The sequence below is a fragment of the Schistocerca gregaria genome, chromosome 5, assembly GCF_023897955.1.
Source record: "Schistocerca gregaria isolate iqSchGreg1 chromosome 5, iqSchGreg1.2, whole genome shotgun sequence".
Taxonomy (NCBI): domain Eukaryota; kingdom Metazoa; phylum Arthropoda; class Insecta; order Orthoptera; family Acrididae; genus Schistocerca; species Schistocerca gregaria.
The window spans coordinates 170,966,738-171,105,061 of NC_064924.1; the positions used below are offsets into that span (position 1 = coordinate 170,966,738).

Genomic DNA, 138,324 nt, shown 5'->3' on the forward strand with positions numbered 1-138,324 from the left:
AGGAAAGGAATTCGTGGCGGGCCGCATCAAACCAGTCAGTAGACTGATGAAAAAAAAACAAAACTGAATGGATGTAAGATTCTAGTTCGTCAACGCATGGTTGACGACCTATGGACGTTTGGGTCCAGCCGTGAGTCGTGAGCGGATACCCAAATTGTAAGGCGACCTCTCGCGAAACCCAGGTTCGAGTCTCGGTCCGACACAAATTTTCGTTGTCTTTCCATTCTACAGCTGATGGTAGTCCTTATTCGCAACTGCGAATTAATCTCATGTGTTTCGTGACGGCTGTGGTAGCCGCAGTGACTGTTCCTTCGGACATGCATGCATGTCCAAAGGAACTTTGGATCATATCCATAGTAACACAGGCTCTGCAATACGGTACGTACGTATCTTTTAATACTGTTGCTCACATGATTACTATTTTCTGCAGTCGCATTCTTCGATATATTTCTAAAGCAACAAGTCCGTTTATTTAAAAATCGAAATTCAACATGAAATGCATACCAGCGGCAATAACTGTTTGTTACTGTTTTTTCGGAGTGGTGATAATATGTGAAATTATTCTTCCATTTTGCAGAAACTGAAAGGTACAAAACGGCAACTGGTGATTTTAACAGTACATTTTATATGCAAGTCATGTGGAAGCCACTTGGTGCAACTCTCTACTTATCGCTCCTGTGTGTAGAGACTTACTCACAAGCACACTTATTCGTGAATCACCTAACTAATTGAGCTACAAAATCCCACACCAATGGGTAGAATTATGTTACGAGTCACACACAGTTTAATTTGGGATTGGAATGGTCAGACCTATGTAGTTTGCGCACATTCTGCAGAATAAATGTTGAATTTGTACTGGTAATTGACACATGTCCAACAAAAAGTAACCACTTATGAAAGGTAGGGTTCATACTAAAACAAATAGTTATCGAAATATTAAAAAACACATTTTCAATCTTTACAGGAGGCACGGAACACAGATATGTAATTTCTTAAAGCGCTGAAGTCTGTTAACACATTAGCTACGGACGCAGTTTAATTATTCTTTCTTGTTAATCTTTTTAACTGCCGTAGTGTCCTGAGTTTCTCACACAGTCTATGTATAATAGTTTTCGTATTTCCTGCCTTTCTTTAAGGGATGAGATTGTAGCTTTTAATTGAATAGTTAACTGAAGAAAATAAGCTTTTCGTGTTCCTATAAATGTTAGGCAACAGAACCATATTAAAACTGCAATGTATGAGTGTATAAAGTCTGCAGTAATAGTCAAGTACTGTCGATTCGAAAAAGTCTTGCGCAACTGTTGTACGATTAAAATTACTAGATAGTTGACTCTTCACGCGATGGAGCTGGTTTCTTCCAGTCAGAGAGCTGAACTTCGCCCTAACATTGCACGCAGTTGCCAAACTGCCGCAACAATTAGTTCACTTCCAATTCCTTGTCTGCCATTCTCTCTTGATATGTTTCGATCCCTAATCATGGGTCTCACAGCGGGAACGAGAACGTTTGATATCAAATTAACTAAGCAAATTAATTGATCAGTTAATTACAACCCTCACCTAATGACGTCATGGGTTTTCACCAACCAGCATGTGGGTCCCTCTGAGAAACCTTCCCTCACCCCCCCCCCTCTCCCTCTTTCCCCAACCCCTCAGGAAACTTCCAACCCTCCCCTCCTCCCCCTCTCTGATACATGTACACTTTCAAGCCTGCGTTATTCTAATAGCCTCTCTCACTCTATCAGTTTCATTGACTGTTTAATTAAATTGATCATTAATTAACCCCTAACTCTGTGGTAAGCCTCCAATCCTCCCCTCCCCCTTTCCTACCAGGAAATTAACAGCTCTGTGCTGGAGACGAAGGATCTCATGACAGAAAATTCAATTACAAAGCGAAAGGTATTTGGTTTACTTATAAAAATTCAGTTTGGAAGGGTTGGATCTCTCTTGCTCATCATTCTCTACTGTTTGGGAAGATGCAACTCATGGAAAATACATTGAAAAGAAGTAATTAAATCGATTGCTTTTTCTATCCAAACCGCACAAGGAATACTCTCACGAAACAGTCATCGCATGTAACTACACTTTTAAAAATCTTTCGATACGAAAGCGTGTACTGTTCACTAGCCCGCACAGATCCCACCCCCACAGGCTCCTCGATGTGGGGTGTACCGGGGGGAGGGGGGGGGGGGGGGGGGCACGAAGTGATGTGTCCATCAGCGACCGCGCCACGCGCTGGAGTCCAGGAGATGTCCTCTCGGGCCCCGTGACCTACTAGATGTCACGCTAAACCCCCAAAAAAGCATCAGGTGGCAGCAACAGCTTGATACTTGACATCCAAGAAATTCCTATCGAAACATGTGCTTTCTCGCTTTCTCCTCCTGTAGCGTTCTGATGCCGGGCCTGGAAGCAACATCGGTCGCGGTTGTACCGAACTACAAACAAAACAGTGTTTACCTTGTAAACCCCTATAGAATGCCGGTGCATACGAGAACTCCTTCCTAAACAAACGTCTGACTGAGAATGGATTCCGTCATGGGCTCTTAGCTGCTGCCTGTAGTGGAGAGGAAGGATATCACGACAGGAAATTCAGTTATATAGCATAACATACTGTTTATTTATGAAATTCAATCGGCAGGGGCTGCACCTCACTTTCATTTGGTGGGAAAAGCTCACATCCAGCAACTACATGTCCTAACTAAATAATTACACTGCTGCAATTTGGTGGTGTCGTCTTGGAAAATTTTTATGTGTGCGTTCACATTGACATGCAGGGATCGACTGGGCTGATGCAGAGTACCGCCACCAGAGGACGTCCCAACCACTAACTCGCACCCCCTCCCTCCCCACCCATCGTAGAAAAAATTGGTAGGAAAAGGACTCATTCTATGCTGGAGAGGAAGGATGTCGCGACACAAAATTCAAATCAAAGTCAATACTACATTGTTTATTTAATCAGTTTGCGGGAGGCAGTTAGATATCATGACTGCATCTCCCCCTCCCCCCACACATACTGCCCCTTGCTCCCCATGACATAATAACTGTAATCATCAGGGAATGAAACGAAGTGCGGTATAGTAGCCACCATTTTTGGTCTTCCACATGTGTGTTTATCACTAGGGCGCCTCCACGAAGGTCAAAACAACCCAACGTCTAATTACAGATCACGCTATAAATACCACTTTTGATTTCCCAGCCCCCGAACAAAGCATCAAGTGGTGACATTCTGTTGATCAGCAAATTGTAGACTCGCTTCCTGTCTCTGCCTCTCTCAAGAGGCCACTCTGTACTTGACTGTGTGAACCAACGACTCCAAACATGAAGATGGAGGTTTTCATCTCTCCCCAGAATATTGTATTCCTATTGGTTAGTGCTGAAGACAAAGAGAAAGCTGACACAATTCGATATCAAAAATTTAAAAAAAGCACTCCGTTGTTAGGCCACAAGTGGCCCATCGGGACCATCCGACCGGAGGGGCATGTGCTCAGCACACCGCTCTCCCGGTCGTTACGATGGTTTTCTTTGACCGGAGCCGCTACTGTTCGCTCAAGTAGCTCTCAGTTGGCATCACGAGGCTCAGTGCACCCCGAAAAATGGCAGCAGCTCATGGCGGCCGGGATGGTCACCCATTCAAGTGCCGGCCACGACTGACAGCGCTTAACTTCGGTAATCTAACGGGAACCGGTGTATCCACTGCGGCAAGGCCGTTGCCCCATATCAAAAATGGAGTGAAATAATCCATTTGCACTATCCCGTCAAGTTAATTGTCTAACAATTTACAGAAGTCAAATAGCTCCCTTAAAACACTCAGTTCCACCTTACGATGATGTTTCTTCATAATTAAACATATTTTCAATGTTTGAGTATCACACGCAAACATGCAAATCAAGTAATGAAATTTCGATCACGCTAAATATATCTGAGGTCTTCCATGCACTGACGTTTGAGGGCATAAACACCTACCATCACCATAGCATTTCCACTACACATATGTAGTGAAAAAATAACCTGACGAGCACACAAACTCGTGAGCACGAAACACACCACCCGCCGACTGCAGGAAAGCCCCGTCCGTACTAGCTGGGAGAGAGACACCCACATCTACGCTGGCCATTGCCCGCCCACACCAAAAACATGTGTGCACGTAATACAACTATCGGAAACAATAAATTGATCAGTCGGGAATATAGCGTCGCATTTGGGTTTTTAGAAGTACTGGGACTTCCTAAATTGATTCTCTCCATTACAGTCAGAAGACGGGAGAAACGTTATACAGTGTGATAGAACAGAAACAACAGCAAATACCACTGCAAGACAGAGCCCACTGCGATGTACTGAGAAGCACTAAACATTACACACTTAAACCACCAGCCAGTCCGTAGCAGCAGCTGCTGTGGGTAGATGCCCATGTCGCTGAAACATTTGCGCACCCTCCAACTCAACTCCCAGATGTCCACACACAGCGCGCCCATCCACTCGTACACCACCAGCACCGATGTTCAGGGTCCAGAGGAAGCTACAACCACAGCCGCAGTCGTGCACATGCGTGTATGCCAGAGTGCACCACTCCCGGGCATGGAGGGCATCCAGGAATGATTTCAGTAATAGTAATTGGAATGTTGTCAATACATCCAGCTCAAACATCCATCATTTTGAATCTTCTCTCACGCAACACAAACATGCCCCCTCTGTCGCAATCACCCAGCCCGCTGGTCACTTCGCGAGCCTTTGCTGCTGTGAGAAAGATCAGACAGGTTGGTAATTTTTTTTTTAGCCGACCAGGACTGAGCTAATCTGTTTGTTCCAGTTCTCGACTCCTCGTGACCGTTGCTGCAGCCAGCTGCAGTGCACTACAAAACAAGCAGCTATAGCTTAGACGTATGCAGAAATTCTAAACAATCCCACGCCGATATAGGTCCACCAGTTTAAAAAAATCTACTTTACCCAATCCGAGGCAGCGATGCTCTTGACCATACACCTCTAATTACTCACGCGGAATGGAGATTTCCCCATTTTATACGAGTTATTTTCGAAGATAGGAGAAGTCGGGCCACACACACGTTTTCGTACAGCTTAAGTATCGTTGCCTGTTGTGAAAATATTGTATAGGACTGTGACATAGGCTGTATTCCCACTAAGTATTCTCGCATCATGTAGAAAAATATCTTTTCTTATATGCCATGTCCTCCATCACAGGAGTCTAATATTAAACTCATTTTTGGCTTATGATGGATTGCTAAGATGTACCACTGTCACTGTCACTTTCAGACTCTCTCTTAAGGTAACAACACAGAGAAGTTGTAATATAAGGTTTATACTATGTTTCACTTCATAAATTCGGTAATGCATCTGATTTTATTAGGATGACCGTCTGTCGTTGTGTAGACGAGAGGTTCAAATATCGTCAAAAGATGTTGTCCCAACGAAAAAAAACCCAAGTCAAGAATCATATCTACATCTACATCTACATGACTAGTCTGCAATTCACATTTAAGTGCTTGGCAGAGGGTTCATCGAACCACAATCATACTATCTCTCTACTATTCCACTCCCGAACAGCGAGCGGGAAAAACGAACTAAACCTTTCTGTTCGAGCTCCGATTTCTCTTATTTTATTTTGATGATCATTCCTACCTATGTAGGTTGGGCTCAACAAAATATTTTCGCATTCGGAAGAGAAAGTTGGTGACTGAAATTTCGTAAAAAGGTCTCGCAGCGACGAAAAACGTCTTTGCTGTAATGACTTCCATCCCAACTCGTGTATCATATCTGCCACACTCTCTCCCCTATAACGTGATAATACAAAACGAGCTGCCCTTTTTTGCACCCTTTCGATGTTCTCCGTCAATCCCACCTGGTAAGGATCCTACACCGCGCAGCAATATTCTAACAGAGGACGAACGAGTGAAGTGTAAGCTGTCTCTTTAGTGGACTTGTTGCATCTTCTAAGTGTCCTGCCAATGAAACGCAACCTTTGGCTCGACTTCCCGACAATATTATCTATGTGGTCCTTCCAACTGAAGTTGTTCGTAATTTTAACTCCCAGGTACTTAGTTGAATTGACAGCCTTGAGAATTGTACTATTTATCGACTAATCGAATTCCAACGGATTTCTTTTGGAACTCATGTGGATCATCTCACACTTTTCGTTATTTAGCGTCAACTGACACCTGACACACCATACAGCAATCTTTTATAATCGCTTTGCAACTGATAATGGTCTTCGGATGACCTTACTAGAAAGTAAATTACAGCATCATCTGCGAACAATCTAAGAGAACTGCTCAGATTGTCACCCAGGTCATTTATATAGATCAGAAACAGCAGAGGTTCCAGGACGCTTCCCTGGGGAACACCTGATATCACTTCAGTTTTACTCGATGATTTGCCGTCTATTACTACGAACTGCGACCTTCCTGACAGGAAATCACGAATCCAGTCGCACAACTGAGACGATACCCCATAGGTCCGCAGATTGATTAGAAGTCGCATGTGAGGAACGGTGCCCCAGCCATCACCTCCATCCGCCAGGCAGCATACTACTGATATGAAATTGATAGGCTTTTAAATTGATCATGAGAGTCACTCCACATGGCGAGAAATTTTTCTTCTTCAGTAGTCGGATTACACTGACCAGGTACATGAATTGGGAATCCCTGAAGTAAAGATGATTTTCTATTCGAGGAATACTACTGAGACCCGACATTTGAAACTGACCACAGAAGGATTCCACCGCCAGCAATACACATTTCCCCGCGCTATTCAAAATACAAAAACACGATCGCAATGACTGTGTTACTCTCAACCTGCATAAAAAGCCGTCTTGGTTGTACAAGCACACACAAACTCGCTGATAACTTTTCTGGTAGAAATGCTGTCTGCGATTTGGTATCATGTCTCTCCACGTATTTGTGTTGGATCCTATGGTGCTCTCTTCTAATGATTTCAGCCACTAGCGAATCACATTTGTGCCACGCTCAAATCTCGAAACGAGTCTCTGCCCCGCCCTCACTGCAACTTTGTGCATGTTATCTTTCCAGTTTAAGTTGGAACAGAGCCGAAGTCGGAGATCTCTACATCTGTCAGCTTCTGCGTCCCATGTAGAAACAGGCTGAGTTAATGCTACAGTATCATATTTTGACCACTTGGTGAAATGGGAACATGGTGTCATAGCTCCACCAACATGGGGTAGTAGTAGAAAAAGACAGTACAGGAACTCGAAGAAAGATGAGGATTTTGCTACCGCATAGCGGCGCGTCTCCAAACTACATACAGGTACCGCATTCTGAATGAGATCTGCGTAATTCAGGATGCATTTACGTATATCACTCAAACATTCTCTCTGTCTTCGTTATTTTATACCATCCAACAGAGAATAAAAAACATCAAAATTAAACACTCAGCTAACGTCATCCGGTAGAGAACTTGATAAGATTTTACCTGATACCTTTCCTCCGATATACTGTATATATAGTATATATACAGGGTGTATGGGGAGGAAAGGTAAATATTTTACACAGTTGTAGTATAAGTAATGCTGAACAAAAAATGTTATATGAACATATCTACTTCTACATCTACCTCCATACACCGCAAGCCACCTGACGGTGTGTGGCGGAGGGTACCTTGACTACCTCTATCGGTTCTCCCTTCTATTCCAGTTTCGTATTGTTCGTGCAAAGAAGGATTGTCGGTATGCCTCTGTGTGGGCTCCAATCTCTCTGATTTTATCCTCGTGGTCTCTTCTCGAGATATACGTAGGAGGGATCAATATACTGCTTGACTCTTCGGCGAAGGTATGCTCTCGAAACTTCAACAAAAGCCCGTACCGAGTTACTAAGTGTCTCTTGTGCAGAGTCTTCCACTGGAGTTTATCTATCATCTCCGTAACGCTTTCGCGAATACTAAATGATCCTGTAACGAAGCGCGCTGCTCTCCGTTGTATCATCTCTACCTCTTCTATCAATCCTATTTGGTACGGATGCCACACTGGTGAGCAGTATTCAAGCAGTGGACAAACAAGTGTACTGTAACCTAGTTCCTTTGTTTTCGGATTGCATTTCCTTAGGATTCTTCCAATGAATCTCAGTCTGGCATCTGCTTATATGATCATTCCATTTTAAATCACTCCTAATGCCTACTCCCAGATAATTTATGGAATTAACTGCTTCCAGTTGCTGACCTGCTATATTATAGCTAAATGATAACGGATCTTCCTTCCTATGTATTGGCAGCAAAATTACACTTGTCTACATTGAGATTCAATTGCCATTCCCTGCACCATGCGTCAATTTGCTGCAGATCCTTCTGCATTTCAGTACAATTTTCCATTGTTACAACCTGTCGATGTACCACAGCATCATCCGTAAAAAGCCTCAGTGAACTTCCGATGTTATTCACAAGGTCATTTATGTATATTGTGAATAGCAACGGTCCTACGACACTCCCTGCGACATACCTGAAATCACTCTTACTTCGGAAGACTTCTCTCCATTGAGAATGACATGCTGCGTTCTGTTATCTAGGGACTCTTCAATCCAATCACACAATTGGTCTGATAGTCCATATTCTCTTACTTTTTTCATTAAACGACTGTGGGGAACTGTGTAGAACGCCTTGCGGATATCAACAAACACGGCATCTACCTGGGAACCCGTGTCTATGGCACTCTGAGTCTCGTGGACGAATGGCGCGAGCTGGGTTTCACTCCATCGTCTTTTTCGAAACCCATGCTGATTCCTACAGAGTAGATTTCTAGTTTCCAGAAAAGTCATTGTACTGGAACATAATACGTGTTCCAAAATTCTACAACTGATCGACGTTAGAGATATAGGTCTATAGTTATGCACATATGTTCGACGTCCCTTCTTGAAAACGGGGATGATCCGTGCCCTTTTCAAATCCTTTGGAACGCTACGCTCTTCTAGAAACCTATAGTACACCGCTGCAAGAACGGGGGGTAAGTTCCTTCGCGTGCGTAAGTCTGCAAATGCTTCGTTAGGAGGTATGGCTATTGAAAGGAACTTTAATTCTGCAAAATTGATGTGCACAACGTAACATGAACGTATACGCTATAGAACTGGACCATAGCGTGATTTTATTGAAAACAATGTTACAGAGAAGTACAGTTGTGTTTGACATTTTTACATAATGTTTATTTACTTTGCATTTAGCACATAATGAATTACAAATTGCCTGTTGCATGTATTCAGTTATAAAAGATGCACCACGTCTTTTACAAATGGCTTTAACACTTATCGTACAGATGTTATACAGTTCACAGAACAGGTTCGAATATCTCACCATGAACGTCAATGCACTTTTGCGCTCCAGCGATGGCATGTTATGTGCTTCTTCAGTTGCCTGTGGTTGGTTCCTAATAATTCAGCGGCGTCCATGATGCGACGAAGCAGTTCATCTCGTGTATTTATCTTCACTTTGTGCACCTCTAATTTCATCCAACGCCACAAACAGAAATATAAAGATTTAAGGTCAGGTGATCATTGAGGCCAGCTAATAGCATCTCCACAGCCAATCCAGCAATTAGAGTAGGTGCGGTCGATATGGTCCCACACACGTAAGGTAACATGTGGAGGGGCACCGTCGTGTTGAAAGTACATTCCAGTTCGCTTGGCCAAAGCAACGTCTTCCAATAGATCCACAAATGAATTTTCCCAAAAAATGCAGGTACCTCTTTCCCGTTTGTCGCTGATTAATAATAAATGGACCTATCAGAAGGTTACCGATCATGCCGCACCAAACATTCATGCCAAAACGAACTTGGAAATTGCTATCCACTGAAGCGTATGTACTTTCCCGTGACCATAGGTGATTATTGCATCGTATTCTTCCCTTGCAGCGTTACCACTACCAACGCAGAAGCCATAAACATATACCATATCTGCGTATTTCTCATTACTGTAGACGTGTGGCAATGTTAGCAGCGCCATAGTTAACAACATACATTACACAGCTAACCGATCCGTCGGCGGTACACTACACAATGCGGCTTACACGGCACAAATGCGCAAACAACAGATGATTGTACTATGTACGTCACAAGACCATAATACGTGGTAGGTTGCATAGCGTAAACATGGAATGTATCTGTGAATTGTTTGCAAGAAAATCACGTTACGGTCCAGTTGTATTGCGTATACGTTCATGTTGTGCACATCAATTTTGCAGAATTAAAGTTGCTTTCAATATCTGTACCTCCATAACGAAACTTTTGTGGACCTATGTTCATACAATGTCTTGGTCAGAAGTACTTATACTATCACTGTTTAAACTCTTGACCTTTCCTCCCCAAACACCTTGATATATATCGAAAACAAATACCTTATGCATATTGGCATCGAGCATAAGCGCCGACCCCATTAAATACACAGATATTGATCCACACAGTGATCAAAGTCGCTTACACAGATCAGTGTAAAGTGTCATCGCCTGTACTGTAGGAGGAGGACCGTATCCCACAGATTATCAGTCGCAAAAAAGGACCCCTGTTTTTTTGTTTTTTCCAGCTGTAACACGTCCAAGCACCATATGACACAGCTATTTATGACACCATACATTTTGTCTTCCGCACCACAACTTAGAGATCTGTGTCAGGTTCTAAACTGGCATTAACTCATTTCGATTTATTGGCTCTGATTGAAAGATCGACACTGCACAGTGTAAATTATGCTGCTGCTCCCACAACACATACAGGATGCTTTTAAGTAAAAGCCAATCACAATACATGGAAACTGAAAGGGTTTTGCGGCATTGTGGTGCGTTTCCATACAGCTGTCCGAAGGTGATTGACAGCCTTTACATTTAAACTAATCTTTCACAATGACAGATCAATGGATGGGACCGTGCTCCATTTCGATTGATTCTTCATATTACAGTTTCGTACCAAATCACTGTTTCGGTGCTAGCCATCTCTAGAAGGTGTTGCCTCTCTGCCAAGACTCTTTCTCCATCTCGAACAAGCAATGTCACTCAATCATTATGTGGTAATCAACAGTTTACCAGTGCACGGATGGCATAGAAAAGACACCGTCGATATACTGTAATAAGTATCATAGTTGATAGTTCCATCAATTTTAGACATTTTACCATTTTTCCGTAATTTCAATACCAACCAATCACATGCTAACATGCTTCCCAGTTTCTGTATCATCAATAAACCACCCCTCCGCCACTTTTCAATTTATATAGATGATTGTTCAGTCCATTCATTGTTAACTGTCGAAGGTATACACCAGAGTATACCAGACAGCGATCTACATATTTTCTAGAAGTAGATCGCTACATTCCACGTCTCTTCAAGGAGCAGAGTGAGCTGAGTTCGTAAGTACTGTTCCGCACCAATGTTACTCACGGTACCCGTCCAAGAGCACAAGACCTTTCCAGATGCGCACAGTTTCGTACCTATATGAAACTGAAGATTCTATTTACATCCAATACGTGGCAGAGAAGCGGGCTCCTTCACTTGCATCTTCGTTCGGCTATAGGAGAATATCGAAACAGGTTTTCCATCGATGGACATGTTTCATGTTGAAAGTCCTCTGATGACTGTGGTTTGGACAGGTTTGCTGTTAATGATCGCAGGTAGATAGTGCTCTAAGTCGCACACAGAACAGAGATCACACAGTTGCATACGAGTCGATCGTAGGTTGTGCCACAACTCATGCACCCAGAGAGAGCGAAGTAAAAAATGGTTAAATGCTTGATAAATGACCTGCAGCAACGTCTCCCTCTCTCCCCCTCAATCGATCACTCCATCTACTTCCTATCGTCCTTTAACGCAGATCCATATAGTCTTAGACGCAAATGTATCTGTTTTCCAGGAAAGCATCAAAGACAGCAATTGACTTGCATGTATCGCTATTACGTCAATAGACATACAGTAGAATGTTGCCAAATAGCAACTGTTTGTCAGCTGATGTCACAAGATTGTGATTGGTGGAGGGTACAGAGAAGCACATTGTAAAAGCTGTTTGTTAGGGTTTAGAACACCTAAACAGTCCTGCACGCGATGTCTTCTGTAGCTGTATATCACAGTCACCCCAGCCGGTAATGCAATGCTCTTTAGCTAAGGACACTAATAAAAAAATTATAAGGCGATTCCCGATGACTTTGGGCTCACAAGTGGGCTTGTGATCCGACACATATAAATTTATTACTATACATTTGGCAGTCTTCCACGTTAAGCATTCTATTCCAACCGTCTTATCACTGTCGACGAAGAATGATTGTTTCCCTGGTTCCCAGTGCTTCCATGTCAACATTTTCTCGTATTCCTCTTGCTATCGGATACTCGTTCGCACGTACAAGAACTGTCCTACACCAAGCTGAAAACGTGCAAGTACTCCGTCAACATCCCCACATTTCAGCGTATTTTCCCTCAATTTATATTTATTTTCTGTCATTTTTCGTACTTTTATCGATTTTGTGTCACTTCTACCCATGCGCTCATGTCATCACTTCTCGTTCCATTTGTTAAATTTCTTGTAAAAGCAGTACAGTTGCCAACACCTAGAGCAAATGCACTATTTTTCTTGTCGGACAGGATAGCACTGTTCTCGAATGCATCCAGTCATCTCCAATAGTTGCAGTGCGTTTGCTCTATTTTCTGAATGTCTGCATGTATATCGGCCGAACCACCAGGGCTGTGGACATCAGGTGTAAAGAATAACCGATGCACACCAGACTCTGACAGGTAACAAAATTAGGCAAAGCGGAATACTGCCTAGAACTTGGCCACTCTATGAATTACAGTAACACCAAGGTTATCACAAAGACCCCAATATACGGAGACACTGTCATAAAAGAATCCGTCGAGATAAAGGTCACGGATAATGTCATCAACAGTGACACTGGATACCAGCTCAGCGCTGCCTGAGATCCGGCTCTTAAACTTCGGAAAACTAAACGGAGGACACTTCAAGATTTCGCAAGAAACAGAAGTGCAGACCGAGAAAGCAGTCACGAAACAGAGCACCACACGTTGCAGGTCGGATTTGAAACACCTCAGATGACGAACACAACCCCAGAGGACGGCCGAGTCGGGCGTGGAAGGCAGACGGAACACCGACGACCAGACAGGACCATTGGAGTCGCCCCTGGAGGGCTGGAGTCCACGTTCTTCTGACTAATTCTAGTTAAGGAATGTTGCATTTACCCGATGGCATTTACTAATACCTCTATGGGCAGGAAAAGATAAAGGACTTCTATTTTTTATTTAGGGCTTCTTGTGCGGCTGTAAAACTTACTTCTGGTGATACATACGGACCGCGGACGGAACACCTGACGCGGCGCGGGCCGGTTTGGAGCGTCCAGTACCATCCAGGTATAAATACTGGACTCGGTCCACGCAAGGTCCATTCTCGGGTAGTACTTCAAAAAGACAGCGTGTTACGCCGTCGAAATATCGTGCGAGAACGACGCAAACATTCGGAAGAGATCCCGATTCTTCAATACATCAGATATACATTACTATTCGTTATTCGTGAATAATAAACGTTGTTTATTGATTTATATGTTTACACGTCACGTTCCGTAGGACCAAATTGATGAGCAAATCTCCAAGGTCATGGAACGTGTGAGTACATGAAATTACAACATAAAGGTAATAACAGATAAAAGTGAAATGTTTATGAACCGGAAAAAGGCAAGCAACATGTCTAAGTAAACGCAGTCAACAATACAACAAGAATCACCTTATTTTTGAAGAAACTCCTCAACAGCATAGAAAGAGTGACCCATGAGGAAAGTTTTCAGTTTCGATTTGAAAGCCCGTGGATTGCTGCTAAGAATTTTGAATTCTAGCGCTAGCTTATTGCAAATGGATGCAGTAGTATACTGCACGCCTTTCTGCACAAGAGTTAAGGAAGTCAGATCCAAAAGCAGGTTTGTTCAGATGGTTCAAATGGCTCTGAGCACTATGGGACCTTCTGAGGTCATCAGTCCCCTAGAACTTAGAACTACTTAAACCTAACTAATCTAAGGATATCACACACATCCATGCCCGAGGCAGGATTCGAACCTGCGACCGTAGCGGTTGCGTGGTTCCAGACTGTAGCGCCTAGAACCGCTCGGCCACCCTGGCCGGCAGCATGTCTGTTTTCTGCCGAGTATTAACTCAGTGAAAGTTGCTTATTCTTGGGAATAAGGTAATATTGTTAACAAGAAATGTCAGTAATGAATATATATATATATATATATATATATATATATATATATATATATATATATATATATATATACACTCCTGGAAATGGAAAAAAGAACACATTGACACCGGTGTGTCAGACCAACCATACTTGCTCCGGATACTGCGAGAGGGCTGTACAAGCAATGATCACACGCACGGCACAGCGGACACACCAGGAACCGCGGTGTTGACCGTCGAATGGCGCTAGCTGCGCAGCATTTGTGCACCGCCACCGTCAGTGTCAGCCAGTTTGCCGTGGCATACGGAGCTCCATCGCAGTCTTTAACACTGGTAGCATGCCGCGACAGCGTGGACGTGAACCGCATGTGCAGTTGACGGACTTTGAACGAGGGCGTATAGTGGACATGCGGGAGGCCGGGTGGACGTACCGCCGAATTGCTCAACACGTGGGGCGTAAGGTCTCCACAGTACATCGATCTTGTCGCCAGTGGTCGGCGGAAGGTGCAGGTGCCCGTCGACATGGGACCGGACCGCAGCGACGCACGGATGCACGCCAAGACCGTAGGATCCTACGCAGTGCCGTAGGGGACCGCACCGCCACTTCCCAGGAAATTAGGGACACTGTTGCTCCTGGGGTATCGGCGAGGACCATTCGCAACCGTCTCCATGAAGCTGGGCTACGGTCTCGCACACCGTTAGGCCGTCTTCCGCTAACGCCCCAACATCGTGCAGCCCGCCTACAGTTGTGTTGCGACAGGCGTTAATGGAGGGACGAATGGAGACGTGTTGTCTTCAGCGATGAGAGTCGCTTCTGCCTTGGTGCCAATGATGGTCGTATGCGTGTTTGGCGCCGTGCAGGTGAGCGCCACAATCAGGACTGCATACGAGCGAGGCACACAGGACCAACACCCGGCATCATGGTGTGGGGAGCGATCTCCTACACTGGCCGTACACCTCTGGTGATCGTCGAGGGGACACTGAATAGTGCACGGTACATCCAAACCGTCATCGAACCCATCGTTCTACCATTCCTAGACCGGCAAGGGAACTTGCTGTTCCAACAGGACAATGCACGTCCGCATGTATCCCGTGCCACCCAACGTGCTCTAGAAGGTGTAAGTGAACTACCCTGGCCAGCAAGATCTCCGGATCTGTCCCCCATTGAGCATGTTTGGGACTGGATGAAGCGTCGTCTCACGCGGTCTGCACGTCCAGGACGAACGCTGGTCCAACTGAGGCGCCAGGTGGAAATGGCATGGCAAGCCGTTCCACAGGACTACATCCAGCATCTCTGCGATCGTCTCCATGGGAGAATAGCAGCCTGCATTGCTGCGAAAGGTGGATATACACTGTACTAGTGCCGACATTGTGCATGCTCTGTTTCCTGTGTCTATGTGCCTATGGTTCTGTCAGTGTGATCATGTGATGTATCTGACCCCAGGAATGTGTCAATAAAGTTTCCCCTTCCTGGGACAATGAATTCACGGTGTTCTTATTTCAATTTCCAGGAGTGTATATATATATATATATATATATATATATATATATATATATATATATATATATATATATATTGAGGGCCCAATGTTAAAATATCCAGACACGTGAACCGGGGTCGAAGAGAGGTTAGTGAACTTACACCACTTATTGCCCGAACCGCCCGTTTCTGAGCCAAAAATATCCTTTTGGAGTGGGAAGAGTTACTCCAAAATATATCATACGACATACGCGAATGAAAATAACCAAAGTAGACTAATTTTCGTGTCGAACGATCACTCATTTCAGATACCGTTCGAATAGTAAAAATGGCAGCATTAAGTCTTTCAACAAGATCCTGGACGTGGGATTTCCACGACAGTTTACTATCTATCTGAACACCTAGATATATGAACTGTTCAGTTTCACTAATCATATGGCCATTTTGTGAAATTAAAACGTCAGGGCCGGCCGCTGTGGGCGTGCGGTTCTAGGCGCTTCAGTCTGGAACCGAGTGACCGCTACGGTCGCAGGTTCGAGTCCTGCCTCGGGCATGCATGTGTGTGATGTCCTTAGATTAGTTAGTTTTAAGTAGTTCTAAGTTCTAGGGGACTGATGACCACAGATGTTAAGTCCCATAGTGCTCAGAGCCATTTGAACCATTTCAAAACGTCAGGTTTTGTTCAGTTGTGTGTTAGAAACTGTAAAATCTGAGTCTTACTGTGATTTAGCATTATTTTATTTACTACAAGCCACTAACTAATGTCATGAACTGCACTATTTGAAACCGGGCCAATGTTGAACACAACATGCTTTACTAGCTCTAGTCTTCAGCAAACAGAAATATTTTAGAGTTACACATAATACTAGAGAGCATGTCATTTACATAAATAAAGAACAAGAGTGACCCCAACAGTGATCCCTGGGCACCCCCTTTATGATCGTATCTCACTCAGACCCCACATCACAGCCATTCTCAATACTATGAATATTGACCTACTGCTGTGAACCAATGGTCCAGCTTCTGGAGCAATATTTTCTGGTCAGCACAATCAAACGCCTTAGTTAAATCAAAATATATGTCTAGCGTTCGAAACCTTTTGTTTAAGTCATCCAATACCTCACAGAGAAAAGAGAAATAGCATTTTCAGCTGTCAAACTGTACATTGGACAGCAAATTGTGTGATATAAAATGATCAATTATCCTTACATATATAGCCCTTTCGATAACTTAAGCAAACACTTATGACATAGAAATACGTGTAAAATTGTCTGCATTATCCCTTTCTCCCTTTTCATAAGGCGACTTTATTACTGAGTACTTAAAGTACCGAGCATTCCTAAAGTAAAAATTAGGAATATGGCTAAATACGAGGAATTTGCCAAGGGAGTTATATGATTCCCTGTAGAAACTAAATTTTTATTTAATTCACCAGCAATGCTCAGAAAATGATTGTCATTCGGAATATTATTCACGAATAAAAACACTGATACGTCATGTGTGAATAAAAATTGTTGAGAATAATAGATAAATGTAATATCCAATTGCATATGTAGCTCCAATTCTGTCATTTATTAAAAGAATGTACTTCTCGTTTCTTTTAAATTAGTTTTCAGAATAACTCGTATTCCGAAACGTCTCATAAGAAACTTTATTTGATTTACGGAGATTTACTGTTGTGACACTAAAGAATATACGTACTACTCAAGCAATGCACTCCTGCATTCGTTTTTAATCATGACTTCGATGAATGACTATCAGCCCATAATAATCTTTAGTAAACAGCGATGTTACTCCTTCCGTTGTGGTGTGGGGAGCAATCGGGTATGACTTCAGGTCACGGCTGGCAGTAATTGAGAGAACGCTGACGACATTGTGGACATACTGCATACTCATGTTTTACCTTTTATGAAAGTGTCGTTGTGCCATTTTCCAACAGTACAATGTTCGTCAACACATGGTACGTGAACTGTCTGCGTGATGTTGCAGGACTCCTTTGGCCAGCAGCAGCCAGAGATCTATTCCCTACAAAACATTACGGGACCAGCTTGGATGTCAATTCCGTCCCAGTACCACCAGTAAGGACCAGCTACAATAGTTGTTGCTCAGGTTGCCTGGGGTGAGGATGTAACGGCTTTATGACACACTTTCCAATTGAATCAGTGCATGCATCCAGTCCAGAGGGGGCTAACGTTGTATTGATAAGTAGGCTCATATTGACAAATCGCTTGTCTATTTAACTTGATTTCGTAATCACTGAAATAACATCACATACCTTCCGAATCTATGAAGTTTCATTTTATTTACTCCTCTGCTTCTGAGTTTTTCACTTTTTTTCAGTCAATGTACGCTTTAATACTTCAGGACACGTACACAAATTTAAATATGATCGTAATTCAATGCTGATATCTAGTCCAATTGTAATACCAGCTATAGCGAAACAGTATGCATCAAAATATGTCCTTTGGTAGAAAAGTCTCTTGTAAAACCATCTACACAAGATTTCAACAAAGGATTCCATAGAATCTGTACGTTTGAAAGTTCTCCCTTCATGCGTCATTCATACAACGCAAGTAAACTGAAGCTCCAAAGAAACTGGTATAGACATGCGTATTCAAATACAGAGATATATAAACAGGCACAATACGGCGCTGTGATCGGCAATGCCTATATAAGACAACATGCGTCAGGTGCAGTTGTTAGATCGGTTACTGCTGCCACAATGGCTGGTTATCAAGATTTAAGTGAATTTGAACGTAGTGTTATAGGTGATGCACGAGGGACGGGACACAGTATCTCCGGGTTAGCGTTGAAGTGGGGATTTTCCCGTACAACCACTTCACGAGTGTACCGTGAAAATCAGGAATCCGGTAAAACATCAAATCACCGGCATCGCTGCGGCCGGAAAAAGATCCTTCAAAAATGGGACCAACAGTGACTGAAGAGAATCATTCATTATGACAGAAGTGCACCTCTTCCGAAAATTGCTGCAGATTTCAATGTTGCGCCATTAACAAGTGTTAGTGTGCGAACCATTCAATGAAACATCATTGATATGGGCTTGCAGAGCCGAAGGCCCGCTGGTGTACCCATGATGACTGCACAACACAAAGCTTTACGTCTCACCTTGGACCATCAACACCGACGTTCGACTGTTGATGACTGGAAACATGTTGCCTGGTCGGACGAGTCTCGTTTCAAATTGTATCGAGCGGATGGTGGACGTGTACGGGCATGGAGATTACCTGATGAATCCATAGACTCTGCGTGTCAGCAGGCGACTATTCAAGCTGGTGGAGGCTCTGTAATGGTGTGATGCATGTACAATTGGAGTGATATCAGCCCCATGATAGGCCTAGATACTATTTTGACAGGTGACACGTACGTAAGCATCCTGTCTGATCAGCTGCATCCATTCGTGTCCATTGTGATTTCTGACAGACTTGGGAAATTTCAGCTGAGCAGTGCACGGCTCGTTCATGCCATTTATTGTTTGTCATCTTCTATTACGGTGCTGTCGCCTCGTTTTATTCTTCTATTTACTGGAGTCACTAACTTCCTGCCTTACTTGCCTGTGAGCGGCAATAGCAGCGCATATCGATAAGTGCACTGTCGTACCCTCTCTGGAGCAACCGATAGTATTTCCGGGTCGGCGTGTGTCTGGGAGTTCGGTTCGAGTTGGACAGGCAGTGCAGTTGGGACACAGCAGGAGTGCAGTCGGGGACAGAGCCCCAGCGAGTTCCGGACAGCCAGTACCAGCGGGAACAACTGTTGGTTGGTTGTTCGGTCAGTCGACTCATCGGCGACGTGTATTTGGGTTGGTTCCTTTCTGTGCAGAGATGTCGGCTGTGGTATCTCTACGTGGTGGGGTCGGAGCCAGTGTCTCCAGGACGTCGTCGGTCTGAAGGAAGAAAGTCAGTTGGAGATGTCCAGCAGTGCAGTTGGAGATGGACCAGGAGGGCAGTCAGGACACAGCAGGTGTGCAGTCGGGGCGTAGTGACAGTGACGTCTGCCCAGCCAGTATCAGTAGGGACGACCGTTGGTTGGTCGTTCGGTCGGTCGTCTCATAGACGACATGTATTTGGATTGATTCGTTCCTGAGTAGAGACGTCGGTTGTGTTCCCTCTGCATGGTTGGGCCCGAGCCAGCATCTCTGGGATGTCGTCTGTTCGAAGGAAGTCAGTCAGTTGGAGACGCACTAGCATTGCAGTCGCGACGGAGCAGCAGTCCCAGACATACCAGCAGTCCATTTGGTGAGTTGGTGTGGCGCGGCAAGCAAGCCCCATCGCGCGGAGTCGGGCTGGAGCCGCTGGCGGCGGGCACGCGCGGTTGGAATGTGAGCTGCTGCTTGTGAGTGCTACGAAGTTCGTTGCCCACCTATCTTGGACATAAAAGTTGAGTCCTTGCTTAACTTACTATTGAGCTTCAACTGTTCACTTTTCTTCGTTAGAATCTGTGTGTTGTGGTATTGAAAGCTTGTGGTGGTTTTGCTGGTTGCGTCGAGCGCAAATGATTTGGTTGATTGGTCGATCGGCTGTCTGTCGGTTGGGTTGCCTTCAGATTAAGAAGTCAATGTATAGGCTGCGTATCTCACCTAAAAGGGCGTTAGTGTTACAATCCCAGCCAGACCCCTGGAAACGTCTGAGCGCCATTCCTTGTGTGCTACATAGTAATTTCCCTGTTTGGGTTTTACTTATTTGGTTTATGTGCGGCCTTCAGCCGAGTTTGAATATTTCCTAAATTAATGTTCTTGTCTTGGCCTTAAGGCATAAGGTTGTGATGCTTTAAGATAAGGCCATCTGCCATTTCATTAAAACTCTTTATCGCTTGATGTTCCTTGGATTTTGAGTGTGGCCTTCAGTCGATCTAAAGTTAATTAAAGGAGGTCGATTTAAATTTTTGAGTGTTTTGCATCCTTCTTGTAATATTTTGTGTTGGTGAATAAAGTTTGTATGTTGAGTGCAAGTGACAGTAACCTCATTTTGGCCCCTTTCCACTACCTAACCCGCTCTGGCCAGCTAGCGCTGGCGTATCACCAGCATTAGAATGCGACACCCCACACGTCCACAATTGTTACAGAGGGTTTCCGTAACACTCTTCTGAGTTTAAACACTTGCGCTGGCCACCAAACGCCCCAGGCGTGAACAATATTGTACATATATATGATGCCTTGCAACGTGCTCTTCAGAAGAGAGCTCCACCTCCTCGTACTTTTATGAATTTATGGACAGCCTCACAGGATTCAGTTCCCTGGAGCACTACTTCAGACATTAGTGGAGTCCACGTCACATCGTTTCGTGGCACTTCTGCTCGCACGCGGGGGACTTACACGACATTAGGCAAGTGTACCAGTTTCTTTGGCTCTTCAGTGTAGAAGGACATTGCGGTTACGGCCCAGTTTTCAAAAATCTGCATTTTTATATACAAAAAACAGCAAAAACCTAAAATCTACATATTTTGAATGAATAAACAAAGCCAGCTCGTTGCAAGGATTTTACTCTATTTTCCAAAACTCGGTGTTTCTGTACACAATTTACCGAAATTTTAGATATTTCAAAGAAAGAAGCACGTGCACCACGGTGAACGCAAGAAGAAAACACGAGATCACGAGAAAAAAGGCGGTAAACAATTAAATAAAAAAATTACATGTCGTGAAAGTCATACATCATTATTTTGAATACTCTTCATTCATTTATTTCTTAGTTAAATATTACCTTCTTCAAAATAATGAAAGTGCCATTCAATAATATCTATCTGCCAAAATAATTTTAAACCCGTTATTAAGCTCCATACAATTTTTTTTCTCCATATCTTGTCTTCAAATATTCAGAGACGGTAATGTTATACAAAATATTTACTTGCAACTCACTCTTATTTCTACAAAAATTACAATTACTTGCATGATTGAGTTTCTGTGGAGCCTCCTTTTATATAGAATAAATTTTTAAGAAGGAAGAATAAAAAAAGACCAAAACCTTTCCTCTAGAACACCTTCCATCCGTAACCTATTTATACGAAGCTTTATGAAGGCTAACTTCAGAATTTAAGGAAGTGTTTAATTTTTTCAGTTTGTTTTTAAGAACACAGTGAGGACAGAAAACGTTTCCACAAATGACTAACTTTCTCCACATTTTGACCCACTTATGTTTATTTCACAATACTTCATTTATTTGGACAGGTGAATCGTTGTAAACAACAAGTAAATGTCAATGACTGCACCGAAATTAGTGTTGAAAAAGGATAATTTACATTTTAAATGAAGTATGTTGCCGCATTAACGTAAATGAAGTTTCACATCAACGCCATCTGTTGTGGAGTATACAAACGACACATGAGTAAGACGGATATACGTGCGAGAGAGATAAGATGCGCGGCCAGTAGGATGGCGTGGTTTGTTATCGACAAGCTCCAGCTGTCGCATATATCTTCCTGCAGTTCCTGACACAGACCAGTTGACTTAGTGCTGTCGCGAAGAACGATCTCTTTACTGTCGACTTCTAGATCGATTTTAAAAATTCTCAGTTACAATTCTGTGTTGTGCGTCGTACGTCAAATTGCTTTTGGCTAGGCATTTCAGATCGATTCCGTATTTCTGGATTTCCGAAAGGCTTTTTACACAAGCGGCTTATAGTGAAATGGAGTACTTATGGAATATCGTCTCACTTACGTGACTGAACTTGTGATTTCCTTTCAGAAAGGTCAGAGTTCTTTGTAATTGATGGAAAGTCATCGAGTAAAACCGAAGTGATTTCTGGCATTCCCCAAGGGAGTGTTATAGGCCCTTTGCTCCTCCTTATCTATATACATGATTTAGGAGACAATCTGAGCAGCCGTCTTACGTTGTTTGCAGATGACACTGTCTTTTCTCGACTAATGAGGTAATCAGAAGATCAAAACAAATTGCAAAATGATTTAGAAAAGATATCTGAACGGTACAAAAATTGGCAGTTGGCCCTAAATAACGAAAAATGTGTGGTCATCCACACGAGTGCTAAAAGGAATTCGTTAAACTTCGGTTACACAATATATCAGTCTAATCTAAAAGCTGTAAATTCAACTAAATACCTAGGTATTACAATTACAAACAACTTAAATTGGAACGAACACATAGAAAACGTTGTAGGGAAGGCTAACCAGAGACTGCTATTTACTGGTAGTGCACTTAGAAAATGTAACAGATCTACTAAGGAGACTGCCTACACTATTATTGTCCATACTCTTTTAGAGTACTGCTGTGTCGTGTGGGATCCTTATCAGATAGGACTGACAGAGTACATCGAAAAAGTTCAAAGAAGGGCAGCACGTTTTGTATTATCGCGAAATATGGGAGAGAGTGGCACAGAAATGATACAGGATTTGGGTTGGACATCATTAAAAGAAAGGCGTTTTTCGTTGAGACGGAATCTTCTTACGAAATTCCAGTCACCAACTTTCTCCTCCAAATGCGAAAATATTTTGTTGACACCGACCTACATAATGAGAAATGATCACCACGATAAAATAAGTAAAATCAGAGCTTATACAGAAAGATATAGGTGTTAGTTCTTTCCACACGCTGTACGAGCTTGGAATAGTAGATAATTGTGAAGGTGGTTCGATGAACCATCTGCCAGCACTTAAATGTGACTTTCAGAGTATCAATGTAGATGTAGGTGAAATGTCCTTAGAACCAGCAATGCTCTTAACCAGTCCCTTGCTGAATTATCAACACATGTGTGAGCACTAACAGTCCTTTTTTATTAACTTCTCACATTTTTTGCGTATACTATGACCAACAGAAATGTGTGCATTGAATGAGATCCTACTATTTACTTAATTTGAAGAACTGGCGTCAATTGCAATTTTAGAACATTAGAATACAATTACAAAGGTAAAAAAAGGGCATTAAGAAACATAATGATGACATTAGTAGTAAACCAGGTGTTACAAAAGGAGAGAAATAAGCATATACATGAGAATAATAGGAATTATGACATAAGTAAGTAAATGCAAAAATGAGAATATTAATTAGAACATCAAATTGAAACATGATAATAAAAAAGAAAACATAAAGTAATAAGTAATATCTGAACACTTTTCCAAAGTAAAGAACAGGTTGTATTTGAGGATAACAATACTTCTCATCATAGTAAATGCACCTTAGTCTTAAGAAAATTCTACAGCATAACTCTTATCAGATAAACACATAAAGACAGGACAAACATAGACACACAAGGGGACAAATAAACACATAGTGGAATGTCACAAAAGGAAAGGACAGGCCTTTTTTCAGTATAACATTTCGTACTGCAGTATGTATCGTATTTCATTTTCAAACAAAACCTTCTTTACTTCTTGGAGATCTCCCTTAGGTCATCATTATTCTTCAGAAGTCCTGTCTACACATGCTATCTGTATTAGTATTTTCATACATTCATTACCTCCTTCATCTATTCCTATCCTTTTTCAAAGTAACAATTTCTCATTGTACAATACTCATTTTGGCTCAAATAATTTTTATAAAACTTCTCAATGCATTCTTTCCCTATTCTTCATAGTTAGTTTCTTATATAGTATCCACCCTCTTAAGCTAATTTAAATATACTGAGCTCAGATACATAAACTAAGTGATGAGGCAATGCAGCAGCATGAACATTAACACAAACAAGAATGAGAGAGAAAAAAATGCAAAGTGGCAAAGCAAGCTGTAATAAATACAAATTAGCAAAGAAAATGCAACGTTACAACTAATATGAGCCAACATGCAGCAACAAGTAGAATAAATCAGTAGTAAAACTGGCTTAGCAGAGTAATACAAAGTGAAATCCAGAAGTACGATGCCTGGCAAACAGCAGCAGCAAAACAATAAACTATATCTAAACATGACAAAGCTCAAGCAGAAAAAATATTACAGTAAAGAAAGCAATCCAGATAAAGAAAATGTCTATTTACACCTTAATACCTATGTTACATCTTAACACTAGAGTGATCCATCACAACAACTTATTCTACCAAACAAGTTAGCAAGTCGTTGAAAACAATTATGTATGCAATTCCTGTGAAGAGAAATGTCTATTTACATCCTAATGTCTATATCAGTTCCCCTTCCTGTACTTCTCTCGTTTCCTAGTGATCCCTTTTTCATGAAAGTAGATCATAAAACTATTATTTAATGGATCTGTAGACAGAAAACATTTCATTAGTGCATCTCTTAAATTTTATTTTAATCCATGCTGCAGCGCAGCTAGAAACTAGATCAAACAAAATAACCAAATATATACAAGGCAAAGCATAAAGATATTCACTAGCCACATGGCATTTCATAAGGTAGTAAAATATCTAGAAAGACAGGAGTCATAATCAGGTGCATAGACATATTAAAATATTTCTCATCATTTCATAGGCATTTCAGTAAATATCAGATAGTACAAGCTTCAAAGTGTACTCATATGTTTTCAAGTATGAGAGTGTCTTGTCTGCAATGCTTTCTACAAAGAAATGTCAATAGCGAGGTTAATGTCCTCTTTCTTCTACACCAGTGCCTCTGAAAGGCACACACAGAAGTATTTTTTTTTTCCCTCCAGGCGACTGTCACGCAGCCGGGCGCCCACAGCGCACCACTCAAGGTCACCTACCTTCCTCACTGAAACATTTATGACAGTAGTTTCCACTACAGATACAGTCTCATATAAATAAAAAAAATTGCAGGTTCAAAATTTACGTTTGAAGTGTGTAGGATCATGATCTCATATATAACACTATCCATTTTCCATTGACATTGTAGAACTCACATTCACGCTTGCACTCACCCTTTATAATGATCACAACCATACCTTGATGTCGCAATACACGTCGTCATCACAATAATAATATCATAACACCTTAATCAAATCTCGAAAACATCGTAGCTTTCTTCAATAATTTCAAAGTCTCTAAAAAATGCTCTCGTAGTATCACAGTGGTTTCTCAAGTAAATATGAACCAGTCGCAAAATGCAGACAAAATACAATTTCATAAGTGCGAAGTTATCCAACTGTGTAATTATGTGAATGTGTCACTGACGCAGTAAAAAAAAATGTTTGTCTCTCTCAGTTAAATGATGAGATAGCTCTGTAATTCTGTGTTAGAGAAATATGATACCAATGTGTAAAACTGAATAAGCAAATACCATATTAGCTAGGGCTCCTAGCGCTTGCCACACGGTTAGTACACAAAGTAAGTATACTCCCCTGAGGGTTAATGCAATTATACCCTCAGATGATGAAATATATCACTAAAAATCTTCACTGTATCATTGTAATTCAAGAATCTTTCTAAAAATGTTTCCAGTACAAAAATAAATCACTCAAATGTGTGTCCTTTAGTGCAAAACTGTGCATCTTGCTATAAGATAATTTCTGTCATTGCTTAATGGTAAAAAAAAGTCCCAAGTGTTGTAGTTATCGTCGTCTGTAAACAAAATTCTGTAGAAATCAATGTACTTACCTTGTCATAAACAAAAGTGAAATGCTATGCGTATAGATATCATAGTTATTATGTACATTACCGTGACCAAGAAAGTACTGTACTGTAACGTATTGTTGAGTTACGGAGAAGACAGTCTCATTGTAGCTATACCACAAACGTTATTGCTAAAAGATGTTTTACTATCCAGCAGAATGTAGAAAAACTGTGGAGAAATAAAACAGATAATAATGTAAACTGCGTCACTCATTAATAGCGTCGTGATAATAACTTCTAACAGCGAGTCCAACCGGCCACAGACTGCACACAGCGCTGTCAGCGGTTTTAATACAGAGCACTACGTGGCGTTACCAACATAAAAACCTAAACAGCCAACTTACAACATGTCATCACTTCCATAAAAAAGATGCGGTACGTTTTGATTATTAATGAGTGACTAAATGTTTGGAATCCTCTTTGCACGTCATGAAACGTTGAAGAAATTTACTACAGAGAAATAAATAATTTACAACAAACAATATTTTGTAGTTGGAAGAAAATAATTTATTGTCACCATATCGGCCACTAAAGAAGACATATACAAAAAAAGGATTACACAAAATTGCTCAGAGAAAAACAGAGCGTGAAAGACGGTTGAGAGCAAACGGTGAGGTAGCCTAGACTACTTCCTCTGGACTATCTTCAGCTTTATTCCGGCAGTGGGTGTCAGAACGCCGCTCATTGAAGTGAACTGAAGAGGCACGGCGGTCTCTTCACAACGGCGAACTTCGTATTTGGACATCATGTACGCCAGACCAGTCTTAGTCTGAAGAAGACCCAGTCGCATTCCTGGAAGACAAACGTGTCCAGTCACATGAGTAACATAGCAGGATCGCGTAACATCACTTGCAACTAATATTCACACCAAACGTTGGGGCCTGGGCTTAACTTCTAAAGAAATCAAAGGGATGAGAAGCGAGGCGATTATAAAATTATGACAACTACTAGAACGAAACACAATGATACAAGAAAATTATCAGTAAAGGTATCAAACTAATGGTGAAAATACAGGACGTATCATAATGAATAGCGTAAACGCATACAGTTGAAAGTACACGACACTTGAAGCAAAAATGTCTCAGTAAACATAGGGTAGAAAATGCATACGTCAAGAGCTATGAACAATTTTTCATCTTCGATACTATGAAGCAAATCTCTTCTACTGCAAGCTCTTTGCGACCCTATGTTTACTGAGCCTTTTTTGCTTCTAGTATCGTGTAGTTTCAACTGTGTGCGTTTACGCCATCAATTATGATACACCCTGTATAAATAAAGTGAAATGAAATATATCCCCATGGAAAGATACTGATGTTTATAAAGGAGCAACTTTTACATCTGAATGTCGCACATGTATCCAACGCCTTCAGTTATTTGTGTGATATATTCCCGTTTTTTGTCCTTCCCTACTGTTTTCCGCTCTGCGACTACCGCTAGTACCATGGAAGTTATTCTTCGACGCCTTAACGCCTATCCTACCATCCTGTCCCTTTTTCTTGTCATTGTTTTCCACTTGTATATCTCCTTGCCGATTCCACAGAGAACTGTCCCATTTCATTCGTTATCAGTTCACCTACTTTTCACACAATTCTACAACACCACACCTTAAACTCTTCGAGTCTCGTGTTTTCCTGTTTTCCCACAGTCCATGACACCCTGCCATACAATGGTGTGCTGTAAAAGCAGCCTCAGCAATTTATTATTCATATTAAGGCCGTTATTTGGTGCTGTTAGACTTATTTACACCTATAACAGCCTGCCTTGCCTGTGCCAGCTTGCTTTTTATATCCTCCTTGTTTTGTCTGCCATGTGTATATTTTGGTCCCAAGCCAGCAGAATTTCTTCGTCTACTGCGTCTTCCCCACTTAAGATTTAAAGTTTATAGCTAATTTCATTTCTACTGTTCTTCACTACTTTCGTCTTCCTTCAGTTTACTCTCACTCCATATTCTGTACTCATTAGACTGTTCATTCTATTCAACAGGTCCTGCAATTCTTTCTCACTTTCACTGAGGATAGCGAAGTCATCAGTGAATCATATCATTGATATCTTCTTCCCCCGAATTTTAATTTCATCCCTGCACCTATACAATTCGAATACTTCGCTCTTGGTCTGTCGTTCTTATTTATACCTCTTGATTCTTGTACGTTATCTATTTTCACCTGTACATATATTTTTCTGAGAATTTCAAACATCCTGCACCATTTTACGTTGTCAATAGCCTTTTTAGCTGGACATATTCTGTGAATGTGTCTTGATTTTTCTTACGTCTGCTTCCGTTACCAAGAGCAACGCAAGAACTACCCCCCTGGTGCCTTTACCATTCCTGAAACGAAACAGATTGTCATCTAACACATCCTCAATCTTCTTTTCCACTCTTCCCAGGGGACTTCAGCTAGAAGCTACAATATAGCTACACTATAGCAGGCCAGCAACTGGAAGCAGTTAGTTCGGTAAATTGTCTGGGAGTAGGCATTAGGAGTGATTTAAAATGGAATGACCATATAAAATTAATCGTCGGTAAAGCAGATGCCAGACAGATTCATTGGAAGAATCCTAAGGAAATGCAGTCAGAAGACAAAAGAAGTAGGTTACAGTACACTTGTTCGCCCACTGCCTGAATATTGCTCACCGGTGTGGGATCCGTACCAGATGGGGCTGTTACAAGAGATAGAGAAGATCCAACGGATAGCAGCGCTCTTCGTTACAGGATCATTTAGTAATCGCGAAAGCGTTACGGAGATGATAGATAAACTCTAATGGAAGACTCTGCAAGAGAGACGCTCATTAGCTTAGTACGGGCTTTTGTTAAAGTTTCGAGAACATACCTTCGCCAAGGAGTCAAGCAGTAAACTGCTCCCTCCTGTGTAAAGAGACCATGTGGATAAAATCAGAGAGATTAGAGCCCACATAGAGGCATAATCTTTCTTTCCACAAACAATACGAGACTGGAATAGAAGGGAGAACCGATAGACGTACTCAATGTACCCTCCGCCACACACCGTCAGGTGGCTTGCAGAGTATGAATGTAGATGTAGATGTAGAAGTAGTCTACGCGGGTGGCGTCCGCGGGGCCCCGAGCTGAGCCTGGCATTGCTTCCACTTATTTGTGTCAGTCTCCTTTCTCCTTCCCTGTCGGCCTCCCTTGGACAACTCTTGCTTTTTCGACCCCAGCGGTACTATGTTTCGTGGCCCGAGGGTGTCCTTCCAATTTTCGTATTCCTACTTCTAACTCAACTCCAGAGGGGAACCCACCCCTTAAGAACAGCCAGAAATCCTGTCAGCTGTGAGGGTAACACCGCAGGTTGGACGAGAGGTCAGTACCCTCTCTTCGTAAAAAATTAAACATGCTTTCAAGCCTCGGAACATTACTGATAAAAGTAGACGACTCCAGTGGCAAAGAAACGGAATACGATTAGGAACGCGGAATGTAAGGAGTCTGTACAAGACAGTAGCTGCAATCAGTGATGTCAAAGAAATTCAAAGGTACGAACTAGATCTAGTTGCTCTGCGACGATGCTGGCAGCGTTGGTGTTGAAAACTGTACTATTTTGTATGGATCCTGTGAACGAGGTCATCTGTTAGGCACTGGTTTCTGCGTCAGTAAGACTATGGCCACTAATGTTTCAGAGTTCGTGTCAGTCAGCCCAAGAACATCTGTTGTAACAGTGGACGTAAAGCATATTAAGGCGGCTTTTGTGAACTGTCATGCTCCCACGGAGGAGAGCGAAAGTGAAGTGAAAGACGAGTTCTATTCACAGCTAGAGACTGTGATGGATCTTCCTTGGTGATAGGAATGGCAAGGTTGGGAAAGAACAAATATTGAAAGACACAAATGGAAGGCACGACGTAAGCAATGATAATGCGGTGAGGTTCATCAGCTTGGCTACATCATCAGGGTTGTTCATCTCCAGCACAAACATCCAGCGGCAAAACATGCATAAGGGAATCTGGGTATCATCAGATGGGAGAACTATAGATCACATAGACCATTTTGCCATTGATCTCAGAGCCAAGAGATGGGTGTTAGACGTTAAGACAGCTCGGGTTGCCAAGAGTTGGACTGATCATTTCCTGGTCAGAAGCCTTTTAAACGTATAGTGTGAAGGCCCCCTAAGATGAAAAGACTTGAAAAGTACCATGTGGAGAAACTAAAAGATGTAGCAACGAAGACCAAATACCAGGTGCAACTTACTAACGGCTTTGACACACTCAGTGAAATCAGGACCTTGAACTAATGTGGGGAAACACTTATTGTAAACAGAGTGGACAAGAAGGTCTGGTTTGGAAAGGAATGTGCAGATGCCCTGGAAAGGAGGAAGGAAGCCAGGAGCAAGTGGCTGGAGGGGGCATATGTGGCACAGGACGAAGCACAATTTGAGGAGGTCTGAAAGACTACACAAGCAACTCTGAGAACAGCAAAGAGGAAATACATAAGGGATATCATCACTGAAGCAGAAACACACTTCAAAGGACAAAAGACTAGGGAACTGTTTCTGAAGGTGATGCACCTTTACAAAGGTCACCAGGCCAAGCAGAAGTTTGCCAAAGATTATCATGATAAGATCCTGACGAACGATAACGGTAGAGCTGAGAGATGGAAAGAGTACTTTAGACAGATGCTAAATTGTGATGAACCTGAACTGCAGTTTGATTTCCAGTACCCAAGTACAGCCGATGAATATTATCCCCCACCTAGCCTGGATGAGATAAAAATCAGAATCATACATCTTAAGCAGAATAAGAGTCCAGGTGAAGATGGAATACAGGCTGAAACGATCCTTTCAGGATGAGAGAAATTTGCAGAAAGAATACGTCGACTGATACAGGCAATTTGGGCCAAATAAGAACTACCAGCAGAATGGAAAACAGCTCCGATTAGTCCAGTACATAAGAAGTGCGCCAAACTGAAATGTGACAACTATAGAGGAATCGCTCTGCTTAACGCCTGCTATTAGATCCTGTCCAGTTGCCTCATACATAGAATTCAGCCAGTGGCCGAATCGATGATTGGAGAGTACCAGCGAGCTTTCTGGCCAGGACAGTCAACAGTAGACCACATCTTCAGTCTCCGGCAGCTCACTGAGAAACTGGGTGAACATGGTAAATATTTGCGTACTTTATTCGTTGATTTTAAGAAGGCCGATGGCTGCATACATCGCAAGAGCCTGCTCAGTTGTTATAAGGAGTTTGGCATGGCAGAGAAACTCATCAATCTGATAAAAATTTGTCTGCACTTGCAAAGGTGAAAATGGGAAATCGCGTAACTGAGGAATTTGAAATTGTGACAATACTCAGGCAAGAAGATGGGTTGTCCCCTATCCTGTTCAACTTTGCCCTCGAGAAGATCGTTCCAAGAGAACGAAGGGATTGAAATCGAAGGAAAGAGACTGGCATACTTGGCCTACGCAGACGACATCCGTTTACTCTCTAGGTCTGATTTGGTGTTGGAGCACATGATCAAAGCACTAAAGGAGACTGCCAGTAGATCTGGGATAAAGATAAGCCAAGACAGAGTACCTCGTTATGAGGCGTGGTCAAAGTCAGACTGCTGGTCATCTACAATCATAGGTGGGAGACCAGTCCTACAAGAAAGTGAATGAATTCAAGTACGTAGGGGAACTTTTAACTGAGAACTCGTCACGTGAAGCAGAGATCAATGTCAGAATACAAGCAGGAAACCGATCTTGCCACAGACTAGCACAACTGCTTCGGTCCAGATATCTCTCCAGACAGTTCAAGATCTTGCCTGTTGTTCTACGTAGCTGTGAGACATGAAATATCCGGAAACAGGACTTCCATAAGCTCCTCGTTTTCGAGAGTAAAGAGCTTCGGAAGATCTTCGGTCCGGTTCTGGATGCAGACACAGGGGGGATGGAGGATCAGATACAACCAAGAGCTTGAGGAACTATACCAGCAGCCCAACATAGCAGGAACTGTCAAAGCCAAACGAATGCAGTGGGCCGGCCACATGGCCCGTGATGGAAGATCTCAGATGGCCTCGGAAACTCCTGGATTTCACATATACAGGAAAGAGACCCCCAGGGAGACGTAAGAAGCGTTGGAGACATGGCCTGCATGAAGATTTCAAGCAAGCATCAATAGATACGGACGGATGGCAGATAGCATCAATGGACAGAATCTAGTGGAGTAGGAAACTTGTAGAAGCGTGCGGTCCACTGGGCCTGATCACGTAGAAGAAGATTCTTCTGTATATTGCTCTTGTCTGAATGAGGTGTTAAACTGATTGTGTCATATTTCCCGCACACATCCGCCCTTCCTAACTTCGGGGTTGTGCGCATTATATAAGTTTGATGGTATTTCCTGGGCTGATAAATTCTACAAGTCAACGCAAATAGTTCTTTCGTTGCTACTTCCTCCAGTTATTTGAGAAATCCCAAAAAAATTTTGTCTTTGCCTTCAGCCTTTTTTGGTAGTAGGACTTCCGAAACTCTGTTTGAATCTAGTACTGGATCCCTTAGTCTTTCATATCGACATCAATTTCTTCTTAAATCAGACTGCATTCCTCACCTCACCCTGTGTGGCGCTTCATTGCACTGTTTCCATTAACCGCTATCTTCCCTGCGTTTAACAGTGTAATTCCTCTAGGAGTCTTGCCGGCCGTGGTGGTCTAGCGCTTCTAGGCGCGCAGTCCGGAACTGCTACGGCCGCAGGTTCGAATCCTGCCTCGGGCATGGATATGTGTGATGTCCTTAGGTTAGTTAGGTTTAAGTAGTTCTAAGGGACTGATGACCACAGATGTTAAGTCTCATAGTGCTCAGAGCCATTTGAACCATTTGAATCTTGGAGTCTTAACCTAGGCACGATCAACTTTAATTTCACTCAAGGTCGTTTTGACTTCTCCCTATACTAAATCAGTCCTTCCAAAGCCCATTTCTGTTGCGGTTCTTCGCATTTTTCCTGCACCCCTTTCGCCTTATCCTTCATGCACTTTCTATTTGTTCAATTCCTACGTGAGTTACATTGTTGTCAATTAATTCATTTCTTTTGTTACCGAAGGTTTCTTCACAGTCATCTTCTTTGTAGCAAAATTTGTCTATGCATGTCGTGTGATTATCCTTTTTAGCGATTCATTCCTCACGAACTGAACTGCCTATTGTGGTTTCCGTTAGCGCAGTACCTAGAGCCGTATACCACTTCCTGATAACTTCGTCATCCATTTGTTGTTGTTGTGGTCTTCAGTCTTGCGACTGGTTTGATGCAGCTCTCCAAGCTACTCTAACCTGTGCAAGCTTCTTCATCTCCCAATACCTACTGCAGCCTACATCCTTCTGAATCTGCTTAGTGTATTCATCTCTTGGTCTCCCTCTACGATTTTTACCTCCAAGCTGCCCTCCAGTACAAAAATTGGCGATTCCTTGATGCCTCAGAACATGTCCTACCAACCGATCCCTTCTTCTAGTCAAGTTGTGCCACAGACTTCTCCCCAATCCTATTCAATACCTCCTCATTAGGTACGTGATCTACCCACTTAATCTTCAACATTCTTCTGTAGCACCACATTCAAAAGCTTCTATTCTCTTCTTGTCTAAACTATTTATCGTCCATGTTTCACTTCCATACATGGTTACACTCCATACAAATACTTTCAGAAACGACTTCCTGGCACTATACTCAATGTTAACAAATTTCTCTTCTTCAGAAACGCTTTCCTTGCCATTGCCAGTCTAGATTTTATATCCTCTGTACTTCGACCATCATCAGTTATTTTACTCCCCAAATAGCAAAACTCCTTTACTACTTGAAGTGTCTCATTTCCTAATCTAATTCCCTCAGCATCACCCGACTTAATTCGACTACATTCCATTATCCTCGTTTTGCTTTTGTTGATGTTCATCTTATATCCTCCTTTCAAGACACTGTCCATTCCGTTCAACTGCTCTTCCAAGTCCTTTGCTGTCTCTGACAGAATTACAATGTCATCGGCGAACCTCAAAGTTTTTATTTCTTCTCCATGGGTTGTAATGCCTACTCCGAACTTTTTTTTTTGCTTGCTTTACTGCTGGCTCAATATACAGATTGGATAGCATAGGGGAGAGCCTACAACTCTGTATCACTCCATTCCCAACCACTGCTTCCCTTTCATGTCCCTCGGCTCTTATAACTGCCATCTGGTTTCTGTACAAATTGTAAATAGCCTTTCGCTCCCTGTATTTTACGCCTGCCAGCTTCAGAATTTGAAAGACAGTATTCCAGTCAACTTTGTCAAAAGCTTTCTGTAAGTCTACAAATGCTAGAAACGTAGGTTTGCCTTTCCTTAATCTTTCTTTTACGATAAGTCGTAGGGTCAGTATTGCCTCCCGTGTTCCAACATTTCTACAGAATCCAAACTGATCTTCACAGAGGTCGGCTTCTACCAGCTTCTGCATTCGTCTGTAAAGAATTTGCGTTAGTATTTTGCAGTTCTGACATTAAATTGGTAGTTCGGTCATTTTCACATCTGCCAACTCCTGCTTTCTTTGGGATTGGAATTATTACATTCTCCTAGAAGTCTGAGGGAATTTCGCCTGTCTCATACATCTTGCTCACCAGATGGTAGAGTTTTGTCAGGACTGGCTCTCCCAGGCTGTTAGTAGTTCTAATGGAATGTTGTCTCCTTTCGGGGCCTTGTTTCGACTTAGTATATCAGTATTCCACTTCTTTGCACATTGATTCTACCAGATGATTCTCTTGAACTTCACTGTCGGTTAAAGAAAGATGTACACACATTATTGTAAATATTTAGCATAAAATGTCAGTTGCACTCAGAATAAGAGTATGAGGACTTACCTATACAGTTCCGGGGTCCCTCGCCGAAGGGCATGTATACGTATGGGTGTCTCGCTGCTTTCTGCTCTTCTGAGAACCTCTCGGGGTCGAAGCGTTGTGGTTCTGGGTAGTACTCGGGGTCGTGGTGGATGGCGTAAACCGGAACGACCACAACCTTTCCTTTCTCAATAATAGGTCCACCATCAGGAAGCTGGAAGTCGCGTGTGCATTTTCGGTCAATGAGGCCAACCGGTGGATATTTCCGCATAGTCTCTGTGGAACGAAATGAACGTGTTTAAAAAATGAAATAACTAACAGTAGTTATAAAACTGCAGTTTTCAAGTCTATCAGAATAAAGGGAGCGAAAGGCTATTTAAAACTTGTACAGGAACCAGACGGCAGTTATAAGAGTCCAGGGCACGAAAGGGAACCAGTGGTTTAGAAAGGAGAATGACAAGGTTGTAACCTATCTCCGATGTCATTTAATTTGTACATTGAGCAAAAGGTAAAATTTAGAGAAGGAATTAAAGTCCAGGAAGAAAAATAAAAGCTTTGAGATCTGCCGATGGCATTATAATTCTATCAGAGACAAAAAAGGACTTGGAAGAGCGTTTGAACTGAATGGACTGTGTCATGAAAGGACGATTTAAAATAAACAACAAAAGTAAAACAAGGGTAATGGACTACAGCTAAATTAAATTAGGTGATACTGAGAGAATTGGATTAGGAAACGAGACACTTAAAGTAGTAGATGAGTCCTGCTAGTTGAGTAACAAAACAACTGATGATGCCGGGAGTAAGGAACACATAAAATGTAGAGTGACAATGGCCAGAGAAGCATATCTGAAGAAGATAATTTTTTTAACGTCATATAGAGAGCTCAGCGTCAGGAAGTCTTTTCTGAAAGTACTTGTATGGAGTGTATCAACATATGGAAGTGATACATGGACGATAAACACTACAGATAATCAGAGAATAGAAGCTTTTGAAATGTGATGCTGCAGAAAAATGCTGAAGATTAGATGGCTGCATAAGGTAACAAGAGAAGAGGTACTGAATATAATTGGCGACGAAAGGAAGTTTTGGCACAACCTGATACATTCTGAGGCATCAAGGGATGATCAGTTCACTGCTGGAGGGAAGCATGGGGGGTAAAAATCCTAGAGGGAGACCAAGAGTTGATTACGATAAGCAGATTCAGAAGGAAGCAGATTGCAGTAGTTATTCGGAGCTGAAGAGGCTGGCACGGGATAGGTTGCGTCACTTGCTCTGCTAAAATCAAATCGAAGTTTCATATTAAATCTCGTAGTGTCTCGTAGTCTCTATCCTAGAGAACGCCCCAGTTGATCAGGCAGGCTTTAGACCAGGGCATAGCTGCTGCGACCAAGTACTCTCTCTCACATCCTTCATAGAGTCAGGATACCAAATGAAGCAGAAAACATCTGTGGCATTTGTTGATCTAACTGCCGCCTTCGACACTGTGTGGAGGGAAGGCCTTATCTACAAATTTCTCCGCATCATACCCTGCAGAACAATGGCTCGACTCATTAACAGCATGCTAAGTGATCGGAAGTTCCAGGTAATCACTGGAAGCAACGTAAGTAAGGAGAGGAAACTGAACAACAGATTGCCTCAAGGATCAGTTCTGTCACCCTTACTGTTCAACCTATATCAATCTGATCTACCAGACACTTCGTCCAGAAAATACTGCTATGCCGATGACCTGGCTCTAGCCGTAAAACATCAGGAAATGAAGACAACAGAAGAGATTCTAGCCAATGACCTGTCTGCATTAGATAATTACTTCAAAATCTGTAGACTCCAACCCAGTGTGAGTAAAACAGAAGTGTGTTGCTTCCATCTGAATAACCTGTTGGCGAACGCAAAGAGTGGAAGTAAATTTCAGAGGCAGAATTCTTCGTCATAATTGGAACCCAAAATATCTTGGTGTCATCCTGGATCGTACACTATGCCTTAAACAACACCTTCTTAACTTAGCTCAAAAGTTGAGGACTCGAAACAGCATCCTCCATAAGCTATGCGGAACTACCTGGGGATCTTCAGCTCTGGGCTTGGTGTACTCAAGCGCTGAGTATTGTGCACCTGTTTGGACGAACAGTCATCATACAAGGCTTGTTAATACACAGCTGAATACTACAATGCGCATAATATCTGGCGCAATTAGATCTACTCCAATTTATTGGCTTCCACTGTTAATCGGTATAATGCCTCCTGATCTACGCAGATGTACTGCCCTTATGACAGAATTCCACAAGATCTCCATGAATTCTAACCTACCCGTGCATAGCGACCTGCCACTTTTAAATCGTAAGAGACTGAAATCACGTTATCCAACTCTGTGCGATGCTGCTGACATGGTTGCTAAGTATTTCAAACCTCTTGAAGAATGGAAAGGTCGGTGGGAAGCTGTGACAGATGTGCACCTGAATAACATCTTCTCAGGTGCTAAACTTCCAAGTGGATTCGACCTAACACAGAATCCGTACCGGCTATGGCCGATGCAGGGATGCTCTCTTTAAGTGGAAGAAGCTGCCTGATCCAGCCTGTGACTGCGGGGCTCCATACCAGACTGTTCACCACATTGTCAGTGAATGCAGGATTCGAGCCTATCACGGCGCCAAAGAGGACTTCCTGCTACCAACTCCAGATGCAATGTGCTGGATTGAAGGACTGGATATTCAGTTGTAAAGACAAACTTAAGTTTCTTGTGTGTCAATATGTACATATGTATATGTAATTTAATTTCATGATATGTCTGTATTAGCCATACGCTAAATAATAATTGTTCTATTTAGATGGATATAAAACATCGGATGAAGAATCAACAGATTGAGATCCGGATTGAAAAGGGCGTTGGGTTCCGAAGTAATGTAATTCGTTCATGACATTCTAAGAATACAGGATGAAAGGCAGAGGTAAACCGAAATGTTAAGCCTTAGCCGTGTTTACTGTATCGACTAAACCGTCGAAATCAATGCTTCCAAGGAGCTTTTACTAATTTATTACTGCAGCTTGTCTAACGACCGCTTCTACTCACATTGTTTAGTCGTACTGTTTAAACTGCTCCAAACTCTTTCATGTGCTTGGTTGTGATGAAAGACGTTATCCTCTTTTTGTTGTTTCATGATGCTTTAATAATCCACCTCCGATTTGTTCTTTTTTTTAAATATTGAACAAAATTAGAGCATTATCATATTCCCAACAAAACACAAAAAATTGAAACGCTTTACATTTCGGTAATAGCTGTTGTAGACTGTATAGCTGTGGGGTGCTGGACATTGCTACAAACTGTTAATCTTTGCTGTAGAGGCTCAGCGTAATGTCATCATTAGCTGATGAACTAACTCTAGCTCACCGGACGCAGAACGCACTCCGGCTAATGCGGAAACGCTATAATTTTGAAACAGGTTTAGAAAACTCAGCAGTACTTTATAAACGCGGAAAGTTGCTGCCGGAACTCACAGGTTCGAGGTGACGTGTCGTCAACCACTGCATGTTCGTCATGTTGTTTCTTGATACTTACTCTAATAACTTTATTCGACTATATAACTTCTGTTTTACAGCAAACATTAATGTCTCACTGACATAAACAGTTCCGGAGACGAATGCTTGGTCAAATGGTGTAGGACGGAAGAGCAAATTCCGTGGTTTTTAGGATGGATAAGAGAATCGACGAATAGTCTCTACCAGGCTTCCCGAAGTAGATTCAACTTTCCCCCCCCCCCCCCCCCTAATACTGCCCCACCACGCTCGGCGAGCTTCAGATTCATACACTACTGGCCATTAAAATTGCCTGTGGCCAAGCGGTTCTAGGCGCTTCAGTCCGGAACCGCGCTGCGGCTACGGTCGCAGGTTCGAGTCCTGCCTCGGGCATGTATGTGTGTAACGTCCTTAGGTTAGTTAGGTTTAAGTAGTTCTAAGTCTAGGGGACTGATGACCTCAGATGTTAAGTCCCATAGTCATTAGAGCCATTTGAACCGTTAAAATTGCTACACCAAGAAGAAAATCCAGATGATAAACGGGTATTCATTGGACAAATATCTTACAGTAGAACTGACATGTGTTTACATTTTTACTCAATTTGGGTGCATAGATCATGAGAAATCAGTACCCAGAACAACCACCTCTCGCCGTAATAACAGCCTTGATACGCCTGGGCATTGGGTCAAACAGAGCTTGTAGAGATATAGCTGCCCATGCAGCTTCAACACGATACCACAGTTCATCAAGAGTAGTGACTGGCGTATTGTGACGAGCCAGTTGCTAAGCCACCATTGACCACACGTTTTCAATTGGTGAGAGACCTGGAGAAAGTGCTGGCCAGGGCAGCAGTCGAACATTTTCTGTATCCAGAAAGGCCCGTACAGGACCTGCAACATGCTGTCGAGCATTATCCTGCTGAAATGTAGGGTTTCGCTGGGATGAATGAGGGTAGAGCCACGTGTCGTAACACATCTGAAATGTAACGTCCACTGTTCAAAGTGCCGTCAAAGCGAACAAGAGGTGACCGAAACGTGTAACCAATGGCACCCCATACCATCACGCCGGGTGGTACGCCAGTATGACGATGACGAATACACACTTCCAATGTGCGTTCACCGTGGTGTCGTCAAACAAAGATGCGACCATCATGATGCTGTTGACAGATTCTGGATTCATCCAAAAAAATGACGTTTTGCCATTCGTGCACACAGGTCCGTCGTTGAGTACACCATCGCAGCCGCTCCTGTCTGTGAGGCAGCGTCAATGGTAACCGCAGCCTTGGTCTCCGAGCTGATAGTCAATGCTGCTGCAAACGTCGTCGAACTGTTCGAGAAGATGGTTGTTGTCTTGCAAACGTCTATCTGTCGACTCAGGGATCGAGACGTGGCTGCACGATCCGTTACAGCCATGTGGATAAGATGCCTGTCATCTCTACTGGTAGTGAAACGAGGCCGTTGGGATCGAGCACGGCGTTCCGTATTACCCTCCTGAACCCACCGATTCCATATTCTGCTAAAAGTCATTGGATCTCGACCAACGCGAGCAGTAATGTCGCGATACGATAAACCGCAAGCGCAATAGGCTGCAATTCGACCTTTATTATCGTCGGAAACGTCATGGTACGCATTTGTGCTCTTTACACAAGGCATCACAACAACGTTTCACCAGGCACCGCCGGTCAACTGCTGTTTGTGTATGAGAAATCGGTTGGAAACTTTCCTCATGTCAGCACGTTGTAGGTGTCGCCACCGGCGGCAACCTTGTGTGAATGCTCTGAAAATCTAATCATTTGCATACCAGAGCATTTTCTCGCGTCTGTAGCACGTCATCTTCGTGGTGTAGCAATTTTAATGGCCAGTAGTGTAATTCAGTGATGCGCTGCCGGCCTCACCTACAGTAACCAGGGAACAGTCTTGCGTAATCCGCTATAATGTGCAACTATAGTAGCTGATACAGGGACGCTTACACTCACTCCACAGTAAAATCATTGTGTTTCCATGCAGAAAATGAAGTGTCCACTCGAAACGTGGCGCCCCTTCGTTGACATATTCTAAAAAACAGTGCGGATATTGGTCAGACTTTGATGTACGACAGTCCAGAAAAAAGATATGTTGTACTCATTGGTGAAGCTAAGAACAAATTAGTCAAATAAATAGAGAGGCCTGTGGGATCATGAAGTTTCCTGTCCTGTTGATTAATTTTTTGCATTGTTTTTAAAAAAATAATTAGCATTTTTGTGAGAAAGTAATGTGCGCTGACGCAGCCTGGCGCAAACAGCGCGTAGGCAGACCATGTGTGTACTGATGATGCACTCACACGAGAAGCACAATCGACAAAAGTCGCAAGAAGGTGTACGATTCCTGACCGACGTTCACTTGTTTCAGGCAGCTTCCTACCTTATCCCAACACACAATGCTGTATGAACTGGCACTGCCGTCACTATTTGTGTGTCGTTGACGTCATGTGTCACTACTGTTTTCCTATAGAAAAGCAAACGACATTCCAGACTGGATGCCATCTGCCAACGTAGTCAGACTAGAATGGCACGAGGGAAAGTTGTCAGTGTTGGTCGAATACTTCAGAACAGCGTCGTTTCGACTAGCCCCCATCAATCAATAGCTCCTTGCGTTCCAAAGAGTACGCGAATAGTAAAAAAAATTGGCCAGGTACTCGCGCCCTAAGGATTCCGTACAAAATTAATTATGTATTCAGGCGGTGTATCCACTCCGGGAATCAAGAATCTCGATCATTTTTTCCCGTTTTCGCAATTGATACTGGCAAGGCATTGGTCCCATGCATTCCACGACTTTTGAGAATGTTTTGATTTCGATAATACAAATGTGACATTAAGTCATGCAGAAGGCAGACGACTATTATAATAATAATAATCAATATTTCTGCATTCAGGCTGATTGGATCGCGATGTAATTGTCATACATCAGGTAAGGAATGACTTTATTGCTCATATGACCAGTTTCGGAATTTATCCACCAGCAAATATTCAGGAGTGATTGCTCCACGTAGGTATGGCGTTTCAAGCTGCATGTGAAACAAATATTCGCAGACTAGTCTGCGAATGTTTGACTTTCATCCCTTGCGATCCAGTCAGTCTGAATGCGGTTGTTTTTCAAGTTTGGCATCGGACAACCAATGACAAAAGAAATATTTTTTATGTGACATTATTAAAAATTAACCATTTTCGGAATTTTTCCTTTATTTGCATTGTGAAGCCTTGCCTCTGGCAAATTTCTTGATTGTAGGTCAACGGAAAGTACCGTGAACGTTTTGATGGGTGAGTTTGCACGGACATAAATGGCCGTATCTTTGTTTTTCAGTGACTTAAGAACTTGCATTCATTACACTGCCAAATGACTGTAGCCCTTAGTATGTGACATAAATTTCGACATGGTACGTCTGTCGCTTTGTGAGAAATAGTGACCTTAACAGATGGATGACACGCAGATAACAAACACCAGAAACCGTTAATTAATAACATGATTACTAAATACTGTTTTCGACTTTTTCCTTTACTTGTACAAAGTGGCTAGGGCCTCCCGTCGGGTAGACCTTTCGCCTGGTGCAAGTCTTTCGCGTTGACGCCACTTCAGCGACTTGCTTGTTGATGGGTATGAAATGATTATGATAAGGACAACACAACACCCAGTACCTGAGCGGAGAAAATTTCCGACCCAGCCGGGAATCGAACCCCCACTAGATATGACATTCCGTCGCGCTGACCTCTCAGCTACCAGGGGCGGACTACTTGTACAGTGAAACCTTACCTCTTGCCAAATTTCGTAATTCTACATCAAAGGGTAGAGAAATGTTGTTAAGGTGGTTCAGTGAACTCTCTACCAGGCATTTAAGTGTGAATTGCAGAGTGGTCATGTAGACGTAGGTGTAAACTCGTGCAACACACAATCTAGCTTGATAATGACAACAGGTCGGTGAGGAAGAGTCCACAATATTCTTGAAGTATGACACATGGAGGTGAAACCACTCATTGATAAATAGAAATCATCGAGTTTCCAAATTTCGGGAATGTTGACGGCGTGTTTCCGCCTCTGTGCCAGATAGGCCCCGGCGTTTACTATGAGATTAAGATCTGATGATTTAGTGCGGCAGTCGAAGTACGAAAGGTGCCTGAGAATTCGTCAACGCTGGAACATACACTTCTGGAAATTGAAATAAGAACACCGTGAATTCATTGTCCCAGGAAGGGGAAACTTTATTGACACATTCCTGGGGTCAGATACATCACATGATCACACTGACAGAACCACAGGCACATAGACACAGGCAACAGAGGATGCACAATGCCGGCACTAGTACAGTGTATATCCACCTTTCGCAGCAATGCAGGCTGCTATTCTCCCATGGAGACGATCGTAGAGATGCTGGATGTAGTCCTGTGGAACGGCTTGCCATGCCATTTCCACCTGGCGCCTCAGTTGGACCAGCGTTCGTGCTGGACGTGCAGACCATGTGAGACGACGCTTCATCCAGTCCCAAACATGCTCAACGAGGGACAGATCCGGAGATCTTGCTGGCCAGGGTAGTTGACTTACACCTTCTAGAGCACCTTGGGTGGCACGGGATACATGCGGACGTGCATTGTCCTGTTGGGACAGCAAGTTCAATTTCCGGTCTAGGAATGGTAGAACGATGGGTTCGATGACGGTTTGGATGTACCGTGCACTATTCAGTGTCCCCTCTACGATCACCAGAGGTGTACGGCCAGTGTAGGAGATCGCTCCCCACACCATGATGCCGGGTGTTGGCCCTGTGTGTCTCGGTAGTATGCAGTCCTGATTGTGGCGCTCACCTGCACGGCGCCAAACACGCATACGACCATCATTGGCACCAAGGCAGAAGCGACTCTCATCGCTGAAGACGACACGTCTCCATTCGTCCCTCCATTAACGCCTGTCGCGACACCAATGGAGGTGGGCTGCATGATGTTGGGGCGTGAGCGGAAGACGGCCTAACGGTGTGCGGGACCGTAGCCCAGCTTCATGGAGACGGTTGCGAATGGTCCTCGCCGATACCCCAGGAGCAACAGTGTCCCTAATTTGCTGGGAAGTGGCGGTGCGGTCCCCTACGGCACTGCGTAGGATCCTACGGTCTTGGCGTGCATCCGTGCGTCGCTGCGGTCCGGTCCCAGGTCGACGGGCACGTGCACCTTCCGCCGACCACTGGCGACAACATCGATGTACTGTGGAGACCTCACGCCCCACGTGTTGAGCAATTCGGCGGTTCGTCCACCCGGCCTCCCGCATGCCCACTATACGCCCTCTCTCAAAGTCCGTCAACTGCACATACGGTTCACGTCCACGCTGTCGCGGCATGCTACCAGTGTTAAAGACTTCGATGGAGCTCCGTATGCCACGGCAAACTGGCTGACACTGACGGCGGCGGTGCACAAATGCTGCGCAGCTGGCGCCATTCGACGGCCAACACCGCGGTTCCTGGTGTGTCCGCTGTGCCGTGCGTGTGATCATTGCTTGTACAGCCCTCTCGCAGTGTCCGGAGCAAGTATGGTGGGTCTGACACACCGGTGTCAATGTGTTCTTTTCTCCATTTCCAGGAGTGTATTTGTGCAGACCTGAAAATATGGCTGTTGACATGATTGAAGACCTGAATGTCCACAGTGTGCGCATCATGAAGACGTATCTTTTAACTGTATTGGCTTAGAAACTTAACATTTTTACAGCAGCAAAGGGCCATAGACCTCAGTATGTGACATAAAACCCAACTTGATACGCTATCCGCTTTTGCACCCACCTCCATATACTTTCAATTGTTGCGTCTCTTACAGTTTTGCAAATATTTTTCCTCACTCCATAATAGCCGGCAACATTCTTGCACGAAATCTGAGCACGTACCTGTTGGCCAAGACAGCGCAACTCCCAATCCCCTACATCGGCTTTCCTTCTGCGGAAGTGCTTGACTTGATGCACTTTATAGTACACTAGCACCTTTGGCAATTCACATACTCAGGAGTTGCTCACTACACATCAGTCGCTTGTCATCGTTCCATTCCCTGCGCATCTCCCTACAGACATTCCGAATCGCGACTTCAGCTCTTATTCCCTTCAAGTATACCAACTGTATCCTATCAGAAGCGCAAATCATTTCACAAATATCTGTCCTTACTTGCTCCTGTCCATTAGCTATATCATTACTTACGTGCTTGACCTTATTTTCTCTCAGCCCTAGGTCTATGAAAGTTAATCCCCTTTATCTCTTGTTCTTCCTCAAATTTTTCAGTATCCTCTTCTTTTTCGTGGTCTTTATCCCACATCTTCATGGCGTTAGCGTGTTAATTTTTCTGGATCTGGCAGTGTTACTTGTAAAAGGTGGCCACCCACCGTTCTTTTCGTGACAGAATTTGGCACCCCTTCTGAAAGCGTCGAATACTTTCTAAAAGTTTGTGCATCATGTAAGTGAAGTGGTACAAGGGTACCAACCCAAATGCGGGAAACGAGCTAAAACCCAAATCCGTGCTGCCCGACACAACGGCCTTCTAGTTAACCGGCGGGGTGGTTTGATCCACGGCCGCCATACCTCCCCGAATCCCAGAAGCACAGTGCTAACGCCTGCAGTTATCAGGGCAAGTTCCATGAAGTTGCATTGGACTTGAGAGTAATTAAATTCTGATCCTTGCCTTTTATGAATGTATTACATGTTAGGTTTCGTCTACACTTCAGCTGGAAGAAATCAAAATCAAGTTCAAAGGAATGATAAATCAGAGAATCATCACCTACAGCACACCAACGTTAAGATGGAGACTTATCAAGAACTGGTGTTCAAAATCTTTGTTATTAAATTTCAAAGACAGAAGGATGGCATGCTTATAAGCTATGGACCGTTCACCAGTCGCTTCGCAAATTTTGAAAAATGTTCACATGTGTATGAATTCCTAAGGGACCAAACTGTTGAGGTCATCGGTCCTTAGACTTACACACTACTTAAACTAACCAGAACATCACACACACCAATGCCCGAGGGAGGACTCGAACCTCCGACGGGAGGGACCGCGCAATCCCTGACATGGTGCCCAAAACCGCGCGGCCACGCCGCGCAGCCGAAAATTTTCAAACCAGACACTGGCACCATGGGCAGTCAGTCTTTGGACCAGCCTCACAGTAAGCTCGCGACACAGCAGAGGTCGGACAATCCCTGTTTATTTATATTTCAGAAGCAGCACCATTTACTTGCACATGTAGGGGAACTCGGCGCTGAACGGGATAGCGGGGCACAGTGGGAAATTGCTCTTTTCTAGACTACACGGTGCTGCAACCTGTTGTATGGGTATGTAACTATTTCTCCGAATGGAAGGGAAGTTAGGGCATCCATTTTTATTTAGTTTGAAGTGCGAGACCTAAGTGAATTGTTGTCTGTCACGTTACCGCTTACATTGTTCTAAGGTTTGGTGAATTTCAAAGCCACGTAAGCTGTTAATTGTTAATTGTCTACTATAAAATGATATATTCCCTTAACGTGCATGACATTTGTTATACTTTAGTTATGTAACGCGTTTAAATACGTCAGTTATTACACCCCATAAAAGTTGTTAACCTCAAAAGGGCTCTTGGGGCGGAACGGAACGGGGCAGAATGGGATAGTTTCCCGTTCTGCCCCGTCATATTCTGATGCAATTAGAAAGCAAACTGTATTCTCTCTTCTTTCCCCCTTGCTGTTCCAGATGGTGCTAACGTACATGTAAAAGACTGATACACAGCAATTGAACGTAAAAGTGATGGAAATGGCAGTTTCAGCAGTTTCATCTTCCCAAATGGGGTTTTTAAAAGCACCTAAGGGGTTCAACGTACCGAAAGCAACATTTGAAAGATATGTGTGTAAAGCTACGAATAATCCTGACTACATAATTGACAAATCAGATGGGAAATTTAAAAAGGTGCTGTTAACATATCTCAAGTCAATGGAAAGCAGAGTTTTTGGTCTAACAGTGAAAGATCTCAATCACTAGCCTATCAACTAGCCGAAAGAAATTGCTTACCAAACAAATTTGACAAACAAACATGTCTAGCTCGACAAGACTGGGCTAAAGGATTTATTACGAGGCATCCTACACTGTCTATTCGCAAGCCAGAAAATAACTCTGGTGCTCGAGCAATGGCATTCAACAAAGTAGCAGTTTCACAGTTTAACTCTCCCAACCACTTATGTTTGCCGAACGACTCAGCTTTCCAGATATCGCTTGAGACTGTCATTCCAACCCCACTAATCTGTCAAAATACTCGGCGGACTGCAAGAAGCAAAGGAAAAACCGTCGTATTAACAGATTCTCCTTAGAAGAAGGAACTGCAGAATGCTGTTGCATGTGAATTAGCGCTACAGAAGGGAGGAGGGTGCACAAATGTGAACAATGTCAGGACAGAGACGTCAGGTGCAATGCAACTTAAGGCAAAAATATCAAAATGTGCACCCAAAACAAAAAAAAAAGAAACAGACGACATCGAAGATCTTAAGAAAAATAAAAGGAAGAAGATGATGGAGAAGAGAGAATCAGAGGAAGAGAGGATGATGAGGGTCTCTACTGTGGGGACTTCAACTCCGTTTCTGATGAGGGTTGGGTTGCATGCCAGAGGTGTTTCAGGTGGGCACACAAAGCATGTGCTGGCATAGACAGTGAAGATGAAGAAGAAATACTGATTTTTGACCATTGTCGAAAGGGCTAGTAGTTAGTGGTTTGGTGGTTATTAAGCATTGTACATGTTTCAGAATGACATTAAAATATTCTCTTATTTTGAAGAATGACTTTTCAATTGTTTAAACTACACATTCTTTAGTCTGAATTGCCTTTTATACAACATTTTGTCATAGTTTAATACGATATTCGTAATTCCAATTCAACGTTTATGCAATAATTTAAGAAAAAATTACCTTATCCCATTCTGCTCCGTGGGTGGGGCGGAACTGGAAATATGCAACACTTTCTTACAAAAATTGTAAAAAATGCAAAATGTATATTTTTAAATGATTTTAAAATAGGGTACATTAGGTTACAATACAACGTGTTTTTTTATAACTTTAAGAAGTGTTTCCTTGTGTCCCCTTATCTTATACACATTGTTAAACATTAAGTATCCCGTTCCTCCTCGAGTACCCCTACAGTTGTATTGATTTTACCTTTCATTGACATGGATCATCTTCATTGGACTTACCCTCATTAAAGGCTATACGAGCAATATCTTTGTTACAGGGACAACTTACATTTGTTGTCCTCGCCTAAGGTAAGCACTGGAACTAATTAGGCAGTCTGTCGTGGAGCGACGCTTATCTGAGTTTCTCCGTTCCATTTGTAAATTTTTGATGATGCAATTTAGAAACACTTGTACTTCGTAATGACAGGGAAAAAAGTGGGACTTTATTCATAAAAATCCTGAACGACGTCCATGTAACGAACCTCCAGGGCCAGTGCTCAAACACGAACAGATAGCTTTTTCTGGCAACGTAAAACCTGCTTATCTCATCCCGTGTAGACAAGGTCTAGGTTTATGTCCAGATATACTGAAAAGTTTAACAGTTGCTTACAATAGACTACAGCGTGAGATATTACTTCAGGACAGCTCTGTATCATCTTTTGCGGCTTCCAAATAGAAACTGTCTGTGTGGTAGTGAAAAGACGGCGGTCACTTTAGTCATGTTGGTGTGCGAAATATGAGCCTGTGGAAACTCACCTGAGACGACCTTGTCCAGATATTTCATCCCGACAAGAGCCTCGTACGTAAACTGCCCTCCGTGCTCTTTCAGCGTAGCGTCCACCTCCTCATGCAGTCGCTTCTGTACGTCTTGATTGAGAGCCAACTCGTACAGCGCGAAACTCGTGACAGTGGAGGACGTCTCGAAGCCTCCAGCGTAAAACAGGATCGACTGTGCTGCCACGTCGTCCATCGTAAACCCTGTGAACAAACTTTGCGTCGTCAGTACAGTTCTTTGACGTGAGCATAATGAGTTCATGTTACTAACGTCGCGCCTTAAGAGCGCAATTACGAGCTGATCTGGAGGATGACTAATGCTCAGTCGGATGCTAGATAGTTTAGTCAGCAACAAAGCAGCTAGAGCTCCCATGCAGCTGGTCCCTCAAGGTAACTTGCAATTTACACTTAATTTGCAAACGTAAATGTTCCTTCTTGGTAGATATTTCATTTTAATATATAGAGATTATTTATACCCTAAAATACAGCTGTTATCAGATGGTACTTGACATCTGCGATTGCGTCTCAAAGCGCTGCCCCACTGTAATCAGTGCTCCAGAGCGGGAGATTATCTGTTTGAGACAAGTCTGGCATAATCGATAATTCTAGAAAACATTGTGTTTCTTGCTGTACGATATGCAGCAGGATTATAGAACATACAGGGTGTTTCAATAATGACCGGTAAATTTGAAACGGCAATACAAACTAAACGAGCAGCGATAGAAATACACCGTTTGTTGCAATATGCTTGGGACAACAGTACATTTTTAGGCAGACAAACTTTCGAAATTACAGTAGTTACAATAGTCAACAACAGATGGCGCTGCGGTCTGGGAAACTCTATAGTACAATATTTTCCACATATCCACCATGCGTAGCAATAATATGGCGTAGTCTCTGAATGAAATTACCCGAAACCTTTGACAACGTGTCTGGCGGAATGGCTTCACATGCAGATGAGATGTACAGCTTCAACTGTTCAATTGTTTCTGGATTCTGGCGGTACACCTGCTCTTTCAAGTGTCCCCACAGAAAGAAGTCACAGGGGTTCATGTCTGGCGAATAGGGAGGCCAATCCACGCCGTCTCCTGTATGTTTCGGATAGCCCAAAGCAATCACACGATCATCGAAACATTCATTCAGGAAATTAAAGACGTCGGTCGTGCGATGTGGCTGGGCACCATCTTGCATAAACCACGAGGTGTTCGCAGTGTCGTCTAAGGCAGTTTGTACCGCCACAGATTCACGAAGAATGTCCAGATAGCGTGATGCAGTAATCGTTTCGGATCTGAAAAATGGGCCAATGATTCCTTTGGAAGAAATGGCTGCCCAGACCAGTACTTTTTGAGGATTGCAGGGACGATGGGACAGTAACATGGGGTTTTTCGGTTCCCCATATGCGCCAGTTCAGTTTATTGACGAAGCCGTCCAGGTAAAAATAAGCTTCGTCAGTAAACCAAATACTGCCCACATGCATATCGCCATCATAAATCCTGTGCACTATATCGTTAGCGGCGCTGAGGGGTTGCCGCGTTTGAATTTTGTATGGATAGAGGTGTAAACTCTGGCGCATGGGACGATACGTGGACGTTGGCGTCATTTGGACCGCAGCTGCAACACGGCGAACGGAAACCCGAGGCCGCTGTTGGATCGCCTGCTACACTAGCTGCGCGTTGCCCTCTGTGGTTGCCGTACGCGGTTGCCCTACCTCTCCAGCACGTTCATCCGTCACGTTCTCAGTCCGTTCAAATTTTTCAAACAGATCCTTTATTGTATCGCTTTTCGGTCCTTTGGTTACATTAAACCTCCGTTGAAGACTTTGTCTTGTTTCAACAACACTGTGTTCTAGGCGGTGGAATTCCAACACCAGAAAAATCCTCTGTTCTAAGGAATAAACCATGTTGTCCACAGCACACTTGCACGTTGTGAACAGCACACGCTTACAGCAGAAAGACGACGTACAGAATGGCGCAGCCACAGACTGCGTTGTCTTCTATATCTTTCGCATGACTTGCAGCGCCATCTGTTGTTGAAAATTGTAACTACTGTAATTTCTAAAGTTTGTCCGCCTGAAAATGTACTGTTGTCCCAAGCATATTGCAACAAACGGTATATTTCTATCGCTGCTCGCTTAGTTTTTATTGCCGTTTCAAATATACCGGTCATTTTTGAAACACCCTGTATATTGTGTTCGAACATTATGAATTACCTGGAAGAAAACAGTCTATTGACACACAGTCAACATGGGCTTAAAAGAACATCGTTCCTGTGAAACAGAACTAGCTTTTTATTCACTTGAAGTTTTGAGCGCTATTGACAAGGGACTTCAGATCGATTCCGTATTTCTGGATTTCCGGTAGGCTTTTGACACTGTGCCACACAAGCGGCTCGTAGTGAAATTGCGTGCTTACAGAGTATCGTCTCAGTTATGTGACTGGATTTGTGATTTCCTCTCAGAGAGGTTAAAGTTCGTAGTAACTGACGGAAAGTCATCGAGTAAAACAGAAGTGATTTCTGGCGTTCCCCAAGGTTGTGTTATAGGCCCTTTGTTGTTCCGTATCTATATAAACGATTTGGGAGACAATCTGAGCAGCCGTGTTCGGTTGTTTGCAGAAGACGCTGTCGTTTATCGACTAATAAAGTCATCAGAAGATCAAAACAAATTGCAAAATGATTTAGAAAAGATATCTGTTTGGTGAGAAAAGTGGCAGTTGACCATAAATAACGAAAAGTTTGACGTCATCCACATGAATGCTAAAAGGAATCCGTTAAACTTCGCTTACACGATAAATCAGTCTAATCTAAAAGCCGTAAATTCAACTAAATTCCTAGATATTACAATTACGAACAACTTAAATTGGAACGAACACATAGAGAATGTTGTGAGGAAGGCTAACCAGAGACTGCGTTTTATTGCCAGGACCTGCTAAGGAGATGGTCTACACTACGCTTGTCCGTCCTCTTTTAGAATACTGCTGCGCAGTGTGGGGTCCTTACAGGACTGACGGAGTACATCGAAAAAGTTCAAAGAAAGGCAGCACGTTTTGTATTATCGCGAAATATGGGAGAGAGTGTCACAAAAATGATACAGGACTGGGGTTGGAAATCATTAAAAGAAAGGCGTTTTCCGTTGCGACGGAAACTTCTCACGGAATTCCACTCACCAACTTTCTCCTCCGAATGCGAAAATATTTTGTTGACACCGACCTACATAGGGAGGAACGATCACCACGATAAAATAAGGGAAATCAGAGCTCGTACAAAAAGATGTAGGTGTTCATTGTTTCCCCGCGCTATACGAGATTGGAAAAATAGAGAATTGTGTAGGTGGTTCGATGAACCCTCTGCCAGGCACCTGAATGTGATTTGCAGAGTATCCATGTAGGTATAGATGGATGTAGATACAACGTCAGAATCGAAAACAATTTTTTTTCTTTCTTTGGAAGCCAGCTTCGTATCACCTTTCACTATTCATTTCTTGTTGATTTCGGTTGTTACCTTCTCTTAATGTAGCACTACAAAAGATAGCCTACATCTTGCAAACATCAGACTGAATGTAGATCTTCTCTGCTGGCCTTAATTAGCAATGGGCTGCCTAAAAAGACATTTGTGAATTGTATAACTCTGCATTTGTTTAATAGAGAGTGAATCCAGTCTACATCTACTTAAGTACTCCACCAGCCACTGTACAGTCCATGGTCGAGGATACAGCATACCATTATCATCAGTTTTCTTTCCTTTTAGGCTCACGTCTTGAGCAGTAGCTACTGCAACCTACATCCTTCTGAATCTGTTTAGTGTATTCATCTCTTGGTCTCCCTCTACGATTTTTACTCTGCACTCTGCCCTCCAGTACTAAATTGGTGATCCCTTGATGCCTCAGAATGTGTCCTATCAACCGGTCCCTTCTTCTAGTCTTGTTGTGCCACAAATTTCTCTTCTCCCCAATCCTACTTAATACTTCCTCATTAGTTATGTCATCTACCCATCTAATCTTCAGCATTCTTCTCTAGCACCACATTTCGAAATCTTCTATTCTCTTCTGGTCCAAACTATTTATCGTCCACGTTTCACTTACATACATGGCTACACTCAATACAGATACTGTCAGAAACGACTTCCTGACACTTTAATCTATACTCGATGTTAACAAATTTCTCTTCTTCAGAAACGCTTTCCTTGCCATTACCAATATACATTTTATATCCTCTCTACTACGACCATCATCAGTAATTTTGCTCCCCAAATAGCAAAACTCATTTACTACTTTAAGCGTCTCATTTCGTAATCTAATACCCTCAGATTCAGCCGATTTAATTCGAGTACATTCCATTATCCTCATTTTGCTTTTGTTGCTGTTCATCTTATATCCTCCTTTCAAGACACTGTCCATTCCGTTCAGCTGCTCTTCCAGGTCCTTTGCTGTCTCTGACAGCATTACAATGTCTTTGGCGATCGTCAAAGTTTTTATTTCTTCTTCACGCATTTTGCAATTACACTTGATAAGGACCCCAAATTCTGGAACAGTATTGTAGAACTGCTCACAGTAGCGTTTTGTATGCCATTTCCTAAACAGATGCAACGGTCCCTCCCAAAGCCCCTCCAAGAAATTAAATTCTTCCACAGTATTTTGATTTTACATGATCGTCCCACTCGCTGTCGTTTCTTAGTATTACCTTTACATACAGTCTTAAAAAAAATACGAACTACGAAGGAATTATCGGAAAGGGACTGAGCTCGATATGTGTGATTTACATGCACAGACAAACAAATGATTAAATGATTATAGTTTCAGAAGAATTGGATTACTCATTCAGGAGTAACAGCTTCACAAATTGGGAAAATCAGTAACGCACTCGTCGATGGCTGGCACTCATGCAAGCAATTATTCGGCTTGGCAGTGACTGACAGAATTATTGGTTTCCTACTGAGGGTACCGTGCCAAATTCTGCCCAACTGGCACTTCCGATCAACAAAATCCCGAGTTGGTTGGAAGGCCCTGCCTATGATGCTGCAAATGTTCTCAGTTGGGAACAGATGCGGCGACCATGCAGTCCAAGCTAGTGTTTGGCAAGCATGAAGACAAGCCGTAGAAACACTTGTGTGCAGGCGGCCATTATGTTAATGCAATGGAAGACCAGGATGGCTTACATGAATGGCAACATACTGTATCGTTGACGTACCGCTAACCTGTAAGGTTGCAACATATTACAGCTAAGGGGTCCTTCTATGAAAAGAAATGGTACCCCATGCCATCACTCATGGTTGTCGGGCTGTATAGCGAGCGAGAGTCGGGTTGGTACTCCACCGCTGTCCAGACACGTCTTCACCCTAAAATCTTCAGTGAAGAAACCCGCTTCGAATTTATCCCTGATGACCAGTGAAGAAATGTCTCGATACGTCCAAGATCGTGGTGGGATACCAACCTGGATGTCGCCAGCCACACAGCCTCGAAACGAGGAGTGATATTCTGGGATGGCATTACTTTTCATAGCAGGTACCCCTACAGCACAGCGGTACATAGACGATTTTCTGCGCCCCGTCTTGTTGTCTTTTATGGCAAGCCGTCCTGGGCTTATATTTCAGCAAGATAATGCACGCCCGCACGAGGCGAGAGTCTCAATGTCTCTACTGCTTGTCGTTGTGTTTGCCGAACCCTACCTTGGCCAGCAAGATTGCCGGATCTCTCCCCAGTTGAGAAAGTTTGGAGAATTACGGGAAGGACCCTCCAATCGTGTTGTGACTTCGATGAACTGACGCGGCAATTGCACAGAATTTGGCACAATATCTTTCAGGAGAACATCCAACAACTCTGTCAATCAATGTGAAGCCGAATAACTGCTTACATAAGGACCAGAGGTGGACCAACGGTTTGTTGACTTGCTCAATTTATGAAGCTCTTTCTCTTGAATAAATTATCAATTTTTAAAACTTTATGTCTTTTTTATGTCTTTTTTTTATACATCATATGTACTGATTTCTGTCCCATTTGAATAATTTTTTTTGTCTACTTACATGACCTGAAGTGCTCAAGATACGCAGCACTGATCTTGTAATGAGAAAATACTTTGCTGTTCTTTTTGTTTACAACCCTTCTCTTATATTTATATACGTTACACCATTCTTTACACCAATGGTTAATTTTGTCCAAGTCTTTCTGCAATTCCTTACGACCGTCCGACGATGATACTTTACTATAGACAAGTGGGTTCTTAGTCTTGTAGTGCTGTTGATCCTTTTTGATAAATCGTTTGTACACGTACACTACTGGCCATTAAAACTGCTACACCAAGAAGAAACGCAGATGATAAACGGGTATTCATTGGACAAATATATTATATTAGAACTGACATGTGATTACATTTTCACGCAATTTTGGTGCATAGATCCTGAGAAAGCAGTACCCAGAACAACCACCTCTGGCCGTCAGACAGAACTTGGATGGCGTGTACAGGTACAGCTGCCCATGCAGCTTCAACACGGTACCACAGTTCATCAAGAGTAGTGACTGCGGTATTGTGACGAGCCAGTTGCAAGGCCAACATTGACTAGATGTTTTCAGTTGGTGAGAGATCTGGAGAATGTGCTGGCCAGGGCAGCAGTCGAACATTTTCTGTATTCAGAAAGGGCCATACAGGACCTGCAACATATGGTCGTGCATTATCCTGGTGAAATGTAGGGCTTCGTAGGGATCGAATGAAGGGTTGCAAAGCCACGGGTCATAACATATCTGAAATGTAACGTCCACTGTTCAAAGTGCCGTCAGTGCGAACAAGAGGTGACCGAGACCTGTAACCAATGGCACCCCATACCATCACGCCGGGTGATACGCCGGTTTGGCGATGACGTATACACGCTTCCAATGTGCGTTCACATCATGATGCTGTAAACAGAACCAGGATTCATCCAAAAAAATGACTTTTTGCCATTCGTGCACCCAGGTTCGCCGCTGAGTACACCATCGCAGGCGCTCGTGTCTGTGATGCAGCGTCAAGGGTAACCGCAGCCATGGTCTCCGAGCTGATAGTCCATGCTGCTGCAAACGTTTTCGAACTGTTCGTGCTGATGGTTGTTGTCTTGCAAACGTTCTCATCTGTTGGCTCAGGGATCGAGAAGTGGCTGCACGATCCGTTTCAGCCATGCGAATAAGATGTCTGTCATCTGGACTGTTAGTGATACGAGACCGTTGGGCTCCAGCACGGCTTTCCGTATTACCCTCCTGAACCCACCGATTCCATATTCTGCTAACAGTCATTGGATCTGGACCAACGTGAGCAGCAATGTCCCGATACGATAAACCGCAATCGGAATAGGCTACAATCCGACCAAAGTGGGAAACGTGACGGTACGCGTTTCTCCTCCTTACACGAGGCATCGCAACAACGTTTCACCAGGTAAAGCCGGTCAACTGCTGTTTGTGTATGAGAAATCAGTTGGAAACTTTCCTGATCTCAGCACGTTGTAGGTGTCACCTCCGGCGCCAACCTTGAGTGGATACTCTGAAAAGCTAATCATTTGCATATCACAGCATCTTCTTCCTGTCGGTTAAATTTCGCGTCTGTAGCACGTCATCGTCGTGTTGTAGCAATTTTAATGGCCAGTAGTGTAATTGTCTCGCTCGGCCGTACGATCCTTCTCGAAAATGGGAATGACCTACGCGTGTTTGCCAGTCTTTAGGTGCCCTTCGTTACGCCAGAGAGCTACTAAATGCTGCTAGAAGGGAAGCAAGTGAAACCTTAGAAAGCGATTGTAGTTGTTTTGCTATTTCGAAATCATCAATCTGAGTGTCTGCCTTTTCGAAGTTCGTACGGAGACTAAAAACAGGGATCGTATTTCTACCTTTCGCGTCTAAGCAATTTCGGGAGACAGACTTCAGTAATCCATTCGTCTCTCTGTTGTCTTCCGTTTCGGTACCTGTATGATCAATGGGTAACTGCATAGATAGTTTCGAACCGCTTACTAATTGTACGTAAGAATATAACCTTTTAGGGTTGTTAGTAAGCTCGGACGAGGAAAATTACGTTCTAAATTATCGAATATTTCTCTCATTACCTCTCCTTACACTTCTTTTCGCTTCTATCAGCTGTGAAACATCCAGAAGAAGTATGGTAGAGCAGATCTGCCTCACGCACAACTCTCGGCTGAAGAAGGAGCCCAAACCATTGGTCTGAGTAATAACTATCATGTACATGATCATGCGTATATTATCCGCGTTATTTACGTCTAATTATATTCTATACTGTAGTAAATCTTAGATCACCATATGAAAACGATCTCTGCTATAACAACGTAAAAATAAACTCTTGAATGACCTATTTATGCGATTTGATTCTTCCTACATTTGCCTTGAGGAAATGACTGACTTCTTTGAACAAACTTCGTTCAGCTAACTTACTCCATTTTTCGGTTTCCTGGGATCCCAGTTTGCTTTCGTCCTCAATGAAGCCCTTGTTCTTGAGCTGCATCATCAGTTGGAGGAAGTCATTGCGGACCACACCGTGTTGTTCACGATACTCCACAGTATCTTCCACCATCTTCCGAAAGAATCCTGACTTCCCACTAGCACTGTTCTTTAACCTGAAAATAATGGAATTTTTTTATTATTTTGAGCTTTACTTCATTACAGAGGCTTATCTCCAACATAATAATTTACTCGGAAATTACAATACAAAGAATAAACGTTCTTAAACTATATTTTCAAAATATTCCTCCAGGTGTTCCGGTCTTGTGTGTTCTCTTCCTCTGCGCCCATTCTCCTTATTGCGTGCTGTACATTTTGGAGCCAGGTGGTCATAGGTCGTCCTCTTCTTCTTCTCCCCTCCGGTTCCCACTCCAGTATCAATTTTGGTATCTGGCTTTCTCCATTCGTCGCACATGCCCGTACCTCTGTAATTCCTTCCTATCCATTACGTAATATATTCTTTCTCTTATTTCCATTCTCCTTATTATTTCGGTATTCCTTATCTTTTCTTTCCTGCCGATTCTTGCCGATCTTGCCCAGAAGTCCATCTCTAGAGCTTGTAACTTTTTAATGTGGTTCAGGTTAATTGTCCAAGTCACCGTTCCATACAGAACCACACTCTCTAATATGGATTTGTGTATTAATTTTTTAGTTCTGCTCATTACATTCTTGCTCCATAAGACTGAGTTAAGCATTCCAATGACCTCCTGTCCGCTACTAATTCTTTTACCGATTTCTGACTCTGATTTTCCCTCGATTTTTAAAATGGATCCCAATAACAGAAAGTGTTTATCTTTTTGATTTTCTTTCCTTCAATGTATAGCTAAACTGAATCATTAATCAAGTATTCTGTTTTTAGGTAATTAATCTTCAAAACCCCAAGTTTTGTGTGCTACTGGTAGTTGATTACACATATAGTTAGCATCCTCCCCATCTTGTGCTACGACTACTTGATCGTCAGCAAACTGTCAATGATGTAGCTTAACTCCATCTCTTATTTCTAATTCCATACTTTTATATTTACGAGACCATGTTCTAAGGCTAATATCTATATAGGTTTTAAATAATGAAGGTGACATGGGACAGCCCTGTAAATGGCCTTTTTCTATTCTAAATTTATGTGAAAGTTTTTACCAACTTTCACTTGGCAAATGTTATCTTTATACGTCTGTTGTATTATTTTAATCAAGGAAGGGTTTATGTTTGCCATATGTAGTACTCTGCAAAGTAATTTTCTTGGAACTCTATCAAACGCTTTTTCTATCTATGAAAATTAGTCCTAAATTATTTGATTTTTCCCTATGCTTCTCCAAAATCTGTCGTAATGTGAAAATATGGTCTATACATGATACCCCAGCCGTGAATCCACATTGTTCTTCTTGGGTTCTAAATTTTTTTCCAGTTTGATTTTAATTACTTTCGTAAAAAATTCTCATGAAAGTGTTTGTAACACAAATTCCTCGACAGTCTGAACAAATTTTGTGATCCCCTTTCTTAAATATGGTATTAATGTAACGTAGCTTCATCTAGTTGGGTATTGAATCTCCACGTATCATTTTGTTGAAGAGCTCTGTTATCCGTTTCTCAACTTTGTCACCACCATATTTCAGACTCTCCAGATTGATATTGCCTGGTCCAGGTGATTTACCATTCTTTCCTGTTCTCAACGGCTGGAGTAATGGAAATAAAAATACATTTAAAGTAAGTAGTGGGATTACATCTCAACGAAAGAAAAGTCCTTTCTCTACCTTTATTGGATTCTTCGTTATATTCAGCAATCATTAATCGAACTTACATGAAATGCATTAATGACTGACATAATCTGTCCTTAGCCAAATTTCTCTGAGACAGAAATGTTTTTTTTAGTAGTACTTTTTTAATATTGTCTTCTGGCTATCAATATCTTAAACGAGCTTTTCTTGTCAGTTATCACTGTACCAGACAGAGGCGACGGTATACCAAACCGAACCAATTGAAGTTACTCATTAAGCTGTCCTACATACAATAAGATTCTGCCGATGTTAGATGTGACTAGGTGAAACAAATGTTTTAGTCTAAAATGTAAAAATTGCTGCTTCAAACAACTCTACTAATTTGAGAAACAGCTGTTCTTTGGATAAGAAAAAGGTCCTCTCTTAAAAAGTCGACAGTGAGCGACTAGTAAAGGCGTTTGTGTAAAAGTAACAGGAAAAAACTTAATTCTGGGAGACGGAAAGGGGTTCATTCCAAGTTCATCTTAAAGTGAGGCCAGCGCCTTAACCTTGAGTAAAAAATAGTGCAGGGCGAAAACGATGAGCGAAAAGCATATAGGTCTTATGGTTTCACAACTGCTAACTGGATTGCACGAAAGGTCTGTAAGTTGTGCTTTTCAGCCACTTCCAAAACCACTGCAGTTTTGTGCCCATCATCGTAATCGTACTTTTGTTGTGTTCTCAACTATGTTATCTCCTTGAGGAACAGTTCCATGTTAGTTGGGTGACAGGAGAGAGCGTTGTAATGTACCCCTGAAGCTGCACTCACTAGGAAACTTCACCAACCTTACCCCATCGTTTAGAGAGGAAAAGCCCACTAGCAAGATACCAGACGCAGAAATCGATCCCGTGTGAAAATCTGGACCATTATCTTGATAGTGTGCAGTTATGTTCTGAATGTACAGCTTTTTTTAAACTTGCGCGGGCATTCGTTGTTTGCTTACTCTGTTCCACCGACGCCGGCTAATGGCGGAGCGCGAAGTGCTGTAGAGTGGAGTGAGTAAGAGGATTGCGAAATACTATTCTGACTTTTGTCGAGGACGTAGCAAATTGGGCATCCGACGGGGTCCGAACTTCTTAACCCCCGCCCCTATCATCTAAAAGAAACGACACGTGACTAGTGGCCATATGGTGATACAGAAGAATATTTTCGTTTTCAGTCACACGACTAAAAAAGGAATATACTCTGTCGAGTTAACAAGGCCATCGATAGATTTAATCTATCCATATATCGATAGCACTATCGGCTATCACCCATCCATATTTAAACCGAGACAGACTACTGTGGCCTTACTTGAGCTCAGTTGTTGTTTTCATAATCAGTTCAGTTCTTACTTGCAGTTGAATTTAAAGTAAGTGCTGCTCTTTATTGCTCTTGTGCTGTGTGCTGTTGTAATAGTTTCTAATGATGGCTATATTAGTAACAAGGAAGATAAGGGAAATCCATTTCGATTCGTCCACTAGCGTTGACAATATGTACACATTACTAACTAGCCTAATTTACCTATCTATAGCACTTTATCTCAGCACTGGAGTCGTTATTTCGACAGTGGTACAACTTGAGAGTAGCAAAATTTCAGTATTTTACAAGGTAGCAGAGCTGTAAGACTCATTACAAATAACGTTAAATTAAAATCAGGAAATTTAAATGTAGGTTTTTAGTAGGAGAAAGACAGATATCGTCAAAAGAGGTTTGAGCCCGTTTCTATTCTAGATTCAACATTAAGATTCTTTTGCACTGCGATAACAAACATATTAGAAGACTGAGCAGTGTACTGTTAGCAAAGAGACAATACATTATATTAGAATTTTAATTTCTTCGCCAATAAAATGAAATTACCAAATTACCAAATAAATATTTGAGAGTTTTAGAATTTCCCATATTCTGCTTTTGTAGGTACAGAATACCAACAAGGGTACTGTTAAAAATAAAATTGAACATTTATGTGCGAAAGGCTGACATATTATTCACCGTACATACCAGGTGTACCGGTATGAAATGAGCGTTTTTTTGTGAAAATGAGACACTAATTTTGAACTGAAAAGTAAAAACATTTTATTCAAAGTACTGACCATTGCTTTCTATATATTTTGACCACCTTTCTGGCAATTTGTGGACACCACGCCCATAGAAATGTTCGTCTTTTGAAGCAAACCAATCAGACACCCAATCGAAGTGTTTCTCAGCCAATGCGCGTCCCATTGATGGAAACAAATGGTAGTCGGAAGGGGCCAAGTCTGGTGGATACGGCGGGTGGGGTAGCAGCTCCCAGCCAAGTGTTTTGATTGTATCCTGAACAAGTTTTGCTTTGTGTGAGGGCGCATTGTCGTGTAAAAAAATTACTTTGCCATGTCTTCTGGCCCATTCTGGTGTTTCTTCTATCAATGCATAGTTCAAATTGAGCGATTAGTATTCACAGTTTCACCGGGTTTTAAAATCTCATGATATACCACGCCTTTCTGGTCCCACCAAACACAGAGCATTGTCTTCTTGCCGAATCTATCTGGTTTTGCAGTCGATGTTGATGATTGTTCCGGATTAACCCATGATTTTTCCGGTTTAGGATTCTTAAAATAAATCCAGTTCTCATCGCCAGTAATAATTCGATGCGTAATTGATTTTATTTCATGTCTTTGAAGCAAAATTCGACAAACGGTTTTTCGGTTTTCCACCTGTCTTTCATTCAATTCATGTGGCATCCATTTTCCACACTTTTGGATCTTTCCCATAGCTTTCAAACGGTCAGAAATTGTTTGTTGTGGAACATTTAGCATTGCTGCTGTTTGCTTCTGACTCAAAGTACTGCAGCATCTTCATCCAATATTGCTTGCAACGTCTTCGAACTTTTTTGGTGATCTTCCACATTCTTCATTTCTTACATCAAAATCATCATTTCTGAAGCGTTGAAACCATCTTTTGCATGTTGCTTCTGATAGAGCATAATCACCATGTGCCTCGACAAGCATTCGATACGATTCTGCAGCACTTTTTTTTTCAAATGAAAACAAAAAATTAATGCTTTCCGCAAATCATCACTTTCTGGTACAAAATTCGACATTGTTAACACGATGAAAACATATGATATTGTTTGTTCCATGACTTGATGTATACTAAATATCTTTGACAGATGTCAATCAGATTCGTTCACAACAAACGTTCCCTATCGACACATTTGTATCTTAACGCTCATTTCATACCGGTACATCTGTACCCCTATTTAACTGAGTCGTTGTGCTCCATCGCCATATTGGGATTATGCTAGTTCGTTTACGAAAACATTTATCGCCGTACACAATGCCGGACTTTAATCGTTGTACTCGCTTGTTTCGTGAGTGCGTTACCTTGGAGCACACAACACTATATCTTGAGCTATCAAAATTTACTTTCACTAACAAGAAAACATGAAATGCATGTTCCACCACGCTCGACAATCTCATTTCACTAACACGTTTTTGGAAAGGTGACGGCATTGTTGCCACCAAGTTCCTGACTCTTTGACGTATTCTAATGCAAGTTTAACGAAATGATACTAATTGGCCATCGCGACCCTTTGGCCAACGTGCTCCGGTCTGCCCCATACTCCAGTAGATCCAACGTAATGAAAGTCTAGATCATATTCAATAGAACTTTTATGTAAGAAAATTGGCTGCTGAACTGATTTTAAACCAGTAACAATATAGGTTATTTGATTTTTTCTCATTTTTCCTTTCAAAACCAATGACTTGTCTTCATGTATTCAACTAAAACGATTGTAATATAAATTTGAAATTATTACTTTTGAGACACTGGAGGACTCATATTTTAAAGTATCATATCCACCTGTATCTTCGAATGCACTCATGTTTCTGCTCATGGTCGTTCTGCGGTTTTGTTCTTAGGTTGGCTCGAAATTATAAAAAGAAAACTGAGAGAGGCAATGTTTCAGAAGCAGCGATGAGATTAGCAGTGACAGAAGTAAAGCGGAATGAAAGATCAGTTAGGAAAGTGAGCAGAGAGTGCAACATACCTAGAAAACCTTCATAGAGGTACCGTAACAAATTGAAAGATTTAGAACCTTTTGGAACGTCAAAAAAATTCTGGGGTAGATTTGGCTTCGTAGAAATATTTCTTTGTTTTGTAGTCTTTACTTAATATTTTAGCTAATTTAAAAATAACAACAGATATAACGGAAATAATGTATAAAACTAAGTTCACTAATAATTTTCTAAAAGCTTTATTAAGGACTACTTAGATAGGAAATACATAGCTAACAAAAATTTATGTTTCCCATTACCTGTACTCGAACAAGAAACCTTTCTTTAAGAGTACCTTATTAAAGCTAGTGACACATACTTTGGCTTTTCATTCAAACAAGTTTGACAGTTTGCCTACACCTATACAATTGCCTGTCAACGCAAAAGACACCAGTCTTGGACTCACTTTGGAATAGCAAGTCCTGGTTGGATTTCAGGATTTCTAAAACGACATCCAAATCTCTCCTTCGAACTCCTTAAGCAAGTTGTTTGGCACGATGTTGTGGCTTCAACAAGTACAACACAGCCTTTTTTGTTTGTTAATCTGAACAATGTTATGAAAAGACTGAAACTGACACCTCGTGACAACTGAAATGTAGATGAAACTGGAATCATTACAGTCCAAACGCCTGACCGAACAGGAGCTCGAAAAGGACTGTGTCTAACAGGGCTACTGACATCTGCTGAAGGAGGATCGCTTGCCGCTATGGCTTTAGAAAATGGGAATAACGTGCCTCCATGTCTCATATTCCTTAGGTTGACTTCAAACCCCATTTTAACAGACACTGTCATGTTGGGAGCATTGGTAGCGCCCAACACTCAAGTTGGATGACAGAAGCTTGCTTCTTGAAATACATGCAACATTTTGCAACACTTGTTCTAAAGACCATTTTTGCTTGGTACTAGTTGGCAACCGTAGCTCCCATTTATCAGATGAAGTCCCACATTTTTGCAAGGATAATGGATTCACACGTTTGTCTTTCCCAGTTCACTATAGTCACAAACTATAGCCCTTAGACCGAAATATGTACAGCCTTTTTAAGAAATTTATAAACTCACTGTGTACTGCATATATCACAGGAAACGAACGACTAGTGACAATAAACACTATGTTATTAAAAGTATCCAGACATCTGGCTGAAAAATGACTTACAAGTTCGTAGCGCCCTCCATCGGCAATGTAGGAATGTGGTGTTGGCCCACCCTTGGCCTTGATGATAGCTTTCACTCTCGCAGGCATACGTTCAGTCAGGTGCTAGATGGTTTCTTGGGGAATGACAGCCCATTCTTCACGGAGTGCTGTACTGAGAAGAGGTATGGATGTCGGTCGGGGAGGCCCGGCACCAAGCCGGCGATCCAAAACTTCCCAAAGGCTTTCTATAGGATTTAGGTCAGGACTCTGTGCAGGCCAGTCCATTACAAGGATATTACTGTCGTGTAACCACCCCACCACAGGCCGTGCATTATGAACAGGTGCTCGATCGTGCTGAAAGATGCAGTTGCCATCCCCGAATTTCTCTTCAACAGTGGGAAGCAAGAAGGTGCTTGAAACATCAATGTAGGCCTGTGCTGTGATGGTGCCACGCAAAACAAGGAGTGCAAGCTCCCTCCATGAAAAACACGACCACACCCCACCATCGCCTCCGAATTTTACTATTGGTTCTATACACACTGGCCGATGAAGTTCACTGGGCATTCGCCATACCTACAGCCTGCCATCGGACAGCGAAAGTGCGTACCGCGATTCGTCACTCCACACAACGTTTTTCCACTGTTCAATCGTCCAATGTTTACGCTCCTTATACCACGCGAGGCGACGTTTGGCATTTACTGGCGTGATGTGTGGCTTATGAGCAGCCGCTCGACCATGAAATCCAAGTTTCCTCACCCCCCTCCCCACCTAACTGTCATAGTACTTGCAGTGGATCCTGATGCAGTTTGGAACTCCTGTGTGATGGTCTGGATAGAAAAAAAATCTTCAAATGTGTGTAAAATCTTATGGGACTTAACTTCTAAGGTCATCAGTCCCTAAGCTTACACACTACTTAACCTAAATTATCCTAAGGACAAACACACACACCCATGCCGAGGACTCGAACCTCCGCCGGGACCAGCCTCACAGTGCATGACTGCAGCGCCTCAGACCGCTCGGCTAATCAAGCACAGTGGTCTGGATACACATATGCCTATTACACATTACGACCCTCTTCAATTGTCGGCGGTATCTGTCAGTCAACAGACGAGGTCGCCCTGTACGGTTTTGTGTTGTACCTGTCCTTTAACGTTTCCACTTCACGACCGGATCTAGGGATGTTTAGAAGTATGGAAATCTTGCGTACAGGAGTATCACACAAGTGAGACCAAATTACCTGACCTCGTTCGAAGTCCGTGAGTTCCGCGGAGCGCCCCATTCTGCTTTCTCACGATGTCTAATGACTACTGAGGTCGCTGATATGGAGTACCTGGCATTACGTGGCAGCACAATGCAGCTAATACGAAAAACGTATGTTTATGGGGTGTCCGGATTCTTTTGATAAAATAGTGTACCACCTCCTAAGCCTTATGAAAAGTGCACTACCGAATGCAATTACGCCCAGAAACATACTAGCTGGATTCAAAGTGACATGCACCTCCCCCCCCCTCCCCCCGCCCCTTAAACAGGGACATTTTCGCAGACAGTGACTTTCTGCCTTCGTACATAAAAATGAGACCTGAAGCCGGCCCTTCAACTGCTTAAGAACACAATGATAGGCCTATTTATGTCAATAGCAACGCCTCTTAAGTTAAAAGTCATATCGCGTCAACAACAGCGCTTATCAACGCCTGAAGAAGTCAAGCCATTTAAGACGTCACAACCATGAAAAAAAAGACAGAAGAGAAACGAAGAACTTCAGCACTACTGAGAGATACGCCAGTGAAATACGCATTACAACGCGAACAACATGCCTCCAAGGAGAGAAAACAAATAAACTTTGCCGGCCGGAGTGGCCGTGCGGTTCTCCGTGCTACATTCTGGAACCGAGCGACCGCTACGGTCGCAGGTTCGAATCCTGCCTCGGGCATGGATGTGTGCGATGTCCTTAGGTTAGTTAGGTTTAATTAGTTCTAAGTTCTAGGCGACTGATGACCTCAGAAGTTAAGTCGCATAGTGCTCAGAGCCATTTGAACCAACCAGATAAACATTAAAGAGAAATACTAACGTTCTGCGTAAATGTGGCTGTGGTCATGACAAAGCCGAATGAGGGTATGCACTTGTAAGACGATTCTTCAAGATCAAAAAAATGAGGATGTCCTGTGTCTTAGGTGTGGAAAACCATTCTCTCGCAGCAATCCAGGTTATGAAATGATTCAATGTACAAGTTTCAAGCGGTGGGCACACCTGTCATGTGTCAAAAATGACGTGAAAGGTCTTTTCTATGAATGTTGTAACTGTGAAGATCCTATCACACAATCAGACGAATACTCATAAGAGTTCTGGTAATTCTTTTCTGTCAAGTTGTTCCTAAAACAATTATGTCATTAAGCTGTACGAATTTATATTAAAATAAACTGTGAATATTAAAGTCAATCTATTTTCACTTTAATAACTAGCGTAGTAAGTACTGAAATAATCAAATCTGCTGGGCCACATTACCCAGTGGATGGGGTAGGTTGGGCCCTGTGATATTAGTGTACTAAAATTATTTTAAATGAATAGACAATAGTGAGATGCCATAATTACTTAGCTGTAAGGCTGCTGAAACAGTGCACCAATTTATTTATTTATTTATTTGTTGTTCCGTGGGACCAAGTTAAGGAGAAGTCTCCATGGTCATGGAACAAGTCAATACATGAAATTATAACACGATAGTAGAAACAGATAAAATTAAATATAAGAAACCTATTCAGGCAACAATTCGTAAGTTTAAATAAAGAAAATCAACAATGTAACACTGGAATTTGCTTAATTTTCAGCTCTTCCAGGAGCTCCTCGATAGAATAGAAGGAGTGAGCCATTAGGAAACTCTTCAGTTTAGACTTAAAAGTGTTTGGGCTACTGCTAAGATTTTTTAGTACTTGTGGTACCTTATTGGATGGGTGCATCAGATTAGTGCACTCCTTTCTGCACAAGAGGCAAGGAAGTGCATTCCACATGCAGATTTGATTTCTGCCTAGTATTAACTGAGTGAAAGCTGTTAACTCCTGGGTATAAGCTAATACTGCTAACAACAAACGACATTAAAGAAATATATAGCGTGAGGGCAATGTCAGAACTCCCAGATTATTGAATAGGGGTCGACAAGAGGTTCTCGAACTTACACCACATACAGCTCGAACACCCCGGTTTCGAGGCAAAAATATCCTTTTTGAATCAGAAGAATTACCCCAAAATATAATACCATATGATATAAGCGTATGAAAATATGCGAAGTACACTACTTTTCGTGTTGAACTGTCACTTATTTCAGATACTGTTCTAATGGTAAATAAAGCACCATTTAGTTTCTGAACAAGATCCTGAACATGGGCTTTCCACAACAGCTTACTATCTATCCGAACGCCTAGGAACTAGAACTGTTCCGTCTCGCTTATAATATGCCCATTCTGTCTGATCAAAATATCGGTTCTTGTTAAATTGTGAGTTAGAAACTGTAAAAACTGAGTCTTAATGTGATATAGCATAAAATTATTTTCCACAAGCCACGAACTTATTTCATGAACTACATTATTTGATAATGTTCCAATATTACACACAAGATCTTTCACTATCAAGCTGGTGTCATCAGCAAACAGAACTATTTTTGAATCACCTCTAATACTAGAAGGCATATCATTTATATAAATAAGAAACAGCAGTGGCCCCAGTACCGACCCTTGGGGAACGCCCCACTTAACAGTGCCCCATTGGGACTGAACATCACTACCACTCTGAATATTGCGGAGAATTACCTTCTGCTTTCTGTTATTAAAGTAAGAGGCGTACCAATTGTAAGCTACTCCCTTTACTCCATAATGGTCCAATATGTGGCGTAATATTTTGTGTCAACACAGTCATAAGCCTTCGTTAAATCAAAGAAAACACCTAGCGTTCGCAAAAAAAGCTCGGTGGAAACATTCAAAGTACAGGCTGGAAAAAATCAACAAAAAGCATGCACCAACCCGCCCCAGTCTTCACTATTTAGCGTAGATGCATAGTCACATAGTTGTAGCCTGGCTTTATACGCGCCTTCCTAGAATTCGCTACATATCTTGCAGAACACAACTTGTCTATGAAAAATTAAAAACTCCTCCCGAATAGGGCATGGAAGCCCAACAGTAACGACGGGCCGCCGTGTCATCCTCAGCTCACAGGCAACACTGGTTGCCGATATGGAGGGTCATGTGGTCAGCACACCGCTCTCCCGGCCGTATATCAGTTCCCGAGACCGCAGCTGCTACTTCTCAATCAGTAGCTCCTCAGTTTGCCTCACAAGGGCTGAGTGCACCCCGCTTGCCAACAGCACTCGGAAGACAGAATGGTCACCAATCCAAGTGCCACCCTTGCTCGACAGTGCTTAATTTCGGTAATCCGACTGGAACCGCTGTTACCACTGCAGCAACGCCGCTGCTAACTTTTCTATGAAAACGGCAATATCTGATACCAATCTTGATCAGTCTTTGCTGTTGTCGAGTGAGGCACTGATTGCAGTGAAACCAGAAGGAGTTTTGAACCACTTGAAGCTCAAACAATGTGTAAGAGCAGTAGTCATAAAAGGAAACTAACAGACAGGTTTCTGAAAGAGCTGTCACGCCCTTTCAATGACCTTAGGTTTCAAACCCGATATGATTTGTTGCTGTCGGTGAGCTCAGAACCATTTCAACCAGCTTCAGAGCAAATGCTGCGAAAGCAACTGCAAGCAAGGGATATTTGGAAGATGGTACCCTGACGAAAGATCTATCTTTGCAATAGCAAGGAAAGTTGTACATCGTCAACGTACGAAAAAGATACAGTACATTAGCTGGAGGCACTTAGCGTGGTCCGACGAGTCGTAATTTTGCCACTGAGTATATAGGAACCGGAAATGGACACGGTCAGGAGACATTCACTTTATCTGCTCTGCTTCGCGATTGGAGGATGGGTGAACAGGAGGGGTAAAGAGGTGTTTGATGCCATTAGCATTGCAGAACCGTTCACACGGCGCCACAGTGATTTGTGGCCGATTATCTGACATGAGGATGCAGTGAAGCCCTTCGATGTAGGGAATCTGGATAAGTGCATTGAGTGTGTCAGCTGTAGAGATTGACGCCTTTCTAACCACATATGGGTAGTTAGAATAAGCATCCACGACAATGAGCCATATAGGGCATAGAAAGGGAACAGCAAAGTCCAGATGTATGCGGACCAGGGACGACAGGGAGTGGGACAGGGTGCGAAAGACTGAGATGGAGCATCTTGATATTGGGCTCATGAAGAACAGTTGCACAAGTTGTCCTCCGTGTCTTTGTTCAGTCCTGTCTCATACACATCTTGCCTAGCAAGGGCTTTCATCCACAACATACCTCAGTGTCCACAATGGAGGAGTTCCAAGGCATGAGGGCATAAGGTAGTTGCGATGACAACAGAGTGGGTATCTCCCTCCGCATCCAGCAGGAGAAGATCATAGACAACAAACAAACGATGAGATAGGCGAGCCCGTGCCTGGAGTTCTGGATCAGCATATTTTTTAATACTGCATGTCAGCACATGTCTGTGGTGATGTGATCAGCTGTAGTGGGAAACACTTCCGAGGTGCATTGTTGTCCTATGTCAATGCAGTAACGGAAGATCTCCTGAGGGTATTAGAGTACAGTGGGCCGTTACTTACTGGTATAATTATAAGAACTCAAGAAAAGAGCCCAGTGCTGTAGTCTTTGAGCTGTCAGCTATGGAAGCCAAGAGTGTGACTCAAAGAGCCCTAACAACGGTTTGTGGTCAGTAATGAAGGCAAACATAATCCCATAATGTACCCATGGAATTTATTAATGGTAAAGACGAACGACAAGGCCTCTTTCTCGATCTGTGAGTACTTCGTTGAGAAGGTGTCAGACTTTTCAGTGCATAGAAAATGAATCGCTGAAAACTACAATGATTGTGGCGCTCCAAGAAAGCAATAATGCCACAAGGGGAGCATCAGTACACAAAACTAGGGTGTGTGATGCAGAAAAGGATTTAAGGCAGGGCGCCAAACATAACAAGTGCTTCAGCTGGGTGAGAGCGTACTCATAGAAAGCCGACCACCAGAACTGAACGCCCTTCTTCCATAACTGGTTCAATGGGTGCTTAATACGTGCTGCTTGTGGGGCGAACTTACATGAATAATTCAGTTGATCTAAAAATGCTGTCAGCTCCTATTGGTTTTTGGGGATGTTCGAGAAAGTCAACAGCTGCAACAGTGCAATCAGTAGGGTGAATCCCATCTTTATTGAGAAAGTTTCCAAGGTATTGCACTTTCTCTTGAAAGTGCCAGCACTTGTGTTGACGGAACTTGAGCCCTACGTCACATTACATGGTACAGAGGGTGCAGAGGTTGCGCAGTTGGTCTTGGCACATAGAGCCCATAACTATTAAGGCAGACAGGTAATCATTAAAAGCAGGAATGGACATGTTTAACCATTCCATGTATCTCTGTAAGATTACCGGAGGATAAGAGATTCCAAAGAGCCAACGGTTATAGCTGTATAAGCCAAAGGGTGTATTGTGATTATAATGTGTTGCGATTCCTGATCCAGTGGTATCTGTTAATAAGCATCAGCAGGGTCTAGCTTGGAAAAATATTCACCACCGACAAGCTCTGTGAGGAGATCCTCCGGACGTGTTATGGGGTAAGTTTCCAAGCGTGACTGGAAATTGATTGTTGATCAAAAATCTCCAAACAGCTGTAGGGACATTTGGTTTCTGAACCTGCCAAGGGTGTGGCCCAGACACTAGTTTTGACAGGTTCAATTACCCCAGCGTCATGAAAGCGATCGAGTTTGAGCATAACAACCATCTATAGGGAGATAAGAAGTGGACATGCCTGACAGAAATGGGCCTCAAAACTGGTGGCCTATCCCAGCCCTGTTCGAACAGAGACACATAGGTCGTCAAGTTTCTGGAAAGAAACCGTGCCTGAGACGACATGAACCTCATCCACGATGAAGAAACAAAACAGCGAGAAGGCACCCATACTGAAAATATTGCCAGTTGAGGGACTATTGACAGCAAACAACATTATCGCCTGAGTAACCTTCTTGTATGCTGCCATAGTTGAGAACTGACCTCTGAGGGGAATTGTGCTGTCACCATATGCAAGCAACTTACGGGAAAGTTGGGCCAATTGTGGATAACCCAGACGAACATTCCTTTGATGATTGACAAGAGAAACCGTCGCTTCCATATCTACTTGTAAATGAATGTTCTGATTTGCAATCGTGCGATGAATAAACAACTTGTTGATGGGGGGAGGGGGGGGGGGGGGTCGGATTGCCCTGGGGAATAGCAGCGTGGAGTTCATGCACCATCCCTTGAAGGAAGTGTGGAGTGGGGTCCGACTCTACCAGTGCATGGCAGCAGACTGTTTTGAGATGCCCATCCTTTTCCCAATACATAAATTGTGCCCAGCGATCTGGGCTGTCCGCAGCTGGTGCATTGTGAGGCAGTCAGGACTAGATGGGAGACCACACATTGTGCTCATAGGACACTGACACGTTCGAAGTGACGAATCACGACGACGCCCACGGTAAAAGAACTTACGAGAATTCCGTCCTAGTAATGGAGGTTGAACTGCTGATACCTGGGGACGAGCCACAAGGCGTTCATTTGCTCTCTAAAAATAGTTCGATTTTCAAAATATCGCCCAAAGGAGGATTGGACAGCTTGAGGGCTGCAGTGCATATTTCAGGATCTGGGTGGCCAATTGGACCACCGCATCGCATATGAATGAATCCATACAAGAGGTTTTGCAAGACGGATTAGCGCAAGTTAAAATAAGTCCCTGCAAATGCGTCACCCACGAGCGGTATCGGTTGCTTGTGGTATTGATGGAAAACGAGGCGCAATTCAATGGCATAGAATCTTTGCGAAAAATAGTTCTACAGTAACGAACATATCTACTCGAATGTGAGTGCAAGCTGATTTGAGAGAGGAGCCAGAGAAGCAGAGGATGATTTCCAACATCACAGGACAAGGCAGATGTATCAAAATATAAAAAAATACTTTGGTAAATTCAATAAAAGGGAGCAGTTTATAATATATGGGAAAATATTGACCAACAAAAGTGACATACAAAACAGATGGAAGACATACTATTCACAACTTCTCAACTGCAATGACCCACACTCTTACTTTAAGTTGGAAGAACCTAATAAAATTGATACAGCTGATACAGTTACTACCCCATCAGTAAATGAAATACAGCAAACAATAAAGAAATTAAAGAATAACAAGGCTTGTGGCGAGGACAAGATATACGCTGAGTTATTAAAGAATGGAGGCCCACAACTGGAATTAGAAATACAGGCGTTAATAGAAAAAAATTTGGGAGATGGGAACCATTCCTGCAGATTGGAAAACTTCAATTGTGTGCCCCATATTTAAGAAGAATGATCCACTAGTTTGTGATAACTACAGAGGAATTGCTCTAATGGATGACGCCTACAAAATCTTATCAAGCTGCCTATTAAACAGGCTGATACCAATAACAGAAGAACTGATTAAGGACTACCAATGCGGTTTCCTCAGAGACAGATCCACTTTAGATCACTTATTCACCCTGAGACAAGTAACTCAGAAGGCGTGGGAATTCAGTATGGATGTCCACATATTATTCGTAGATTTTAAAAAGGCCTATGATAGCATACAGCGACAGAGACTCCTAAATATAATGAAGGAATTTAAAATACCATCAAAATTAATCAGAATAATTCAAATGTGCATCGATGAAACTTTATGTCGCATAAAGACAGACAAACTGAAGATTTTAAGGTGTACACTGGACTGAGACAAGGGGATGCCATTTCACCTTATTTAACCTTGTCCTAGAGAAAACTGATAGAGAATTTTCTAAAACCAGTCCACAAGGGACCCAGCTACAGGATGTGAACATTACAAGATTTGCCTATGCAGATGATGTAGCACAAATAAGCAGTTCCAAAATAGAATTAATCAGAATGATGCAAAATTACTACAGAATTACTGAGAAAACAGGACTACATGTTAATGAAGAAAAGACAGAATACCTGCCCATAAGTAAGAGAACCAGAAAAGATTCACATCTGACTGTAGATGGATTCAATTTCAAGACTGTTGACAACCTCGAGTACCTAGGAAGTAGTTTTAGTAATAACAATAGAACAGATATAGAAATAGATGCCCGTTTATCAACAGCAAACAAGGCACTTTTTAGTTTCATCAAAATTCAAAGAAAAAGATCACTTAGCAGTAACTTAAAAATCCGCTTATATCAATCGACCATTATACCTGTGATGTTATATGGATATGAAACATTAATATTTAGAAAGAAAGATGAAGAAAAACTGTTAATATTCGAAAGAAAAGTACTAAGGATAATTTTTGGACCTGTATATGACGAAAATAACATGGAATGGAGAACAAGAAGAAATGAAGAATTAAGAGGGCTGTACAAATACCGTAACATCGTCGAAGTACTCAAGAGGAGAAGGTGGAATTAGGCAGGCCATATAGCAAGAATGACAGAATAGACTACCTAGAATGACATACAGCAGAACAATAGAAGGAACGAGAAGAAGTGGGAGATCCAGAATCAGATGGCGGGATAACATTGGGGAGGACAAATTGACTGAACAATCAGCGCATTGGACAGGCAGAAGTGGAAGAGGCTCATAGAGCAGGCGTACAGTCGATAAGGCCCTCGCCACATGTCAAGTAAAAGTAAAGTAAAAAGTAAGCCAACTTATTTAGTAAGAAAAACGTCTCTGTGGAAGCCCAAGAAAGGAAGAGCTATTACTTTAGAGCGTCATCAGAAACCCAAAAACCTGGCGAACTGCTGTTTCAGCCGCTGCAAATACTGTCCCAATCTCAATTGGTGACGTCAAACGGCGGAAACGCGGATGGGCGGGACAGAGTCTGGGAAGCGACAACAGCCTCCATAGATTGTGAATCCTCATAAAAGCTGAATTTCCTCACGTAACAAGACGGTCTACTGCGTCTGCTGTTGAAACTGGTGTTTCAACTGCTGCTGAAGGAGCAGCTGTTGCTGTTCGGAGAGTTGCACGCGTTTTGCGTCCATGAGACATTGTTAGACTTTTTCTTTGTGGCCAGTCATAGGGTATTCTGCCCGACCAGCCAAGGTCGTTTGCGGTGAGTGGCCGAAAGACAACATCACAGTGGATGGACAACGCAAACGCAAACGATAAGGCAGAATGACAAGCCCAGAGACTGCACTGTATAGATTGTCGCACAGATGACAAAATGGTAGGTATCTAAATAGACGACAGAGGGATAGAGAAACAATTAAAAGCGCTCAAAAGAGGAAAGGCCGCTGGACCTGACACGATAGCAGTTCGATTTTACACAGAGTACGCAAAGGAACTTGGCCCCTTCTTTCAGCGGTGTACCGTAGGTCTCTAGAAGAGCGTAGCGTTCCAAAGGATTGGAAAAGGGCACAGGTCATCCTCGTTTTCAAGAAGGGACGTCGAACAGATGTGCAGAACTATAGACCTATATCTCTAACGTCGATCAGTTGTAGAATTTTGGAGCACATATTATGTTCGAGTATAATGACTTTTCTGGAGACTAGAAATCTTCTCTGTAGAAATCAGCATGGGTTTCGAAAAAGACGCTCGTGTGAAACTCAGCTCGCGCTATTCGTCCACGAGACTAAGAGGGACATAGACACGGGCTCCCAGGTAGATGCCGTGTTTCTTGACTTCCGCAAGGCGTTCGATACAGTTCCCCACAGTCGTTTAATGAACAAAGTAAGGGCATATGGACTATCAGACCAATTGTGTGATTGGATTGAAGAGTTCCTAGATAACAGAACGCAGCATGTCATTCTCAATGGAGAGGAGTCTTCCGAAGTAAGAGTGATTTCAGGTGTGCCGCAGGGAGTGTCGTAGGACCGTTGCTATTCAGAATATACTTAAATGACCTTGTGGATGACATCGAAAGTTCACTTAGGCTTTTTGCGGATGATGCTGTGGTATATCGAGAGGTTGTAAGAATGGAAAATTGTACCGAAATGCAGGAGGATCTGCAGGAATTGACGCATGGTGCAGGGGATGGCAATTGAATCTATGTAGACAAATGTAATGTGCCGCGAATACACATTTAGCTACAATATAGCAGGTCAGCAACTGGAAGCAGTTAATTCCATAAATCATCTGGGAGTAGGCATTAGGAGTGATTTAAAATGGAATGATCAGATAAAGTTGATCGTCGCTAAAGCAGATGTCGGACTGAGATTCATTGGAAGAATCCTAAGGAAATGCAATCCGAAAACAAAGGAAGTAGGTTATAGTAAGCTTGTTCGCCCACTGCTTAAATACTGCTCAGCAGAGTGGGATACGTACCAGATAGGATTGATAGAAGAGATAGAGAAGATCCATTGGACAGCAGCGCGCTTCGTTACAAGATCATTTAGTAATCGCGAAAGCGATACGGAGATAAACTCCAGTGGAAGACTCTGCAGGAGAGACGCTTAGTAGCTCGGTACGAGCTTTTGTTGAAGTTTCGAGAACATACCTTCACCGAGGAGTCAAGAAATATATTGCTCCCTCCTAAGTATATCTCGCGAAGAGACCATGAGGCTAAAATCAGAGAGATTAGAGCTCACACAGAGGTGTACCGACAGTCCTTCTTTCCACGAACAATACGAACTGGAGTAGAAGAGAGGAGCGATAGAGGTACTCAAGATACCAAAAAATGGCTCTGAGCACTATGGGACTTAATATCTATGGTCATCAGTCCCCTAGAACTTCGAACTACTTAAACCTAACAAACCTAAGGACATCACACAACACCCAGTCATCACGAGGCAGAGAAAATCCCTGATCCCGCTGGGAATCAAACCCGGGAACCCGGGCACGGGAAGCGAGAACGCTACTGCACGACCACGAGCTGCGGACGTACTCAAGGCACCCTCCGCCACACACCGTATTGATGTAGATGTCGATGTAGATGTAGAGAGACAACCAGTCCGAGAGCCGAGACGTAGCAATATCAGGAACCAAAACAGTGATGAATGTAACGAAGAATAACGAGAGCACAGCCGGAAGACGACTAAGATCTGGGCCGCTGTACTGCTAGCTTTGCAGCATGGCTGCGACAGCCTATAGTCTGGCGGGTGGAGTGTGACAGGCGCCTGGCGCTGAGGTGGTGACAGCAGCGGCTTGTGAATGCTACGAACCGCCTAGCGGCTGTCGTCTAGGTCCATGCATTGTGACGGCTTTCAAGCTCCGAAGATCCGAGATACCAGAGATTATATGATACAAGCAGTCAGATACAGTGACGGGCCAATGAGGCGTTTAACTGGCAATGTGTGGAGAGTGAGGTTTAGGCCAGAGGTGGTTCTGTTACGATTAGTGGGTGTTTTTATGACCGTCATTTGGACCCACATAGGTTAAACTGGTAGAAGCCGACCTCGGGGAAGATCAGCTTGGATTCCGTAGAAATGATGGAACACGTGAGGCAATACTGACCTTACGACTTACCTTAGAAGAACGACTAAGGGAAGGCAAACGTACGTTTCTAGCATTTGAAGAAGAGAGAGCTTTTGACAATGTTGATGGGAATACTCTCTTTCAAATTCTGAAGGTGGCAGGAGTAAAATACAAGGAGCGAAAGGCTACTTACAATTTGTACAGAAACCAGATGGTAGTAATAAGAGTCGAAGGACATGAAAGGGAAGCAGTGATTGCGAAGGGACAGGGGTGTAGCCTATTCCCGATGTTATTCAATCTGTATATTGAGCAAGAAATAAAGCAAACAAAAGAAAAATTTGGAGCAAGTATTAAAATCCAGGGAGAAGAAATAAAAACTTTGAGGTTCGCCGATGACATTGTAATTCTGTCAGAGAGAGCAAAGAACTTGGAAGAGCAGTTGAGCGGAATGGACAGTGTCTTGAAAGGAGGATATAAAATGAACATCAACAAAAGCAAAATGAGGATAATGGAATGTAGTCCAATTAAGTCGGGTGATGCTGAGGGAATTAGATTAGGAAGTGAGACACTTAAAGTAGTAAATGAGTTTTGCTGTTCGGGGAGCAAAATAACTGATGATGGTCAAAGTAGAGAGGATATAAAATGTAGACTGGCAATGGAAAGGAAAGCGTTTCTGAAGAAGAGAAATTTGTTAACATCGAATATAGATTTAAGTGTCAGGAAGTCGTTTCTGTAAGTATTTGTATGGAGTGCAGCAATGTATGGAAGTGAAACATGGACGACAAATAGTTTGGACAAGAAGAGAATAGAAGCTTTCGAAATGTGGTGCTACAGAAGAATTTTGAAGATTAGGTGGGTAGATCACGTAACTAATGAGGAGGTACTGAATAGGATTGGAAGAAGAGAAGTTTGGGGCACAACTTGACTAGAAGAAGGGATCGGTTGGTAGGACATGTTCTGAGGCATCACGGTATCACAAATTTAGCATTGGAGGGCAGCGTGGAGGGTAAAAACCGTAGAGGTAGACCAAGAGACGAATACACTAAGTAGATTCAGAAGGATGTAGGTTGCAGTAGGTACTGGGGGATGAAGGAGCTTGCACAGGATAGAGTAGCATGGAGAGCGGCATCAAACCAGTCCCAGGTCTGAAGACCACAACAACAACAACAACAGGTTACCATGTCTACGAAGCGGGTAGTTTACTTGAAAATTGTCGCTGACTGAGTGTTGTCCTCTCTTATACATCTTCACGATGTGCACACTGTGGACACTCAGGTCTTCAATCACGTCAACAGCCACATTCTCAGGTCTGCACACATATGTTCGAGCGTTGACGAACTCTCAGGCACCTTTCGTACTGTCGCACTAAATCACCAGATCTTATTCTCATAAAAAACGCCGGGGCCTCTCTGTAACAGAGGTGGAAACACACCAGTCAACATTCCCGAAATTTGGAAACTCGGTGATTTCTATTCATCAATGAGTGGTTTCACCTCCATGTGCCATACTTCAAGAATATTGTGGACTCTTCCTCGCCGATCTGAGGTCATTATCAAGCTAGAGTGTGTGTTTACTTCCGGAAGGCGTTCGATACAGTTCCGCACTGTCGCCTGATAAAGTAAGAGCCTACGGAATATCAGACCAGCTGTGTGGCTGGATTGAAGAGTTTTTAGCAAACAGAACACAGAATGTTGTTCTCAATGGAGAGACGTCTACAGAAGTTAAAGTACCACAGGGGAGTGTTATGGGACCACTGCTTTTCAAGATATATATAAATGACCTAGTAGATAGTGTCGGAAGTTCCATGCGGCTTTTCACGGATGATGCGGTAGTATACAGAGAAGTTGCAGCATTAGAAATGCAGGAAGATCTGCAGCGGATAGGCACTTGGTACAGGAAGTGTCAACTGACCCTTAACATACACAGATGTAATGTATTGCGAATACATAGAAAGACGGATCCTTTATTGTATGATTATATGATAGCGGAACAAACACTGGTAGCAGTTACTACTGTAAAACATCTGGGAGTATGAGTGTGGAACGATTTGACGTGGAACTATCATATAAAATTAATTGCTGGTAAGGCGGGTGCCAGGTTTAGATTCATTGGGAGAGTCCTTAGAAAATGTAGTCAATCAACAAAGGAGGTGGCTTACAAAACACTCATTCAGCCTATTCTTGAGTATTGCTCATCAGTGTGGGATCCGTACCAGGTTGGGTTGACAGAGGAGCTAGAGAAGATCCAAAGAAGAGCAGTGCGTTTCGTCGCAGGGTTATTTGGTAAGCGTGATAGCGTTACGGAGATGTTTAGCAAACTCAAGTGGCAGACTCTGCTAGAGAGGCGCTCTGCATCGAAGTGTAGCTTGCTGTCCAGGTTTCGAGAGGGTGCGTTTTTGCATGCGGTATCGAAAATATTGCTTCCCCCTACTTATACCTCCCGAGGAGATCACGAATCTAAAATTAAAGAGATTCGAGCGCGCACGGAGGCTTTCCGGCAGTAGTTCTTCCCGCGAACCACACGCGTGTGGAACAGGAAAGGGAGGTAATAACAGTGGCACGTGAAGTGTCCTCCGCCACACACCTTTGGGTGGCTTACGGAGTATAAATGTAGATGTACACCTACATCTACACGACCACTCTGCAATTCAAACTTAAATGCCTGGTAGAGAGTTCACTGAACCACCTGAACACCATTTCTCTACCGCTCCACTCTCGAACAGCGCTTGGAAAAAAAGAACACGTAAATCTTTGGGTGAAGGCTCTAGGGATAAACAGATCATTTTTTTCTCTTACATGTTTAGAATGTGAGATTTAAAGAGTAAATGCACATTTATGGAACTTACTTTATTGCCTTAGCAACAGCTGGAAAGAACCTGTACATGAGACTTGAAATCCTTGTTTTCAACGTAGGTTCGAATATTTTTCGTCCCCACTGGCGAAACTCTGTATCTGGATTCCGTTGAGCATGGCACTCGACTCCAAAACCGACGGAGGCGATGACGTCGGTGGTGAATCTGGCGGCTATCTCCCGCATCTCCAGAATCTCGCCCCTCTTCGCTGGCTCTTGCAGCACCTCCACGAGTTCGCGCCCACAGTCCTGCATCGTCTGGAAGAAAGAAGAGACTAGTGGTTAGAAAAGTTCCTCCCCCACACACAGGGTGGCCAGAAACAGTTTGAAAAGCTATCAAGGGTGTTGCAGGGTAGGCTGTGCTGAAAAATAATTCTTAAGAAAAAAAAATGGTTAAGTTGCGCCTCTTCCGAGGTAGTTAGCATTGAAGTTAGCCAATCAGGATCTTTCACGCACAACTTCAAATGCCCCGCCATATACACTGAAGAGCGAAAGAAACTGGTACAAATGTCTAATATCGTGTAGAGCCTCCGCGAGCACGCAGAAATGCCACAACAGGGCTAATGTGTGCAGTAGTGACGGAGGGAATTGACACAATGAATCCTGCAGAACTGTCCCTAAATCCGTAAGAGCGCAAGGGCGAAGGGCTCTTCTGAACAGCACCCTGCAAGGCATCCCAGATACTCCCAATAATGTTCATGTCTGTGGAGTTTGGTGGCCAGTGGACGTATTTCAACTCAGAAGAGTGTTCCTCGAGCCATTTTGTAGCATTTCTGCAAGTATGTGGTGTCGCATTGTCCCTCTGGAATTGCCCAAGTCCGTCGGAATCTACAATGAACATGAATGGATGCAGGTAACCAGACAGGATGCTTACCTACGAATCACCTGTCAGAGTCATATTTAGACGTATCAGGGTTCCCATATTCGTCCAACTGCACGCGCCCTACATCATTACAGAGCCTCCCCAGCTTGAACAGTCCCCTGCTGACATGCAGGGTCCATGGATTCACGAGGTTGTCTCCAAACCTGTACACGCCCATCCGCTCGATACAATTTGAAAAGAGACTCGACCGATCAGGCAACATACTTCCACTCACCAACAGTCCAATGTCAGTGTTGACGAGCGCAAGCGAGGCGTAAAACATTGTTCGTGCAATCATCGAGGGTACACGAACGGGCCTTCTGCTCCTAAAGCCCATTCCGATGATGTTTCGTTGAATGGTTAGGACGCTGAAACTTGTTTATAGCTCAGCATTGAAATCTGCAGCAATTTGCGAAAGCGTTACACTTCTGTCACGTTGAACGATTGTCTTCAATCGTCGTTGATCACTTTCTTGCAGGGTCTTTCCCCGGCCGCAGCGATGTCGGAGATCTGATATTTTGCCGGATTCCGGATATTCACGATACACTCCTGAAATGGTCGTTGGAGAAAATCCCCCGCTTTGTCGTTACCTCGGAGATACCGTGTCCCATGGCTCGTGCGCCAACTATAACAGAACATTCCAAATCCTCTAAATCTTGATAACCGCCATTGTAGCAGCAGTAACCAATCTAACGACTGCGCGAGACACTTGGTCTTACATAGACTTTGTCGATCGCAACGCCGTGTTGTGCCTGTTTACATACCTCTCAAATAGTTCAAATGGCTCTGAGCATTATGGGACTTAACTGCTGAGGTCATCAATGCCCTTAGAACTACTTAAACCTAACAAACCTAAGGATATCACACACATCCATGCCCGAGGTCGGATTCCAACCTGCAACCGTAGCGCCTAGCGCCTAGAACCGCTCGGCCACCACGGCCGGTCTTACATATCTCTGTATTTGAATATGCATGCCAATACCAGTTTCTTTGGCGCTTCAGTGCACAATTAGTGTCTCTTGTTCGCATAATGCACATGACAGCGCACGAGACTGATCTGCCTTTGGCTCTGGAGCAGCCCTTGCCACCGTCTCACGTGTATCGCTCTCTTACACGTTCTACATCTACATCTACATCCATACTTCGCAAGCGGAGGGTACCCTGAGTACCTCTGTCGGTTCTCCCTTCTATTCCAGTCTCGTATTGTTCGTGGAAAGAAGGATTGTCGGTATGCCTCTGTGTGGGCCCTAATCTCTCTGATTTTATCCTCATGGTCTCTTCGCGAGATATACGTAGGAGGGAGCAATATACTGCTTGACTCTTCGGTGAAGGTATGTTCTCGAAACTTTAACAAAAGCCCGTACCGTGGTACTGAGCGTCTCTGCTGCAGAGTCTTCCACTGGAGTTTATCTATCATCTCCGTAACGCTTTCGCGATTACTAAATGATCCTGTAACGAAGCGCGCTGCTCTCCGTTGGATCTTCTCTGTCTCTTCTATCAACCCTATCTGGTACGGATCCCACACTGCTGAGCAGTATTCAAGCAATGCGTGAACAAGCGTACTGTAACCTACTTCCTTTGTTATCGGATTGCATTTCCTTAGGATTCTTCCAATGAATCTCAGTCTGGCATCTGCTTTACCGACGATCAACTTTTTTTTATGAAAGCAAATGAACAACACGTTTGGTCACTTGAATTTTTCGAGCTCTGCGGCCTTACTGGCTGACTTCAATGATAATTAACGCGAAAACGGCGCAACTTATCGATTTCTTTTCTTAGCAGTTATTTCTCAGAATAGCTTACCCCCGGAACACCTTTACAAACTTTTCAGACTGTTTCTGGCCACTATGTACGTAACTACAATGCAACGATCCACATCTACATCTTCATCTACATCTTCATCTACATCTTCATCTACATCTACACGTATACTCCGCAAGCCACCATACGGTGCGTGGCGAAGGGTACCGCGTGTCATTAGTAGTCATTTCCTTTTCTGTTCCACATGCAAATAGAGCTGTCAAAAGGTAACCATAAGTAATTCGAAATCTAATATTTAAATTAGACAACAACTGCATATCTGGAAAGATATACTGCTTCCCTAGTCTTCACATTAGCCTGACAAGTGACCTATCGATACGTCGCTGGCATAGCTGCTAGGCAACTTATCCGTCATGGCTCTCCGTCCACCAACCATCGTCACTGCGTGCACTCGCGTATCAACTTCATAGGGAGATTCTCACCAGGAACATGTCCATAGAGTGTTCCGCTCCATGCCACTTAATTGTGACAGATTGGTGCTTCATACCGCACAAAATTCATTTATAGTTCTGGAGCCCAGTCTGCGTATTGTTTGGTACCTAATCTGCAGTGTGAATTCACTTCAATCACGTTAATGGTTCAAAGTGGTTTAAATGGCTCTGAGCACTACGGGACTTAACTTCTGAGGTCACCAGTCCCCTAGAACTTAGAACTACTTAAACCTAACTAACCTAAGGACATCACACACACCTATGCCCGAGGAGGAATTGGAACCTGCGCCCGTAGCGGCCGCGTAGTTCCAGACTGCAGCGCCTAGAACCGCTCGGCCACCCCACCTAGCAATCACGTTAGTGATTTTCGGTGTTTCAATATTGACAAAGTTTAGCTTACATGCCTCACGCAGGTCACTATTACAAAGCAACACCAACTTAAAAGGTTGTGAGAGGTCCACGATTAAGGAATTTGTTGCTAGCGCACTCGAGCAGTTGTAATGGATTGCTCACGCGCTGCCTGTGATGTATAAGCTATAAGAGAATCTCAGACCAAAGAGCAGTGTTGACTGCAGTAGGAACTGTGTGGCAGTAGGAGTAAGTAGTTGCTAGCGAGCAGTCTGGTGTATCGTGTTGGCTGGGCCGGTCGTGGTCAGCGATGGCGGAGCCTGAGCGTTGTAGTATAAGGTAAAAGCAGCCTCGCGCATATGTAGTGTTGTTATGTCAAGCCCCATGTAAATGTTTTTAAAAATCTCTTAATAATAATCTGTTGTTGTTGTCTTCAGTCCTTAGACTGGTTTGATGCAGCTCTCCATGCTACTCTATCCTGTGCAAGTTTCTTCATCTCCCAGTACCTACTGCAACCTACATCCTTCTGAATCTGCTTAGTGTATTCATTTCTTGGTCTCCCTCTACGATTTTTACCCTCCACGCTGCCCTCCAATACTAAATAGGTGATCCCTTGATGCCTCAGAACATGTCCTACCAACCGATCCCTTCTTCTGGTCAAGTTGTGCCACAAACTTCTCTTCTCCCCAATCCTATTCAATACTTCCTCATTAGTTATGTGATCTACTCGATGTTAACAAATTTCTCTTCTTCAGAAACGCTTCCCTTGCCATTGCTAGTCTACATTTTATATCCTCTCTACTTCGCCCATCATCAGTTATCTTGCTCCCCAAATAGCAAAACTCCTTTACTACTTTAAGAGTCTCATTTCCTAATCTAATTCCCTCACCATCACCCGACATAATTCGACTACATTCCATTATCCTCGTTTTGCTTTTGTTGATGGTCCTCTTATATCCTCCTTTCAAGACACTATCCATTCCGTTCAACTGCTCTTCCAAGTCCTTTGCTGCCTCTGACAGAATTACGATGTCATCGGCGAACCTCAAAGTTTTTATTTCTTCTCCATGCATTTTGAAATTCCACTTGAATTTTTCTTTTGTTTCCTTCACTGCTTGCTCGATATACAGATTGAATAACATCGGGGATGGACTACAGCCTTGTCTTACTCCCTTCCCAGCCACTGTTTCCCTTCCATGTCCCTCGACTCTTATAACTGCTATTTGGTTTCTGTACAAATTGTAAATAGCCTTTCGCTCCCTGTATTTTACCCCTGCCACCTTCAGAATATGAAAGAGAGTATTCCAGTCAACATTGGCAAAAGCTTTCTCTAAGTCTACAAATGCTAGAAACGTAGGTTTGCCCTTCCTTAATCTAGCTTCTAAGATAAGTCGTAGGGTCAGTATTGCCTCACGCGTTCCAACATTTCTACGGAATCCAAACTGATCTCCCCCGAGGTCGGCTTCTACTAGTTTTTCCATTCGTCTGTAAAGAACTAGCGTTAGTATTTTGCAGCTGTGACTTATTAAACTGATAGTTCGGTAATTTTCACATCTGTCAGCACCTGCTTTCTTTGGGATTGGAATTATTATATTCTCCTTGAAGTCTGAGGTTATTTCGCCTGTCTCATACATCTTGCTCACCAGCTGGTAGAGTTTTGTCATGACTGGCTCTCCCAAGGCCGTCAGTAGTTCTAATGGAATGTTGTCTGCTCCTGGGGCCTTGTTCCGACTCAGGCCTTTCAGTGCTCTGTCAAACTCTTCACGCAGTATCGTATCTCCCATTTCATCTTCATCTACATCCTCTTCCATTTCCATAATATTGTCCTTAAGTACATCGCCCTTGTATAGACCCTCTATATACTCCTTCCACCTTTCTGCTTTCCCTTCTTTGGTTAGGACTGGGTTTCCATCTGAGCTCTTAATATTCATACAAGTGGTCCTCTTTTCTCCAAAGTTCTCTTTAATTTTCCTCTAGGCAGTATCTATCTTACCCCTAGTGAGATAAGCCTCTACATCCTTACATTTGTCCTCTAGCCATCCCTGCTTAGCCATTTTGCTCTTCCTGTAGATGTCATTTTTGAGACGTTTGTATTCCTTTTTGCCTAATTAACTTTTGATAATCATTCATCTCAATTTAAAGAACCTAGTAATTTCTCCAATCCATCGTCAACCCGATTATTGTAAAGGAAAATTAGTTGTTTCTTTTTATACATGACAAATCTATTGGCCAGCATTGTACAGGGCTGTGCCAGAAAAATTTCTTATAGGAGGTGATATATACGCGTTATCCGGCGACCTTATTGAGGTAAGAATTTTCAGTTTATTCAGAATGATCTTTCAGGGCCATAACGCAGCGCTGCTGACGTCCAAAATTCACCTGTTTAAACTCACAGTCATTATTGAAAGGTTATAAGTGAGCGATAATTTTATTCAGAAGTTAGTCACGTTGTGTTATTGGTAGTTTGTGAAATTTTACTGTTGAGAGGTTTCGGAGCGTATCTGTTGGAAAGTTACGCTGAATGTGAATTATATACTTATATTCTTTACTGTTGGGAGGTTTCGGAACTTTTACTGTTCGGAGATTACACTAAATGTGAATATTATTCATATTATATTACTGTAGGGAGGTTACAAGGTGGATGGGACAGAATGGGTGTGACAAGTATGCCAGTATCAAGATATGTAAACGCGGGTGTCGTGTCCATAGCGAAACGACAAGTGTTAGAAAGAATACTGATGTTGATTAAAGACAGAGAGTGAGTGTCCGCCCCCGTTAGCTGAGTGGCGCCGGCACGGTACCTCAGCGTGGTCGGTCAGAGAGGTGTTTAGCCTCTGTAATAAAAAAAAACTGAGTGGAAGGATCAACAAACGAACTTTAACGGATGTCATGTGACGTCCGCAACGACCAAACCCAACGATCAACAAAGGGCGGGAGGGGGGGGGGGGGGGGTAAAGTTGTCAGCGCGGCGGAATGCCACGCCAAGGGGCCAGGGTTCAATTCCCGGCTGGGGCAGGAGATTTTCTCCGCTCAGGGACTGGATGTTGTGTTGTCCTCATCATCATTTGATCCCCATCTGCGACGCGGAAGTCGCCCAAAGTGGCGTCGAATGCAGTAAATACTGGCTCTAGGCGGCCGAACTTCCAGAGAGTGAGTGCAGTAGAAACAACCACAGATAAGACAAGGGGTCTGTGAAATGTTATGCCGCCACAGGGGCACAAGGGCGCAACAAGAGAAGCCTCTTGAAATAGAAGAGAGAATTGATGCAGCAAGTGCCTTAACTGATACAGAGATATGTTAAGCGACAGAATTTATTAAGAAAAGGGTTAGATAATGGGCAAGAATTGATAGAAAGGAGAAGCTGGGAGAGAGAAAGACAGACGGCTTCTGGTGGGGAACGCGCTACATCATGATAGGTCAATAAAAGGCTGCGGATGTACATCGATATCTTATAGGTAACGGTTTCCAGTCCCCCTCCACTCAGTCAATACAAAATATCTGAGGAGTAACACATCAGAACAGCCAATAACGCTTTGTGAAGCTCTCTGCACTATCTCATGCCAGGTACTGGCCAGGCTGAAGGGGAAATCGGCATAAAACTCGAGAGCTGCGCGTTCAGTAACAGAGAAAAGTGTGTGGTGAAGCAGTAGGAAGTACGGGTTCGAAGCGAGAAGCAGCCACGGACGGACGCAGCCAGATTGATCATGTAGAGTCGCTGGGAAGAAGTCTCCTGGAAGGGCTCTGCTGGTCTTAGGTATATACGAGGGTTTCACTAAGCAGACAGAACGCCGATAAAAAGTAACTGTCTCTGTGAAAGCACTTGACTATTGTTATTGTTGTGGTCTTCAGTCCTGAGACTGGTTTGTTGCAGCACGCCATGCTACTCTATCCTGTGCAAGCTGCTTCATCTCCCAGTACGTACTGCAACCTACACCTTTCTGAATATTCTTAGTGTATTCATCTCTTGGTCTCCCTCTACAATCTTTACCCTCCACGCTGCCCTCCAATGCTAAATTTGTGATCCCTTGATGCCTCAGAACATATCCTAGCAACCGGTCCCTTCTTCTTGTCAAGTTGTGCCACAAAACCCCCTTTTCCACAATTCTATTCAATACCTCCTCATTAGTTATGAGATCTACCCATCTAATCATCAGCATTCTTCTGCAGCGCCACATTTCGAAAGCTTCTATTCTTTTCTTGTCCAAACTACTTATCGTCCATGTGTCACTTCCATGCTTTCCTTGCCATTGCCAGTCTACATTTTATATCCTCTCTACTTCGACAATCATCATTTATTTGGTCTCCAAATAGCAACAAATTTCTCTTCTTCAGAAACGCTTTCCTTGCCATTGCCAGTCTACATTTTATATCCTCTCTACTTCGACAATCATCATTTATTTGGTCCCCAAATAGCAAAACTGCTTTACCACTTTAAGTGTCTCATTTCCTAATCTAATTCCCTCACCATCACCCGACTTAATTCAACTCCATTCCATTACCCTCGTTTTGCCATTGTTGATGTTCATCTCATATCCTCCTTTCAAGACACTGTCCATTCCGTTCAACTGCTCTTCCAAATCCGTAGCTGTCTCTGACAGAATTACAATGTCATCGGCGAACCTTAAAGTTTTCATTTCTTCTCCATGGATTTTGATACCTACTCCGAATTTTTCTTTTGTTTCCTTTACTGCTTGCTCAATATACAGATTGATTAACATTGGGGAGAGGCTACAACACTGTCTCACTGCCTTTCCAACCGCTGCTTCCCTTTCATGCCCCTCGAGTCTTATAACTGCCATCTGGTTTCTGTACAAATTGTAAATAGCCTTTCGCTCCCTGTATTTTACCCCTGACACCTTTAGAATTTGAAACAGAGTATTCCAGTCAACATTGTCAAAAGCCTTCTCTAAGTCTGCAAATGCTAGGAAAGTAAGTTTGCCTTTCCTTAATCTTTCTTCTAAGATAAGTCGTAAGGTCAGTATTGCCTCACATGTTCCAACATTTATACGGAATCCAAACTGATCTTCCCCGAGGTCTGCTTCTATCAGTTTTTCCATTCGTCTGTAAGGAATTCGAGTTAGTATTTTGCAGCTGTGACTTATTAAACTGATAGTTCGGTAATTTTCACAGCTATCAACACCTGCTTTCTTTGGGATTGGGATTATTATATTCGTCTTGAAGTCTGAGGGTATTTCGTCTGTCTGATACATCTTGCTCACCAGATTGTAAAGTTTTGTCAGGACTGGCTCTCCCAAGGCCTTCGTTGGGTCCAATGGGATGTTGTCTACTCCGGGGGTCTTGTTTCGACTCAGGGCTTTCAGTGCTCTGTCAAGCTCATCCCGCAGTATCGTATCTCACATTTCATCTTCATCTACATACTCTTCCATTTCCATAATATTGTCCACAAGTACATTGCCCTTGTGTAGACCTCTATACAGTCCTTCCACCTTTCTGCTTTGCCTTCTTTGCTTAGAACTGAGTTTCCATCTCAGCTCTTGATATTCATACAAGTGGCTCTCTTTTCTCCAAAGGTCTCTTTAATTTCCCTGTAAGCAGTATCCATCATAACCCTCGTGAGATAAGCCTCTACATCCTTACATTTGTATTCTAGCCATCCCTGCTTAGCCATTTTGCACTTCCTGTCGATCTCGTTTTTGAAACGTTTGTATTCCTTTTTGCCTGCTTCACTTGTTGCATTTTTGTATTTTCTCCTTCAATTAAATTCAATATTTCTTCTGTTACCCAAGGATTTCTACTATCCCTCGTCTTTTTACCTACTTGATCCTCTGCTGCCTTGACTACTTCATCCCTCAGAGCTACCCATTCTTCTTCTACTGTGTTTCTTTCCGCCATTCCTGTCAGTTGTTCCCTTATGCTCTCCCTGAAACTCTGTACAACCTATGGTTTAGTCAGTTTCTAAGTGCCCTGTAGATGTTCCAAAAGAAATAGCGAAGTCCCCTTGCGGTAGCTTCGACTACAGAAGAGAAAAACATTCTGGACCAGTGTTAGCTGTTTGGAATGACAACCGACCAGTTCACGTCTTATCAACTTGCGTCCATATTCACTCCATTAGAGACCCCTGTAGATGGTCCTAGGCTGGGAAAAAAATTTTAAAAAAAGTAAGTAGTTCAACAGTCTAACATAGTCCAAGCATATAATCGTTTCATGGGCGGTGTAGACAGGATGGATGAAAATATTTCGTATTATCGGACGTCTGTACGATCAAAGAAATGGTGGTAGCCAATATTTATTTTCTGTATTGATGTGTCAATGGAAAACGCGTGACAACTTTACAGTACAAATGAGAATAATCAGAATCTTGACAGCTTCTCATTAAGAAGGAACATCGTACAAACATATGTGCAGAAACATGGCAGACCACCAATGTCAAGAGGAAGACCAAAGACATCAAAAGAATTACTAAAGAGGACTATAGACAGAGCACGCTTTTACAGCGTTGGTCACTCGATTTCAAATGCAATCAAGCAAGGAAGATGTGATCACTGCAAAAAAAAAAAAAAAAAAAAAAAAAAAAAAAAAAAAAAAAAAATTAAATTAAATTAAAAATAAAAAATACCAGAGAGGCATGTGAAAAATGTAAAATAACTCTCCATGAGCATTGTTTGAAAGATTACCATTTTAAGAATTAACTGTTATTTGAATGTTGCAATCAAAATTTGTACTAAAGCTTTTTTTTGCTAAATAAATCAATCATATTCAAAAAATTACGTTTCTTTTTGTTTTAACTTCCGGGACCCCTCTCATTCCTGGTTTTTTGCCAAAATCAATGGTGAAAAATCATAAATTACAGTAAATAAATCTCAAACAATTTATTTTAAGTTCATTTTAAATGTTTATCCAAAATAAAACAGAGAAAAACCTCGAGCTATAATGGGTTAAGAAGGTCCTGATTATTACACATATAAGTTTTTCGAAGACACGCAAGCGCAACGAGAACAGTTTAAAATATGGGCAAACAGAGTTGATGAAATACAAAGAGATTTCAGAGAAGTCGTCGTTGCGAAGTTTTGGAAGGGAAGTTTGAAAGGGGCAGCTGAGTCAGTTAGTGTCTCCCTACGTAGAGCTTGTTTCATAGAAAGGTTAACAAGGAACGCCTTGAGTGCAAGATCGGAAAGGCCAATGATGCTTACGCATTCGATTTCCCACCAAACAACAACAAAGTTGGTTGCTAATGGCAACAGACGACGGGACTGGAGGTATCATATACAGTGCAGTCTCGATATTTCGAGTCTCGATAGTTCGAGTTTCCAATAATCCGAGCCTCGACCGACGTTACCTGTCTCATTCAGTCCATGGATTAGGGCGTTCTGGAATACTTAAAAAAAGTATCGACGGCGATTGCTACAGTCAATCCTGCATTCCGAAGACGACGTAAGCATTGTAAGAGCTTTGAAGAAAGTGACTTTGAAGGACGTCGTGTATTGGATTAGCGAATCTTGGAGCGAAATAAAGTAAGACACAATCACTAAGTCATGGAGGAAAATTCTACAGTACGCCAGACACAGAAACTGAAGATTTAGCAGATCAGGACGATCAACCATTGTGTAATTTAATCAGAAGATTGCCAGAGTGTGAAGAGGCGGAAGAGGTGGAAGTAGGTAAGTGGTTAAATTCGGACGAACAGTTGCAAGCGACAGACTCTTCTATAATTGACACGGTTAACATTCCATCGCAGTGTGAGAGTGACGAGGATGACGAGGCAGAGGCTGCACCGATGATGAGTCACACCGATGGCTACGCCGCTCTCGAGGCCGCCATATGCTACGTGGAACAACAGCTTGAGGCGACACTAACTGACCTACTGCTCCTGAGACGGTGGCGTGACATTGCCGGGAGGAAACGTTGCAGCTTCGACAAACAAACGACACTTCACTATTACTTATCTAAATAAATAATTATTGTTATTCTGCCGATGCAAATGCGCGTGTAAATACTTTTGACCTGTATTACTTACAATATCATAATATTTCTTTTTCCCATTTAAATTTCGATAGTCCGAGTTTTCGATAGTTCGAAGTGGTTCCGGTCGGGTTCGCATCGAACTATCGAGACTCTACTGTAGTGAGAACAGCATGAGGCTGCAGTGCATGTTTGTACTGCTTAATCGCCGTGTAACTCACAACAGTGCTACAGAGGTAGTGGAGTAGATACACTCCTGGAAATGGAAAAAAGAACACATTGACACCGGTGTGTCAGACCCACCATACTTGCTCCGGACACTGCGAGAGGGCTGTACAAGCAATGATCACACGCACGGCACAGCGGACACACCAGGAACCGCGGTGTTGGCCGTCGAATGGCGCTGGCTGCGCAGCATTTGTGCACCGCCGCCGTCAGTGTCAGCCAGTTTGCCGTGGCATACGGAGCTCCATCGCAGTCTTTAACACTGGTAGCATGCCGCGACAGCGTGGACGTCAACCGTATGTGCAGTTGAGGGAGTTTGAGCGAGGGCGTACAGTGGGCATGAGGGAGGCCGGGTGGACGTACCGCCGAATTGCTCAACACGTGGGGCGTGAGGTCTCCACAGTACATCGATGTTGTCGCCAGTGGTCGGCGGAAGGTGCACGTGCCCGTCGACCTGGGACCGGACCGCAACGACTCACGGATGCACGCCAAGACCGTAGGATCCTACGCAGTGCCGTAGGGGACCGCACCGCCACTTCCCAGCAAATTAGGGACACTGTTGCTCCTGGGGTATCGGCGAGGACCATTCGCAACCGTCTCCATGAAGGTGGGCTACGGTCCCGCACACCGTTATGCCGTCTTCCGCTCACGCCCCAACATCGTGCAGCCCGCCTCCAGTGGTGTCGCGACAGGCGTGAATGGAGGGACGAATGGAGACGTGTCGTCTTCAGCGATGAGAGTCGCTTCTGCCTTGGTGCCAATGATGGTCGTATGCGTGTTTGGCGCCGTGCAGGTGAGCGCCACAATCAGGACTGCATACGACCGAGGCACACAGGGCCAACACCCGGCATCATGGTGTGGGGAGCGATCTCCTACACTGGCCGTACACCTCTGGTGATCGTCGAGGGGACACTGAATAGTGCACGGTACATCCAAACCGTCATCGAACCCATCGTTCTACCATTCCTAGACCAGCAAGGGAACTTGCCGTTCCAACAGGACAATGCACATCCGCATGTATCCCGTGCCACCCAACGTGCTCTAGAAGGTGTAAGTCAACTACCCTGGCCAGCAAGATCTCCGGATCTGTCCCCCATTGAGCATGTTCGGGACTGGATGAAGCGTCGTCTCACGCGGTCTGCACGTCCAGCACGAACGCTGGTCCAACTGAGGCGCCAGGTGGAAATGGCATGGCAAGCCGTTCCACAGGACTACATCCAGCATCTCTACGATCGTCTCCATGGGAGAATAGCAGCCTGCATTGCTGCGAAAGGTGGATATACACTGTACTAGTGCCGACATTGTGCATGCTCTGTTGCCTGTATCTATGTGCATGTGGTTCTGTCAGTGTAATCATGTGGTGTATCTGACCCCAGGAATGTGTCAATAAAGTTTCCCCTTCCTGGGACAATGAATTCACGGTGTTCTTATTTCAATTTCCAGGAGTGTAGAAAGCAGAGCAATGGCAATAATAAACAAAGCAAACATTGCTTTATATCTACAACAGTTGCCTAATTTGACATTTCGTCAGAAACAGACCCAAGGAATTACAGGTAGTCAGAAAGAAGTGGCAGATGAAATATTAGCGTTTCCGCGAGATGAGTCAGTGGAATGTCTGGTGTCGTATTCGCTCGACGGTGCGGACCATGTACAGTGATGACGATAACGTGCTTAACAAGTGAAAGTTGTATTGAAGCATGTGTCAAGTCATGTAGTTCACCATCCTTGTCGGACAGGGTGCCACAAGTCCCGTCTCCGGTCAAAACGTAGTGAAGGACAGTTGTTATCGAAGGAGCGGTACTAGGCATAATTACGCCCATGGAAGAAGATGCGCGGCATTGAAGTTAGCCAATCTGGATCTTTCACCCACAACTTCAAATGCCGCGCAATATACACTGAAAAGCCAAATGAACTGGTACAAATGTCTAATACTGTGTAGAGCCTTCGCGAGCACGCAGAAGTGGCCCAACAAGGCTAATGTCTGAAGTAGTGATGGAGGGAATTGACACAATCAATCCTGCAGAACTGTCCCTAAATCCATAAGAGCTCAAGGGGTGAAGGGCTCTTCTGAACAGCACGCTGCAAAGAATCCCAGATACTCCCAACAATGTTCATGTTTGTGGAGTCTGGTGGCCAGTGGAAGTATTTCAACTCAGAAGAGTGTTCCTTGAGCCATTTTGTAGCAGTTCTGCACGTGTGTGGTGTCGCATTGTCTCTCTGCAATAGCCCAAAAAACTCGCAAACGGATTCCGAATTAGTCCTCAGCAACGTGTTGTGTATAAGAAAAACTAGAGATATTCAATGGAGGGAAAAGCGGATTTGTCATTAAAATTGGTGTTTCCGCGTCTCAAAGATGCTCGATACAATTTACCGGACGTGCATCACAGTGACATACAACGTTATGCACATCAAAGTGCGCGGCATAAATGACAGTGATTTCAAGGGAAGAAATGTTGGAACACGTGAGGCAATACTGACCTTACGACTTATCTCAGAAGAAAGATTAAGGAAAGGCAAACCTACGTTTCTCGCATTTGTAGACTTAGAGAAAGCTTTTGCCAATGTTGACTGGAATACTCTCTTTCAAAATTCTAAAGGTGGCAGGGGTAAAATACAGGGAGCGAAAGGCTATTTGCAATTTGTACAGAAACCAGATGGCAGTTGTAAGAGTCGAGGGGCATGAAAGGAAAGCAGTGGTTGGGAAGGGACTGAGGCAGGGTTGTAGCCTCTCCCCGATGTTATTCAATCTGTATATTGAGCAAGCGGTGAAGGAAACAAAAGAAAAAAATCAGAGTAGGTATTAAAATCCATGGAGAAGAAATAAAAACCCTGAGGTTCGCCGATGACATTGTAATTCTGTCAGAGGCAGCAAAGGACTTGGAAGAGCAGTTGAACGGAATGGACAGTGTCTTGAAAGGAGGATATAAGATGAACGTCAACAAAAGCAAAATGAAGATAATGAATGGTGAGGGAATTAGATGAGGAAATGAGACACTTAAAGTAGTAAAGGAGTTTTGCTATTTGGGTAGCAAAATAACTGATGATGGTCAAAGTAGAGAGGATATAAAATGTAGACTGACAATGACAAGGAAAGCGTTTCTGAAGAAGAGAAATTTGTTAACATCGAGTATTGATTTAAGTGTCAGGAAGCCGTTTCTGAAAGTATTTGTATGGAGTGTAGCCATGTCTGAAAGTGAAACATGGACGATAAATAATTTCGACACGAAGAGAATAGAAGCTTTCGAAATGTTGTGCTACAGAAGAATGCTGAAGATGAGATGGGTAGAACACGTAACTATTGAGGAGGTATTGAATAGGATTGTGTATAAGACGAGTTTGTGGCACAACTTGACAAGAAGAAGGGACCGGTTGGTAGGACATGTTCTGAGGCATCAAGGGATCACAAATTTACCATTGGAGGGCAGCGTGGAGGGTAAAAATCATAGAGGGAGACCAAGAGATGAATACACTAAGCAGATTCAGAAGGATGTAGGCTGCGGTATGTACTGGGAGATGAAGCAGCTTGCAGAGGATAGAGTACCATGGAGAGCTGAATCAAACCAGTCTCAGGACTGAAGACAAGAACAACAACAAGGGAAGCAGTGGATGCTTCCATATCTGCAAACAGTGCTAAACAATTGGAAAACTTAAGATAACGAAATTTCAAACAAAGAATCCACTTGACGATTCACACAAACTGCGGAATCGACCTGAAAATTTTGTTCATGAGATAAACTCATCCCATCGTTCAGTAAATAACTGACGAACCACAACAAACTGTGGAATCGGCCCGAAAATTTGTACATGAGATAAACGAACTTATCCCATCGTTCAGTGAGGGATTTGTTTTCAACTCCGACCAAACGGGATTTGAAGAGGAAATGCGTATGAAGGGAACTCTGGAAGTTAGGGGTCCCAATAGAGTTGTATCAAGATGAACTAACATCAGTGCCCTAACGCAGTTGGACACGGTTACGTGGACTGTTAATCTGGATTGTAAATCCACGTGGAAGTTATTTATTGCGCTGCTAGAAGTCGGAGGGGCTCTACCTCCTACGATTCTCTCTCATGCGCGTGATCTTGCAAGGGCAGTAGGGAGTATTTGCGGCACTGCAAGCAAGAGTGGGAAAACGGGCATAAGAGAATTATAACCATGGTATGAGCGCTGCTTTCGGCCAATAACTGGTCAAAAAAACTTGCTTTTGCTTGATTCCTGGTCTGTGTATAAAACTATACTCATTTAGAGCATTTTATCCCTATTGATAATTGTGCGAGATCCCAGTTCATACCACCTGAAACCACTGGACTAATTCAACCTCTTGATGTTTGTTCTTTCTGCCTATAAAACATACTATTGCGCTAATTGAAGATATAGTAGGTGGTTGTTTCGCATTCGGTCGCATGCCATCACGTTCAATCAGTTCTCATCATCCCATTATACCAATATTATTCTATATGCATTTTTTAAGAGCACATAGCTGAATGTTCTGCACGGTTTATAACTCCCAAAGACTTCGCCTTCGATCTTGATGCTGCGAGCTTTTTTGATAACTGTGGCGCGCCATTTTTCATTCGGTGTACATGGAGCAAGTTAATGATTGGTTCTGAACGTTTCTTGAATGTCGACGACGTTCATTTTGTGAAGTGTAATACACGCACCCTGTAGAAGGTCGATCTCGGCACCTCCCGGACATTCAGTTTCTGTCTCCCTCCTGATGCACAATGTGAGTCATTAGCAGTTAATATTTTTCTTGTCGTAATTGTTAACACATGGAAACAAGCCTTACTAGCTTACGACCTCGCACTTAAGTGTTCCTTGTAAGGAATGGTAAAGTACAAACGATTGTATGAAGCCGAAGTGATGCGACTGAACTAGCGCAAGCAATAGAACTTACACTACAAGAAGAATGTGCATTTTTCTCGACGAAAAATAGGGGACTAGTCCCGTTAACAAATGAGCTTGTCGCCGAGACTGTAAAACCATCCAGAAGTGTAAAAGATCTCAAGTGTTTTACGAGTGGAATGCGAGGGCGTATTGCCAGTAAAAGTCGAAGGAATCTGCCAGAAGGGAGAGCCCGAGTATTGATGGCAAAGAGTTAACAAATTTTTGTTATCAGTGTAATAAGAAACATCTCACAGACGCGTGATGTGAAACGTGATTAATGCAAGTGGCTGATATTGATCCCAGCACATTTAAAGGAAACTGCAGGGGGGCCGATGGATTGCATGCTTGAAAATACCCATAATGTGATCTGCAGGACAACTCTGAAGCATGTACGAGAGCAAAAAATGTGTTGTAAGTGCATGCGAACACGACCTACAACAGGGACTGCAACGAAGGTGCGTAGCGTGCACAGAGAAATGGTACATGTCCCAGCGTCAAGTAGAAACGGGAAAAATCAGGGAAACTAACAGAGGATAACGTCGCGAAGTCGGGCATTGTCGCATTAAATAAGCGTGATTGTCTGTGTCACATAGAACCACGTGTTAGTGTTGTGTTGTGTAGAATTAAGAAAGAATTTGAAGCTACTCATAGTCGCAGGGGCACAGTTATGTCTACTAAAGGAAATGAGTTCAGATGGTTCAAATAGCTCTGAACACTATGAGACTGAACATCTGAGGTCATCAGTCCTGCCCGAGGCAGGATTCGAACCTGCGACCGTAGCGGTAGAGCGGTTCTAGACTGTATCACCTAGAACCGCTCGGCCATCCCGGCCGGCGACAGGGTCACTTGCTGGTTCTCGCTACTGCTGCAACATGACTGATAATTCACAGACTGAATGTGATGATCGAGTTTGTGTCACAGATGTCAGGTCGGGCTAAAATAGAGGGAAACAGGGCCTCGGCAATACTGACTAGTTTTCACCTCGACTGGCCACATAATATTGCTGAGGATTCATCCTGCTGCATGCTTGACAGCCAAGGGGGCATTCGTAAGCGGACTGGTGATAGGTGCCGTCGCATTGACAAGTGGTTTCTGTGACGAGCGACAAAATTTTTAACATTTCGATATAATCCTCCCGTCAGTCGATATAAATCGTGTGACTCCCAGATGTTCAGCTATCTTCCATGTATAGGGAGAAACAGGATTGAGTACTAGACGGAAGCTTGCGCCATTAAACTGAGATGCAGTGTCAACACTCCCATTGACATAAAATGTTGGTGGATCTAATTTTACTAGTACAAGAATCCATCTGCGTGGGAGCTTCAAGCGTAACAGGTTTCTTTGCGCGGCCACTTGACTCTTGGTCTCCACCTTAATTATAGCGACCCGCGGCTCTACTTAAAGTGATGACCTCCTACGACGCCGTTTCATGTTTATCTGTCGCATTATTAATACATGGTAATACGCAGTTTCTACATCTACATCTACATACGTACTCCGCAATCCACCATACGATGCGCTGCGGAGGGTACCTCGTACCACAACTAGCACCTTCTCTCCCTGTTCCACTCCCAAACAGAACGAGGGAAAAACGACTGCCTATATTCCTCAGTACGAGCCCTAATATCTCTTATCTTATCTTATGTGGTCTTTCCACGAAACGTAAGTTGGCGGTAGTAAAATTGTAGTGCAGTCAGCCTCAAATGCTGGTTCTCTAATTTCCTCAGAACGTCTCCTTCCTCTAGAGACTGCCACCCGATTTCCTGAAGCATTTCCGTAACACTCGCGTGATGATCAAACCTACCAGTAACAAATCTAGCAGCCCACCTCTAAATTGCTTCTATATCCTCCCTCAATCCGACCTGATAGGAATCCCAAACGCTCGAGCAGTACTCAAGAATAGGTCGTATTAGTGTTTTATAAGCGGTCTCCTTTACAGATGAACCACATCTTCCCAAAATTCTACCAATGAACCGAAGACGACTATCCGCCTTCCCCACAACTGCCATTACATGCTTGTCCCACCTCATATCGCTCTGCAATGTTACTCCCAAATATGTAATCGACGTGACTGTGTCAAGCGCTACATTACTAATGGAGTATTCCAACATTACAGGATCCTTTTTCATATTCATCTGCATTAAGTTTCTACAGTTGCAAAGTAAACACACTATGACAATTGCTATAAAATTGTATAAATATCGGTGAAAAGACAGGACTTTCGATTGATCTTTCGTCCCGAAGTATTGTGATCATGGGGACTAAAACATCGTTGTTACATTCTCTCTTACTGACGTTTAAACGTGATATGCTCGAACTTATGGAAACCTGTCCCAAATTCGAAGTTTAGAGTAAAAATAAAATAGCTTACAAAATCATTCTTTGACTACGTTAGAGACGATACGAGAAGTAGTTATATTTACTTCAATGTTAAGACTAAATACGTTAATGAAGTTACAGGAATGTTAGTGAGTTGTGAGTAGTATTCCTGTACAATACGAACAATTTTCTTACTTACCTGGCACATCATTTTGAGCTTTCCTGTTGTAAAGGCAGGCGACATTTTAGCTCGCATTCTCTTCCATCTCTCTCCGTTCAAGTTGAATAAGTGATGATTCAGTGGCTGTTTCTCATCAAAGTTAATATTCCTGTGGGAGAATGCATCAAACTCCTTGACGAACACCAGCCGAAAAAGGTCTCGATCGATCAGCAACAGGCCTGGTTCGGTGAACAAATATATCCCCACGTACCTATGGTCTGAAATGTATGAGCCATTAACAGTGGGCGGAAGTATGTTCCGTAGAAAGTTACGGTTGCAGGGAAAGGAGAAACAATATAAAAAACACGCAGCTGAGAGATGAACAGTTCCACAATACCTCTGAAACGAAAATATAGGTCTCGAAACATGAATTCCAGACGAGTCAGTCCAAGAAACACTCGTCCTGCATTGCCGAATGGGATGACGGTTGGTGCCTGAGGCACACCTTTCTTGCTCCAGTACGAGTAGCAATAAGAATACCGTGCGTAGACCGCTGCCACAACCACCAGAGCGACGGCCAGGAATTCACTCAGCCACGATTCCAGAAACAGGCCCATGGCGAGACCGAGCTTATCCACAACTGGGTTTATCTGTTAGTGGCCGAGAATCTCCAACCAGTCTGTTAAAACAGAAACAAAACAATGAACCTGAAAGTAATAGACTACACAATTAGATGTTGTCATTTTCTGTGACGTAGGTCCCCTAACACAAGGGCTGTCGGACTCGTTTGGAATCGCGGGGGAAGAAGAAATTTCGTCTGCCACAATATAACAGGGCAAAAGAGGGAAAGTGGCTGATTGAAATTCCTAATCATGACATAATGCGTCTGGGTGCAGGTAAGACTACTTTGTACAGTAAAGCAGGGGACTCCTGATGATAGAGACACTCCTTCCCTCAGTGTTGCTTTTGTTGTTTATCGACGTGAATGGTTATCTGCCAGTACCACAACTTAACTTTTTTTATTTACTTGTTATTTGCAAATCTCAATTATGGCGTAGGATGTCTATGGGAGAAGGAATTGGTTGTTGAGATGTAGCAATTATTAAGTGGTAGGTTATCAAATGGTTCAAATGGCTCTGAGCACTACCGGACTTAACATCTGAGATCATCAGTCCCCTAGAACTTAGAACAACTTAAACCTAACTAACCTAAGGACAACACACAAACCCATGCCCGAGGCAGGATTCGAACCTGCGACCGTAACAGTCGCGTGGTTCCGGACTGAAGCGCCTAGAACTCCTCGGCCACCACATAAGGTATCAGTTGAACAGGTAGAAGATGGGCTCGGGCCTTATTTGGGATGGAGCAGGTGTGGTACATTACAGTAGACAGTGTGTGATTATCTCATAAAATGGGAATGGGTTCAGAGGTCTTTGTGGGGTGTCTAAAGATTAATTGAAGGTTCTAAGTGATAAGTATGGTCGTGATGTGTAGTCCCTTACACCGTGCTTATTGAGATCGGAGATCTATGAACAGGCATGCAGTACAAGTCACGCCAGGAGAGGTGGCATCAGATTGCTCGAATATATATAGTTTCTATACCATCTGGTAGAGGTCACTATCTCACGGACACTGTTTGAGTTGCAGTCGAAACACTATGTCTTTTATTTGCTGTTCTGTTTGTTTAATTTTATAATTGTTTATTTATTACTACTATAATTGTGCTTAATTATGAGAGTGAATGAAGGTGTAAATGTGAAATAATGTTTTATATAAAGTTTTTCACTACTGGTCCCGTAAGGAATGTTCGAGAATGACGTGTGTGTTTGTCATTCGTACCGGGGAATTTGTTACACACAGTTTCGTCAGCTTATGGTACTGGACGAATGAGATTATGATTTCGGTAAAGTAGTTTTGTTAAGAGGGAGATGAATTTTCGTTTGATGGTTTTCAAAATTTATTTACGGTAATTTACTGTTCTGATTCAATGACAGATTTTGATTGGTTCTGTATCTATGCGCGAAGTTGAGCAGGTTTGGTACTGTTTCCCCACTGGCTGTGATGCTTCTCTGCCAATAAGAAATTAATATATTCGCGCGTATGTTTGGGAACTATAGACTTCTTTTGCGTAGAGACGTGAGTGGAGACGGGGCCAGGATCTCATAGTGATCAGACCGAATGGAAGTTATTAATATTGTGATATTTCAGTACCTAAATGTTTGCAAAGCGCCGCAGAATGTGGAAGAGAGTTCGATTTACTTCACGGCGTGAAATACAGAACTTCTGGTGTCATCTGAAGTAAGTTCAGCTTGGTGTGTTGTTTACTCGCGAACGTGAACTTTTATCGTCACGTGAGACTGATCGTAACAACATTTCAGTGAGCTATTCTGAAAGAGACAATCGGTTTGTAAACTTTCGGTGAAAGATAATTCATATTTACCATCAACTGGCTACCGTTATGAGTGATGAGTGCTTGGGGACTTCTCAGATTTGGTATAGCTTAGACTATGGCTTGGTAGTGAATCGTGCATGCAAGCTTGCCGTAACGCAGTGAAATTTTACGCATTTAACTATCAATTGCACTGACAAAACAATTTTTAGTGCCATTTTTGGTTACAAGGTGTACAGCTGTTTCTTTTTTGTATAGATTTTTCCGGCTGAAAACTGCATTTCAGTACCTTCGAGGAGGGCTGCGTGTGAGAAGAGATTCGACACGAGGTGAGTGGAACTTCGCAAAGCAACGCGCCTCCGCAACGGGATACATTGGTCTGCTCTGCGCGAGTAGGTAATATTTCGTCCAAATACAATCCAGATGATGTATAGAGCATTGCTGTAGCATTAGGCAGACAATCTGCGATCATCTAATTCCAGTAACGTTCTCTACTATGAGGCCAAAAAATGTAGTATTACTACGTGCCCAGAAAGTAACATAATATACAACAATGGTCATTTAAATTGCTACACCAAGAAGAAATGCAGATGATAAACGGGTATTCATTGGACAAATATATTGTACTAGAACTGACATGTGATTACATTTTCACGCAATTTGGGTGCATAGATCCTGAGAAATCAGTACCCAGAAGAACCACCTCTGGCCGTAATAACGGCCTTGAAACGCCTGGGCATTGAGTCAAACAGAGCTTGGATGGCGTGTACAGGTACAGCTGCCCATTCAGCTTCAACACGAAACCACAGTTCATCAAGAGTAGTGACTGGCGTATTGTGACGAGCCAGTTGCTCGGCCACCACTGACCAGACGTTTTCAGTTGCTGAGAGATCTGGAGAATGTGCTGGCCAGGGCAGCAGTCGAACATTTTCTGTATCCAAAAAGGCCCGTACAGGACCTGTAGCATGCGGTCGTGCATTATCCTTTTGAAATGTAGGGTTTCGAAGGGATCGAATGAAGGGTAGAGCCACCGGTCGTAACACACCTGAAATGTAACGTCCACTGTTCAAAGTGCCGTTAATGCGAGCAAGAGGTGACCGAGACGTGTAACCAATGGCACCCCATAGCAAACACGCCGGGTGATACGCCAGTATGGCGATGACGAATACAGGATTCCAATGTGCGTTCACCGCGATGTCGCCAAACACGGATGCCACCATCATGATGCTGTAAACAGAACCTGGATTCATCCGAAAAAATGATGTTTTGCCATTCGTGCACCAAGGTTCGTCGCTGAGTACAACACCGCAGGCTCTCCTGTCTGTGATGCAGCGTCAAAGGTAACCGCAGCCATGGTCTTCGAGCTGATAGTCCATGCTGCTGCAAACGTCATCTAACTATTCGTGCGGATGATTGTTGTCTTGCAAACGTCCCCATCTGTTCACTGAGGGTTCGAGACGTGGCTGTACGATTCGCTACAGCTATGCGGATAAGATGCCTGTCATCTCGACTGCTAGTGATAAGAGGCCGTTGGGATCCAGCACGGCGTTCCGTACTACCCTCCTGAATCCAGCGATTCCATGTTCTGCTAACAGTCATTGGATCTCGACCAACGCGAGCAGCAATGTCGCGATACGATGAACCGTAACCGTGATAGGCTACAATCCGACCTTTATCAAAGTAGGAAACATGATGATACGCATTTCTCCTCCTTACACGAGGCATCACAACAACGTTTCACCAGGCAACGCAATCAACTGCTGTTTGTGTATGAGAAATGGGTTAGAAACTTTCCTCGTGTCAGCACGTTGTAGGTGTGGCCACCGGCTCCAACCTTGCGTGAATTCTCTGAAAAGCTAATCATTTGCACATCACAGCATCTTGTCCCTGGGCGGTTAAATTTCGCGTCTGTAGAAGTAATCCTCGTGGTGTAACGATTTTAATGGGCAGTAGAGTAGTTACAACTGTGATTAATGCGAGGAACAAATGGATAGGAAAGTTTAGTAAGCAAAAAGGAGTGGACACAGAACCATGCTAGTTTTTTTCGACTTCTTGTTTGAATCATCCTAACGTTTGTTACAGACTACAAATTTGGCTATGTGGTGGAGGACTGCAGAGGATGTCGATAGATGGTCGTCTGCTGTGAAACGCATGTCTGCCTTCATTATCCAGCAAGCATAAATGGCTATAGCTGGAATGGGCAAGTAGAACTCATTGGTGGAGTGCTCAGTGTCAAAACCCAGTCTTTTAGGAGTCCTGTACAGCGGTAACCAATTGCACATTGCATTGTTAGCTGCCATCGCAATCGAGGCACCGTGGCATTTAAGAAGTAATCTAGTCCCCTAGATATTGAGGCTTATCTGAACAGCAATCGCTACACGAGAAGCTATAAGATACTGATTCCACTCAAACAGTTCCACAAGCCGATGCCTGGCTGCGTGTAACGACACAGTTCAGCCAGTCTTCAAAGAGCGACATGCAGCACAGCTTTCCTTGTTTGCACGTTCTCCTGACATTACAATTGGAACATGCTTTGTCTCTGAAGTTATTCACCATTATTAGCAAGGAACTATTATTAGTAATTGGGTGGACTCGTTTGCAAGCTGGATGAAGTGAAATTCGTCTGGAACATATGTAAACCTTCTTCTAATCCATGTAAAGACTTTCACAGAAACTTACTTAGTATTGGTTTAGCAGACGTCAGTATCTTCTTCACAGAAGCTTAATGTCATGACATGTCCAGAAATGTACATATTGTGTATGGTTATTGTAAACACAGATAGAGAATTTACAATAACTGAATCGCATCTACGTATCTGGTGTGCTGGCAGCAAGGAAAATATATGAAAGCACATTAAAAAATATAACAAAGCTATATAAAGTTATATACAATGCATTTGAAAAACATTGCACCTAGTTCTAATCTATAGAAGGATGGGATATTCTGCACAATTTCTAAGAGATTTAATGCAATCAAAATAGTGTCTGTTTTTTGATGCAAGTTGATCATTCAACGAATCTTATGAATTTGGAAGGGAATGTTTATGTATTTCAAATTATTTGGAAATGTTCATTTTGTAGCCTTTTTCAACTGTATTCAAATTTTCCACGTTAATCGAGGATATAGGAGGAAGGAAGTGTCTCTCTGTTTTGAGATTCCTGCAAAAATTGACTTATATGAATTCTCGCCGTCTTTGTTGACCAAGTGCTCAGGAAAGCTGGTCTTAAATGCTTTCTCTGTCGGTGCTATATAAAAACTCGGACATTTATTACATTGTATTGTATATACTCCAGGTTTGAGAAACTTGTCAGTTGGAGGTATCTCATTACGTTTCAAGAGCATCACGGTAGCTTTATTGGTGGTAAATATGTAGTGATGTTACATTTTTAAAATATGTTTAAAATAATCACGTACATTATGTACATTTCTGCATATATCATGGGATTTTGTTTCTGTGAAGAAGATATTGATATCTGTTAACTAACACCAAGTAAATTTTTGTAAGATACTTTCTACACGTCATATAAATGTATAGCCAAGGCCTAAAATTTATAATATCCCTCATTTTTTAAGCTTCTGATAGTGACAAATTAATTTGTCGATACTGGCAAAGCATAATAAAAATATGTTTGGAACTAGTGGCTGAATTTTGTTCTGAAAAATATTTACTACAGTTGCTGATAATTAAAGTTATAAATAAAATAACAGATAATAACTAGTTTTTCTGAATCTCATACTTCATTTCAAACTAGCTTTCCTCCTTCGCTACATCACATTCCTTTCATTTACTCCTTTTCTTCTTTTAACGTTTGTCTCTAAGTAGGTAGAAGATTTTTTCAGAATAGAATTCAGTCGTCAGTAGCTAATATATTTTTATTATGATTTATCGGTTTCTACAAATTAATATTTCATCTTCAGAAGCTTACAAAATTGGGGATATTATAAATCTTTATACCTTGGGTTCACATTTATGTGAAGTATAAGAAGCATATTACAGAAACTTACTTAGTACTGGTTTAGCAGACATCAGTATCTTCTTGACAGAAGCTTAATGTCATGACATGTCCAGAAATGTACATATTGTGTGTGATTATCGTAAACACAGATAGAGAATTTACAGTAACTGAATCGCATCTACGTATCAGGTGTGCTGGTAGCAAGGAAAATATATGAAAGCACTTTAAAAATATAACAAAGCTATATAAAGTTATATACAATGCATCTGAAAAACATTGCACCTAGTTCTAATCTATAGATTAGATTTTGAGTAGTTTTGGATCATTACAGATACCTATTTATAAAAAGAAATTTTTGTATTAATGTGCTGTGGACTGTATACACAGTAATTATATCTGGGAAACATGGACTGCCGTTGCTTCTAGAATGCAAATCGTACGTAAAATCAGCAACTAATGAAAATATATATTAACATCAAATTCTTATACATTCCTACTGAAATTATTTCCGTTGTCTGATGGTGCACATAAAAAAATGACGCCGAGCTCTTTCCCAGTTGTAGGTACCTTAGTAAAATATTGACATTAACTCAACACATGGTGATTTGCGTAAATGTAACTCCATATGATTGGTGACTTTCAATTGGAACTGCTCACGATTTAAAATAAAAAAATTGTAACAGTTTTCGTACTTCCACTAATGTGTCACTAGGAAGCCATTATGACACTTCCCAACTTCTCACTAAGATATTTGATGAGAACAGGACATCTGTGTTTCCACTTGTAACTGCCTTACTTTTGTAAGCCGTACTATGCATTAAATTGCTTGGGTTTTTGTAGCCATTTATTGATGTTTTGCTTATTGGTTTCTGATTCGATTTCTTCGGCTGACATTTGTTTAATGATTTTCCTGGCGTTTTACAAGGTGATGGAGGGTGAAACTTCGACAACACCAGCTATTCGTGCTGGTGGAACACAAGGAAAATCGATAAAACAACATCGGCCGAACATCCTGCGACAGAAGCTAACAGTCAATATGTCAGTAGTTAGTATGTTTCATCGAAAGCGCTTTCGTTGTTATTATTCAAAACAAAATGATTTCTGTTTAATCTGTAAATGTTATTTTGTCCTAGAAATCGACCCATTATCTAAAAAGAAAACGTATTCATCACAAGAACGTCAACATTAACTTAGGAAATAATGTTCAAGTTACTGAGCCGTTCGAAAGAGCCAGTTGTTTATAGCGATTTCATTACCTGGCAGTATTCAGTTCACCTTACCCGTGGCCATACCTGTAATAACTCTATAGAGATTCATCATTTACATCATCCACTTGGCTTACTGGTTGTCTAATAAATGGCCAAAACGCTAACCATACCGTAAACGCCGTACGCTGAATTGGCTAGGAATGCTATCGTCATTGACGACATTGTATAAGTTGAGAGAAAACCAGCTCTTTTAGGCAATGGCGAAGGTAATAAATGTAAGTGGAGCACTTAAATATTTCAGAAGAAATGAAAATTGTTGAGATCAGCACAGAGTAGTTATTATTGTCAGAGACGTCTGTAAGCCATAGTCTAGAGAAATATGTTTTACAGTATTTGTGGTATACATTTTGTACGTCATATAAATATCAAAAATTTTCACGAATTTTTAATAAGTGCACCACAGATTATTCAACGCAATGATTCTAAATTCCCTTCAGATCATGTATGAAATTTTACGCTTCAATTGGTAAATATATTTAAAACGTTAACTCGACAATACGTGTAGAAAGAAAAATAAATAATATGAAGCATGGGAAATTATCCATTTTTGATTCATATGATGCTGAATAAAACGTTGAATCTGAGAATCAGTTGTCAGATTGCAGAAGAAAATTATATCTGTTTCTTCTGTTTGCACTCGGCCTATAATTTAGTTACAGATAAAGTTGTAAATTCTTGTACGTTCGAAACTCCTCCCATTTTTATTGGGCGATATCATCCTGTGCAACAAAGCAGTGTCAGAGCCATCTGAATTACACCTCGAACGTCGTAAAACGTACAGCTTTCTTTTTGTGCTGTCCCCTTTAAGGGAAAGAGTACATCAGTAATTTATAGTAGTGATATATTGAGGATGTCTGTTGAAGCATAATCAACTCTATCTGATTACTATACCGTCGAAGGAAAACGGTATATATTGACCTATATTTCCATTATGACTGACGTTTACATTGTACTGTGTTATGTGCATCCAAAGATACTTTCTCGACGATTATGTTACGTAAATTGCACTGAAAAGCAATGGCATTGTCTAAGTTGTAAGCAGGCTGTTTAGGTTCTTATATTGGTAACGACATGAAAATCGCTGGCTGTGCTGTGTGCAGTCTGTGGCTGGGTGGCATTGTTGGAATTTGCTATTTTAGTGTTTGGCAGTTGGTCGTTAAGAGCACGTGGCGTTGCGCATTTGGAGGTAAGCTGCCAACAGTGGTGGATGTGGGGAGAGAAATGGCGAAGTTTTGAGAGCGGATGATCTGGACGTGTGTCCATCAGAGACAGTAAATTTGTAAGACTGGATGCCTTGAACTGCTATATATATTATGACTTTTGAACACTATTAAGGTAAATACATTGTTTGTTCTCTATCAAAATCTTTCATTTGCTAACTATGCCTATCAGTAGTTAGTGCCTTCAGTAGTTTGAATCTTTTATTTAGCTGGGAGTAGTGGCGCTCGCTGTATTGCAGTAGTTCGAGTAACGAAGATTTTTGTGAGGTAAGTGATTTGTGAAAGATATATAGGTTAAGGTTAGTCAGGGACATTCTTTTGTAGGGATTATTAAAAGTCAGATTGCGTTGCGCTAAAAATATTGTGTGTTAGTTTAGTGTTGATCAGAATAAGTGAAGATCGAAATGTCTGAGTACTTCAGTTCTGCTCAGCTGTTTGAAAATCAAATAATGTAAGAGGTTAATCAACACAGTAATTCATTAATTATTCTACGGGGACGTTTCAAAGTATATTTCTAAACGTATTTTATCGATTTTTTGCAGAAATGCTACGTTCACAGAGGTTAGTGCAATACAAGTTCATGATTATGTCTTATCTAGCATACTAGCAGTACGCAACCTTTTCCGAACTCTGAAACGTATCGTTACAAAAAAATAGGAATTGCCTTACTAATCAAAATTGTCGCTTTACAGATTTGAGAGGTACAGCGCACAATATTCCTGATAGAATCTCGTTTCAGAACAGTAACCTATGACAGAATGTTGACATGTGAACGTCTTCGCGGCACAATATTTTCCATTTGCACTTAGAACGTGTTATTGTTGACATGTTTATGCTATGTACTGTTCAATTTACTGACACCTCGTGACTACAAAATCAGGAATGCGGCGACCTTACGGTACGTCAGCAACCATAGCGAATGTATGAGGAAATTCTCTTACCTCTGCAGCCGATGGCGAACAGGCCCACTACTCTGATCGCTGTTGCTGTCGTCCCCTGTTTTATGAGCAAGAGCATCTGATAAGGAGCACCAGCAAACATTTCGCGAAATATGTAACCGCGCTTACGGGTGCCGATAAGATACCTGAGATAATCGACATAAACATTGGCAACCAAGATTAAGCGACGTGATAACTGGAACATTAACGTCCGGCCATTCAGCTTACTCTCGACAGCTCCTCACGATAGCTACCTGAGATTTTTTGAGGTAGTAATTTAACTGAAGAAGAAATTTCTGAGAATTTACGTTTGGAGAACAGCATTGTCTGGTTGTAAAACATAGGCTGCGGGAACACCGGAACAGAAAAGAATTCAAGCATCTGAGATATGGTGTTACAGAAGAGTGTTGAAAATTAGCTGGACTGGGAAGGAGAATCGGCGAGGGAAGGAACACATGGTACACACTGACTAGAAGAAGCGACAGGATGATAGGACATCTGTTAAGACATTACGGAATAACTTCCACGGTACTAGAGAGAGCTGTAGAGGGTAAAAAGTGTAAAGGAAAACAAAGACTGGAACACATCCAGCAAATAATTGAGGACGTAGGTTGCAAGTACTACTCAGAGATGGAGAGGTTGGCACAGGAGAGGAATTCGTGGTGAAAGGCATCAAACATGTCAGGTGACCGACTTAACTGTCTGCGTATTTTCTTCTTGTTTCTTTTACTAGTTCCCTTATTAAGTTAAGAACGTTCATCTGCCTCAGTCCATCTCAGTTTTGAAACTAATCCACACTACAGTATTGTTTTTAATTTCACAAGTTACAAATGCACACAGTCATGCTACACCGTATTCTGTGGACCTCACCACTGGAGGGAAATGCAGACGAGAAACACGAACATAAATATTAGAGGAAAGAAGCAGTAGCTAGAAACTAATTGTTTTAACACTAAACGATTATTAAACTGCTGTATACTGCCTGTGCTTAGTCAGGTTATATACAAACATAACAAAATGAGATAGAAAACAGCTACTCCTAAAAACGTATTGTTGTCCGGTCCATACTGTTGTCTGGTGCTATTTTATCTTCGTGTTCAATGACTGGAATCACGTCACGAATTTAATGTCTGCACTTTCATTGATGTTTCCTATTTTTTCCACTACTCCATGTTCTCGTAGCACTCCTTCATCTTGTCCTCGAGCTGTCTTTTTCTTTCTCCCACCCATATTGTTGCTGACTACATTTTGCTATTACTACTGATTTTTCTGTGTACCTGGTATATATCAGTAATTTTATGGAGTCTTCATTGCACCCATTTTTTCTCTAATAATCTGTCTTTCAATTCTGCCTAACTTGTAATTAACCGTTAAGGATTCATCCCTAAACATTTTGGTCTTACTCTGTGGTATAGTGTTTTATTTTTGCATTTATCCAGATGTTGTTCTTGCTGCAGATATTTTTAGTTAATGTGTATGCTCTTGCCATTTTTCTAAGTCTTAAATCTACTGCAAACCTTTCAGTCCATTCGTCTGTCTGATTTCTGCAAGATATTTACACTCATTAACTACGCGGGATCTTCTGCTTCAGAAATGACACTAATATTTTCCAAGTTGTTTCTTTCAATTTTGTAACTGACGGGAGGAAGTGACGCTCCTGTATAGCTGTTTCCATTTTATTCGTTTCCCTTTTTGTCTAAAGGAGTAGGTTAAGGCTATTTTCCAGTCTTCTGGAATTTTCTGGCCTCAGAAAGCAAGTGTAGGTCTTTAATAACCTTTATTTTTGGCAGTTTCAGTAATTCTATTAGCTTTTTTTAGTTTTCAATGTTTTGTTGGTGTCATGAAATCCGCCAGTGGAGGAAAATCTTGTTCAACGTTTTCTAGCATTACTAAAGCTTATAATTTAATTGTTGGAACTGAAAAGTTTATTTGTTAGCCTTTGCTTTTAAAAAAAGTGTCTTATGTGTAACACCATGAGTTGGTAGCAAACAACTTTTTATTTTCTACTAGTTTCAAATATCTGATCATCATCATCATCATGCAACATAAAAATTGATATTGAACCGCGAATGTCATCATTATTGCTGAGGCGTCAGTTAGAGAAACAAAATTGTAAGAATACGCTATAAGTGGCAGTTGTCATAAGGGTAAATTGGAGTAATACTTTCAGATAATCTTCATTCAGACAGTACAACGGAAGATGATCATGCGAAGGAGCAAATAAGAAATAGAGACAACCTTACATTACTTCTGAAGATTTTGTGTTGCGTCAGTGTGCCCGTTCTGACGCAATACACCTAGCAGTTTGTCTCACGGAAGCAGCTGTGTGGCCAGGCAAGTGGAAGGCAAGCAGCTGCAGCTGCTTTGGGAGAGAGTTGAGATTATTGTCCAGTGTCTACCAACCGATTGTATGCGGAATTTTGGCGTCTTCGTTTGAGATAAAGCGTAAAATTCGTCATGACACTCTCCTTCTTCGGATTCAGCGTCCTAAGAATAAAATTCTGTAAATCAGTTGTGGGGCCAGATGATATCGTCTATAGCTTCCGTCTACTCACATTCAGATTCTCGTTACAAACAGGAGATTTGGGCTAGAAATTCTTTCTGGATCGGATTTTTGCGTCCCAAGATAGATTGTATATGAAATCATGATAAAACTAGAAGAAAAACCGGAACTTTATTACAGAAGAAACTAATACTTCTAAAAAATGAGTCTGATTGTTCATTTAAGATAAAATGTATGCGCTGTATAGAGTATTTTGCATCAGTGATTCCGTACCCTGGACGTTACAATAACAGCGAAGACCGTGTTTGTTTTTATTGTCACGTTTGCAGTCGTAAATTTTAAAGTTCTCTTTGTCACGATTCTTATACACTAAGCTTTTGCTATCATGAATCTTTCTGCAAATTATGTATATGTATATCTGAATTTATGGACTGTCTTAAGTTTATATCTTGCAGATAAATATCTTTTACGACGAAAGCGACCAGGTTCGAAAGGATCTCATCTTCCATTCGAATGAAATTATGAACCGAATCACGACGCTGCAATCTCTGTGATGAAGTACGTTACTTCGAAGTGCTAGTAGTCAATGCAACTAGGAGAACACGGGTATGGATGCACAAACTGACATTACGGGCTATACCTTCGCTATATTCAATTTAAAGCCGAAAATTGGACGACGGGATACTAGTACGTATCTCAGATCGTTATACAGTATTATGTAGTGTTCATCTAGCAGCAGTTCGCTTTTCAAGCCATCGACGAGACCAGACACTTCTTTAAGGTTTTCCCCGTTCATCTCAGACATTCACCAACAGAGTTAACGCAGGCATTTTATGCGCGTCCATTTTCGAAAAGAAACTGTGTCGTTTGCGAGCCAAACAACGCTGTCAAAGACCGCTAGACAGCGCTCGAGCGTAAACCACGTTGCAGACGCTCGTGAGGTCAGTGTTGGCTGCCTAGTCCCGTGTGAGGACGACGTTAAAATGAGCCAGAAGGACGTCGGAAGAGCGAGGTAGGTATAGGAGCATCTGAGCAAAAGGTGTAGGTCCTATGTACTGTTATAAACAGCATTCATTTTTGTTTTGTTTTTTTTTTTTTGTTTTCTGAATATCGTAATTCGGTAATTGGCCTGCTGTTTTATCACACAATATTTTTTGGCATTTCTGTTTTGTTATTCACTTTTCTTTATGAAATTTCGCTACATAACGTGGACCTCGGAACGGTGGTAAATTGCTTGCATATAAATATGGAACTAGTCTAGTCACATATTCTCTATAAAAGTCTCACTTTCGTTGACATTTATTCATTACTTGCTTTGATCTGTCATGTTGTGTTATAATTACACATTTGCTCTGTGAGTTTGTAAAATACATCTTACAGGTCGTCTGACTGTTACAGAAGTGTTTATAAAATGACTTTTATGTTAGTAATATGAATATTTATATATGTGTTTCGAGAGAGAGAGAGAGAGAGAGAGAGAGAGAGAGAGAGAGACTGATTTTTTATTAAGATTTTTACTTTAAGTCGTAACTGGTACCTAAATTTTGGTTGCTGCCTCCTTGAATGATCAGCCTCTGCACCAGTTGGTGACGTATTAAAATTTGGAGGAAGTTATTGTTCTTTAGGGTTTAAAATACTACTCTGTTAGTTACTTGGCCGTATTGCGGATAGCTTTGAGCCCAAGTTTTCGTAGCTTTTCATACCTAAGGGACCACTGTTGCAAGTTAATAAGATCCAACAGCAATTTCCTTCAGACTACACGTCCTGCTGCATCAGAGTTGGTCAGTGGAGTTCAGCACCATACAACTATACAAGAACATGATCCAATTACTGCAATTAAGAAATTATGAGAGATTGTTACGTATTGAATGAAAACTATAGAGAATGCATTTCCTTTCCTGTATATTAGTGAACTTTGCACACTCACAGCTCTGTCGATTGATAGCCAGCGCCGGCAATGAAGTTCACCTCCTTTTCTAAAAATAAGATATTTCTATTCTTCACTTCCAGAAAATTTGTATACATAAATGTATGGCAACTATTACACATACTGTACTCGGTTTTATCAATGAAATAGCAATTTTCATTAAATGTAAGAAAACGTTCTGAGCGACAGCCGAGCAATACGTCCACTTTCCACAAGATACAGATTAACAGGCCTCTTTTTTTTTAATAAATCAACTGTCCGTTTATTTATTTATTTATTTATTTTTAGTCCATACTCGAAGATTCACAACTACTATCGTTGCGGAGATTGCGCGCTAAAGAGTTTGTTGCTGTCCAGCTGTGCTTCAGCTTCACTTCAGGTACTTTTTGAATCAGATTTACATTTACGGTATTTACATAGGTTACTTAGCTTCTCAGAATAAAATCAGGCACAAATTAGTTAAAAAAGGGAAGTGAGGCTCACAAAACATTACATGTTCACGAGACTGCCATTTGTTTACGTCCCGATACTGAGCAATTCCCTGAGAATGATCTTGTAAGCTTCAACATAGCATACAAGAAAACTAAGACTTCCAGCATTCATAGTCTATTCTTTCGCCACTTCTTCCATGTTATTGTTAACTTACTTTTGTTTCCCTTTACGATCTTGGAGTGATATACCTTTGAACGAAACTTGTGTGCTTCACCAAATCAAAAGTGGACTCAAAATCACATATACTGAAGGAAAAAAAATCGCAACACCATGAAGGAATTATGCGACATAAACGAAAGTTGGTAGGCGTATTTCTACATCTGAAACATGGTGCCTATTTTCATTTCACGCTATTCGCTTAAGAGAGGCGTTTATAGCGCCACCATAAGCATAAAATGGTTCAAATGGCTCTGAGCACTATGGGACTAAATATCTGTGGTCATCAGTCCCCTAGAACTTAAACCTAACTAACCTAAGGACATCACATACATCCATGCGCGAGGCAGGATTCGAACCTGCGACCGTAGCGGTCACGAGGTTCCAGATTGAAGAGCCTAGAACCGCACCGCCACACCGACCAGCCACCATAAGGATACAAGTCAGCTTTGTTTTAAATACGTTCTGTAAAGCTCGTGAGAGTTAATTATCACTGAGATTGGGTATGGCGAGATGAAGTTGATTGAAAACGCCTTTAAGGTGACAAAGACTCCGTTATCAACATCTCACTGAATGTGAATGAGGACATTTAATAGGGCTACGAGAAGCCGGATATTGCTTCTACGATACTCCAGAAAGACTTGGCAGAAATGTAGCCACTTTGCATGACTGCCGGCAGCAGCGGTCACGAGAATGTATGGTTATGCGAAGATCGGGACCAAGTGGCCAAGTGGCATTACAGGGTGGGAAAACCATCGTGTTGGGCGTACGGCTCTGGCGCATCGTACCGCAACTGCAGCTGCAGTCTGGGTGTCACGTGGCACCACAGTGACACAACGAACTGTTACGAAATGGTTACTCCAAGGACAACTCCGAGCCAGGCGCCATATATCTTGCGTTCCCCTCACCCCAAACCACAGCCATATGCGACTTCAGCGGGGTCAAGCAAGATGGAATTCTGTGGTTATTAATGTATCACTACCGTATGTTCTAGCAGCAATTTGAGCATCAGTTGGCATCACAGTGACACATCTGTCTGTTACAAAATGGTTACAGCACCGAGCCAGACACCATATATATTGCATTTCCCTGACCCCAAACCACACCAATATGCGACTCCAGTGGTGTCAAGCACGGTGCAAATCTGTTAGATTAGATTAGATTACATTAATGATTGTTCCATACATCATGAATACGACACTTCGTAATGATGTGGAACGTGTCAGGTTAATAAAAGATGTCTGTACAAGATATTACATTACACAAAATATTGCATTACACTAATGTTTAAGATTTTTTTAAATTTATATCTAAAAATTCAGCAAATGAGTAGAAGGAGTTGTCATCTAGAAATTCTTTTAATTTACTTTTAAATGTTGGTTGGCTATCTGTCAGGCTTTTGATGCTGTTTGGTAGGTGAACAAACACTTTTGTGGCAGCATAATTTACCCCTTTCTGTGCCAAAGTGATTTAACCCTGCATAGTGAAGATCATCCTTTCTCCTGGTGTTATAGCTATGCACACTGCTATTACTTTTGAACTGGGTTGGATTATTAACAACAAATTTCATAAGTGAATATATATACTGTGAGGTTACTGTAAGGATCCCTACATCCTTAAATAGTTGTCTGCAAGATGACTGTGGTTGTGCTCCAGCAATTATTCTGATTACACGGTTTTGAGCAATGAATATTTCTCTACTCAGCGATGGATTACCCCAGAATATGATGCCATACGAAAGCAGTGAATGAAAGTAGGCATAGTAAGCTAATTTACTGAGATTCTTATGACCAAAATTTGCAATAACCCTAATAGCATACGTAGCTGAACTCAGACGTTTCAGCAGACCATCAATGTGTTGCTTCCAGTTTAACCTCTCATCAATGGACACACCTAAAAATTTTGAAAATTCTACCTTAGCTGCAGACTTCTGTTCAAAGTCCATATTTATTACTGGAGTTGTACCATTTACTGTAATGAACTGTATATACAGTGTTTTATCAAAATATAAAGAGAGTCCGTTTGCTGAGAACCACTTAATAATTTTGTGAAAAACATTGTTTACAATTACATCACTTAGTTCTTGGTTGTTATTACTATACTTGTATCATCAGCAAAAAGAACTAACTTTGCATCTTCATCAATGTGGAATGGTAAGTCATTAATGCATATCAAGGACAGTTAAGGACCTAAGACCGAACCCTGTGGGAGACCGTACTTGATAGCTCCCAGTTTGAAGAATCAGCTGTTGTTCTGAGATTACATGAACCACATACTTCAACTTTCTGCATTCTTCCAGTTAAGTATGAATTAAACCATTTGTGCACTGCCCCCCTCAAACCATAATGATATAGCTTATCTAAAAGAATTCCATGATTTACACAACCAAAGGCCTTTGAGAGATCACAAAAAATACCAATGGGTGATGTCCAGTTATGTGGCTATTAATGTATCACATTTTCAATAGCTTATCTCTCGTATTCATTAACCTGCGATCTTGGCATGTTAACAATTAAATCTGTTACATAGACCAATGTATTCCCGAAATGTCATAACACTACATGAATTATTTTTGGTATTGCGATTTTTTTCCCAGCAGTGCATAAAATATTTCATTCAATGCACACAGCTTCATAATAGAAAATCTGTAGATCCCTAAGACAGAAAGGAATTAATTGGTATTCTAATAAGAATGACGTGCAAAAAACTTTAGCATTCTTAAATTAATGAAGCAAAAAATATTGTGGCGGTCAACCTGTGAACAGGCTTCTGGCTCGAATGCGTACAAGACTCAGCCTTCTTCTCTCGGCACGGACTTGGAGGGGGTGGGGGGGTGGCGAGTCCATCTCCCATCTCCATCTGCCCTTCTTTGTACTTTTTCGATGTCATGAGTCAGTCCCACCTAATGCGGATCCCACACCGCATAGCAGTACTCCAGAGTAGGGCGGACAAGTGCGTAGTGTAAGCAGTCTCTTTAGCAGACATGTTGCAGCACCTAGATGTTCTGCCAATGAATCTCAGTCTTTGGTTTGCTCTACCCACAATATTATCTATGTGAACGTTCCAATTTAGATTATTTGTAATTGTAATTGTAGTTAGGTGCATTTACAGCCTTCAGATTTGTGTGACTTATCGCGTAATCGAAATTTAGCTGGTTTCTTTGAGAACTCCGTGAATAACTTCACACTTTTCCTTATTCAGGGTCAATTGCCATTTTTCGCACCATAAAGATAACTTATCTAAATCATTTTGCAAATCGTTTTGATCATCTGATGACTTTACAAGACGGTAAATGCCAGCATCATCTGCAAGCAATCTAAGACGGCTACTCAGATTGTCTCCTATGTCGTTAATATAGATCAGGAACAATAGAGGGCCTATAACACTTCCTTGGGGAACGCTGGATATTACTCCTGTTTCACTCGACGACTTTCCGTCTATTTCTACTAACTGCGACCATTCTGACAGGAAATCACGAATACAGCCGCACAACTGAGGCCGTACTCCGTAGGCACGCAGTTTGGTTAGAATGCGCTTGTGAGGAACGGTGTCGAAAGCCTTCTGGAAATCTAAAAATATGGAATCAATTTAACATCCCCTGTCGTTAGCACTTATTACTTCGTAAGTATAATGAGCTAGTTGTGTTTCACAAGAACGATATTTTCTGAAACCGTGCTGACTAAGTGTCAATAAATCGTTTTCTTCGAGGTAGTTCATAATGTACGAATACAATGTATGTTCCAAACCCTATTGCAAATCGACGTTAGTGATTACTCCTACTTCCCTTTTTGAGTATTCGTGTGACTCGAGCAATTTTCCAGTCTTTAGGTGCGGATCTTCCGGTGAGTGAGTGGTTGTATATAATTGCTAAATATGGAGCTATTTTATCGGCATACTCTGGGAGGAACCTGACTGGTATACGATCTGGACCGGAGAGTATGTTTGACACCTTACTAGCGAAACATCAGTCTGTACTAAGTTTGCTGTGAACACGGAATATTTGCCTTTATGTACGAAAGTGTAGAATGGAGGAGTTCCATTTAAAGAAAAGCTACTAATTCTCTCCCAGTTTGCTGTAATTTTCATGTAGCTATTGTATTGACCATATAAATCATCTTACGAATCGACACGCCTTTCCTGAACGACAGCAAAGGTCTATAGCTGCTCCTGAAGCAGCATTACTGGAATAAATGTATTTCGCTGAGCGCAAGACAATTTCGACATACATGATATGCTATATAACCTTTTCATGCTTTGTGAAATAACGAAATTATTATATCCATACAGGACACAAGTGCTCTCTGTGAGCAAAACAACTCGACAACTGCTCTCTTAGAGCGTCCTGACCCAACCGCCCTACTGTGAGCTACTGCTCCTACTGCTGCCGACACTGCTCTCTGGTCTGCGATTCTATTGTAGCTTAAATATCGCAGGCAGCGCGTGAGCAATCCATCGCATCGAAGTTACGTGTGCTCGAGTGAGCTAGCAATAAATTCCGCAGCCGTTAACCTCTTACACGGTCTCATTACATGTATTAAAGTTATTTTTGCTTCCCTGGTACTGTCCCAATCCGTATGCACTTCCGAATTTTCGTTTGACACACAAACTGGTGTGTGAATGAATCCACCAAGCTACACTTTGGACGTACAACATCTTCTCTCCGATTAATTTTTAATGTTTCTCTAGTGGAAATGGTGTTATTCACCACCTCATACTACGAGGGTCACGTGAACGTTTAATTGTAACACGAGGTTAATAATGTCCCCTTCCAAATTTTATTCCAATTTGTAGAGTTTTTCTCTTCTATCGGATTTCTTGATAAGTTTTTTGTGAATTTCTTACATACTACTTCTGTGGCAGGATGTTTAGGAAGTTGCTGAAGGTAGCTAGTTCCAGATCAATGCGTCTGACACACTCAAGTTCTGAACTTATTCGTCCCAAATTGATCGGTGGTACGTGTTTGAAAGCGTGAACAAACATTTTGTTATGGCGTATCGTGTTGAAGAGTTTTGAATGCCCCTCTAATAAACAAGGCCGTTGACTATGCCGTAATATTTTTAATTCCCAAACCCCTTCGGACCTCGGTAGAATGGACGTATTAAAAGTGGTTTGGAAGACGCTACCTCACCAGACATACCAACAAGACGTTGTACGAATACTCGTAGTGATCATTATAGCTATTGGTAAGACTGCAGCTAGATGAGTGATTCTGCTAAGGACATAGCTGTTGATAAAAAGTTAGGAGGTGGTCTAGGGTTCTTAATTTGCGTTCTTTGATTGTTGCCCGGATTATGCTGATTTTTTTCGATGAGTTGGCAAGGACCGTCTTTCTGGGATTGGCCGAGATTGTTAAGCCTCATTGTGTCCCATTTTCTGATTTGTGGATCAAGTTTTGCCTGAAATTCTTACTTGGTGGCCACACTTCCATTCGTCGGGATTTTCGCAGTGATTCAAGTATGACTCATAACCCGCCCCCTCAACTTCACTTCCGTCACTATCTCATCTCCTACTTTCCAAATTTCACATTTTTCCTGTATATCTTGCGGGACTAGCACTCCTCGAAGAAGGGATATGGCGTAGACTTGGCTTCGCCGTAGCCTGTGGCACTATTTCCAATGTTTTTCGTCTGCAGCGGAGTGTGCGCTGATTTGAAACTTCCTGGCAGATTAAAACTCTATGCCGAACCGGGATTGGTACCTCCGGCCACTGTCTTTTGCGAGCAAGTGAAAACTCATTCTGCAAACGACACCCGAGACTTGGGCTAAGCCACGTCTCCGCAAAGTCCTTTCTTCCTGGAGTCCTAGTCCCGCAGGGTGTGCAGGAAAACATCTGTGAAATTTGGAAACTAGCGGATGAGGTACTGGTAGAAGTAAAGTTGCAAGGTGCGGATCAGGAACCCTACTTGGATAGCTCAGTCGGGAAGCACTTGCCGCAAAAGACAAAAACCCCAGTTTCGAGTCTCGGTCTAGCACAGGGGTCTCCAAACATTTTAGTCTGTGGGCCACATTGACTCCTCCACGAAGTCATAAGGGCCAAGATCTACCTAGCGGGATTAAAGCACCCTAGCACTCCATGATCACCGCAATGTAAGGCTAAAGGAAAGATGAAATCTCAAAAATCTAAGATTGTGGGAATAGCTAGCACTGGAACAAACTACGATTTTTATTTAATTACATAATTTTGATCGGTGGACGTACCTGACCGAATTTCTGGCGTATTTTATTCTGGCGAATTTCACCGACAAAAAAATATGTCACTTCACATTCTTCACGAAAGCGTCCTGCAACGTTAAGGAAATCTCAAAATCATTGTTAGCAACACTATTACAGCAAGACATATTCTACAACATACTCAAAAGAAAGTGAAACCTCGCTTAAGAACCGTCTTCCATAATGATTAGTTACTAAGGCTAGTCGCCGAAGTGGCGTCCATTTGAAAGACTTGCACCAGACTCGTGAGTAGAATAAAATTCAAAGAATTTTTTTACTTAAAATGTTTTCGCCAAACTAGTCTGTTAACCGTTCTTTTTTTCACCATCGCACGGAGAATAGTCTGTCTGTTCATTGTGGATAGCCACAAGTTTAATCATGACCGTCCCCTTTGTAAAGATAGAAATTTTATTTTCCATTTTGGATTCCATTTCCACTGTCATGTTAATGAACCCTTGATTAACTTCAGAACTCAAAGCATTCTTTATATCAGAACCCATTTCATTAACTTCAGTACGCAATCCATTCATTTTAGTGCTAATATCAGAACCCATTTCCTTCATATGTTACAAAATATTCGCGAACATTTCTGAAACCCTATCTTTCTGCTCACAGGCAACTGACACTGGCCCCTGCTTCATCTTAGTAACAATAACAGATATATATTTAACATCGGCTTGCACTGTGCTTTGTTCATTTTCTATCCCATAATTAGAAGACATTGAATCAGGTAGACCACTATCATTTGCTTGCAATACAAGAAAACTAAATTCGCCAATCATTGAATCATCTACATATTTTTCTTTATCCAAATCCACCTTCACTTTCTCGTCTACTATCTCCTGATTATTACTTTCCGCCATGACACACAGTTTCTTTGCACACACACCCACAAAACAAAGTAGAATACTACTTAGCTTTTCTCTTGCATTGTCAGCCCGGCGAGATGGTACAGCGGGTCCATTCACCAAGCTCTGCCCCTGCAGGTGTAGTTTCTGAATCCTCACTCTGGCCACTGCTGCCAACTGCTGCACACTCCTGGTTGCTGCTGCTTGATACTCAGCTGTCGCCGACGTCGTTAGACGCCTCTTATGCCAGTTGCTTTTGCCACTATATTCTTCCACTTCGCTACTATTGTCCCATTAAAGTCCATTTATGCGCGTGTGGGTATTTCATTTATCGGGTTATTTACACTGCTACTTTTTGAAGTTCGTATACACTCGAACTTTGCTATTTTTTCCCAGACGCTAATGCACCAACTACGGCGAGACGCGGTTTTCTTTGTCGTCGTCGTTCGTACTGTCTCACCTTATTTGTCCATATATCTCAGTAGGGCTTCCTTACGATGTCCCTTCACTCCGCACAAGTAGATACTCACTCGGCTGTGTAAAGCAGCGTTGATGAAGCTACGACCTAATACCTACCACACAGGGGCTGCATAACTTAAGTTGCGAATCAGTTCCTGTAATTTCGTTTTAAGAAATTTCGGGAGGTAGGAAAATGCAGTTTACCTGCAGTGAGTATTCGGAAATTCTAGTACAATGGATGCTTTATTCTGAGCGAAGCACACGAAATTGTTATCAAGTAAGAATTTACTATTTTTAACTGCTCTATCATTCCAAGTTCGAAGTCAATACACCATAATTTCACACGGAAAAGAGACAGAATATCTACTAATCCAACCAGATTAATGTTCGATCTGACATTCACTGACCCACTACTATAGCGAGTTGAAACTTTCGGTCGAAATCAGTAGTCGTCAATGTCTGAAGTGCTCGCCTAAATATTCCATAAAGAATACGGACTCTGCCACGTGGAATTTTACACAATGACTATCACATGCTCATAATACCAGAATTAACTAATTCAGAAACATCTAACATTCCTCAAAATGTTCATAACTCATACCTCCATAGTTACGACTAGTTCTTAATGCAATGAACTCAATACTTCATTTTACATGCAATTTGCACAGTGACATCTAACATGGTCTTAAACGTACAATAGGTTGCGAGCGACTCTTTCGATGCCACCTCACTCTATGTCTATCTAACTTTCTGCGCACGGGAACAGCTTAATTCTGACTGGCTAATGGTCTGACTGACCAATCAGAATGATCCTTCTAGATCATACTCGTGGCAAAACATGCTTGAACCAATCACCAATCAGAAAATCAATTACGTCATTCCAGCGCCGATTTCTAATATGATATCTAATAAAATAGACCGAAATACAGAATAATCTTTAAATTAATTTAGATACTTATTCCACCTCTAACTTTTATTCTGGCAGCTTTTCCTTAGAAAATCAAGCACACTTCGACACACGTCATCAGCATTGTGGTAGCACCCACAATTTTCCCACGATTCTATTTTATCAGGTTATGCATAAAACAATATTAAGTTTTTATGTATGTTCCACAGACACTCTCTCATTCATTCCCATGTATACACACAACAAAATAATAAGCAGGTAACTATTCTGAATGATTTTTTACACTACAAAATGCACATTAATTAAAGTTTTGAAAAGAAAAATTCCAATTAATTTAATACTCTAAGAACTCTGGTTATGACTTTAGATGATAATACAAGACAATCTGCTATTGTTCCTAACCGAGTTTTGAAACATACGTGTCGGTTTTATGGCTTAACTAATTTTCTCAGTTTCAGTAAGTATACTAGATAACAATCTGAAATTTTAACAGGCTCGTCTACTTCATAACAAAAGATGGTATACCAAGTTTGAGCAAAATTGGATGATAATTACTATAGTTTATTTAGATTCGTATGGGGTATGAATTTACGTTACTACTAGATGTTACTGGAGACCGCTCTCACGGCCGATTGCGTCAGCTGCGCTGTGAGTCATAGCAGAGAGCAAATCCAGCAGCCGCCGTGGTACACGGTTGCGGGCAATACTGTACAGAATGTTGTCTGGTAATAATTTGCTACGTTACACAGTAGAGAAAGTTTTTGGAAAAAGAGTGGGAGATATATTGTATTTTGAAGTTGGGTTGCAGCTAGCCGAAAAGAAGAGATTGTAGAGAAAAAGACGCTTGAGTCAGGGTGGAAAGTTTTCATGATAATATGAAGTACCTGTAGTTAGAAAAAAAAGAAAAAGAACTGCCGGCCTTAGTGGCCGAGCGGTTCTACGCGCTACAGTCTGGAATTGAGCGATCGCTACGGTCGCAGTTTCGAATCCTGCCTCGGGCATTGATGTGTGTGATGTCCTTAGGTCAGTTAGGTATAAGTAGTTCTAAGTTCTAGCAGACTGATGACCTCAGAAGTTAAGTCCCATAATGCTCAGAGCCACTTGAACCATTTTTCTGAAAAAGAACTTACTAACACACTAACCTTCATCACCACCAATTTCACTCTTACTATCAATAGTGATGAAGATGAGGAAACCATAATCGTTACACTAATAACATAATGGAACAAAGGAAGCCAAGCATTCATGACATGCTCATATCTTCAGCAACCTTTCTCTCTGCCGACCGTCAATCCACGCTCAGCACAGACACGTTGAGGCTCACGGCCGGCCGTCATTCCATGCTCAGCAGAGACATGTCGAGGCACATGGCTGACCGTCATTCCATGCTCAGCCAAGACATGTCAAGGTACATGAAAAGGAGAGTGACGACTTCAATGAACCACCGTGAAGATGTAGGAGAAAGAACTGTCTTTGACAGACTATTATCCGATTCAACTGAAAAAAATTATGAACACACAAATTTTATTGTTCTTTAAAAATATTTGATTTTTGAAGAGTACTGTGTCTCGGAAACAGATCGCTATTAACAATGCTTTTAAATTTTAATCTTGACATATCAAAAATATTTCCTTGTATTTCATATTTTTCAACATGCCTAAGTTAAGAAAACCAAATTTTAACATTTTCGTGGGAGGCTAATATTCTACTATGTAATGTGTTTGTTAAAATATAGGGTATGCGTATAAAATCGCTTTAGCAATTCCATGATGTTAATTTAAAATCTGCAAAGTAATTAGTAGCATTAGAAATTTAATATGTTTGTAAAAGTCACCAATAAATTCAAAACTTTTGTAAATTTATAATGCATAAATTTAAGGTTTTTGGGGGATATAAATACGTTTGTGAATAGGATTGTGCTCGTAAAGTTATGAGAATGATATGGTTATGTTTAAGATAAATCAAGAAATTATTGTAAGAAATGAAACTTTCTTAAATTATAATTGACAAAAAAACAAAAAGGGTTGAGACTATATAATAAGTACTGAAAAAGGGGAGGATAATATTAAATGAAGGTTCCCTAACTTCAATAGAACTCCATCATCATTAAACGAAAGTCTTAAGGTTAAAAACAGATCAGTCTTAAATTGAAAAATTTAGGATTGGTACAAATTTATAGAGAAGCTGTGATTTGTTTGCATTTAATTTAAAATTAAAACATAGACAACCATAAAATAGAAAGAAAAGACTTTAGGTTAGTTAAATAATTGTATTAAATCATAAAATTAGAAAGAACATGTTAAATTTTGGAAAAACATTACTTTAGCGTTCAAATCAGTAATATATATGAAATCAACTGCACTGTAAAATAACGAGAAGGAGACCAGAATTAACCACTGTTTGGTTATGCCATCTGACTTTGATTAATTTCTCAACCATTGATTGAGCCAGCACAAAATTGAACACGGAATGAGGAGGATTAAATGAATGTCAATTTCGCATTTTACGTAAGAGTTTTTGTACGTTTTAACAGGAAGGTGAATATGTCACCTGACATACTTCGGCGAAAATTATCAGATTTGCCTATTGAAATGTACAGTATGCAATGCAAAGGGATGACACAAAATCGGCGGTATTAACAAACCAAACCTAAAGCCTGCATGTCAATGAGCAAGAAGTGAAACAAGCTGCTGTAGGAAACATTTCGTTTGGCAGCAGATGCAAATGACGACGTCACGGGTTGAGTACAACGAAAAGCTCTTAAAGCGACCCGTGGCGAAGGACAACGAACGGGCCAGGTGACTCATCCAGGAGGGCAAGTATCGGGCCACCGGAGTGGTATTGCATTGGGGAATTTCCAGATGGATACGAACAAACCAGTGATGCAGTCAGTCACGTGAACTGTGTGCGGTATGCTCATGATGTACGCATATCACTTTTAGGCGTCTGGAGCGGACACAAAATGTCCGATTGGCTGACATGAACCAGGAAGGCGTGAAGTGCCGAAACTTCGACGCATTTTGATGATAGGCCCTTTGCGATTGGCAAGGATAGTTTCCACAAAATAAAAGAAACGCTCCTATTGATCGGAAAAAGCTGTGACTTGGAGCACGAAACGACCCAGATGGGAGACAATTTTGCTACGAGAGACACAAGACCGAAAATTTCGGGGATTCTCCTCTGAACCAGCGTCAAGTGTATAATAGGGCGCATCACGCTCTGTACGACGCAAAGGAGAAATTTTGGGTGAACACTGCATTCACTTCGGCTGACATTCAGCTAGATATTAGCCATAGCATCGTTGAGCTCCAACAGCAGAGAATCGAAACAGGCACATAGTTAATCGTTCTTGTGAGAACTGAGAGGGCATTGTAATATGCACGCTTCTCCATCCATTGGCGTAGAAACAGTCATATTTCAAAACTATGGATGAGTGCATGATTTCTCGCCTAACGAGAAACATAGGACAGTTTCTGCTGGTCAGATCAGCAAAGGTTTTGATTAACTTATATAGGACTTTCAGAGGACAGGAGCAGCCATGTAGCTTACAGCTCATCGCAGCTAAGGTAAATACCACTAGCACAGGCGTAAACTTGTTGGATCACCAGCTTGGATCCACTGTGAACTCGAGCAGCCTTGAGTAACCTTTTGCTCGGCTTGTCACAAAAACTAACCATCCTCCATAGACTTGATTGTCATCCTAAATAGTACCAAACTTAGAACCGAAATCGGATGATTTGTCGTAATATTGGCCAACTTCACGGTGTAGTTGTAAGAATAATTTTGAAAAGAACCTTCTGGTTAAAATTTGATATTGTTGTGTTGAGAGTTATTTTGATTAAGCAGGACGAAATGCGTTATCTTGACAACTGTCCTAGCAGTGTCACATTGCAATCTATGTAAAATCGTGTATTTCTTTGGTAATAATTCTGTTCTGAATTAAAAACAATTTGTGTACAGCTTAAACACTGTTGAGCTCTGTTATAGAATAAAGATCCACTCCTTAGCCCAGTCGTTTATTCTATAGATGCTAACGTACTCACAGGGTGTTTATGCCCATGTCTGATGAAAGAGAAAAGGAGTGGAGTGTCAGAAATTGTAATCAGGTTTCGAACACAGGGCGGAAAAGTGTAAAACAGCGACGCTAGCTTTTGTATCCCACCTGGAAGGCGGTGTGTGGGTAGGAGAAGGGGCAGGAAAAATATGTCGGTACTGCAGGGAGTAAAAATGGTTTACTGAAGCAAGAAAGAATACATAGCATTGTACCGATGCGAAGTCTTCGACCCGTCGTATGGAGAGCAAACTGAAGCGAAGTTTCCTGGCTGGCTGCACCTGATGAAAAGGGGTGAAGCAGTCCCAGAGCTGGTAAACCTCGGCAGAGCCAGCTAGAGGGCGCTGTCGTCTGTGTCTCGTGGTAGGGCCAACCTTTGAAAGTATGCGTTGCTGTCGATACCACACTAGCCACTGTACCACAGATTCGATGGAACCATCTACTCGCTCAAAGGCACGTACAGTACCTTGAAAATTTTGAGCGTTGTTTTCTCAGAACCCATCAAGTATCTACAGATATGCAGAGACATTTGTTCTGTTATTTTGACCCCTCTTCCACTGAGCGAAGTTTCTGGGAAATAGGATTATGGCACTTGCCGTGTTTTGCCCGTCAATTTACAATGTGCGGAAAAGTGTAGAGCTGGCGTGAGTGCGAACAGTAGTTCACAACAAATGCTCTTAATGCAATTTGGATGAAGGAGACTTCAACACAGGCACGGTGAGCACAGAAGTTTTACTTAATTCCAGGGTAGTTACGTTGGAGGAAAAAGAACCTCTGCATGTGATGCCTGCATATTTCCTTACATGTGAGCAACTCACAAGGTTTTTAACAAGTACATGACCATCATTTAAGAGGTTTCTGCCACTAGCAGAAAGCGAGCCAAAACTACTGGATTTGTTCCCCCTGTTCATGCTTTCCTACTGTTAATCATTCACTTACGTTTAATATTATTGCATCACTATTACATTTTCGTCTCCCTTGGCGAGCAGTATAATTTATTTTACCTCGCCATATCATTTTTCAGTCTCTTCGTTATCTGCGGGGCAAGCAAGCACAAATCTGGGTAGCCCGATGGGTTTTTGAGCACGAGTCCTGGGTGCAATCTCCTATTCTGAATCTCCACATCTTCAGCTGTTATTGCCGATGATTTGACTTAGTGCAGCTCCCAGTTGTTTCGATAGGGAGTTCTGTTAATTTTCCCTGAGACAATGGTTATTCACATACTAAAGGACGAGGTACTCTTGCATCAATAATAAGACAACGGTCCTTCACTAACTGGTAACTATCGGTTTTCTTTCATAACTTCACACATCTTAAATGTCAAGCTTTATCTACAACACAAGAAAGGTATCGCCGCCTACACTAAATGGCAACTATCGGATTTTTTCATCTGCTCGTACAATGTCAGATGTGAAGCTTTATCTACAACGGAAGCACGGTATCTCCACATGTGGTGTTATCTTTGCAAATTATAGTGGATTAAGTAACTCGGATAAGCATTGACCCGAAGACAAATGTCAGCTGCTCGTTTCATTGAGGTAATAACTTAGATACTTAAAATTTCTTTAAAATTAATCGAATCTGAATGTTTAAGATAATTTGACAGCATTTAATTGAAGTCAGGCAAAACTGTGAATGCAAATGATACTGAATGCTATTGTGAGTGAATATGAAAACATAAACACAGCGAATGATATTCTTTGGCGGTGAAAAGTATTGTTCATTGCGGCAATTCACCTATAAATCTACGAGCCAAGTGTTCGGATAAAAGCACGCAACCTGCCTAACTATGAATGTCTCACTTCAGTATCGATAAAGGCGCTTTTTGGATAAAGTGAATCATAAATAATACTGTGGATGAATGCCACTGAACAATAAAATATTATGGAATTTCCTGACAGAGTAAAACAATGTGCTAGACCAGGGGTCTCCAAACTACGGCCCGTGGGCGGAAACTGGCCCGCGAGGGCCGGCAAACCGCTGGCCGGACATCCCCGGTATCCGGCCCGCCAAGTATTTGAGGTGGTACCTATACTGCCAACAATTGAGTTTCGAGGTATATGGCGAATTTAGTTTTGTTGTATTACAAGCAAATGATAGTGGTCTACCTGATTCAATGTCTTCTAATTATGGGATAGAAAATGAACAAAGCACAGTGCAAGCCGATGTTAAATATATACCTGTTATTGTTACTAAGATGAAGCAGGAGCCAGTGTCAGTTGCCTGTGAGCAGAAAGATAGGGTTTCAGAAATGTTCGCGAATATTTTGTAACATATGAAGGAAATGGGTTCTGATATTGGCACTAAAATGAATGGATTGCGTACTGAAGTTAATGAAATTGGTTCTGATATAAATAATGCTTTGAGTTCTGAAGTTAATCAAGGGTTCATTAACATGACAGTAGAAATGGAATCCAAAATGGAAAATAAAATTTCTAAATTAAGGGGTTCTTGGAAAAATGATATGACTCTGTTCAGTAACAGCAGGTGAGATTAGTCAGGTGCAACAAGAGTGTAATCATGTTGTTGTAACAATAAAAAGTGAATTAACTTCACAGATTAAGCAAGTTGCTGATAACAACAAACAGTTAACGGAACAAGTAAATTCATAGTTAGTTGAAATAATGAACAGGTTAAAAATCTAGAAAAAGAATCAGAACATAGTCATATTGTATTGGAGAGTCAAATTAAGGAAGGAAAAGATGTGTGTGCAAAGTTTGGTGTGCAAAATCACTAACCTTGAAACTAATATCAATCAGTTTAGTGCAGATGTAGATGAAGAGTTGTGTAACAATCAAGGTAGACTAACTGGAGTAGAGCAAAGTGTTAACAATGGTAGTGGTTGTTTTGTGTCTAATGGTGTAACAGATTCATCAGGAATTGCTTATGTGACTCTTCGACAGTTTTTGCGATTCGATCCAAGTAGAAATACACATCCTACGGAATTTTGGAGTGATTTTGAAGACACATTACCCAGATCTTGGAATGACAAACAGAAAATTGGGTTTATTACATTATATCTAATGGCACATCCCAGGATTTGACCTCAGATTAATATGACAAGTTAGCAGAGTTTAGGCAAGCCTTTTTCGGGGAATATTGGAGAAGAAGGAAGAAATTGCAAATCTGGTCTGTGGGAAAATATGATCTCAAGAAAGAGAGTGTTAAAAGATTTCTCCAAAAGTAGGTAACAACTTTGTCCTATTTAAACTCGAAAGTGGAAGCAGAACAGGTGATCTTGGGAATAGAGAATAAATTACCATTGTACTGGAGGAATAAAATAATATCGGCTTCTAGAGATGATATTGACAAATTTATCCATTATCTTGAGAGGATGGAGAATATTTTGAAGGAGGAGGAGAGTGCAAGAAGGGACTATAGGCTTCCCATTAGACAAACTGAAAACAGAGTCCAGGTACAAGTGAATAGAATAAGAGTACAGAGAACTAATAATTACAGATGCAGATACAGAAGTCGAGGTGGTTCTGTTGGTAACAGGTACAGTGACAGAGACCAAAATGTTGAATACCGATAGCATCAATCAGCTGATGGGTTGGTTCAATTGCTCTGAGCATTATGGGACTTAACATCTGAGGTCATCAGTCCCCTAGAATTCAGAACTACTTAAATGTAACTAACCTAAGAACATCACACACATCCGTGTCCGAAGCAGCATTCGAACCTGCGACCGTAGCGGTCGCGTGGTTCCAGACTGAAGCGCCTAGAACCGCTCGGCCACATCGGTCGGCTCAGCTGATGGGATGGAGTGGCGCAGACCGCCAGGTGAAAGGAATGTAGGGGGCAAAGACCATGTAGAGGACGAGGAAAACTAATGGCAGTCCTTAATGGCGCTGGCATTTGCAGACTAAAACGGCATAATCTAAACCACTAGCAAAACCGTTTGTAAGATAGACACCAGTTGACCAGCATGGCGGTGATTTTATGAAAACAAAGAGTACAGATAAGAGGGACACTGTAGAAAATTGTGTTTATCAGAAAAATGTAGCCGAAATTTGCAACAGAAAAGGTCAGACAGGAGATTACAGGAACCAGGTTAATGAAGATCAATCAGCAGAAAGTGATGATTCAGAACAGTAGGCTGGGGTGAGTCAGCACTGCTCGGCAGATGAGGGGCTTACATTAGGCTGTGGAATTAGTACAGTGATAGGGGAAACTGTATTGGAAGTACCACAGGAAGAGAATAAGAGAGAAGAAGAGTTTTTAAGGAGTTTAAGAGGAGTAGTTTTAGGTAGTGAGGAGGAAACAGAAGAGGAGGAAGCAGAGGGTAATAGTGTAAATTCTGACAACACCTTGCCAAGGCTTGCAGAATCAGATGTTATTACAGAAGATGAGGATTTACAGGTATGTTTCAATCTGTCGATAGTTGACAGGTTAGTGAAAGCTGCCACAATTAAAGAAGAGCAAGAGAACCAGTAAATATGTGCGTAATTTCCGCAGGAGGGGTAGGTTTCAATAGATGTAAAATAGTGCAGGATTTATTAGATCAGTCTGATTATGAATCTAGAGAAAGAAATATAGAACATGGAAAAATCTTCGCTTATTTTGCCCAAGGGAATATGTGTGAAAGAATTATGAAAGATCTGAATCGTCTCTGTAGAACATACTCTCACAAGAAGCAACAAGCTTGGGCTAATTACCTAGGATATTTTGAAGAAGTAATTAATCACGTAAAACAATAAGCCACTCGTTTTGACCCTGTAGAATTGATGTGTGGAATTAGAACGAATAACCTGTTATTTGAGATAGCTGAATTTCCTGCTCTTACTGAAATAATAATGGAACAGAAAAGGAGAATAGCACGAGCAAATATCAGAAAAAAGCTCTGGAGAGAAAAGTGAGGGCATGTCTGACAAGTTTCCAGATAGGTGAACTAGTGCTGGTAAAAACATAAGAAAAATCTAAAAAATTGCTGCAGAGACAAGGAAATGTACCGATGAGTATGTGGGAACATTTATGATTGTGGCGAAAGCTCATGGCAATGCCTATAAATTGAAATATGTAAAATCACACATGCTGCTAGGATTGAGAACCATCATTGACTTAAAAGGCGTATACAGAAGGCAGGTGGGGACACCAGTAACTAGCAGGCCTCAGGGAACATGCACCCTTTGCGTCGTCAGGTGTTTAATGAACACCAGGCATCCCAAGCTGTTGGCAATGTTATTTCATTTTCGTTTCGTATTGTCAAACTCACTCTTCATCATTGAGAACGTTTTGCTATCTTCTTTCCCTCTTTCCTCTTCTAAAAAAAGTGTTTGTAGAAGATTTCTAAAGAAAGTGAGAAAAAAACCATTTTGAAAGTAGATAACTAAAGAACTAACAAGTGTGGATGGAGAATTGAAGGAAGACTAGAAAGGAGTAAAGCAATGTGACTATGTAGCAGGTGATGATTAAGCAAATTTTTGAAACAAATAGAAATGTTGTTGAAAGAGTTTTGTGATATAGGCAGAGGAAGTGTGCCTATGGAACAAGTAAATAAATTTTGTATATGATATATGTTTCAGGACCACAGAAGTTGGTATGAGTAACTTTTAGTAATTTCAGTAATTTAGCATTCTCTTTGTATAATATGTATATGATGTGTTTGAATGACACAGAAGTTGGCATAAGTGATTTTCAGTATTTTCAACAGTCTGTATAATTTGTATTTGTATTTGTCTGTATAATAGCTTACCCTATGTGAAGTCATTAGAGATGAATAGTAACTGTAAAGAAAATATTTTTCTGTAGGAAAAATTAATAGAGAAAATACTCATAAAGGTTTACAGAATATGTAGTGCTTCAAGCAGGAACTTGCTTAAGTAATTTCACAGTATAAAAGGCATAAGATGATTTTTTGGAAAAAAGAGTAAGTAGTAGTGCCAAATTGGATACTGTTGATAATTCTGAGCAGTGGTTAATTCTTTTTTTACTGAAATTAATTAGTAGTATATGAGACTATGATTTACAGGATGTTGAATGACAATTAATATGGATTTGTCTTGGGAAAAAGTTTTGTGTAAATAAGAAGTAAATTTTGGGAAACACTACAATTTTGAAAGGTTTCTTGTAAAATTTGCCTCAAAATTGAGAATATAAATTGTGGACTATGATAAACATATGTGTTAAGTTAGGATGCAGATATTAAGAATGGAAACTTAGATGTAGCTGTGTTCTGCAGGTATGAAAAATGTGAAAAACCCAATATGAGTCTATGAAAAACCCGATCTGTGACTGAGGGCTGGACATTGTATCCCTGTGACATGCCTATAATGCAACCCATGTGTAAGTTTTAAAATGAAAGTTGTATGTTTCAACAGAAAGTAAAGTGTTTACATAAAAATGACGCACACCAAAGCGATTAGAAAGTCAGTTAATTTGTTTTGTGTAAAAAGAACAAAAGGCCATCTTTTTGTCTACTAGAAGAACGCTCACCAAAGCGATTAAAGTAATTAATTTCATGAACGCTACAACAGCGAGTATAAAATGTTAGATTAAAAGGACACTCCCCACAGTGACTAAAATATATTAATAAATTACATGAGCACTAGGATAGCAAGTGTAAAGTGGCTAGATATAAAAAGGACGCTTACCACAGTGATAAAAATAGTTCAGTGGATTTCCTAAACACTGACAATGCAACTTGTAAGATGTTTGATTCTGTTCAAACAACATAAAATCTTCGAAAGTAATTTAGTTTACAGAAAATTACAATTTCAAGCAAAGCTTGAATATGTACTGAAGTGGATGGTTTGTTAGTTCAATTTTTATGGAAAATATTGAAATGTGTGATTTTGTAAAAAACATTATTTCAGGAGAGAGAAGAAAAGTTTTGTAAATTAATTTAGTTACTCGCCACCAAGTCCAAGCCACTGAAATCTGATGTAACAGTGTAGGAAACGGTAATGTAAATTTTGATATTTCACTCACTTGAAAAATTTCTTAGTAGGAATTAAATTTCCTTAGAGGTCCAGTAGTTAAAATCTGTCGGTGTATTCAAAGAGTTCACTAATAACATTGCCATTGTAAGAATCTCATATACACTCAAGAAGAATTTTAGGTTCTTGTTGTTGTTGCTGTGCTCTTCAATACTGAGAAGGGTTTGATGCAGCTCTCCATGCTACTCTATCTTGTGCAAGCTTCTGCATCTCGCAGTACTTACTGCAACCTACATCCTTCTGAATCTGCTTAGTGTATTCATCTCTTGGTCTCCCTCTAAGATTTTTACCCTCCACACTGCCCTCCAATGGTAAATTTGTGATCCCGTGACGCCTCAGAACATGTCCTACCAACCGGTCCCTTCTTCTTGTCAAGTTGTGCCACAAACTCCTCTTCTCCCCAATTCTATTCAATACCTCCTCATTAGTTATGTGATCTACCCATATAATCTTCAGCATTATTCTGTAGCACCATATTTCGAAAGCTTGTATTCTCTTCTTGTCCAAACTATTTATCGTCCATGTTTCACTTCCATACATGACTACACTCCATACAAATACTTTCAGAAACGACTTCCTGTCACTTAAACCAATACTCGCTGTTAACAAATTTCTCTTCTTCAAAAACACTTTCCTTGCCATTGCCAGTCTACATTTTATATCCTCTCTACTTAGACCATCATCAGTTATTTTGCTCCCCAAATAGCAAAATTGCTTTACGACTTTAAGCGTCTCTTTTCCTAATCTAATTCCCTCAGCATCACCCGACTTAACTCGACTACATTCCATTATCCTCGTTTTGCTTTTGTTAATGTTCATCTTACATCCTCCTTTCAATACACCTTCCATTCCGTTCAACTGCTCTTCCAGATCCTTTGATGTCTCTGACAGAATCACAATGTCATCGATGAACCTCAAAGTTTTTATTTCTTCTCCATAGATTTTAATACCTACTCCGAACTTTTCTTTTGTTTCCTTTACTGCTTGCTCAATATACAGATTGAATAACATCAGGGAGAGACTACAACCCTGTCTCACTCCCTTCCCAATCACTGCTTCCCTTTCATGTCCCTCGGCTCTTATAACTGCCATCTGGTTTCTGTACAAATTGTAAATAGCCTTTCGCTCCCTGTACTTTACCCCTGCCAGCTTCAGAATTTGAAAGAGAGTTTTCCAGTCAACATTGTCAAAAGCTTTCTGTAAGTCTACAAATGCTAGAAACGTGTGTTTGCCTTTCCTTAATCTTTCTTCTAAGATAAATCGTAAGGTCAGTATTGCCTCCCGTGTCCCAACATTTCTACGGAATGCAAAATGATCTTCCCCGAGGTCGGCTTCTACCAGTTTTTCCATTCATCTGTAAAAATTCGCGTTAGTATTTTGCAGCTGTGACTTTTTAAACTGATAGTTCGGTATTTTCACATCTGTCAAAACCTGCTTTCTTTGGGATTGGAATTATTATATTCTTCTTGAAGTCTGTGGGTATTTCGACCTGTCTCTAAGTCTTGCTCACCAGATGGAAGAGTTTAGTCAGGACTGGCTCTCCCAAGGCCGTCAGTAGTTCCAATGGAGTGATGTCTACTCCTGGGGACTTGTTTCGACTTTCAATGCTCTGTCAACCTCTTCACGCAGTATTGTATCTCCTATTTCATCTTCATCTACATCCTCATCCATTCCCAAAATATTGTCCTCAAGTACATCGCCCCTCTATATATTCCTTCCACCTTTTTGCTATCTCTTCTTTGCTTAGAACTGGGTTTCCATCTCAACTCTTGATATTCATACAAGTGGCTCTCATTTCTCCAAAGGTCTCTTTAAATTTCCTGTAGGCAGTATCTAGCTTACCCCTAGCGATATATGCCTCTTAATCCTTACACTTGTCCTCTAGCCATCCCTCCTTAGCCGTCCTGCACTTCCTGTCGACCTCATTTTTGAGACGTTTGTATTCCTTTTTGCCTGCTTCATTTACTGCATTTTTATATTTTCTCCTTTCATCAATTAAATTCAGTATTTCTTCTGTTACCCAAGGATTTCTACTAGCCCTCGTCTTTTTACCTACTTCATCTTCTGCTGCCTTCACTACTTCATCCCTCAAAGATACCCATTCTTCTTCTACTGTATTTCTGTCCCCCATTCCTGTCAATTGTTCCCTTATGCTCTCCCTGAAACTCTCTACAACCTCTGATTTAGTCAGTTTATCCAGGTCCCATCTCCTTAAATTCCCACCTTTTTGCAGATTCTTCAGCTTTAATCTGCAGTTCATAACCAATAGATTTGGTCAGAGTCCACATCTGCCCCTGGAAATGTTTTACAATTTAAAACCTGGTTTCCAAATCTTTGTCTTACCATTACAAAATCTATCTGATACCTTTTAGTATCTCCGGGCTTTTTCCATGCATACAACCTTCTTTCATGATTCTTGAATCAAGTGTTAGCTATGATTAAGTTATGCTCTGTGCAAAATTCTACAAGACAGCTTCGTCTTTCATTTCTTACCCCCAATCCATATTCACCTACTATGTTTCCTACCCTCCCTTTTCCTACTCTCGAATTCCAGTCACCCATGACTATTAAATTTTCGTCTCCCTTCAGTGCCTGATTAATTTCTATTATCTCATCAATTTCTTCATCATCTGCAGAGCTAATTGGCATATAAACTTGTACTACTGTAGTAGGCGTGCGCTTCGTGTCTATCCTGGCCACAATAATGCGTTTACTATGCTGCTTGTAGTAGCTTACCCGCATTCCTATTTTCCTATTCATTATTAAACCTACTCCTGCATTACCCCTATTTGATTTTGTATTTATAACCCTGTATTCACCTGACCAAAAGTCTTTTTCCTCCTGCCACCGAACCTCACTAATTCCCACTATATCTAACCTTAACCTACCCATTTTCCTTTTTAAATTTTCTAACCTACCTGCCCGATTAAGGGATATGACATTCCACGCTCCAATCCGTAGAACGCCAGTTTTCTTTCTCCTGATAACGACGTCCTCTTGAGTGGTTCCCGTCCGGAGATCCGAATGGAAGACTATTTTACCTCCGGAATATTTTACCCTAGAGGACGCCACCATCATTTAACCATACAGTAAAGCTATATGCCCTCTGAAGAAATTATGGCTGTAGTATCCCCTTGCTTTCAGACGTACGCAGTACCAGCACAGCAAGGCCGTTTTGGTTAATGTTACAAGGCCAGATCAGTCAATCATCCAGACTGTTGCCCTGCAACTACTGAAAAGGCTGTTGCCCCTCCTCAGGAACCACACGTTTGTCTGACCTCTCAACAGATACCCCTCCATTGTGGTTGCATCTACGGTACGGCCATCTATATCGCTGAGGTATGCAAGCCTCCCCACCAACGACAAGGTCCACTGTTCATGGGGGCCGGCGGGGGTGGGGGGGGGGTGGTAGGTTCTTTGGGTGTGTGTAACATAGCAAGTTGTTACCAAATATTATCCTGTACAGTATAGCACGCAACCGTGTATCACGGTGGCTGCAGGATTTGCTCTCCGCTATGACTCACAGCGCAGCTGACGCTGTCGGATATGAGAACGGTTTCCAGTAATATCTAATAGGAACGTAAGTTCATACCCCCTATGAATCAAAATAATCTATAGAAATTATCATCCGATTTTGCTCAAACTTGGAATACCATCTTCTGTTATTAAGTCCTGAGACTGGTTTGTTGCAGCTCTCCATGCTACTCTACCCTGTACAAGCTTCTTCACCTCCCAGTACTTACTGCAACCTGCATCCTTCTGAATCTGCTTAGTGTATTCATCTCTTGGTCTCCCTCTACGATTTTTACCCACCACGCTGTCCTCCAATGCTAAATTTGTGATCCCTTGATTCCTCTGAACATGTCCAACCAACCGGTCCCTTCTTCTTGTCAAGTTGTGCCACAAACTCCTCTTCTCCCCAATTCTATTGTGGTACTTTCCTCAAATCATATATACTTCTCATTTTCCCCCAAAATATCTCCTCAACTATATGTTCACCGTCCTGTACGGAACAAACCAGAAATGAGTATCTCCTTTTTACCTAATTCTTTACTTCCTTCCTACTTCATAACTGCCTTTTGTTGACAAAAAACAACTTTTTTTCTACTTTTGACTACCTTTTTAAGAGAGAATTTAATACTATTTCGTCAAACTATCCGCATGCCGATCTCTATTTTGCTCCTTGCTGTCTACTGTTTCCCCAGAATACATTTCGTTTGCACAAGAGATACTTTAGTTCCTACTTTATTGTTTCTCCTTTACTATTATCCTTTTAACCTAGTGCAAAAGTTGTCCTATTATTTAAATGAGATGTATATAAATTAAAAAGTTTTATTTGTGTGCATTTTATTAGGTTTCCTACTATTTGACTTCTCGATATTTAATACAACTAAATTTCCTTGAGGTGTGAATATTTTTTTTGTTTTACCTTTTATACCATTTGAAATGCCTCATTTGGTGGAAACCCAATGAATTTCCTGTTTTTGGATTAATGAACTCGACCGCGTTATCGCGGACTACTTTACTTACTTCCATAGAGCCTTTGTGTATCGAAAAGAACTAACTTGAACGCCGTAGCTTTCCTATTACTCAGTGCTCGTCTTACTAGGTGCTGATGTAATACTCTGGGTCTAATTCTGACTTGGGTATCAATAATGGTGTTACCAATGGTGCATTATCCTCTTGGCATAGCACTTCTCTCCCGGTTTCGTATAAATGAACTACGTCCTTCACAATTCGGTCATAATCAATTTTTGTACATGTGCCTATATTAAGTGTTAACAACTCTTGTTCCTCATCATCGATCAAGTCGCTGTCAATTGTCTCCCAGCATGCTGGTATTTATATCTCATCACTCCTCAAAACCTATTTCAGTACCTTTCTGATCAAAGCTAAGTCCATTTATAAGTTTAATTATAAAATCAACCTCATTTGGCGATTGAATCGCTTGTGACTGGTCTTCGTACCGTTAATCTCGTCAGTTCTGTGTTTTACCAGGGTTTGGTGGTCTCAACTCGACTTCCTGCATTGAGCGTGTGTTGTCCTGCTGAAGTATGATTCTCCCAACCTTTCTGAGATCTAGGCATCCCAGTTCCACCAGAATAACTTGGGTTTTGTGGTGGAAAACATCTAAATCTTCCTGCTTCGTTTGCACGGTGATCATATCGCGAATCAAAGTTGCCACTATGGTTTCTGGGACCAAAGCCATTATTGTAATTCCGCGGCTCACCAAAACCATAGTTATTGCTTGACCTCTGTGAATTGCCAAAACCTTAGCTATTATTATTCCATGGTCGATTACAATTCTTCCCAAAACAATTACTTCTCCCAACATTGTTATTGCCATTGTAAGCATATTGAAGGCCATTCGGCTGCTATTATTCCCCCTAGCGTTGGTTTGTCTCACTGCACGTTGTTTCTATGCGTCATCTTCACTGAAGATGACTTCAGGTTCTCTTAACACCCCTGTAAATGCCTGTATATTTCCTCCTTCTCTACCAACCAATGATTGCTGATAACGCAATGCTAACTTCATTGTGCACATAGGTATCAGTTCCCCAACACTGTACGGATTGTCTAAACACTGATTCCTTTTTGTCGTTTCTACGGAAAATCTAACTGGCTTCTCTTATCCTGAATTTTCGAATGGCTCCTCCTGTAACAATTCATATTTTATCCTACTTTGGTTTTCCGTGGATCAGTATCGCTCCAAGAATACAGTCTTAAGTTTTTCATACGCCTGACAGTTTGTAGCGACTCTTTGCATCGTTTCCGCCTTTGCGCCTTCCATATGACCACAAATGAAGTCAAGTTTATGGCTAAGTGGGCAGTGGTCTGGTAAACCGATCTGGAATTGATGTATAAATGTGCGGGGGTGTAAGCCGTTCCGCTTTCTTTGTAATGTTGGAATTTTCTGACTGTCAGAAAGTGATCATTGTCAATTTCTTCTATTGCACCATGTGGCATTTGTGTTTTCGCAACATTTTCCGTTCCCTTCAACTGAGATTTACAGAATTTCTTCACTCTTTATTTTAGTTCATGTAAGCTAATTTTACTAAAAATGTCAGTACTGGCTAAATTTTTAAAGCAATTCTCTGTGCATAGAGATTTTAAATACCGTTATAACAACGTGGTGATTTGCTTTAGTAATTTCATACCAGAGTGAACTAGGATGACACACTACACACACGATGGATAAGGCGAAGACGACAGTTGAGTATCCAGCATGTCTTCAGTATCAAACTCATTTTAGTTTCCTTTAATGAGGAATGCCGACGGA

At 41.9% G+C, this 138,324-nt stretch overlaps 1 protein-coding gene across 1 annotated transcript; it reads right to left on the bottom strand.

Moving 5' to 3' along the window:
- Positions 1–26,604: 26,604 nt before the first annotated feature.
- On the bottom strand, positions 26,605–107,591 carry LOC126272731 (cytochrome P450 6k1-like). Its single transcript, XM_049975788.1, has 8 exons — positions 107,558–107,591; positions 98,180–98,461; positions 97,822–98,060; positions 78,807–79,069; positions 56,514–56,695; positions 48,101–48,322; positions 34,911–35,162; positions 26,605–26,912 (listed from the first exon to the last, which is right to left on the bottom strand). Exons 2-8 carry the CDS (start codon positions 98,397–98,399, stop codon positions 26,746–26,748), a joined length of 1,545 nt encoding a protein of 514 aa, XP_049831745.1. The 5' UTR covers positions 98,400–98,461; positions 107,558–107,591; the 3' UTR covers positions 26,605–26,745.
- Positions 107,592–138,324: the final 30,733 nt, after the last annotated feature.

Coding starts and splice junctions, on each gene's coding strand:
- LOC126272731 (XM_049975788.1), bottom strand. CDS start 98,399: ATGGGCCTGTTTCTGGAATCGTGGCTGAGTGAATTCCTGGCCGTCGCT. Junction 79,070..97,821: donor AGCTCAAAATGATGTGCCAG/GTAAGTAAGAAA, acceptor TCTTTCTTCCAG/ACGATGCAGGACTGTGGGCG. Junction 56,696..78,806: donor GCTGTTGCTAAGGCAATAAA/GTAAGTTCCATA, acceptor CATTATTTTCAG/GTTAAAGAACAGTGCTAGTG.